This window comes from Dipodomys spectabilis, unplaced genomic scaffold, assembly GCF_019054845.1.
Source record: "Dipodomys spectabilis isolate Male_0828 unplaced genomic scaffold, ASM1905484v1 ptg000017l, whole genome shotgun sequence".
NCBI lineage: Eukaryota > Metazoa > Chordata > Mammalia > Rodentia > Heteromyidae > Dipodomys > Dipodomys spectabilis.
The window spans coordinates 5112440-5256618 of NW_024870694.1; the positions used below are offsets into that span (position 1 = coordinate 5112440).

The window sequence follows — 144179 nt, forward strand, 5'->3', positions numbered from 1 at the left end:
TTTGGAGAGGGAACACTGAAAAAGTGGGAAACCCAGCTGGAGGGAATGGAGAACTTGCTGTCAGAGGCTCTGACAAAGGGAATTAGGAAGGAGAGAGGAGGATGAAAAAAATCCTTGCTACCCAAGGACTGCAGAAGAGAACTTTGTCAAAAGAACTCTCTGGCTTCTTTTCCATGAACTCCATTACCCTGGCCCACCTCTCCCCAAGAGACTTGAAGCACTGTCATTTTCAGAATGCAGCTACTTCTGGGGCTGATGGTGGTGGTGTTTCATGCTCCTAATGCCGTGGAAAACACAGACACCAGATGGCTCGGCCTCCCTTTCCATGCCATGCTTTGGCCCCACAGAAAGGAATGTATTTGCCTTTCTTCTTTGTTGCCTTGCCTTCCTTTGCTTGGTCTTCGGAAAACTACTCATGATGCACTTGCTGGTAGACTTTGGGGAAAGCTTTACTGATGGCTACTGTGGAGGAGAGGCAAAGTAGTCACGCTTAGTAATTTCATGAACTTTCCCTTGTGGAGGAGACACATCTACAGGTGATGCAATAAATAAAAACAAAGGATGTATTTATTTTGCAGTACTAGGAATTAGACCTAGGTTCTCATGTTGCTCAGCAAGCACTCTACCACTGCAAATGAACCCCCACCCCTTATTTTTTTTAATTTATTGAGATAGGGTCTTGTTAACGTTGCCCTGGCTGTCCCTGAACTTGTGATCTTTCAGGCTCTGCCTTTCAAGTAGTTTGGATTACAGGCTTGTGCCACCATGACCAGTTCATACATAGAAGAGACGTTAGGCAACACACATTAATTTTTCTCCTTATCACTTTTGGAGTGATGAGGTTCTTTAAAAATATGCTTCCTGGGGCTGGGAATGTGGCTTAGTGGTAGAGTGCTTGCCTAGCATTCATGAAGCCCTCGGTTCCATTCCTCAGTACCACGTACAGAGAAATAGCTGGACATGGTGCTGCGGCTGTAGAGTGTTAGCCTGGAGAAAAAGAAGCTTAGGGACAGTGACAAAGCACAGAGTTCAAGTCCCAGGACTGGCCAAAAAAAGTGCTTCTTACATCTGATGCTTTTTCCTGGTTGATTTTTCAAGGTAAGAGGGTTTGGGGCAGGTCGGGAAATAGTGGTAGACCTTTGTTATAAAGCTGTCCAGCCCCAAGATTTTCAGTGAGCAGAGAATATACTCTGGGGGCAGAATTGGGGCTGGCTCTAGGCCACACCTTCCGATGATGGCTGCCTGCCTGCTGACGGCAGCAGAGGCGTTGTTTACTTCTCCAGGATTCCTTTGCACAATTTACTGCACTTTCTTCAAGAGCATAACAAAGCACATGCCAAAAGTCAATGGCACACTTGATGCCATTGAAAATGTCATCACTGGATTAGCCCATCTTGGGAAAATGCTTTAGGAAAGGAGCTGATGAGAAGAGGCGATGGGTCACCAGGTGACAATTTGAAGACAAACCTTTCGGGCACAGAATCATAGTGCTTGGCACACGGGCTTTTATTGTTTTGTTTTGTTTTGTCAGTCCTGGAGCTTGAACTTGGGGGCTCGGCCCTGTCCCTGAGCTTTTGTTCAAGGTTAGCACGGTACCACTTGAGCCACACCACTTTCAGCTTTTTCTGCTTATGTGGTACTGAGGAATCAAACTCAGGGCTTCATGCACATTAGGCAAGCACTCTATCACTAAGCCACATTCTCAGCCCCTGGCAGAGAGTTTTTTTTACTGTTTTTATTTTATTTTATTATAAAGATGCTGTACAGAGGGATTGCAGATAGTTTTTTTTTTTAATTTGTCAGTCGTGGGGTTTGAACTCTGAGCTTGGGCGCTGTCCCTGTGCTCTTCAGCTCAAGGTGAGTGCTCTACCGCTGAGCCACAGAGCCACTTCCAGTGTTTTTTAGTGGTTTATTGGATATGAGAGTCTCATGGACTTTCCTGCCCCAGCTGGCTTTGAATCACGATCCTCAGATCTCAGCCTCCTGAGTGGCTAGGATTACAGGCATGAGCCACCAGTCCCTGGCTTGCAGATAGTTTTAAAATCTAATTATAAGAAGAATTTGGGAGAGACTCTACCTTTTCACCCATGTCTAGTCCAGTTTACAAAGTCATTCTAGGCAAAAATGTGTTAGTGAAGCCTCTGCACAGCTGAATCCAAAACACAGACTCTCAAACAACCATCCGCATTTAACCAGAGATTATCAGTTTTATTTTGGGACACTTTTAAGAAAAATGAAGAGAGCATGTGCATTCCACCATCTTTTTGTTGTTGCTCAAGCCTCAGTACTGGGGCTTGAACTCAGGGCCTTGTATTCTTCCAACTCAAGGCTGGGGTTCTATCACATGAGCCACAGATCCATTTCAGCTTTTTGCTGGTTAATGGGGGAATTAACAGTCTCTTGGATTTGTCTGCCATGGATGGCTTTAAACTGTGATCTCAGCCTCCTCAGTGGCTGGGATCAGAGACAGCACTGATGCCTGACTTCCACCCTATTCTTGAAGCACAGACAATTTGTAAGGTTCACTATGTGAGGAAAGAAATTCTAGATGGATGAAGGTGGAGGTGTGGGGATGCTGGGCAAGTGGGACTGAGATCTAGAAGCAGATGAGAGAAAAGGCTAGAGAGATGACCAGGTTCCACATCAAGAAACAAATAAGTAGGTTGCTGGTAGAGGCACAGTAGGTGGAGGAGAACTGGGGGTGGCGAAGCCCAGCCAGGCCAGGACTGGTGTGAAGGCCAGAGTCTCAAGTGTTTCCTCTGACCACTAGGGGGAATGTGTCCGGGATAGGAAGACTGCAGAGCCACAGAATCTGTTACAAATGGAAGCTGGGCTGAAGCTATATGTGGAGCCCCAGGGAATCCTGTAGAAACTGTGATGGATTCTGGATTCCATCTTCTTCAGTGCTTCAGTCTTCGCTAGGGACTTACCTCCCCAGTTCAAGACTACTATCTCAGATGGAACTTCCACGGAGAGTCATTTTTATTAAGATACCAATACCATAGCGCACAAACAATACACACAGAAACTACACAGCCCCACACAGAATAAAGTAGGAAGTTTGCATTGAAAGTAGACAACAAAAGAAGCTGTGCTTCTTCAGGAAGACCACTGGGTCTAGCAGTTGGAAGTTCAGGAGGGGTCACCATACCTGGAGAGTCTGTGATAAATCTAAGAGGCATTTAGTGCCAAATGCCTCCTCCAAGGTCCAAATTTCTTTGTGAACTCTATGCACACCCCCAGATGCAGCAAGGGTGTGGGAGAGAGGGCAGCTTGTAAATCACAACCAGCTTAACCACAAGCAAAGTGGACCCAGATGTGCTGCCCCTGTGGCTTTGGTGATGGCTCAGTTCCTGGCACTCACTCTTTCTCAGCTCCCTGCTCCCACTGGGAGGTGCAGGTGCATCCCAGACGCTGGAAGGAAGGAAGTGTAGGCTTGCTTCCCAGGGATGGGGGGGTTGGGGGTGGGGACAGGAACCCAGCTTTGTTCTTCAGGGTGAACACATCTCAGCTTCCTGGCTGGATGCCCAGTGGCATCTGCCACTCCCACAAGAAGAAGCAAAGAGATACCTCCCCAGAGGAATCCGCCCACTTGGAAGACCCAGCAACAGGTTCAAACTCTCCATCAGCTGCTCTTCGGCAGTGGTGCCATTGGAGAAGTCACTTCATAAGGAATTACTATAATTTAATGTTGCCATGTAGCTAGGTAGTCTCAAGAGAAATATTCACAACCTGTTTCTTGCCTTCTTGTCATCAATCTCTTCCTTCCTGTTTTCCCATTTTATGTCCAGATTTAGGCATCTTTAGTGATCATGCAGACTCAATGATAATAAAAGCACCTATTGACCAGCAGGGCCTTCTCCTGAAAAAGAAATTGCTGGTGTTTGCCCCCAAGATAGCACCATACCACTGGAAGATGGTGTGGTAGTACCTGGGCCAGGAGAGAGATCTGGGTTGGGGCAGACTGTCTACGGGAAGATGGTGAGTGAGGTACTATGATGGTGGATGGGCAGGAAGAAAGAATAGTTGGATAGCAGGTCCCTTGATCTGAGTCTGCCCAGGACAGGAATCAGAGTGGCAGTGTTTACAACCCTCAAGCAGAAAGAAAAGTAGCCCTTCCAAGAGTGTCAGGGGTGTCCACCGAAGGCTCATTCCACAGATCACAATCTACAAGGTACATTCTCAGAAATCTCTCACCCATCTCTCCCTCTTTCTGTCCATCCAGTGGGACATCTGGTTTATATGATGTTTTGTAAAAGCTGGCTGATCTGGAGGTAAAAAAAAAAAAAGAAAGAAAGAAAAACACAACAACCCTCTAATGTGCTCATTTAGCACCTTTGATTCAAGGAGTCAGGAGCCTGCTGTGAGGTAGTAGCAGGCAGGCAATACCCCTGTTTGTACATCATGCTGCAGTAACACAGAGAGCTGCACTAGAATAAGATCAGGGCTAGGTAGAATAGGCACAGGACTGATCTCCCTCTCAGGCCTTGGTTTGGCTGGACCTGAACTGACCACTTGGTCCAGACCTGTGCTGCTGCTTCTCACACCAGTGTGGGTTTCAAGTCATCCTTGAAGTTCACAATGGGCTTGGAGTGGGCCCACAGCTTTTCCCAGGAGGCCAGCCCCCTGGCAAGCTCAGGGTCAGTGTCTGATGTGTCACTGTCACTGGAGTCAGAGGAGCTCTGGAAACAGATTTCACAGTAAGGCCGGTGGCAGCGGCAGAAGAACTCGTCAGAGCTGCTGGACTCCGTGTCTAGGTAGTTGCAATGAGCAGACAAGGAGGGCCAGATGGATGACCCGGGGAGCTGAAGCTGCTGCCATCCAGGTAGATCTGATGAATGGGACAAGCATGGGACAGAGGGTCTTTGTGCCTGGGTAGAAACAGAGGGCTGGTGAAGAAAGGCTGCGTGGTGTCCCATTCCCTCTGGAGATTCAGTCTGGCATCGTTTGACACCCTCCAGTGTACTAGGCTTCCCTGGAGAATCTGGGAGTGGTGAAGGCTTCTTGGAAGAGGGCCTTGGTAACTTGGTATCTGCAGTTTGGAGGGTCTGCTGAGGGCTCTCCTCATTCTTGACATTCAGCCCCTTGTGTGCCCCACCTGCAGTCCTGCCTGCCCGATGCCTCCCGTGGGAGGGTACGGAGCCAGGGAGATAGGAGCCAGCACGCTGGGCCGCACGCCTCCGCCGCACCACATATGGACTGAAGCCCAGCTCCCTAGACAGGAGCAGCTTCTGGGGGCTGCGGGCAGCACTGCTCTTCCAGGGCTTCTGAGGGCAGGATGGGGATGTGGGGAGGGGACCCTCAGGGTCCAGGTTCAGCTCCTGTAAAACTTCGCGCAGCTTCTCTCTGACCACTGAACTGACCCTAGGTAGTACCCCAGAGGGCTCCTCTGTGGTCTGTCTCTGGGGATCACAGGCCCCTCCATCTGGCACGCAGCTCTGATGGGAGGCTTTGGGTCCCTGGTCTCCTCTTTGTGGACCCTGGCTTTGCTCCACCTGTAGCTTCTGGCTACAACCTGAATGTAAATGGTCGGTAAAGTTTTTGAAGTCAGATGTCTTCTCCTGGCCTGGGAAGGGGCTAGCATTCTGGTCAGGTGCTCTAGGGCTTTGCACTTGTGGGGAGGAGCCTGAGCTACACAGGGAGTCTGCAGCAGCCGGGAGGGCATCACTCTGAGAAGCAGAGGGGCATCCTGAAGGCCCCTGAGCTGCCAGCTCACGGGCAGAGGCTGCAGCTGGGACCGAGGCAGCCAGCTCTGGGGCTTCATAGGTGTACTCAGCATCCATCAGTCTCACTAGCTTCTCTTTAGCGTTGTTTACTTGTTCCTGCAAGCTTTCAATCACAGCATTTTTCTGTAATACACAAGCAAAATCATCATCCAAAGGTGTCACTAAGGGTTCTATACTACCTCACAAGATGGAGAAAGTGAGCCATTTGAAGACTTTGGTTTAAATCCCTGGTCTTCCCACATTCTGGAGCAGGCTGTGAGGGGATTCCTTCATCAGATGCAATGAACTGATGTGCAATCATAGGCTTACGGTCCCCACTCAATATAGGCTACCATGCTGTATTGTTGCTCTGCTCTTTACTCATTTCCATCCCCAGAGGGTGACACCATCTGTGAGGAGGGAGGAGGCCTCGCTCAGCTGCTTGCTGGGGATAGCAGGGTCCTATCACCTGCAGGATGCCAGCCTGATAGTGTTCAAAATGATCTCCTTCTGGGTTTTCCCACACTTGTTGATAACTAGTGATGAACCTGAAGCATATCTCCCAAGGATGACCAAATGGAGAAATAAATAGTTTGTCTCTTGCTAAGCAGCCTGGAAAATGTGAAGAATGAGGAGAAAGGTAGTGATTTGTGGTCCAAACAAATCACCCTGGCGCCAGACTCGGGGCTGGTGTCATCACCTCCCTGGGCTGGCTCTCTGGGGATGAGAGGCTGCAGTTACCACATGGCAATGTCCACTGTCAATATCTTCTTTTTGTGTGTGTGTGCCAGTCCTGGGGTTTGAACTCAGGGCCTGAGCACTGTCCCTGGGCTTCTTTTTGCTCAAGGCTAGCACCCTAACCACTTGAGCCACACTTCTGCCTTTTTCTGTGTATGTGGTACAGAGGAATTGAAGCCAGGGCTTCACGCATGCTAGGCAAGCACTGTACCACTAATCCTACATTCCCAGCCCAGTCAATATCTTCTAAAGAATGAGCACATCAGAATTTTTGTAGAAGCTTAACAGGAAACAAAAGCAAGAATTAGCAAGTGTGATTACATCAAGACAAAAAGGCTTCTTGCACAGCAAAGGAAACAATTACCATAGCAAAGAGATGAAATCAACAGGGTAGCAGCAACACGTGCCAGCTATTCACCTAATGGGATTAGTAGCCAGAATATATAGAGAACTCAAAACAACCACAACAAAAGGAATCTAATTAAGAACTTGGCAAATGATCTGCATAGATCTTTCTCAAAAGAAGAACTTAAAATGACAAAATATATGAAAAAAGTTGAACCGTCCTCAGCTATCAGAAAAATGAAAAATCAAAACTACATTAAGATTTGATTTCACTCCAGCTAGCATGGCTATCCTCGAAAATAAAACAAAAGCAAAACTAAAAATAAAAATGCTGTCATGGATATGGAGAGAGAAAACCTTTATACAGTTGGTAGGAATGCAAATTCATCCAATTACTATGGAAATCAGTATGGGGGCTCCTCAAAATATGCAACGGACTATCAGTCAGCCATAAAGAAGAATCTCGTCACTTGGCAGGAAAATAGAACTGGAGGACATCATATTAAATGGAATAAGCCAGACACACAAAGACAAATATTTCATATTTTCTTTCACGTATGGACATATGAAAAATGACCTAAAAATAGACTAGGGCCTATTAGGGACTAGGCAGGGCGCCAGAGAGAGGTGATGGGGGGCGGGGAGGAGAAGTAGAATAGACAGACGTGATTTATGCAGTGAAATCTATTCATTTGCTTAATTGATATGTTATAATAATTATATAGAAAAGAAACATTATACATTAGAACAAATAAGCAGACAAAAAAATTGTCGAGGCTGCGTTCCTGGTGGCTTGACTTAATTACCCTAGAATGGAGTCTAGAAGATGAATGAGACCAGGGCAGTTCTGCAACTGAGCTTTCCTGCCCTACTGCATGGACATCAGTGGATAAACCAGCTGTGGCCTGGAGGGCTGGCAGGTGACAGCGGTGAAGGTGTGTACATCCTCACTGCAATCTTGTAGGGCAGGAAATAGGAGAGGTGGTAGTAGATGGGCAGAGCACAACCATACTCTGGCTATCTTTCTGAGGTACAGCAGTGAGCTGGGGCTGTAGCTTCTTGTTTTGGTACTCCCATTTTCCCTCTGGTTTAGTCTACGTTTTTACTATTTGGGACGTAGGGTATGTTCAGGGAAGACCTTCCTGCCTAATCTCCCTCTCTCTCCCTGCAAGGTGGTGGGGCCTGGGTACTGCTGGGTGAGTGGGGGCAGAGTGGACAAGTCCCTAGGGAACATTCCGATGGTTTATGATACCTGGGAGATTTCCAGATTTCCTTCCTGTGGATCCCAGTGTACCTGTGATGGTTCAGAGAGACACTGACCTTCGCCTTCTCTCCCTTACCTCCCTTCCCCTGCCCTCTTCTTTCTCTCCCACTTTCTTCTTCTCTCCTCTCTCCTCTTTCTCCCTTTCTCCTCTCTCTTCCCCTGAATGATGCTGGCCTAGGCAACCTTTACTCCTTTACCTCTTCCCTTCACTAGGAAGAAGCCATATCTATGACAATACAGCAGTGGGTAACATCTGAGGCCAGCCTCTTGTTTTCATTGTGCCTTTCTCACAAGCTCCTCTGAGTGCAGGAAAATAGCCTAAACCTTGAGAGGAGAAGGCTAGTCTTCTCCTAGCAAAGCAAACATCTGAAGCTGGCTAGCAACGGATTTAGAAACATCAGCGTAAACAGTGGATTTCCTTCCTCTCCAGAAGGAAGGGGCCTCTGTGTTCGCCATAAGTCACATTCTAATTAGAGGCCTGGTACAAGAACCAGTCATCATGAGGCCCAAACCCAACCTCCTGTGGGAACTGCTTCTAAATGAGCTTATGAATGATTACTTGTGGCAAGGTGGGAGAAGCAAAATGTCCACAGGAGCATTTCACAGGGTGTGGGTCCTATACAGACACAGAGCCCACCTCTTGCTTCTCTGAGAAGGTTCCGCCTGCTGCCTTCATAGGAGACTGGGAAGTCAGTGGTAGCTGCTGCCCTTAGCATCTTCTGGGGGAGCCCCCGCTAGACAGGCCAGAATGAGATCATGGGAAAGGAAGAGGAAGGCCCCAGAAGCCGAGGGTTGCAGATAGGGATCTGCAAACCAGGAGGCTGCACCACGGCTCAGCACACATGTGGACAGGAGAGGTTCTTTGGAGAGGGCTGGCTCTGGGACTGCAGATGATGGGCCTTCACTTTCCAGCCAGCCAGGGGTCCCAGGACTAGCTGCTCCTTCTCAGGCCTGTTCTGAGTGCAGTGGGTGCTAGAAAGGCAACTTGGTGTAGCTTAGGAACCTGCTCCCATCAGGGTCTGCCCTCTACAGACAGTTCGGCACCCCTTAGGAGAGAGTAGATTCACCCGCTGCGTGGGAAGCAGCGTAGCGTGGCAGTGGTACAGAAAGCACGTCACGAATTACCATAAGGCCAGAGGGCCATTCTGCTTGGCTGTTCCAGCACTTACTGATTGTAAATGAAAACCATCCGGCTAGTGCTGGCCAAGTTTCTGTGTAGCTGGAATAAAATGCTGCTTTGAATACTTCACGGATCCTCCAAGACAAGAATCTGTCTTTGAAAGGATGTCCTAAATGCTTACTAATATAGTAAGGAAATCTGGTAGGTAGAAAAGATCTTGGAACTAAGTTACAAGGTGATGTGGGAGGCCAGGGCAGGGTCTATGGGTGGCTAGGCAGACCCTGCCTTCATCCAGGGTCTTCTTAGGGCCCTGTTACACTATCCCTTACAGGACAGACCATACCTGTGGACACAGTCCCATCACTAAACAGTACACTTTTCTCAATAACATCTACTAAGGTGTGTGTGTGTGTGTGTGTGTGTGTGTGTGTGTGTGTGTGTGTGTGTGAATCCTGGGACTTGAACTCACAGTACACTTTTCCCAATAACATCTACTAAGGTAGGTGTGTGTGTGTGTGTGTGTGTGTGTGTGTGTGTGTGTGTGTGTGTGTGTGTGTGTGTGTGAATCCTGGGACTTGAACTCAGAGCCCACGTGCTGTCCCTAAGTTATTTTTGCTCAAGGCTAACATTCTACTATTTTAGCCTCAGCTCCACTTATGACATTTTGGTGTTTAAATGGAGATAAGAGTCTCACAGACTTTCCTGCCCAGTCTGGCTTTGAACCACAATTTTCAGCTTTCAGCCTCCTAAGTAGCTAGGGTTATAGGTGTGAGCTACTGGCACCCCCAACCTACTCAGGTATGTTTTGAACTTACAAAGAAAAAAAACATATAAATGTATGTATGTATGGAATGTGATCTAGTTAATGTCAAAATACTGACTAATCCCCCAGGGCCTTCTTCCTGAGAAATGCAGTCCTCAAGCTTGTCCACGTGCATGCCTCAAGCCCACACAGCACTTGACTGGGAGAAGGGCCAACTCTGCTTCCAGCACAAAAGAAAGAAATGCTAGGGCTGCCCAGGCCTGTACTGAGATGGCTGTGATGACACTCGGAGCTCTTGCTCGGTCCCTTCCACATCTGCAGACATGCCTGGACGTTCTCCTGACAGGATGATTGGGACAGTTTAGTACCTGGGGAAGACATAAGAGTCCCTGAAGGATCTCGAACAAGAGAGTTCTACTCAATGTATAGAAAAACTTTATCACCCAGACATGAACATCTCCTGCAACTCGGGGCTTTTCTAATGCTGCTCCTTTTGCCTGGAATGCATTTCCTGGCCCATTTGTACATCTTCAGTGCCTTCTCTGACTGCTCAAAGCTAGGTTCTTGAATGTCCACCATCTATGATTCTGACTTGCCACCTTGATCCTTTTCCTTTGCAAATCTTATCACAGTTTATGAGGATATGTTCCCATGATTAATATCCATTTGCTTTCCTAGACTGTTTGGTGCATCAGCATTTAGCCCGCTGACCAGCACTCAGGAGTGACTCAATATACACCTGTCCAAAGAATGTGTGGGTGGATGAGGGTTCCTGGGGAGATGTGCAGGAGGCTTGGCTTGCTGCTGGGCAAAGTGGAGGAGTGGAAGAAGAGAATGTTGGGCAATGGGAGCACGTGGGGGCCAGGAGAGCCTGAGGGGCCACCCACGCACACATGACTGGAGTTCTTCCCAGGATGTAGCTTACTTCTGTGAGGAGTCTCTCCATGGAGCTCTTCTGGTCCCTCGGCTGGCAGCCCTGTTCCTCTCCAAGCTGGGTATGGAAGGCTTTGTTGGGAGTGCTGAAATATTTAGCCATGTGTCTGATTGTTTGGTTTTCTCCTTCAAATGCCTTCCATTGCTTCAGCTGTTAGTAAAAAGAACACATGTTATTTATTTAATTACACACCCAGAAACACATTCCCTGGCTCTTTCTCATAAATACCAAGGAATGATACTGTCCCAGATGTCTCTTCAAAATGCCCTGAGCTCATGCAGGGCTCACGGATGTAGTGACAGAAAAAAGAGAGAAGGTTGAGATTATGTAGTTTTAATAAGTGCTAGGGAGAGCCAAGTGCTGGTCATTCATTCCTATAATTCTAACCACTCAGGAGGCTGAGACCTGAGGATCTCGATTCAGAGCCAGCCCAGGCAGGAGTGTATGAGATTCTTATCTCCAATTAAGCACCAAAAAGCTGGAAGTGGAGTTGTGGCTCAAGTGGTAGAGTGCTATCCTTGAAAAAAATAGCTCAGAGACAAAGCCCAGAACCTGAGTTCAAGGCCTAGGATCCATGCACATGTCACCACACACACACACACACACACACACACACACACACACACACACACACACACACACAGACTGCGAGGGAAGGAGATGATGAAACAGAACAGACACAGACTCTTTATGTACCTATTGCCAAACAGATCAAAGAAAAGCAGAGTAGAAATATACTCTGGAACTGTATGCTAAAGCCAGAGCTTAGGAGCTACCACAAAGGTACATTTCAGATGAAACAGTTGTATGTAGCAAGGATTTAAAGTCAGGATTTTGCACTTGCTAAGCAGTCATTCTACCACTTGAGCTAGGTCCTCAGCCCTTTTTTCTTTTTTTTCAAAAGGATCTTACTTTTTTCCTGGGCTTGCCTGGATGATAATACTCCTATATATATGCTTCACAAGATATTGGGATGATAGATGTACACTGTCAAGTTCAGCTTTTTATTGGTTGCGATGGGGTCTCCCAAACATTTTGCCCCAAACTGGCCTCTAAACATGATCCTCTCCATCTCTACCTCTCAAGTACATAAGATTACAGGTGCGAGTCACTGTACCTACGTTTTGTTTGTTTTTGAGATAGGCTCTCTCTAAATATTCCAATAGCTTTGAACTTTAGGCCCACCTGCCTCCACCTCCCAGGAGGCAGGATTACAGGTGTGTACCATCACATTCAGCTTATAACTGCTCTTAATTATTCTTCAGTTCTTGAGTAATGATGTGCTTCCTGCTGGTTTCTTGTTGGTGGCCTTCTAACCCAAATCACGGATGAAATCTCAGACACATAGAAAACCAGATGCCAATAAAAACGGTGGAACCTTAGATCCAACATGTGACCAGATTTTCCTTAGCCAATTAAGTCGAAGGAGCATGACTTGTCTAGGTCCACTACTAGTTACCAGCAGTAACCAGGGCACATAGTGCACAGCATGCCCCACATAGCTGATGGAGATAGTCTTGGCTATGAAGATTCTGGAGGAAGTTCTTCAGCAGAAGCCATGGCCTCGAAGAGCACCTGTGAAGGCATGGGCAGATCTGCTTTCTGAGCAGCTGGCCTCTGTGTCTACGTGGCGAGTGTCAGCAATGCAGGTGACTGGGGATCACAGTAGTGGAAACCTCTCTTTCCCCATAGCTAAGTTACGCACTCTGGAGATGGGGATATGTTCGTGCGAGACATGATGCAAAAGTATCTCTGGGTAACTTCCAAAGGAACCTACACCTTTGTTGTTCACTCCTCTACCCCTTCCTTAGCCCAGAATTCAAATTGTAGCACTCTCAGGTAAGACTTCATTCTGTAGTTAATGATGTCAGGGGTGGTGGGGGGGGGGGGGGACGAGGAAGAAAAAGAAAACACAAAACCCCACTGAGCTCAGGTTAAGATTGGAAACCCCATCCTCAGCTCCAGCACCACTGCCTGACCCAGGACCTCTTGGGTGCTCGGTTGACTTGGCTTGTGTTGCTAGGGCACTGCAAGCCTAGGGCATGTTGCTAAGAGAGATCTAAACCTCCCTCTCAGAGCCTCTTTGAGGCCCTGTGCTACAGAAGGATTCTGTCCATTCTCCCTCATGCACAGCTATTGTAACCCACACCACAGGGCCATTCTCTGGTCTCCCTTGGAAGAAGCCAACTCCTAAATTGTTCTTTCCCCACTTCCTCTAAGTATCCTTCCTCCCTAGCAGTATAGGTTTTCCTTCCTTCCTTCCTTCCTTCCTTCCTTCCTTCCTTCCTTCCTTCCTTCCTTCCTTCCTTCCTTCCTTTCTTCCTTCCTTTCCTCCCTCCCTACTTCCTTCCTTTCTTCCCTCCCTCCCCCTTCCTTCCTTCCTTCTTTCCTTCTTTCCTTCCTTCCTTCCTTCTTTTTATGTGCTGGTTCTGGGGCTCAAACTGAACACCTGGACACTGTCCCCGAGGTCTTTTGCTCAAGGCTAGCACTCTATTACTTGAGCCAGAGCTCCACTTCCAGCTTTTTGAGGTTCCATGGACTTTTCTACCTGGGCTGGCTTTGAACCATGATCCTCAGATCTCAGCCTCTTGAGTAGCTAGGATTATAGGCAGATTTTTCTTTTTTCTTTTTGGTCGATCCTCTGGGCCTGGGTGCTGTCCCTCAGCTCTTCATCTTAAGGCTAGCACTCTACCCCTTCAGCCATAGCACCACTAACGTTTTTCTGGTGGTTTATTGGAGATAAGAGTCTCAAGGAATTTCCTGCCCAGGCTGGCTTTGAACTGGGATCCTCAGATCTCAACCCGAGTAGCTAGGAGTACAGGCAGGTGTGAGCCACTGGCACCCGGCTCCTATCTTGTCCTGACACTTCCAGTCAGCTTTCTCCGCAAGGCCCCAAGGAGCTGTGCACACCATTGTGAGGCACGTTGGGGGCTTTGGGTCTCTCCTGAAGCTGGACAAGGATGCCGAGGTGAAGCCCTTCAACCCCCACCTGCTCAGGATCCTTCATATTGAGACCCTCTGAGTTTCTGGAATGCGGCCATAGCGTTGTCTGGGCTCGCAGCATCTCCTCTAGCATAGGTCTTTCTCTTGCATTCTCAGCTTTGGGGCTCTGTGGGTGTAGTGGGCTGAGGGAGCGACCCACTGGGAGGTGCTCCTCTGTCTCAATATGTGACTTTATACCACAAAAGGCAAAGCGATGAGGGATTTGGGGTTGGAGATGGGGAGATTATTCTGGATTATCCAGTTGAGTCCCATGGGTTCACAAGAGTCCTTATTAGAGGGAGGCAGAGGATTAGCATCTGAAGAGATAAGATGATAGAGACTGTAGGGAGTGTTGAAGGAACAGAGGCTCACTGGAAGAGGCCACACAGCTGACACAAGAGAGGGAAGGAAAGGACCTTGAGCCAAAGCAGGCGGATAGGTGAGCTGTCAATGTCAGAGGAAAGTCAAGGATTTCTCCCCTAGAGGAATTTCTGAGTTCCAGAATGGGAAGATAATGTATTTCTATTGTCTTAAGCCATCAAACTTGTAATCCTTTGTGAAGGCAGCCACAAGAAGCTAATACGGTGGTATTAAAATCAAAGAGTCTCTCACAGTTACCCCAGGGCTTTCTGAGTTCACCATTTGTGCCTTTCTTGCTTCCGGACACTCTCCCTTGTTGCCATTTGTGCTTCAAAAATAGCAAAAACTTGTGTTTATTCCAAACGTACACACATGACATATGCTGTCTCCCCCCACTACTCTTTCTCCGGTCATCGAGTTATCCCGTCTGAGATGCCTCCCACTGTCCCTTCTCCATCTGCTCAGTGAATTCTTCCTAGTCCTTCCAGACTTATATCCAACACCCCATTTTCTGGGAACATACTAATACCTACAGAGGATGAGGCTACCTTGTGTGTGTGTGTGTGTGTGTGTGTGTGTGTGCGCGCGCGCTGGTTCTGAGGCTTGAACTAAGGGCCAGAAGCTGTTCCTGAGATTTTTAAAGAATTTTTTTTGAAGTTTTAGCAAAGATTTATTTAATTACTTTTTTTTTTTTTTTATTTTTTTTGCCAATCCTGGGGCTTGAACTCAGGGCCTGTGTACTCTCACTGAGTCTCTTTTGTTCAAGGCTAGCACTCTGCCACTTTAGCCACAGCGCCACTTCTGGCTTTTTGTTTATATGGTACTGAGGAATTGAACCCAAGGCTTCATGCATGCTAGGCAAGCACTCTACCTAGACTAAGCCAGCCCTCCTGAGCTTTTTTCGCTCAAGGATAGCACTCTACCATTTGAGTCACGGCTCCATTTCCAGCTTTTTTTGCTAGTTAATTGAGATAGGAGTCTCATGGGTTTTTCCTGCCTCCGCTGGTTTCAAGCCACAATCCTCAGATCTCAGCCCCCTGAGTAGCTAGGCCCTAGTGGGCCTGGCCAAGGCCACTTTTTCAAAGCACTTAACAGGTCATTTAAGTTTCTCATTCTGCTCCCCATTAGACTTAGAGGTGTGGCATGTGGTTCATGGCATGTTCCCAGCAGTAAAGAAATGGTTGAATGGATGGATGCCTGAATAAATGAAGACCTCCTTTCCTTTCCTTTCCTTTCTTTTCTTTTCCTCCCTCCCTTCCTTCCTTCCTTTTTCTTTCTGTGTGTGTGTGTGTGTGTGTGTGTGTGTGTGTGTGTGCGTGCTGCTGGCACTGTGGCATGTACTCAGGGTCTTGGCACTATCCCTTAGCTTTTTCCCTTAGCCAAGGGCCAGCACTTCCACTTCCGCTTTTTGGTTGTTAATTGGAGAAGAGTCTTACAGATTTCCCGGTCCAGACTGTCTTTGAATTATGATCTTTGGATCTCAGCCTATGGAGTAGATAAGATTACAGGGGTGAGGTACTGGCTCCCAGCTAAGAAACTTTCCTTTAAAACTCTCTTCAGGGTATCAGGGCTCAAGGACACAGGCAGATGCCTGTAAGGCAAGGTGGAGGGTCTTAACTATCTTTATGGAGTAGTTCAGGCAATGATTTGAGAGCAGGAAGAAAGAGTAAGGTTCTATCTCAGGACTCACCAGCCTCTCAGAGGGAGCGAGAAGGGGTTGTTGCATGGGTTGCATTCACAGCACAAAAGCAGGAGCTGGCAGATTACTGGTGATGACCTCAGTGCTGAGCACAAACACTGAGGCATTTCCTCAATGTACAAGCTACTTGGGCCCCTCGCCTCCATCATCCATCTCACCCAGTTCTCTGACACCCCCTAGAGGCCGTTGTGGGTACTTGTGCTTCGGCAAACCCAGAAGGAAGATCACTTCTCTGCTAATCTCCCCCTGGCCCTCCACATAGCTCCCCTCACACACTCTTACTGTCCTGGACATACTCAGTACAAGTGTGGCAGAGAAAATTACTCTTCTACCAGAGACCTCTGAGCCAGAAAGAAAAACCAAAGTCATACAATTTGAAAATAAATTTTGAAAAAGAATTTACCTTCAAAGTGTAAGTAAGATACAATAGATGTACGTGTATGTGTATACTTATAAGTAATGCACGTGCCAGAATTGGGGCTTGAACTCAGGACTTGTTATTTTGCTTCACTTTTTCCACTCAAGACTGGTGCTCTACCCCTTGAGCCACACCTCCACTTCTGACTTTTCACTGGTTAATTGGAGAGCACAGTCTCATGGCTTTGAACCAGGGTCCTCAGATCTCAGCCTCCTGAGTAGCTAAGGATTACAGGCGTGAGCCACCAGCACTTTTCACTGGTTAATTGGAGAGCACAGTCTCATGGCTTTGAACCAGGGTCCTCAGATCTCAGCCTCCTGAGTAGCTAAGGATTACAGGCGTGAGCCACCAGCAATGGTTTAAAAATATTTTTTCTTTAGATTCCCATCATGGTCAGGTTAAGAGGAGGAAGAGTATGAAAGAGAAAATAGAAGAGGAGAGATGAGAAAAATAAAGGCTCAAGAAAACTAGGAGGTGTAAGGTCCATTCCTGGATGGCGAGCAGACCCCGCCCAGTACCTGCTTTACCTAGTCAACTGGGACACCTGGAAGAGGTCACATCTGAATCTGATGTGGTCAGACCTTTTCCCACCTGCTACCTGGTCCCACCTCTTACCTGGTCCCATTTCCCTTTACCTGGACACAACTTTCTCCGCCCCTACCCTATATAAGGCCTAACCCAGGGCCAGCCGCGTGGAGTGCCAACCTTGCCTGGTCTCAGCAGGTCTACTAAATAAACCCAACCCTTACTTGAATACCACTTACGTGGTGCTGTTCTTACTTGGCCACCTCTTTTTAAAAACCTAACAGGAGGGAGCCAGAGCAGAGAAGCAGTTGTGGTCCACCCTTCCAGCTCCTGTTCCCAATCTTGACACAGGCTACCTCTCACTGCAAAGGAGGCCAACAACACAAATGCTTACCTCTTTCAGCCTAGCCAGGGGAGGTAAGCAAGGACAAAGGAGGTTGGCAAAGATGTTAGCCAGTCAACAATGCTAGCCTTGGGGCCTAAGGAACAGGCACCCCAAAAGCTCCTCCCTGTTTGCTTTCCTCCCATCTCCCAGGGAAGAACAGTCCTTGTTTTTTTTTTTTTTTTTCAGAAACCAGATCTGCATCATCACAGACATTCTCTATGGCTTTCTTTGATCCAGCTTTTACAATAAAAATTCGGCAAATATTCCCCCGATTTTTGGCACTGATACAACATTCAGCCTTAGGTTCCAACACTGTTGCTGGCAACTTCCCCCTATGTCTTGATTCTGCCGAATCCTTGATGGAGAATTGGTGAGCACAAAGGATAGGGCAGCCAGCGCTGGGCCAGGCTCACCTGGGAGCAGCTGCAGAATCAGCTGCTTGGGGAGGAGAGTAGATGAGGGAGTTCTGGGAGGAGGGAGAGGAGCATTACGAGGGAGTAGGAAGGAAGCTGGTGCCTGACCCCGGCTCTTTGTGAGGATGGAGGTGAGCAGGGAACTCGGGCAAAGAGGGACAGTCCAGGTCCTCTTCCCTTCCAGCTTGTGGCCTCCTGGGTCTCCCCCTGACTTCTTTCTTCCTCTTTGGTGTCTGGATAATTTTGATCCTAACTTCCTTCTGATTAGACTTCTTCTCGCCCCACCCTCACCCCCAACCTTAATCCTCATTATATGAAACACATTCTTTGATTTCTCCCTGTTGTAAAAGAACATTCTATATTTCCTCCAATGAAAAGAAAGGAAAAGCATTTGAAGTCACAGAGCTCCAAACACATTTTCCCCTGGGAGTCTGTGATCTTAATTGGAAAGAAAGACCTTCCCTCCCTTCCCTTCTCTCCCTTCCCTCTCTCCCAGAAACAGGGGCTGAGGTGTGGGGGGGGGGGGGGCGGGGGCAGGGGAAGAAATGAAGTCAGCTGGAGGGTGGGTGAGAGAGCCGGTTCTGTGCCTCTGCCTCTGGCCGGCTGACTGGGGGCGGGGGGGGGGGGGGGGGGGGGGGGGGGGGGGGGGGGGGGGGAGGCGGAGCTGTGCTCCCCAAGGCCAATGAGGAGGGGCAGAGGAGGCCCCGCCTTCCTCCAGCCTCTCCAGTAGAAGCATGGAAGGGCACTGGCCGAAAGGAGCATGCATGCTCCTCAGGCCAGCAGACCCTGCAGTGACTGAAGGACCAGGTTGGAGAGTTCTCCTTCAGGCTCACCTGGGGGATGAAGATGCAGCAGTTCACCGTGGTGGTGCAAATGAAGATGCTTCCCGATGTGAGTCCAAACACCAGGTTGGGCCAGGAGTGCAAGTATCTGGTGACCACGAAAAGCAGCCCGGCTGTGACCACCAGGAGGTTGACCCCAACCATGATGGTCAAAGACTGGTTCACAGGAGGAGAGCTGACGTGGTCAGTCAGGCCAGCTAGATAGGCACCATACAGCAGCAGCAGCCCCTGGAGGTGGAGGTGGGGAGCCGGGGGAACCAGATAAAGCAGTAGCCAGGTGTGGTGGTGTATATATACCTATGATCCCAGCTACTGGGGAGGTAGAGGCAGGAGGATCCCTCAATGGAGGCCAGCTCATCAAAAGGTAGTGCGACCATACTTGAAAAGAACAGTCTGGCATGGTGACACACAGCTGTAATCCCAGCTACACAGAAGGCAGAGAGGATCAAGGTCTGAAGCTGGACTTGGCAAAAGTAATACAAGCCAAAAAAGAAAAGGTTGGGGGAAAGCCTCAAGTGGTAGAGAGCCTGATTAGCAAATGGAAAACCCTAAGTTCAATCCTCAGTATCACCAAAAGGGGAAAAAAATCAATCAAACAAACAAAAAAAAAACCTGGGGTGGGGGGCAATGTTTTCATCTGTAAAACAGAGCTAGTCGTATCTGCTGTAAAGGACTGAGGAGGGTTTGCTTAGGGGCAGTAGGTTCTTATTAAACACTGCCTTCTTCCCTGTCACAGGGAGTCCTGCTGGCCTCTGATATGGGTTTGGCCTGACAGGGGTGGCCGGCACTACAAGAGACCCCTGCTGCTGTGTTCTGCTCCACAGGAAGCTGAGGGGGTCTGCTTGTCGGCTGGGATGAGAAGGGGGAGTCCCCATTGGCTCCTCACATTCTGTGCCTGCAAGATGGAGGTGTCTGTCTAGAAAGCAGGTGGCTTTCTGTCTCACACAAAGGCCCTGACTCTGCAGGGCCTGGTGCAGCAGGGCTGCTGGAGAGAAAGGGAGGGGAGAGAGGACAAAGGCAGGCTGGGAGCGAAGGACTCTGCGCAGAGCCAAGGCAGCAGGCACTTTATCTGTACTTGCCCCTGCTTTGGGACATCCCCACCCCCATGGGAAGGGAGTCGGGATCCTACTGTTTCCTCTCCCCACAAGTGCAGGGCTGCTCTCTGAGTTCCCACTTGCATTCAGGACATGAAAATCACAGCCACAGCACACAGCTTGCAGCGCTCTTCCCCAGCAGAGCTGCCGACCTACAAATCACAGCTCCAACAAATACTCTGTGACATTCAGACCATACAGCCGCCTGCTTGTCGACTGTGTGCCAAGTGCCAAATTACCAAGACAGCCTGGGTGGGTGCTCATGTCTGTAATCCAAGCCACTCAGGAGGTTAGGATTTGGAGGCTTATCATTCAGAGCCAGCCCACCCCCCCCCCCCCAAAATAAGTCTGCTAGACTCCCATCTCTAATTGCCAGCAAAAAGCTGGGCTGAAGGCATGGTGCAAGTGGTAAAGCACCAACCTAGCAAGTGAGACTGCAGAGCTCTGGTCCCAGATGCAGTCCTTCCCTCTGCCCGCAGAGCCAGTTCTCTGCTCCTTGAAGCTGAAACCCAGCCAACAAGAGGGTCGTGAGAACTCCCTTAGTGAATGGGAGCTGAATGAATTTAAAGACGGGAGGTGGAAAGAAACTTAGGTCCATGTTTTCCCTTATTTGCATAACAAGTATGTGTCTGGGACAAGTAGAAAAGGTCAAAAGCTATGTACCTATAGCCAGATAAGATGATGCTAAGTGAAATCAACCCCAAGATAGGGACACAAGTGGTTTTATCTTTCTTGCTATTGTTTCTAACATATTTATAATGTACCATGTGATTTATTTTTATTTATTTATTTTTGTGCTGCTTTGTATGTTCCTCCACCACCGTATAACCCCTGTTACATTCGCTGTATTTGATGTTGGTATCCTGCATCTTGCATATACACTTCTCTAATTTGGGGAAGGGAAAAAAACAAAATGTTTAGAGATACAGGTTGACCCACTGTAACAATGAGATGTACAAGATACCATGTTGAAAAATGAACTTTACAATTTAGGTGGGGGCTGGGCGGAGTGTAGCTGAGGAGGTGGGAGGGAAGGGATGGTAGGGGACAAAGGAGGAGGCAACGATGCTGGATAAGAAATGTACTCATTACCTTGCTCATGTAACTGTAACCCCTCTGTACAGTATTTTTACAGTAAAAAACTTTAAAAAAAAGATGGGAGGTGGGAGTAAGGGATACTGTGAGGCAAAAAGTCATCAAGGGGCTGGGAATGTGGCTTAGTGATAGAGTGCTTGCCTAGCACATATGAAGCCTGATTCCTCAGTACCACATACATAGAGAAAGCTGAAAGTGGGGCTGTGGCTCAAGTAGTAGAGAGTTAGCCTTGAGTAAAAGAAGCTCAGGGACAGTGCCCAGGTCCAGAGTTCAAACCCCAGGACTGGCAAAAGAATAATAATAATAACAATAAAAAAGCCTGGCGCCAGTGGCTCATGCCTGTAATCCTAGCTACTCAGGAGGCTGAGATCTGAGGTTCACGGTTCAAAGCCAGCCCAGGCAGGAAAGTCTGTGAGACTCTTATCTCCAATAAACCACTAGAAAACCAGAAGTGGCACTGTGGCTCAAGCGGTAGAGTGCTCATCTTGAGCTAAAAAACTGAGGGACAGTGCCCAAGCCCAGAGTTCAAGCCCCATGACTGATTTAAAAAAAAAAAAAAAAAAAAAGGAGGCAGGTAAATGGCAATATGATACCTGGTTGTTGGCTGTTTTTTTTTTAACATTATTATTTTTAATGTTAAGGATTGAACTCAAGGGTCTAATTGCTAGCACTCTACCACTTGAGTCACTCCCTCAACTCTTTTTGCTTTGGTTATTTTTCAGATAGGGTCTCATGCTTTGTGGCTAGGCCAGCTTGAATAATCCTTCTAACCTACACTTTTCATGTAGCTGGGATTATAGTATGAAGTACCATACCCAGCTTATTTGTTGAAATGGTCTGGTAAACTTTTGCCCAGCTAGTCTCAAACATCAACCTTCCCAGTGTCCACTTTGTAAGTAGCTGGGGTTACAGGTATTAGCCCCTGGTATCTGGCTCTTTGTTTTTGAGATAGGCTCTAGCTAACTTTGCCTGGGTGGGCTTCAAGCTCATCATCATCCTTCTACTTCAACAAGCTGGGATTACATGCATGGGCCACCATTCCCAGCTCTGATTCAAGTCTTCACAAAGACACAGGGACATAGTAAAGGCACTCAGAACAAATTAAGTGAATGGAATATTTTTTCATAATTCCTCTTATAAAACTAGAGCTGAGGAGAAAAGAGCTGTTACTGAATCAGCCTGAAAAATCAGACAGGAGAGACAGTGGGTAAATTGCTGATGATTTGGAGGAAGACTGAATGAGGGACCAAGAGTAAAAGTAACCCTCCAAAGAGATAAGAATTAGAGGAAATAAAGGGTCATGGCTTTGGGATTTATGCACCCAAAAAGGTCTCCTCTGAGCTAAACATGTTTTGCAGACATCACTAACAGATCTCAAAAACTCTTGTAATTCCCCTTTTATGTCCAGATTGTGTGTGTGTGTGTGTGTGTGTGTGTGTGTGTGTGTGTGTGCGTTGGCTCTGGAGCTTGAAATCAGGGTCTGGGCACTGTCCCTGAGCTTTTTGGCTCAATGCTAGCACTCTACCACTTGAGCTACAAATTCATTTCCAGCTTTTTTTTTCTTTTGATGGTTAATCAGAGTCTCACAGCCTTTCCTGCCCAGGCTAGCTCCAAACCATGACCTTCAGCTCTCAGCCTCCTGAGTAACTAGGTTTACAGACATAAGCCACCAGCGCCCAGCTTCATGTCCATCTTGCTGCTGACATGCAGACTTCTTCCCAAAGAGATGTGGTTTACTAACCTTGCATCCCAAAACAAGAGCAATCCAGACATCGGAGTAGCGTGAAGCACAGAAGTGTGTGTTGGTCAGAGAGCAGGACACCTCTCTCCCTGTTACCTGAGAGGACACAAGGCCAGGACTGACACACCCACACTTACCAGGACCACACAGCAGATCTCTATGAACATGGTAGAGCACAGAATTTCCCCTCAGCATGTCAAAATTGGAAAATGTAGGTGGTGCCATCAGAGTTCCACTGAGAATGATGGATGACAAAGGTAAGCACATGAGTGGATGCTGGGTGCAGAGGGTTTACCCCTCAGTCATGGTTTACAGCAGTGTCCCAGCACTATGACGATGTAATAGCATGGATGATTATTTGCAAACAGCTAGATCCTCACACACTGGATCCTGGGAGGCTACAATTCTATTGTAGCTACTCCTCAGCCCCTTGCAAGGCCGGGGACCTATCACACTTCCTGTTTCTGGAAATCTATACATCAGGCCCATTAAGTGCTGCTCTTCCTGAATTATTTTTCTTAATCATCACCCCAATCTTAAGAGGTGTGCAGTAGTAGTATTACCTTCATCTTACCTGCCTAGAAAAGAGACTTTGAGAAGTTAAATCAGTTTCCCAAGATTGAGTGGCTGGTGAGCTTGGTAGAGCTGGGATTGGAATCCAGGCTGACTGCTGCCACAGATTGCCTCTATCTCTCACAGTTAGTGGAACAGGGTGCCAGTGGCTCACACCTGTAATCCTAGCTACTCAAGAGGCTGAGAATTGAGGATTGTGGTTCAAAGCTAGCCTGGCAGGAAAATCTATGAGACTCTTATCTCTGATTAACTCCAAGAAAGGAAGAAAGAAAGAAAGAAAGAAAGAAAGAAAGAAAGAAAGAAAGAAGAAGGAAGAAAGGAAGGAAGGAAGGGAAGAAGGAAGGAAGAAAGAGAAAGAGAGAAAAAGAGAAAGAGCGAGAGAGAAAGAGAGAGAGAAAGAAAGAGAAAGAAAGAAAGAAAGAAAAAGGAAGAAAGAAAGGAAGGAAGGAAGAAAGAAAGAGAAAGAGAGAAAAAGAGAAAGAGGGAGAAAGAGAGAGAGAGAAAGAAAGAGAAAGAAAGAAAGAAAGAAAGAAAGAAAGAAAGAAAGAAAGAAAGAAAGAAAGAAAGAAAGAAAGGAAGGATGGAAAGAACTGGAAGTAGAGCTATGGCTCGAGTGGTAGAGTGCCATCCTGCCTTGGATGAAAAGCTAAGGGACAGTGGCCAGGCTCTGAGTTCAAGTTCCATTGTTGGCATTAAAAAAATAAAACAATATAAAACAAAACAAAAAGACAGGTAGAGGTAGGCCTGCAGACAAGGAGTAGGGCACGCATGACAGCTACAGCTTCTGACTGTCCTCACTGTCATCTTCCTGTTGCAAAGATGGCCATTCAGTGGACACTGCTGGGAAAATGGCCCTGTGTATCATGGAGGACAGCCCAGGTCAGGATTTGGACTTCCCAGGGATTGGAGGCCTCACCGTCATGCTGACCCCGAGGAGCTGGAGGCACCGGATGGGGTCAGTCAGCACCCATGTCACAAGCAGGATCACATCAGCCATCACCAAAGCAGCCACCAAACCTAGCAGCTGTAGGTCTTTAATAATCTGCAAAAGAGTCAAGGTCAGAAATCTCCCCTCACTTGCTGGCTACCTGACACAGACACAGGAGAGTCACACAAGTTGTGAGCTCCAGGATCAAGGAGCAGCCCTCCCAAGGAGCCTGGAACATACCCATCAAAGATGAAATGGTGAACATTTTTAATGACTTCCATGTGTTTATTGTTACTGCCATTAAATATTTCCACTTATTTTTCACTTCCTTTTTTTTATTCAAAGGGAATTATAAAATAAATACACTAATATTTCTTTTTTTCTTTTTTTTTTTTCAGTGCCAGTCCTGGGGCTTGAACTCAGGGCCTGGGCACTGTCCCTGAGGTTCTTCTGCTCAACGCTAGCACTCTACCACTTGAGCCACAGTGCCACTTCTGGCTTTTCTATGTTCTACTGAGGAATTGAACCCAAGGCTTCATGTATGCTAGGTGAGCACTCTACCACTGAGCCACTTTCCCAGCCTACACTAATATTTCTAGGTATGTTTCTGTGAGTATGTAGAGAAGTGTAAACTTTGCGTGTGTGTGTGTGTGCCCATCCTAGGGCCTGGGTGCTGTCCCTGAGATTTTTTACTCAAGGCTAGTACTCTATCACTTGAGCCACAGTGCCACTTCCAGTTTTCTGATGGCTAATTGGAGATAAGAGTCTCATGGACATTCCTGCCCAGGCTGGATTTGAACCGTGACCCTCAGATCTTAGCCTCTGGAGCAGCTAGGATTACAGGCATGAGCCACCAGTGTCCAGATTTTGTTTTGTTTTGTTTTTGAAGTTGATTGGAGGTAAAAGTTTCCTGCCCAGACTGACTTTAAACAGTGATCCTTAGATATCAGCCCCTCGAGTACGTAGAATTACTACTGGCATAAGCCAGTACCTAGCAATGTGGATGTTTTCAACTATAACAACTTACCCTAAGTGGGTGGGGCTGAGAGATGGGGCAGGTGCAAAAGCAATTATTAATCTATGTATATTTTTGGTCAGTGGTGGGGCTTGAACTCTGGGCCTGGGTGCTTTCCCTCAGCTCTTCAGCTCAAGGTGAGTACTCTACCACTTGAGCCACAGTGCCACTTCTGGTTTTCTGGTGGTTAATTGGAAATAAGAGTCTCACAGACTTTCCTGCCTGGGCTGGCTTTGAACCATGATCCTCAGATCTCAGCCTCCTGAGACCAGGATGACAGGCATGAGCCACCAGCGCCCAGCTTATTGTTTTTATGTTCATAACTCTTGGACTTAATATGAAGAGAATATTACTTTTGCAACTCTGAAACTTAGGAAAATTACCTACCTATGACAGGATAGAACACTGAAAAATGACTGTAAAAGAGGAAATAAGAATTGTGGTGAAGGCCTAGGGAGGCGCATTGGCAGCACTGATGAACTGAAGCAGGGATGGAGAGCTGAGCATTTGCCAACGGATGGAAAAAAGAACCACAAGTAGCTACACAATTCACCATGTTTGTTGGATAAAAATGAATCCACTGCCTAATCCACTCAAAATCAGCAACTCTTCACAGCAACCAGAGAAAGAGGTCGTATTAGCCAGACTGGAGGCATGGTTAAGGTGGTACAGCGCTCGCTCTGAACAAGGAAGTCAAAAAGGCTGAGGCCCTGAGTTCAAGTCCTAGTACGAGTGCACATGTGTACATGTACACGTGCACACACCCATTTTATGCAGAGAAACAAGAGAAGAAAGATATCAGACGTCCCATAAGACACTAGACCAAGTGAGAAGACAAGGGAGGGAAAATTGCAAAATACTGATAAAAAGAAAGGAACAGAGAAGCCTCAGTCTAGACTTCTATACTCAGAAATTTATCTTTCAGTGAATTGTTGCCTATTATGGATATGAGGGGGAAGAAGAAATGAGAGAGAGAAAGACTAGAGGAGAAAGAAAAAGAAGAAAAAGAAGGAGATGGAGGCACTCAAAGGCAATATTTTCAGTTATATAAAAGCAGAAATAATCTGGCTCTTGAACATACACACAGACACAGACATACAGATACGCATACATGGTAGATGTTTTTCAGGTAAAAGGGAAATGATACCAGAAGAAAACATGGTTTATTTTTTTTAACTTTTTGTTGTTATTGTCAGTTGTGGGACCAGAACTCTGGGCCTGGCCTCTGTCCCTCAGCTCTTCAGCTCAAGGCTAGTACTCTACCACTCAAGCCACAGCGCCACTTCCGGCTTTTTCTGCTTATATGGTGCTGAGGAATTGAACCCAGGGGTCATGCATGCAAGGCAAGCACTCTACCACTGAGCCACCTTAACTTATTATTACTCTAAAACCAAAACTAAGAAAAGATATCATGAGAAAAGAAACTTAGATATCCAATCAGATCACAATTCTAGGCAAAATTTTATAAAAACAAGTCTAACAATATACAAAGAGAATAATACATCAGGACTAAATGGAATTCATCTCAGAAACACAAGGTTGATTTCACATCATAAAAATCATTTGACATAACCCATTATACAAACAAACTAAAAAAGAAAAACCATATGATCATTTCATAGGCAGAGAGAAAAAAAAACTCTGGAAAAAATTCAATATTAAATCTTTATTAAAACTTTCCAAAGCTGGACACTGCTGGCTGGCTCATGCCTTTAATTTTAGATGAGATCAGGAGGTTGAGATCTGATGATTGAGATTCAAAGGCAGCCAAAGCAGAAAAGTCCATTAGAGTTTCATCTCCGATTAATTAGCAAGAAGCCAGAAATGGAGCTATAGCTCAAATGGTAGAGCACCAGCCTCAAGTGAAAAAGCTAGGGGACAGTGCCCAAGCCCAGAGTTCAAGCACCAGTACTGACACAAACAAATGAAAACCCCAACAATATGGACACTTTCTGAAAAATTAGAATAAGCAAGAACTTCTCGAAGTGGATAAGCAGCATCTGTGATAGAGCCTTAGCTAACAGCCATGCTTATTTAGTATTAAAAAGGTGAACATTTTCCTCAAGATCAAGAATAACTCAAGAGCATTGGCTTCTACCATCTCTATTGGAGGTTGTATCATTATTGGTAGCTGGAGCCACCTGTCCTGTGTCCATAGGTGATCTGATCTAGGTAGAAAATCAGATGGGTTTTCCTATGAAAAAAGCTTGGAGAACTAATATGTAGTTTAGCAAGGATGCAGCATTTAAGATCAGCAGATACAAATCAACTATATTTCTGTATATGAGAAAGAACTTGAAAGTAAAATAAAAGCACAACATGCCTGATAGCATGACAACATCAAAGGTAGAAACAAGCTGTTAAAATTGTCAAAGAGCTTTGGTGAAAAACAAAAATACTGAGAGAAATCAAGGAAAACCTAGAAACAAATCAAAGAAAACCTAAACATACTGTGTTTGTGGATCAAAAAGCACATTGCTGAGAAATCAATTCTCTACAGCTTAATCTATGCATTGCATACTATCCCCAAAGAAATTTTACAGAGATTGACAAAGTGATTTAAAGAATTTCTATGGAGCTGGGTGCTGGTGGCCCAGGCTTATAATCCTAGTTATACAAGAGGCTGAGATCGGAGCCCAGGAAGACAAAAAAATGACACTCTTATTTCCAATTAGCCAGCAAAAAGCTGGAAGTGGAGGCATGGCTCAAATGCACCAGCCATGACCAGAAAAGGCCAAATGAGAGCACAAGGCCTGAGTACCAGCATGACATTAATTAATGGAAATAAATAGATTAGCCAAAACAACACGGGAAGAGAATAACACTATTGGAAAACTAACACCACAAGATTTAATACAAAGCTACAGAAATCAAGGTAATACAATTTTTGACAAAGATGCAAGAATAATTCAATGAGGAAAGGATAGACTTCTCAACAGATAATATAGGAACCAATGGGATTGTAAGTAAAAAATAAGAACTTTGCACTAGGTGGGAAGGTGGATCAGTGGTAGAGCGTTTGCCTTGCATGCTTGAGGCCCTGGGTTCGATTCCTCAGCACCCATAAGCAAAAAAAAAAGCTGGAAGTGGCACTGTGGCTCAAGTGGTAGGGCGCTAGCCTTGAGCTGAAGAGCTGAGGGGCATCGCCCAGGCTCAGAGTTCAGGCCTACGACCCGACCCAAAATAAAACAAAAACAAAAACAACAACAAAAAGAACTTTGTGCTAGGTGTTGTGGCTCATCCCTGTAATAGAGACTGAGAGGACTGTGGTTTAAGGCCTAGCAAACAGTACATACAAGAATGACTACAAAATTCATCACAATAACCATGCAAGTAAACTAAGCCAGACACACAAAAAGTATATATTGTATGGTTCCATTTATATAAAACTCTGGAAAATGCAAACTAATCTATAATGACAGAAAGTAAGTCAGTGCTGGCCTGAGGTCAGGGGCAGGGGCTAGAAGGATGGAGCAGGAGAGAAGCTGGAGGAAATGTAGGGGTTGGTAGACATGTTCATTGCACATCATGTTTCATGGGGTCTACATATGTCAAAACTTATCACATCATCTGTTCCCAATATATGCACTTCATTGCATGTCAATTATGTCTCTAAAAAGCTATTTTTGAAAAAAAAAGAATCAGTGTTTTAGAGAGACAGATGAAGTTTTTGACCTAAGAGGCAATCTTCACTGCTAAGGTTTTGATATTCATCATGACTCAATAATGTTTGCTAAAAAATAAAAATAAAAAATGGGCTTGATGGGCTGGGAAGTTGGCTTAGTGGTAGAGTGCTTGCCTTGCATGCATGAGGCCCTGGGTTCGATTCCCCAGCACCACCTAAGCAGAAAAAAGAAAAGCTAGCAGTGACACTGTGGCTCAAGTGGTAGAGCACTAGCCTTGAGCTGAAGAGCTGAGGGACAGCACCCAGGCCCAGAGTTCAGACCCCACGGCCAGACCTCCCCCCCCACCAAAAAAAATGGGCTTGGAAGGTGGCTTAGTGGTAGAGTGGTAGAGTGCTTGCCTAGCATGCATAAAGCCCTGGGTTTGATTCCTCAGTACCACATAAACAGAAAAAGCCGGAAGTGGCACTGTGGCTCAAATGGTAGAGTGCTAGCCTTGAGCAAAAGAAGTTCAGGGACAGTACCCAGGCCCTGAGTTCAAGCCCCAGGACTGGCAAAAAAATAAAATAAAATTAAAAAAAAGCCATCATTCCAAAGAAAAGATTGAATGATCTACTAGGTCTTCTTTGGCCTCTAGCCAAAGAAGCTGATGGTCAGTCAGGCTTTAGGTCTCGATAGCTGATAAAATAAAGGGGTGTGGTTCCTCAGGCCTGGAGCTTCATGAGACCACATGGCTTGGAGGTTTGAGGTGAAGAACAAAAGTTTTAAATTGTTCTAAAGGGGTGAGGCCCACCTTTTCCAATTTTTGATCTACTGTGAAGCTGCCATCTGTAATCCAACCCTTGATACCTACTCACCACTCTCTTGTCTGGGACCCGCTGGGTAAACACCTTGTAGAGTCTCCAGCTCTTCCCCAGAAGGGGGCCAAACACCAGGGAGGTCCCAATGCACAGCAGGGACAGCCTCACCTGCAGGTGGAAGGGGATAAAAGTGAGTCACAGAGCACCCCGCATTGGTTCTCCATGCATTCTGAGCTGCTCAGGCCCACGGAGGGCGTGGGGAAGAAAGTGGGCCTCACTGTGTACTTTCCTCCTCCTGGTGCCCATACCAAGGATGCAAGGAACCACGCAGTCATGAAGCAAAGAATGAACAAAAAATGATCATATTATATTCCAAACAGAATTTCAAAACATCACCCACCTGAATGAGAGTTTCCATTGAGCTCCCCATTAAGACATCTTGAATCCCAAAAAGGTAAGCGCTACTGTAAGTCAGACAACTGCCAAGTAAGGTTACCACGTTCAGATTAGGGCTGGACATCTTCACAATCCTAGATGGGGAGAGGAGAAAGACAATGCATGGCCCTTCTTATCAGAAATCTGCAGGATCCAAACTTCTTCCCCAGTGTCAACTCCATGACTGGAAAGAAATCGCTTCTGCCCATGTTCTCATGGATCTCTGATTTCTCTCTCTCTCTCTCTCTCTCTCTCTCTCTCTTTCTCTCTCTCTCTCTCTCTCTCTTTCTCTCTCTCTCTCTCTCTCTGTGCTGGGACTGGGACTTGAACTCTGGGCCAGGGCATTCTCCCTTAGTTTTTTCACTCAAGGCTAGTGTTCTATCACATGAGTCATACCTCCATTTCTGTTTTTTGGGGAAAAGGGGAAGGTGGAGGGTTAATCAGAGAAAAGAATCACACAGACTTTTCTGCCTGGGCTGAGTTCAAACTGTGATCCTCAGATCTCAGCTTCCTGAGTAGCTAGGATTACAGGTGTGAGCCACCAGTGCCTGGCTTTCATGGGTCTCTTTTTTTGTCAATTTATTGGCAAAAAGGATGAAATTCTGGCACTTCTTGCTTGTATAATTCCATGTCTTTTAAAAAGAAGGCTGAGGGCTGGGAAGGTGGCTCAGTGGTAGAGTGCGCCTTGCATGCATGAGGCCCTGGGTTCGATTCCTCAGCACCACATAAGCGGAAAAAGCCAGAAGTGGCGCCGTGGCTCAAGTGGTAGAGCGCTAGCCTTGAGCTGAAGAGCTGAAGGGCAGCACCCAGGCCCAGAGTTCTGGCCCCATGACCAACAAAAAAAAAGAAAAAAGAAAAGAAAAAAGAAGAAGGCTTACAACCAGAGAAGAGTTAGAATGCTCCCCTTGGAGCTTTGGGTTGCTAGTGGTCTGCATCATATGCAGCCTAGTGAGTACATGTCTGGCAAGCAGGTCAATATGCAGGAAGAAGTTCAGAGCTGTCAGAAACAAGCTATATGGTAAACTACTATTTGGAAAGAGGTTTGGGATTTTGTTATGCATATACTAGTTACTTTATTGGGTACTTTAACTTGTCTTGCTTTCTTTACTTGATCAAGAAAGAATGAAAAGCAGAAATTGGGTCCAGGGTCTCCTCTTGGAGGATTTTTAAATGAGATTAGAGAGCAGGTCAGAGGGCGATGTGTCCTAGGCACTAGCACAGGTTAAACATGATTTTGTATCTAAGAGGGAAACAAGGTTTATTGGATCCCGATAACAAAGGAACATACAGAACAAGTAGCTGGGTGCTGATGGCTCTGTAATCCTAGCTACTTAGAAGGTTAAGATCTGGAGAATTTCAGTTTGAAGTCAGCCCAAGTAGAAAATGTCTACAATACTCCATCTACAATTAACCAGCAAAGTGCCTGACTCAAGTGGTAGAATCCCAAGTTCAAGCCTACATTCCAGAACATACACACACAAAGGTAAGCTGAAGGAATGTGATTATAGTGAAGCATTTTAGTTTGAGTTCTGTGCTCAATGTAAATGTCATGTTCCTGTGTATAGGTGATTGGATTGTTATACTTTTATGTGAAATTGGGGTTGGGACTCAGAGCTTAGTGTTTGCTAGGCAGATGTTCTAGAGCTAGAGCACTACCAGCACACTTCCACTTCCAGTTTTTGGGTGGTTAACTGAAGATAAGGGTCTCAAGGACTTTTCTGCCTGAGGCTGACTTTCAATTGTGATCTTTTTCATCTCAGTCTTCTGAGTTGCTGAGGTTATAGGTATGAGCCACTGGTGTCTGATTTTGTTTTATTTTTTAGTCATCTCTATCCTACCAGTCATCAAATCCCTTCCCCTTATTCCACAACATTCCTCTGCACTTTCCCTCACCAGGTTTCTATTCCACAGTTATCCAGGATAAAATCATGCTAACAGCAATGAATGGGTCAGATGAGAACACTGACATGTGGCCATAACTCTTTGCAAACTCTAAGGTGATGCAAACATATTTAGTTTCACAGTTTTTATATAATCTTCAGCTTGGTGTAACACCAATTTTCCTTGCTCTAATACATCTATATTGCTTTCAGAATTATTTTCTTAATCAGCATCTTTATCACTTTGCAAAGAGGCTCATATATAAAGAACGTTCTATTGTTTACCTTAAGTGTCCCGATTCCAAGACCTAGCCCTATCCCACCAGCCAGCTGTTCACTCAGGTCTGCCTCCTGCGTCTCCTCATCCTCAGACTGAGGACTTATGGAAGGTAGCCTTGCTTTCTTTGTCTCTCCATGTAAGAAGCGAGATATGTGGCAAATACTAACCAACAGATAAGAATGATGCTACCCGATATCTTCATAAATCATGTATTAGTTGTCTAAAGGAGTTTCATTGCGATATTTCCATACAAGTGCACAATGTACCCTAATCAAACTCTTCCTCTCCTGCCTTCCTGCCTTCTGAGAGCAATTTCAACAGATTTCATTGTTCTATTTTCATACATGTATATGGCATATTTCAGCCATATTCACCTCCATACTTTTTCCTTCTCCACCTCCCACTGGCTCCCACCCACAAACAGAAGCTATTTTGCATTCTTGTCATTTTGTTTTTTAAGAACTAGATTCCACACATATGAAAGACCATGCTGTATTTAACTTTCTTGGTGTAGTTTATTTTTCTCTACATGGTGATGCCTTGTTCCATCATTTTCCTACAAATGACATAGTTGCATGCTTATTTATGGCTGAGTAATAATACTCCATCACGCATATGTACCATATTCTCTTTATTCATCAGTTGATGGGCACCTCAGCTGATTGCATGTTGTGGCTTTAAACATGAGTGTGCTGCTATCTCTACGATACATTGATTTACATTCCTTCAGATATGTGTCCTAGAGTGCTATAGTAGGACTACATGGTACTTCTGTCTTAACTCTTTCTTTCTCTTTCTTTTCCTTCCTTCCTTCCTTCCTTCCTTCCTTCCTTCCTTCCTTCCTTCCTTCCTTCCTTCCTTCTTTCCTTCCTTCTTTCTATTTTCTTTCTGTGCTGGTTCTGGGGCTTGAACTCAGGGCCTCGGTGCTATCTCTGAGCTCTTTATTTATTTATGTCAGTTGTGGGACTTGAACTTGTGGCCTGGGCTCTGTCCCTGAGCCTCTTTGTGCTCAAGGCTAGCACTACCACTTGAGCCATAGTGCCACTTCCAGGTTTGAGTGGTTAATTGGAGTCTCACAGGGACTTTTATGGCCTGGGCTAGCTTTGAACTATGGTCCTCAGATCTCAGCCTCCTGAGTAGCTAGGATTACAGGCATGAACCACTAGCATGGCTCTGTCTCAAATTTTAATAAAACTATTAAAGAAAAATCCTACCATAGAGAGACCATTGCCAACAGCTGCTTAGATTAGAGAGCACTGCTCACCTGGGCTGTCCATTGTCTAGGCAAAATTCAAGCAGGGGATGAGAAGTGGGTAAGTGCCTAAAATCCAGTCCCAGAGGCTGCTCCTCTCACAGCCACACATATGTTCCTGCCCATAAGCCACAGATATCCAATAGTGTCTTCCTCATTAAGCACCAGGCTGGCTCTCTGTTCTGTCTACATCACTGGTGAGTGGTGTGTCACTTGATTCTCTCGGCACCCATTTTGTTTGAACACTACAATTGGTCTTGTTTATGTGGTTCAGTACCGTATGCAATTGAGATTTAGAATTCTTCCCCTTTCTTACTTAGTACAGAGGAATTCAGTTCCATTTGTTGTGATGAAATAGACATGATCCAGTCTTCACATCTCAGCCACGGGTACAGATTCACTGTCTGAATGGATGTTCTATGGACTTACATACATATATTTTGATGCTTTTTTCCCCCCCCGAGAAATTTCACTGAAAGTGTGCTTCAGAGAAGGACAAAATGAATAGAAGCTGATTTCTCTGTTTTGTTTGGCCCAGTGAACACCTGCACAGCCACTTAAAGGTGAATCATCTCCAATTCAGTAGAAGTGCCTGGGGAATTATGGTAGGAATTCAGCCACCAATATCATTGATATTTCTCTGCTGAACAAAAAGGTGAAATTTTTATAGCTGAACACTTCAATGCAGCCACAACACACATACTTTCATAATGCCAGAAGATTTAAGCATTACATTCTTGATTATAAATAGTGACAGCTATATTATTTGTGTTCCATTTATGAAGAGTTAAAGGCCTGGATGGTGGGACTCTTAAAATGGTTATATAACTGTCTCATTATTTCTTTACCTTCATATATAGACTGGAAATGTGCAAAGAACTTTCTTGATTTTTTGTTTTTTGGATTCAAGTAAAACCTCCACATAGGGCTAGGAAGGTGGCTCAGTGGTAGAGCGCTTGCCTTGCATGCCTGAGGCCATGGGTTCGATTCCTCAGCACCACATAAGCAAAAAGAAAAAAGTCGGAAATGGCACTGTGGCTCAAGTGGTAGGGCACTAGCCTTGAGCTGAAGAGCTGAGGGACAGTGCTCAGGCCCAGAGTTCAGGCCCCATAACCGGACCAAAAAATAAAAAATAAAAATAAATAAATAAAACCTCCACATATCCATCTACCTCTGGAGATGTAGATGGGTTATCATTTCAATAATCTTTAGTGCATTCTGATTCTTAAGCTCACAGGTATGACATTTTAAAAGGCATTTGCTTTTGAATTTGGAGATTTATTTGTATTGGGAGCTAGTGAGTCTGAAATGTGGCTCAAGATTGGGGCAAAAGGCATTATCTTGGTAAGCTTCAATGATTAGATACCCTTCCTAAGATGTCTGTCACAGAGAGTGTATTCTGAAGTGCTTCGTGGTTTGATGTAAATGGCGCCACTGAGCTTTGAAACCCAGTATGGATGTCTTTCCAAAAAAGTTCTTTAGTAAAACAGAAAGTAAATCATGAGACTTTACTCAATTTCCTTTCAAGTCACTGTTTCCCATCTGTGCCACAATGAATTAATAAATCTATTTCATACAAAACTCCAGACAGCTCTAGCACATTATCTGAGGTGTGCTGACAAATCTGATCCTTTTTTGCTGGTTTGCTTGTTTTGAATGTGTGAGTCAATGAGAACCTAATTCAAATTCTGCACACCTCAAACTAGTAGCAGTGTGATCTCTAACTGTTTATATTTATTTACACTCAGAATCACAAGGTCTATTCCTGCGCCTTCCTGTCCAGCCTGGGCCTCCATTTTAGGGGACCATCCAAAGAGATCTCATAAATCTTTTTACCTTCAGAGTTCGAAATCCTTTCATCATAATGACACCATTTTATTCTACTTTAGAACTCACTCCCAGTGTTACTCTTGGTCTTATGACCATTTGAAATAGTTCTGCCTCAGTAATTTCAAATATTAATCTGCTATTTTTTCCTTCCTTCCTTTCTCCCTCCCTTTCTCTCTCTCTCCTTCCTTTCCTTCCATCCATCCTTCCTCGCTTCCTCCCTCTCCCTTCTTGCATTGTTCCTTCATTCCTTCCTGTCTTTAAGCTTTAACTTAAACTGAAATCCATCCAAAGGCACCAGCCTTAAGAGAAAAAGCTAAGGCATAGTGCCCAGATGCTGAGTTCAAGCCCCAGGACTAGTGCAGAAACAAACCTTAGAGTTGTTGTTAACTCTCACTTACTTCCCACATCTGTCCTGGAATCTTCGTTCTATTCTTGAAATCCGTCCAGCACCCAATTAGTTGTCCCCACCTCTGCTGCCACCACCTGATCAGAGTCTTACTTGCAGTGCCCTGGTAATCAGTCTGTCTCCCTGCGTCTACCTTGGAACTTCTCTAAAGTCTGTTTCCAACACAGCAGCCTAAGTGGTCCATTAAACATAAATCATATCATCACTTCTCTGCTCAAAATCCAAATGGTTTCCATTTTCCAGAGGAAAAGCCAGCTTCCAGGGTCTTCAAACCTTCCACACTTGGTCCCCATTCTCCCTCTCTCTTACCTTCCACATTGCTTTGGACAGCTCCCTCCAGCCCCACAGCCCCCTGCTATTCATGTAACAGAAGGGGTATGTGTGTTATCTCTCCCTCCCCCCCCCCCCCGAGTCCAAAGTGGTGTCCTCTCCACATGGATATTTTAGATCACATATCTATATGGCGCATTCCCTTTCTCCCTTCATGTCTAGTTCACTTGTTACTTTATCAATCAAGGCTATGATGACATCCACTTTAAAATTGGCCCCTTCAGAAGCAATGCTTCTGTGCCTCTGATCATATAAAATAATATTTATCACAATGGAAATAAAACAACCACCACGTCCCTTCTCCAGCAAACACTTCTTATCTTCCTCTATTCTCCCCCTCCCCATCTGCTCATAGTACTTGTTACCTTTCAGCATAATATAAAATTTACATAGCTGTTATTATTGTTATTGTTTATTGTCTTTTCCTAATTAGGGTAGGTCATAATGAACTCCTGATACTAGACCCATAGATGGACATGAAAGGCACTTGCTAAAAACTTGAGGAATGAAGTATGGAGCTCTCCCACAGGTTTGCTGGACTGCACTTGCTCTTTGGTAGCCTATGACCTCCATTTCCCTGGCTCTTTTTGCATCTTCGCTGTCTACTGCTTCCTTTCTCTCCATCCAGTTTCAAATCTCTGGCTCATTGTCTGAACACTTCTTTCAAGAATACTCAAACAAGCTAAGCACGGATGGCTCACACCTGTAATTCTAGCTATTCAGGAGGCTGAGATCTGAATATCTCAGTTTGAAGCCAGACCATGCAGAAAAGTCCATAAACCTCTTATCTACAATTAACCAGCAAAAAAGCAAGAAGTGGAGCTATGGCTCAAGCAGTAGAGCACCACCTTGAGCAAAAAACCTAAGGGACAGAGTCCAAGCTCTTAATATTCCATAATCATATTTTGAATAAATGAATGAACTCAGTGATACGAGAAGCCCATCCACTCGTTTGTCTTTCTTTGCTACCTTCACCTTGCCTTTTCCTTGCAAAGTTCTTCTCTGTTAGGCAGAAGGATGGGAACTGGAAAGGTGAGCCAAGGGTCTGAAGTGACAAAGATCTTTGGAACTCCAAGGGAAGGGGGTCCTGAGTTGGCTCAATGCCAATGTACTAAGGCAAGAAGGGCACATTCTGGGCAATGGTATTGATTTGGGGAGGGAACCTTGGGGTTGCTCCTAGAATGGCTTAGCTCTCCCTGACACTGTTGAACACACACACACACACACACACACACACACACACACACACACACACACACACACACACACAGAGGAAAGAGATAAATTGGGGCTCTGACTTTCCCAGTTGCTAGATTTGACCACCTGGCAAATCCACATGTCTCAAGCCCTCACCAACAAACCTTTCATGTTGTCTGAGTGAGCATCAGGCTTCCTTCTCAGCATGGTGCGGAAAGGAGTCTCAAAATAAGTAAGATCCCAATAGGGTGTCCCTGAAGATCTTTGCACTCTCAGTCTCTTTTTTTCTTAGAAAGTGCAGCATATGAAGAGTATTCATTCACATATTGCATGCAAATATATGTTCATTTGTCTCCAATGAGATCAGGCCATTGGAAAGATTCTTTTTCCATTGGCTGAATCCTTGCTAGACAATTCCCTGAGGAGATGCTTTTGTCCAATATGTTTCTTACATTATGTGTTAAGGACCACTACATGACAGGTCCAGAGATATGACAACGGCTCTTGTCGAGCAATTGATGGATGAGACCTCATCTTCGTGACCACACAGATTTCCAACTCTCAACGGACATCAGCATCAGATGTTAACCACATGCCCTGTTCTCACTGGCTTCAGAAAAACTTGCTGATTTTGGACTGATTTACTGCCTGCAGCTGGGCTTCCTAACTTCTTTTTAATCAATCTTGAAGCGAGTAAATGATGTTTTTCCACAAGCTAAAACACTCAGCACTAACTCTGGTCCTGGATACCTGCATTCCTGGAGTCCTAAGTGCTTGTCTAGCTTTGTGTTAACATGTAGAGAATGTGCTCCCCAACCCACAATTCTGTCAGCTCAGACTTACAGACGCTCACGCTGGAAGGACCTTGAAGATCAAAGACCACAGGACAGCTACATGGTTCGCTGTGCTTGGGCCTGATGAAATCTAAGGACTCTTCCAGCTCCTCCCTTTTCCAGTCATTCCAGAGGAGGTTTCTTTCCCCTTACTGCTAACTTATTAATAAACCAGTCATATCCACTTTTGCCTTTCTTCCTTAGCCAGGAGCAACAGGCTGGCCCGGTTATCAGAGATGAGACAGAATTTACGACCCATTCAAACAATTCATCAAATCAACCATCCAAATAAAATATTTAGCTATTTTAAGTACAAAAGAAAACTTGAGAAATATTCTGACCTCCAAATTCCTCTTCAGGCAATAACCTCAGTATCCCTACGCTTTGTGACGTGCAGGGTCCTAAATGAGCATTCTGTGTAATTCGAACAATCCCCGAAGGTGAGCTTGTGAAGGACCTAGGAAGGTAAAAGGGATGTGTGTGTCCTCAGCTTGTTAGGATACCACTTCCTTGGTTTTTAACCCTTTTCCTGCAAAGACAATTTTCTTATTCTTTTCCTTTTAAAATAGAATAAAATAGAAATGTAATATTAAAAGTTCTTTTCTCGGTATCTCTTAGGTCATTGAACAACATCTATGCAAATGAAAATACATTTAGATTGACAGTGTACGTATTTTAGAAGTCATGAATTCTGAAACAAAACAAAGGATTCTTAAGCTGAGTGTCAGTGGCTCATATCTATAATTCTAGCTACCAAAGAGACTAAGATCTGGAGGCAGAGAAGTTCTCAAGTCTCCTTTTCCAATTAACCAGTAAAATTCTGGCCTAGGGGCATGTATGGTTCAAGAGGTAGAGTACCAGTGGAGAGCATGATTGCTGAGGCCAAGTCCTAGTACTGGCACACAGAAAAAAATGTATCACTGTAACAACTTTTTGTTGTTGTTGTTATTTAGTTTAGTTTTGTTCTGTTTTGGGTCAGGGTCTTGCTATGTAGCCTTGATTGGCCTTGAACTCAAGATCTGTCTATATCTGCCTCTTGAACACCGAGATTACAGGCATGCACCACCTTATCTAGTTCCTTGAAGTTGTGTGTATATGTCTGTGTGTGCAGGGGCTTGAACTCAGGACCTGGGTGCTGTTTCTGAACTCTTTTGTTCAAAGTGAGAACATTTGAGTGACAGCTCTACTTCTTGTTTTTTTTTGTGTGTGTGTGATTAATTGAAGATAATTGTCTCACAGATTTTCCTGCCTGGGCTGGCTTTAAACCTTCATCCTTGAATCTCAGCCTCCTGAGTAGCTAAGACTACAGGTATGAGCCACCAGTGCCCAGCTTGGTTCCTTGAAGTTTTAAAGGCTGAAATTTGGAAATTTAGATACAAGTCCAAAATGCCTCTTACCTCATGAAAATGACTCAAGTAAGTTTAGGGGCTATAGTGCAAAGACATACTGGTAAATTCAAGAGAAGCTGACGACTGGGAGAAAGGCAAACCTTCAGATGGTACCTTTACTGGAAAAAGCACTTGCATGGCACTACTTAGTATTATGACCACATTCCACATTGACTTAAAAAAATCAGTTTCCAAATGTATTATGTCTACATATCATCTTATTTGAAATATATTTCAAATGCACTTTTAAATGAGGGAGGCAGAGTAGCAGTAGAACCACACACACACACACACACACACACACACACACACACACACACACACATACACACACAAATACTCCTTTCTTCTAGAACCCCAAGCTCAACTGTTATAATCTGGCATGGGCTGTAATTTATGAGGCAACTTAATTATTTCCCATCTTGCAGGAAAAGGCCTTGAACAATTCCTGGCAGGAGATCTGTGGCATTTCCAAAAATGGCTGAGCAAAGTCCCTGCTTTGAAGTAGTGTAGAAAGCACAAGCATGATTGGCTGTAAGAAGCATCCAATCACAGGAGTCTGCTGCTGGAGCAGAATTTTTACTATTCCTTCTAAGGTGAGGCCCACAGACCATTTCTCTGGTGCAGGAAAGACTCACTTGTCACACTGGGGAAGTTTCTTTTCCATCTTTTCCTCTCTTTCCTATCCCGGAGTTTGTTTGGGGACAGGAAAAGCATGGGCCTTGGTGTATTTTAGAAACTGAGAGGAATGTGGAACATGTATACTGTTGGAATTGTTTACTACTAGGCCAGAATCCAGGGATCCATGATTCTGGGGCTAGGTTTGGCTCAGTTTTGTCCCTTTCCAGCTCCTTCTGGGAGCCTCTGAAAAGCAACATTGATTTTAAGCCTTTTTCTACTACTTCTGGTGGTGGAGCATTGTGTTAAGCAGTACTTGCTAACTTAACTTTCACCAGAAATCCTTATGCTTTCTTTTTTTTTCAGAATGGCTTTTCATTTGGAAATTGACACAAGAAATTGCAAAAAGAGTACAGAGAGTTTCTGTACCCTTGCTTAGCTTTCCTAGCAATACCTTACACAACCAGAATCCATGATCAAAACTAAAAAACTGACACTGTTGCAATACTATTATGTGAACTATAGTATCTATTTAACCTTAACTATATATACATAGAAAGAATATATGCATATACATTCTTTATGTATGTATTTGTGTGTGTGTTTCTGTGAAATTTACCACCTATATAAATTAGTGTTGTAAGGTCTGTTTCTGGCCATGCAGATACCTCCCTACCTCTTGGCTAAGTTTCCAACTAGTATCTGTGTTACCTAGGTAACTGGCACACCTGGAATCTGTCACCTCCCCCTCCAGTTAGGTCACATCCTGGGCTGCCCCTGGTCACATGCCTCCCATCTGACCAAAGGAGGGTTCCAGGTCACATCCAAATCCAGTGTGGCCATACCTTTTTCCCATCTGGCCACACCTCTTCCTGTCCCTGGCCTAGATAAGTCCCGGATGGGGAGGTGGGGTAGGCGTGGGGCAGCAGTTTAGTAAATAAACTTCTTTTCCTGCCTGAATGGTGTTCTCTTCATGGACTACCTAATGAAACCTACCTATTTAATATGCCTTACAAGTATAACTACCTTGGTGTTCAGGATCAGGAAACTGAAGTGTACACACACACACACACACACACACACACACACACACACACACCTCCTTCATAATACTCCCTGCAGCCCTAACTCCTGGAAACTCTTGATATGTCCTCCATCATTACAAATTATTGTGAGTGTTATGTAAATGGAATCAGTATGTGTGAACCTTTGAGAGTGGCTTTAAAATTCATGGGTTCCTGAGATCCATACAAGTTGTGCGTGCATCAACACTTTGTTACATTGCTAGTGCTAGATAGTATTCCATTGGAGGATTTGATTCATTCATCTGCTGAATGACATTTGGATTATTCCTAGTTCCCACCACTTAGTATGACTACAGCATAACAGGCAAATGAATATTGTGTATTTACAGTGCATAACTTGACATTTTAATATATGTATATCATATAGAATGATTAAATCAAATTGATTAAGTGGAATGTTAGGTCTGCCCCTCCCCCCCTTCCTCTTCACCTGCCTGAAACCAGTAATCACCTGACTGTCAATCACCTGACTGTTGAGTCAGCAAAGGGTCCCAGGCTCTGAGGTCACTTCCTTATACTCTGAGGTCATTTCCTGAATCATGCCTCTCTCAGACAGTGAGAGGTTCCTCAGATATCACTTCTGCATCCACTCTGGTCCCACCTCCTCCCTTTCCCCATATAATTCAGCTCAACACATCTCCCTTTTTCTTTTTCTCTTCTTCCTTCCCCTCTTTCTCCACATGCCTCCATCTTTTGCAGGTCCCCAGTTTGTTCTCCTCTTATAAACTCTTTTTCTGCCTGAACCTTATGGTGGTTTCCTTTCTGGTTAACCTTATAATCACTAACACTTCATATACTTAACTTTTTTTTTTTTTTTTTTACTTTAGGATAGGGCTCACTGTGTAGCCCAGTCTGGTCTAGAACTCAACATCCTCAGATGTTAGCTTTCTGAGTGCTGGGACTTCATGTATACCACTATGCTGGTCCTTCTTATTTATCTCCTCATCTCAAAATCTCATCTTTTCTCATTCCCCCTTTTTTTTTTTGGTCAGTCATGGGGCTTGAACTCAGGGCCTGGGCGCTGTCCCTCAGCTCTTCAGGTCAAGGTTAGCACCCTACCACTAGAGCCACAGCGCCACTTCCAGCTTTTCTGCTTATGTGGTGCTGAGGAATTGAACCCAGGGTCTCATGCATGCAAGGCAAGAGCTCTACCACTGAGCCACCGTCCCAGCCCTCGTTCCCTTTTTATATTAAGGAACTTTAAGCAATTACTTGGATATCTTCAAGTGCAAAATCCATTACTAGCTCTAGTCACAATAGCTCTGCAAATGTAATCATCCTAACAGAAATTTTACACCCTTTTACCAGGCTGACATCCTCCCATTTGTAGTCTCTATCTATGCCAATCCTATTATGCTCACCTTTGGTTCTCAGCTCCACCCAGACCTGAGTCCTTCCCATCCCTGGAGTTCCTGACATACAGCTGGCCCCTCCCTCTTTCTGCCCAGACCCACCTGAACTCCCATCTACCTCACTTCCAACCCTACTACCTGGATGGTGATGGAGGCCATGTGCTCCCTCTTGGGGGAAATATGGCTCCTCTAATAAACCTTATAATAATCTTTCTCCTGTGCCTGCCTGCCTCTGTGTGGTCCCCTGGGATGGATGTGTGGGATCCTTCAATTGGCAATCCCATTCTTTGCTTTTATGCAGACAACTATTTTATTTTATTTTATTTTTGCTAGTCCTGGGGCTTGAGTTCAGGGCCTGGCCACTGTCCCTGAACTTCTTTTGCTCAAGGCTAGCACTCTACCTCTTGAGCCACAGCACCACTTTTGGCTTTTTCTGTTTATGTGGTACTGAGGAATTGAACCCAGGGCTTCATGTTGTGCTAGGCAAGTACTTTACTACTAAGCCCACATTTCCAGCCCTCATACAACTATTTTAGATTCCATATGTAAGTCAGGACAATATACACTTTTCTGTTTATTTCCATTAGTACAATGCCCTTTAGTTTCATCCATGTTACTAAAACTGTTGGATCTCCTTTTTTAAAACACTAAGTAGCATTCCTTTTATCCATGTACCAAATCTTTATACACTCACTCATCAGCACTTAATTTGGTTCCATAGATTGACTATTATGAATAATTCTGTGGTGATGTGGGAATGCAGATGGTTCTTCAATATACTGATTTCACTTCTTTAGCTATATAATGATCAATGAGATAGCTGGGCTGAAGATAGTTCTATATTTTTTTTATTTTATTTTATTAAGATAGTTCTATTTTAAACGTTGTGTGTGTACGTGCACATGCACGCACCAGTCCTGGGGCTTGAACTCAGGGCCTGCAAGTTGTCCTTAACAGGTGTAAAAAGATGAAGTCTAAGAAGACAACTGTTGACTTACTGACCAGGTAGGCAGTCAGATTTAGTGACCTTCAGAAAAATGGGTTAAAGAATGCATTGAAAATGAGTAGTGGAAGAAGTGAAGGACCTCTATGATGAAAACTTTAAAATCTTGAAAAAGGAAATCAACACAGAACTTAAAAAATGGCAAAACCTCTCATGCTCCTGGATTGGAAAGATTAACATCGTGAAAATGGCAATACTTCCCAAGGCTATCTACAAATTCAACGCAATTCCTATCCAAATTCCAACCTCATTCTTCAAGGATGGAACAATAAAAGACCCCGAATAGCAAAAACGCTCCTGAATGGAAAGAACACTGCTGGAGGAATATCAATACCAAACTTCAAACTCTACTATAAAGCCATAGTAATCAAAACAGCTTGGTATTGGCATAAGAACAGACCTCAGGACCAATGGAATAGAATTGAAAACCCAGAAATGAACCTACAGACCTATAGCCATCTAATCTTCGATAAGGGAGCTAAAACAATAGAATGGAAGAAAGACAACCTCTTCAGTAAATGGTGCTGGCAAAATTGGTTAACTACATGTAGAAAACTTAAGCTAGATCCTTATATATCACCCTGCACCAGAATCAACTCCAAATGGATCAAAGACCTTGAACTCAAAGCAGACACTCTGAAAACATTACAGGATGGAATAGGAGAAACCCTAGGTCTCCTTGGCTCAGGCCAAAATTTTCTGAATAGAGACCCGGAAACACAACAAATCAAAGAAAGGTTGGACAAATGGGATTGCATAAAGTTGCAGAGCTTCTGCAGGGCAAATGACATAGCTAGCAAGATCAATAGAAAGCCCACGGATTGGGAGAAGATCTTCACTAGCCATACAACGGACAAGGGTCTCATATCTAAAATATACTTGGAACTCAAAAAATTAAACCCCTCAACAACAAATCCTCAAAGAAACAACTGCCCAATAAATAAGTGGGCGAAAGACTTAAAGAGAAACTTCTCTGAAGAAGAAAGAAGGATGGCCAATAGACACATGAAGAAATGTTCAACATCCCTAGCCATAAAAGAAATGCAAATCAAAACAACATTGAGATATCACCTCACTCCAGTTAGAACGGCAAAAATCAAGAACTCTAACAACAACAGATGCTGGAGGGGATGTGGACAGAAAGGAACCTTACTTCATTGTTGGTGGGAATGTAAACTTGTTCAACCACTTTGGAAAGCAGTATGGAGGTTCCTCAAAAGACTTCACATAGAGCTCCCCTATGACCCAGCAATCCCACTTTTGGGCATTTACCCTAATGTTTACAAACAAGACCACACTAAAGCTACCAGCACAACTATGTTTATTGCAGCATTATTTACCATAGCTAAGATATGGAACCAACCCAGATGCCCCTCAGTAGATGAATGGATCAAGAAAATGTGGTATATATACACAATGGAATTCTATGCCTCCATCAGAAAGAATGACATTGCCCCATTTGTTAGGAAATGGAAAAACTTGGAAAAAATTATATTAAGTGAAGTAAGCCAGGCCCAAAGAAACGTAGGTCCCATGGTTTCCCTTATTTGTAATATCTAGTATATGTATGAGTCAAGCGGAAAAGGTCAGATAATGTGATGTCAGGAAAATGAACCCTTAGATGTGTATTTTAATGTTTTTTTTTCTTTCATGCATGTGTTTCTAACACATTTATAAGATTATCTCTTTGTTGCTTTGTATGTCCCTCCCCCACAGTATAACCCCTGCTTTCACTATATTTGATGTCAGTATAACTTGTGGAGGAGATGGGGAAAAACCAGTTGTTTAAGGATACAGGTGGACCTGTTGCAACAATGAGAAGTACAAGTTGTCATGTCCAAAATGAGCTTTACAACGTTGGTGCGCGGGGGGGGGGGGGGGGGGGGGGGGGAAGGAGAAGGATTGGGATTAGGGGGGGAGGGGGGAGGCTGGGAAGGGATGTGAAGGATAAACAAAGGAGGAGGCTGCAATGCTTGGTAAGAAATGTACGCATTATCCTGCCCATGTAACTGTAACTCCTCTGTACAGTATGTTCACAAATAAAATTAAATTAAATTTAAAAAAAAAAAAAAGAAAGAAAATGAGTAGTGGGAGTGCCTTGGGACAGCCATTTTGTTAAGGAAATTTGGTGGTGGGAAGGAGGAAAGGAAGCCAAAAGCTTCAGGGGGAGGCATGAGAAGAAGAATTTCTTTTGGAAGCCTTCTAAGAGTCTCAAGGGAAACAGAAGTGGTTTTGCTTAGTTAATCTTTGTTTACATTGTCTGAGTTGAACTGTGCAAAACCCAGAAAACTATTTCATCAACTCTAACTGATCCATTCACCAGAGACAATGTGGAAATGGTAATTTTTCTCAATAAACTCAGAGGCAAGTAATTACTTTAGCCTTTTGTCTACTTTAGTCTATAAGTAATTACTTTAGTCTATTGTCCTTTGGTACCTGGGCATTCCCTATTAGCAGCAAAAGATATCACTAATCTTCCTCTTTTAATAGATGTTAAATAATCCCTTTATGGTTTTGGATTGTCATCAAAAGTGCTTCTTAAAGCTTCTGGTTTTTTCCTATTTTGAACCTAGCTTGACATTCTTTGTGAGCCCGATGTTCTCCTCTCAAGAGCCTTTCATATTTGTTAAAGAGAGGTCATTTTCCTTCAATGGTAATGATTATGACTGACATATTGTGTGTGTGTGTGTGTGTGTGTGTGTACTTGGATTTTTTAAAAAAGTCTCAGTTGCTCTTTCTCTATGTGGCCAATAAAGTTTCTTAAAATAATTTCCAATCTTCCCAAGGGCATTCCAAAACTTTCCTTTTAATTTATGCCTACCTAATACTCTATTTTTTATAATTTCCATAGTGAACATTAAATCATGTTTTCTGATCTTATAGATTTCATTAACATTCATTATAATTCTCATTCATGGTTATCTCAGAAAACCAAGCAATAGTTATTGACAAGAACCAAAACTAGGTCATTTTCTCTAGCAGTAGGTGATTTGAAATTTCCTGTTATAAGAATTATTTACCAAAAGTCCTTATTCTCTGCCCTTTGATCTGAAAGCCATTTTATGGCTCACATGTGGGTCAAGTTTCCCACTTTTAAACACCTGGAATAATTTCTAAGTTTTCAAATTGCTAGCATTTCATATTAATAAAGTGAACTCTCCATTCGGTTTCTGTCTGATGTGGTTCCCTGGTCTTGGTCATTTTCTTCGGGTTATATTCCTCCTTTCAGTATTTTTTGTAGTGCTGGTTTCTTGTTCATGAATTCCTTTAATTTTTCTTAATTATTAAACTTTTTAGTTTCTCCATAGAATGTGAATACTAGTTTCTCTGGATATACCAGTCTGGGCTGGCAGTTGTTGGTTTTCAGGGCTTGGATGGTATTTTTCCAGGCTCTTCTTGCATTGAGGGTTTGTATGGAGAAGTCCACAGTGATTCTAATTTTCTTCCCTTTGTAATATAGCTCCTTCTTTGATTTTATAGCATTTAAAACTAGTTCTTTACAATTCAGGTCCAGTGGCTTTACTACAATGTGTCTAGAAGTGTTTCTTCTAGGATACTGTCTTCTATGTGTTCTGTATGCTTCTGTTATGTGGGTGAGGTTTTCTCTTTTGAGACTGGGGAAATTTTCTGTAATAATCTTATTGAATAAGTGTTTCATCCCTCTATTCTGGTATTCCTGTCCTTCATCGATCCCAATTATATGAAGATTATATTTCTTGGCATTGTCTGCCAGTAGTGAAGATTAAAATTAGTAATACTTAGAACAAATACGAAAGTTTCAATAAGCATCTAACAAGAAGAGATATTGTTATTGCTTTCATTGTTATTGCCTCTGTATTATTGTGATATATTGGAAAAATTATCTGTAACAATGTGCATAAATTTTTAAAAATTGCTAGCATTTCTACATTCACATCATCAGCTTTCACATCATCAGCTTGGCTGTCTAGTTTATAACAACAGTTCTCATCACAATCACCTGGATAGTTTTCTTTCTAATTGTTGCCTGGTTCTTACTCCTAGATAAGTTCTGATTACACTGCTCTCAGGCAACACCTGGATTTCAGGATTTTGTTTCAAAAAAAAAACAACTCCTTAGGAGATTCTTTTTTGTTGTTGTTGTTGGTCGTGGGGCCTGAACTCTGGGCCTGGGCACTGTCCCTCAGTTCTTCAGCTCAAGGCTAGTGGTCTACCACTTGAGCTACAACACCACTTCCAGCTTTTTCTGCTTATGTGGTGCTGAGGAATCGAACCCAGGGCCTCATGCATGCAAGGCAAGCACTCTACCACTGAGCCACCTTCCCAGTCCTCCCTAGGAGATTTTGATACAAGTTTGAGAACCACTGATTTAAACATATTCCAAAACAAGTCTATTTTAATTTTTTCCCCAAAAGACTGAATAGACATTTCTCCAGAGAAGACATAGAAATGGCCAGTTTAAAAAGACTCAACACCATTGCTAATCAAAGAAAGGTAAACAAAGCAAGGTACCACTGTATACATGGTGCAGCTACTTTGATAAACAGTTCTGACCTCACACAGTTACTATATGATTCTAGAATTCCTTTTTTTTTTGTGTCAGTTGTAGGACCTGTACTCTGGGCCTGGGTGCTGTCCCTCAGCTCTTCAGCTCAAGACTAGCACTCTACCACTTGAGCCACAGCACCACTTCCAGCTTTTTCTGCTTATGTGGTGCTGAGGAATGGAACTCAGGACCTCATGGATGCAAAGCAAGCACTCTAACACTGATCCACCTTCCCAGCCCCAGAATTTTTTATAGTCAAGATAAAATATATGTTCACTCAAAATCTGTATATGGCTAGGTTCCAGTGGCTCATGCCTGTAATCCTAGCTATTCAAGGGGCTGAGATAGGAGGATCTCAGTTCAAAGCCAGTCCAAGCAGGAAAGTCCAGGAGATGCTTATCTGCAATTAATCACAGAAAAAATAGGAAGTAGCACAGTGGCTCAATTGCTACCCTTGAGCAAAAGGAAGCACTTAGGCCCAGAGTTCAAGCCCTAGGAGCAGCAAAAAAAAAAAAAAAAAAAAAGAAAAAAAAAAAATTTAAAAATCTGTATGTAAATGTTTAGAGTAGCACATTATTCATAATAAAAATCAAAATACCCTTTAATTAACAAATGGATAAACAAAATGTATGGTTTCTATACAATGGGATATTATGTAGCCATAGTCATAAAGTCCTGCTTAATGCCACACACAGATATGTCAGTATGCTAAGTGAAAAAATCCAGATGCAAAGAGCCTTATTTTGAATTATTTCATGTATGAAAGATGTCCAGAATAGGCAAATCCATAGAGACAGGAGGAATGGGTGCCAGGATCTGGAGGGAGGGAGAGACAGCACAGTGATTCTTTTTGAGGTGTTGAAGATGTTCTGAATTAGTGATTTTCAAACCTTACAATTACTAATGATGTCTGCCCAATGCTGTAATTATACTAAAACCCACTGATGGGCAAACTTTTGAAAGGCACATTTGATGGCATGTGAATACTATTTCAAGACAAGGAGAAGCTGTATTTCTCCTTTGTCTAAGACATGCTTACTCAGGGATATTTGAGAACAACTTCCTTTGCAGATAATATTTCTTTTTTCTTTTTGTCTATCTCCTACAAAACTAGGCCACCTCTCTCTTGTTAGGCTGAAAGCTCAGGTTTTCAATGTGTCACAATGAAACATCTGGCATTAGGTACCTGTAGGATATGAGGGAAATAGTCTAGAGAAAACAAAAACTACCATGATAGGATTCCTATCCCATGAAGACACACCATTCTACAGCTTGCAAGGGGGCGGGGGTGGGGGGGGGTGGGGGGAAGGATAGCAGTGAAGTGTGACAGCACTCTATGATGTCACAAACAGACCCTGAGTATGGCAGAATGAAATTCAACAATACTTGAAAGAGAAGATACCATTCAAAGGTTCAACTATTAGAGTTAAGATAGGAAATAAAGTGCCAATCTGAAAAATCCATAGTAATTTAAGGATGATCATGATCCTCTAAGTGATGACACAAGAAATAGCATACAAATGGTTCTGCAATAGGTTTTTCAGGCTGAAATCAGTTGCTAGACTATTAGATAATGGAGCTACCCATGAAGGCTGGCATGCGGAGGACTAACCTATCTCCTCATAGACAGAGACAGGAAAACAGTCAGAATTGAGGCATCAGTGATAGCCAAAGCCAGACACTGAAACCTTGAAAGTAAGAACAGGCTGTGGTGAATTATTATTATAACTGACCCCTCAAAAAGTCAGAGGAAGCTGGGTGCCAGTGACGCATGCCTGTAATCCTAGTTATCCAGGAGGTTGTGAACTAAGGATCCCAGTTCAAAACTAGTCCAGGCAGGAAAGTCTGTGAGACTTGTATCCCCAATCAAACACCAAAAAGCCAGAAATGGAGGTGTGGTTCAAATGGTAGAGCTCCAGCCTTGTGCAAAAACAAAACAAAACAAAACAAAAAACCAAGCCCCTATACTGGCAAAAAAAAAAAACCCACAAGCAAACAACAACAAAATTGGTCAGGAAACATTCTGAGGAAGAGAAATAGAGGGAACAAAAGAGCAGCCAGCGAAGGACTCTCACGGTCTGCCAGGCAGAAAAATCTCGGTCAGGAAGGGGAGGGGCTACAGAGGCCCAGGCTGTGATTGATGTCTACACCTGCAACACGCAGGGCAGGCAACCCGAGCCACTGAAATGGAATGAACTGACTTGGAACAGGCACTGGCCACGCCCCTTTAGCGCTGCCTTGGGATAGTGCTCACCAATCATGGAGGGACTGGGGTCTGGGGAATGAAAACAGACAAAAGACCAGACTCAGGAAGCAAGGGATTTCAGGCTGGTTCTCAATATCCAAAGGGCTGTGGCTGAATTGATGTCCATCCAGGCTGCTGTCAATAGTACCATGGCTGATTTGCTGAGACTAGGAGTAACGACATAGTAGGGCCCACAAAGCAGTAGATAAGGTCTGAAGGTTGTAGTGGGGCCTGCTATAAAAAAGTGGATTTAGCATTTAATAAACATAGGTTACTAATTCTCTGGTGCCCCGAGTCAATGGATGACCTGGTGCTGGGGATGGACTGAGCTGTTAATTGAGAGAAGGGAGCCCACAGATGCCAAAGAAGGATCTAGAAATGAGAAAACAATTGGTTTTCTATAGTCCTGGGCTGGATGGCTGCAACGCTGATGTGAAAATTCTCAGGATGGGAAATCATTGTTTAGATGTTACAGAAACAACGCCACCCATTTCTTTTCCTTTTCCTTTTTTTCCCCTCTCCTTGTTCTTTAAAAAAAAAATCAGAGTACAGAGGTATAGAAAGAAAAAAAAAGCCATTTTCCTAGAAAACTATTACAAATAAGCCCCTCTAATTTGCCAGCTCTTTTGTGCTGAAATGGGTTTCCTAGCAAACAAAACAGACCAATAAATCTATCAGGGGCAGAAAGGCAGTGGGGGACAGCAGCCACCACGCCATCCAGGAGTGACAATGATTAATTCCTACATCTGCTCACTCAGATAGAAACAAAGGTCACTGTGCATAGATTAGCATGGTGATCAACCCCACCCCCACTCCACACACACAAATGCACACATGCACACACGCACACCCTCATCATGCATCATTGACAAAGGCAAAATTCAAAATGCCTGGGAAAAAAAAAAGCTTACTATCTGATCAAAAGCCAGCTAGCTCCTCAGTAGGGTGAGGCGGGAAGAGGTCTACTCAGGCATGATGAATGTCAGATTACTGTCTAATCTTGTTAGCATCCAAATGGACTGGATTTTGGATGTGTGGCTACATTTATGCAGCAAAAAGAACAGGAAATTTAAGAATAAATCCTGATGGAGTAATTTGATCAAAGGAAGAAATGCTATTATGGTGAAGCTGTTGAACACGTGTAAATATCTGGGGGTATTAGCTGGCTGGAGTAGCCATAAGAAAATCCTACAGACATGGTAGATTCAACAACAAAAATATATTTTCTCACAGTTCAGGAGACTAGAAGGCCAAGATCAAGATCAGGATTGGGTCAGGGTTGGTTTCTGGTGAAGGATCCCTTCCTGGCCTGTATACAGCTGTCCTCTGGCTGTGTTCACAGGCCCCTTCTCTGAGCATTCCCACAGAGACCTCTGCTTCTCTTTTATTCCAAGGACACCAGCCCCATGGAATTAGGGCCCTACCACACTTTTCTCAGTTAACCTACCCAAAAGATCTCCATACTAGGGGTGAGAGCTTAGATTTAGGAATTTGGGGGCAAATAAATTCTGTGTAGAGCATTCACAAAGGTAAAGAAGAGTTTGGAAGTAGATTCTTTGTCCTTAAGTTCACTAGTCCACTACCTGTTCCTGACTAATATCATTAATAGATCCTTGACAGGAGCAGCAGCAGCAGCAGCATGATGACACATGCCTGTATCTCGGCAGAGGCAGAAGGATCCAAAAATAGACGTCAGCCCAGGAAGAAGAGAGCAAGACCCTATCACAAAAATGAAATAAAACCAAAACGTCTGGAGACATAGCTCAAGTGGCAGAGCATCTGTCTTAGATTCAGCCCTCAATTAAAGGAGTAAATAATCAATCACAGGCTAGGAAAAGGCATTTTTAAATTGTAAATATGTAGTGCCGTGAATTATCACAAGGAGAAATTCTATGTGACTATAACAAAAGTAAAACAACAACAACAAACATCACAAGACTCCAGGGAAAGGATGGTGCACACTTTCTATGTAAATATATGAATTTTTTTAAACAAATTTTAAAGATTTCTTTGGGTGCTCTCACAAGATGCAAAGGAATTATTGCCAAAGGCAAAACACAGTGTGGTGAGTTTTTTTTGTCATTTTTTTTAAAGCAAAGTCTCATTATATACCCCAGGCTGGTCTTGAATTCTTTTTTTCTTTTTTCTTCAGTGCTAAGGTTTGAACTCAGGGCAATATGCTGGCAGGCAGTCACTCTACTGCTGAGCACCACCTCTAGCCCTGACTCTGCTGGGGTTTTGGGATAAAGTTTCATGGAAGGGGTCTTACAAACTTTTCTGCCCAGAGTTGCTCTAAACCTTCAATCCTTCTAATCTTAGCTTCCCAAGAAGCTAGGATTACCAGCATGAGCCACTGCTCTTGAACACACTCCTTCCTTCCTTCCTTCCTTCCTTCCTTCCTTTCCTTCCTCCCTCCTCTCTCTCTCTCTCTCTCTCTCTCTCTCTCTCTCTCTCTCTCTCTCCAGTCCTGGGGCTTGAACTCAGGGCCTGGGCACTGTCCTTGAGCTTCATTTTTGCTCAAGGCTAGCATTGTACCAGTTGAGCCACAGCACCACTTCCAGCTGTTTCTGTGTATGTGGTACTGAGGAATGGAACCCAGGGCTTCAAGCATGCTAGGCAAGCACTCTACCACTAACATACATTCACAGCTCTCCCTCCCTTCCTTCCTCCCTCCCTCCCCTCTTCTTTCCTTCCTTCCTCCCTCCCTCCCTCTTTCCCTCCCTCTGTCCTTGCTTATTTCCTTCCTTTTTTCTTTCCTTCTTTCTTTTTCTTTTCTTTTTTGCTGGTACTAAGGCTTGAACTCAGGGGCTCTTATTCTTACTTGGCTTTTAAAAACATTTTTATTGTTATTATAAAGGTTATGTACAGGGGGTTACAGTTATGTGAGTCAGGTAAAAGTATATTTCTTTTTGGACAGTGTCACCCCTTCTCTCACTTGGCTTTTCTATTCACAGCAGACACTACCACTTTCAGCTTTTTTACAGGTTAATAGGAGGTAAGAGTCTTGTGATTTTGTTTGTCTGACCTGGCTCCAAACCTCAGTTCTCAGATCTCAGGCTTCTAAGTAACTAACTGATTACTTCTCAGTAACTAACTGATCCTCCTGCCCCAGTCTCCAAAGGGCTGGGATTACAGGAGTGTCCCTCTTCACCTAGCTAGTTGCACCTATCTGTAACAACAGGAACATAAATGAGTGTGTGACCACTTCATTTAGGGCTCATATTCTTGTAGCCTTATCTGCAAATGGACAATAGAGCCTGAGCACTGAGTTCAAACTACTTCTCTTCATTATTCCTGACCCCCTCACTAACTTCTGCCAATTGGCCCATAGCCAGTACCCAAGAAATTCATCCCTGCTCCAAGTGCTGGATCTTTTCACCTTACTTTTGTGTTACATCTCTTTCCCTGCCCCATTCCTGCATGCCAGTGGTTTCGAACCTCATGATCTACCATCCGTTCTTAACTCTCTGATCCCCTGGACCCAATGACTGATACCACTGTTTACCATCTATGAATGAAGGGAAAAGCCTTCCAGATTCTGCTCCTGGCCAGTCTGCCTCATCCAGCCTGTGACACTGCAACACCATCTCCCAGTTGGACTAGATGGTTGGTATTTATTCTAGGATTGAAAGGCTCCCCTTCTTCCCTTTTGGTCAGTAACCATCAAACCAGAATAGTACACAGTAGTGTGCAAGTTATCCCCTGTCCCCCAAAGATCAGTCCTGCTCTCTTTTCTCTGCAGTCACCTTGCTTTTTTGCTCAATCAAACCACAAAGAGGATGGACCTGGAGCAATCAATACAAAGGGAGCATAGTTCTTATCCCTGCAGCAAGCCATTAGTTTTAGTAAAGGTATTTATTAAAACTGGAAAGCACTTTTTTTTCTACTTGCTCGTGTTTTTCCACTCAGGAGATGCATTTAAAATTCTCAGAAATCCTTAAATCACATTTTTTGCACAGGATCTTGAGTACATAAGCATTCAGGTCAGTAAATATTTACTATTCACACTGATATCTACACCTCACTCAGATGATAATATGAGGCTTTCACAGAAATGGAAAGAAGAAAGAACACAGGAGCCTGCCCCTTCTCAAATGCCTGGATAGCTTGAGAACTTTTCTAATCATGAACAATTGTGTGGACCTAGAGAGTCAGAGAGCTTCTGAGAAAAAGACCACAATAGCTTGCTTGAAAGCTCCCACACACAATGTATTGGTGTTTCTGAAGGCAGAGAGGCAAACAGCAGGCTGCAGGACACAAACATCCATTCCTTGTCACCTGCGCTTCTCCACAAGGCAGAGTCAACATGGCAGAACAGAGTGGGTAACAGGAGGACAAGAGGGGTCCAAGATGGAAACCACGTGGTTTTGTAACTTAATATCAGACATGACATGTTATTAATAAGCCAGTCAGTGAGTCCAGACCAAACTCAAGATTTCATATCAGTCTGGATATGGAAATCATTGGAGAATATTTTGGAGGCTGCTTACATAGTTGTTCATAAAATGACCTCACTATCCTTTTCTTACCTATAGACTCCATAGTTACTTCATCTCTCCCATCCCTTTTATGGGTAATTGTATCTTCTCTTTACTTCTTTCTGCTCTGTTCGGTGAGAGGTTGGTCAATGCTATTAAGCCTCATAAAGAGTTTTGGGCTTCACCAATTTTTTTCTATTGTTTCTTTGTTCGGTTTCAATTTTATGAATTTCTGCTGATGCTTATAATTTCCTTTCTTCTCTTACTTTGGGATCAATTATCTCCTTTTGTATGGTAGAGTATTAGGTCATTGATTTGGACTTTTTTTTCTTTCCTCATATGGAGATTTGCGCTCTAAATTTCTCCCCTACTTAAAAAAATGTAAACGCATCCAACAAATTTTGATACGTTGCATTTTCATTTTTATTCAGTCCCAAACACTTTCTAATTTCCCTTTTGGGTTTTTTTTTCACCATGGGTTATATTAAGTTTTCTGTTTAGCTTCTGAATATTTTAGGATTTTCCAGAGATACTGCTGTTACTGGTTTCTAATTTAATTCCACTGTGTTCAGAGGACATACTTCAAATAACTTGAATTCCTTTCTTTTTTTTTCAATTTTAGCAAGAATTTATTTTAGTATAACAGAATAAAGTAGAGAGAAATAGGGGAGAAAAAAAGGAGACACATTTCTTGCTCCCCATGCAGTAAAGAGTCAATTCTTTTTAATTCAATAAAACTTTTTCTATCAGAATATTATCTGTCTTGGTAAATGTCCCATGTGTATTTGAATAAGATGTATAGTCTGCTCTTGTTGGGTGCCAGTTAGGTGAAGCTGGTCAATACTCGTTTCCTCTATCTTGAGTGATTTTCTGTTGAAGCCTACATTTCACAATAATTATCAACAACACAGTGTCTGCATCTGAACTTAAATATTATTGCATTAGTATAATAATTATTATTTTTTGTCAATTGTGAGGCTTGAACTCCAGGCCTGGGCACTGTCCCTGAACTTTTTTGCACTCTACCACTTTGAGCTACAGCGCTACTTCTGATTTTCTGTGGTTAAGTGGAGATAGTCTCATGGTCTTTCCTGCCAGAATTGGCTTTGAAATGCAATCCTCAGATCTCAGCCTCTTGAATAGCTAAGATGACAGGCACGAGCCACCAACACCCAGCTTACATTATTTTTATTTATTAAAATAATTTTCTTCTTTTGGCATGTACAGGTATTTTCTTTCTCCCCCTCTCTCTTCTCTTAATTCCTCCTTCTCTCTCTTCTTTCTCCTTTCTCTAATACTAGAAACCACAGAACCGACATGAAATGAAGCATCTGATTGTAATGCTGCTCCTTTGAAAAAATTTTATTGTTCAATAAAGTACATTTGAAAATGGGTTATTTCAGCTTTCCTGTCTGACCTTGTAAGCTACTTCACTGTAAAATGTATTTTGATTCACAGTGCCTCCTAGCAGTTTATTTTTTTATGCCAAGTCACGCTCTTACTGCAAACAAGACAGGCAGAAAAATATTTAGTAGAATAAAAGAAATATAGCTGTTGGGCTGGGAAGGGGACTCAGTGGTAGAGCGCTTGCCTTGCATGCATGAGGCCCTGGGTTCGATTCCTCAGCACCACATAAGCAAAAAGCTGGAAGTGGCGCTGTGGCTCAAGTGGTAGAGTGCTAGCCTTGAGCTGAAGAGCTGAGGGACAGTGCCCAGGCCCAGAGTTCAGGCCCCACAACCGGACCCCCCCCCCAAAAAAAGAAATGTAGATGTTAATACTATCATGCTGTTCACAGGTGTTTTTTGTCTTAATGTGATTTATAGATGCTTAGTAAACCCTGTATTCTGCAAAACTGTATATAAAATTAAAAGGTTAAAAGAAAGATACAATGGACACTATGACTTAAAACATATTTATGTTTGTACCAAGGGTATTAATAAAAATAATTGTCATTCCTATTAAAATACTGGCACCAAGTAAATGTCTACTACCACTTGTTCCCAAGATCACAGCGTATTTCCATAGCCTTAAATCTCTGGTAGATAGCAATTGTCACTAGTTAGGCTGGACAGCAGTGGCTCATACCTGTAATCCTAGCTACTCAAAAGGCTGAGATCTGAGGAGTAGAGTTCAACCCTAGATCATGCAGGAAAGTCTGTGAGACACTTATTTCCAATTAACCAGCCAAAAGCCAGAAGTGGAGGTATGGCTCAAGTGGCAGAGTGCCAGCCTTGAGTGAGAAAGTTAATAAAAGTCCTTGAGTTCAAGCCTCCTCCAGTACTGGCGTGCACGCATGCATATGTACAAGTGCGTGCGTGCACACACACGATACTCTCTGGATATTTCTTCAACAATCAGTTAAAGTCTTTAAACATAAGACAACTATCTCCTCTGCTTCTTCATCTGCTCCTACAGCTTCATGGAGAGGGCCAGCATGGCTCCTGAGGCTGCTCATCCTGCCACTACATGCACTAGAAAAGGCACATACAGAGGAGTAGTTTAAGACTTCCTGTCTGACTAGAAAAAAAACTTTCCTGGGATGCTTGGAGCTAAGGGGCTGCAGCAGGAAGAGGCTTACATGTAAAACAACTTCCTTTTCTTATTGGTCAATCAGGAATTAGCTTGTGCTATAGAGACGTGTGGAAATGCGGTACTTGTTGCTTCTCTCACTTGATTGTATATGATTTTCCTAGTATTGTCTCAGCAGCAGCCAACATAGGGATTTGAGTATTTTCCTCCCAGGATCACTCAACTCATATTTAGTGAGCACCTGTGCTGTTCCAGAGTGTGTTCTGAGTGCCAGAGACCCAGCAGTGCGCCTGACACACCACATCCCTGTGGTCACAGACTGCATATTGTGTTAGAGGATACTGACATAAACGAATAATTGAATAAATGAGGTAATGTCTCACTGTAAAGAGAATTAATTGGGACAGTGGGGTGTGGCCTCTGGAGAGAGAAGGTGCATCAGAGATAGCTTTTCTAAAGAGGTCACACTGGAATGGAGATGTGGAAGAGAAAGAAGCAGTCATGGGAAGATCTGGGGAACTGTCAGGAAGGTCAGGCAGAGGAACAGTAAGCAGGCAACAGCCCAAAGGCCTTGTGATGGGGAAGAGCCAGTGTCTTTGGGGAACAGAATGAACTGTGTCCTGGGCCACCTTGAGAATGTCCTCAGGTCTAACGCCATGTGTCACAGCTGTACTGAGGTTGATCTAGTCACACCAACAAGCCATGCAGTCTAGCAGCTCCCTGTCCTCAATGCCTGAAGTGGTAAGGATACCCCCAAATGCCTGCTGGTCAAGGACAACCAGCCTACCCTCATCAGAATGCCATATCCACAGGCAACGGAGCACAGCTGCTTGCTCGCTGAGTGAGGCTTCATGAGCTTAGCCTTTGGGAGAATGGCTGAATTTTGATGGTGGGCTCCAGCCAGATGTCAGCGGAGAAGGGGGAGGAGGCTGGGAAAGAAAGGAATATGGGTGGTGGTACAGGGATGCACGCAAGAGATGGGCTGGAATGGATCCTCATGGAAGGGGATGATGGCAGCAAAGGCAACATTCTGTAAGTCCCTTCAGAAATGCCACCATTTTGCAGCATGGCTGGAAGGCACAAGTTTAGACCTTGATGGGTCAGTAACCTCCAAGCCCACCAGAACCATGTAGCAGAATAATTCTTCAGGCAATAAAGCTGCGGTTCTGTTTTGTTTTGCTTTTACAGTCCTAGGGTTTGAATTCAAGGCCTCACACTTGCTAAGCAGGTGCGCTACTGCTGAGCAATGCTTCTAGACTTTTTTGGACTGCTTACTTATGAGATACAATCTTGCAGCATATGCCTGGATTGAAATCATGCAATTTTTCACTTCCCACCATGTCTGGGATGAAAAGCACACATCACTATTCCCAGCTACTTCTGTTAATATGGCCTCTCCTGAACTTTTCTGCCTGAGCTAGTTTAGAACAGCAACCTTCCCAATCTCAGCCTCCCACTTAGCAACAGTGACAGGTGTATATCATGGTGCTCAGCTATTAGCTGAAAAGGAGTCTCACATATTCAATCTCACATATTCGCCCGGGCTGGCCTCAAACCATGATCCTCCCAATCTCAGCCTCCGGAGTAGGTAGGATTACAGGCATGAGTCACTGGAAATTAGTGACACTGCACTATTTGCAGAAACCTTAATCTATTTAAGACTGTCTAGACTATTCTGACCATAAAATCTGATGCTGGTTTGAACATTTTCCCTGCATAGTCTCTGCTTTTTTTTTTTTGTCAGTTGTGGGACTTGAACTCAGGACTTGGGCACTGTCCCTAAGCCTCTTTGTGCTCAAGGCACTTGAGCCACAGTGCCACTTCTGGTTTTTGAGTGGTTAATTGAGATAAGAGTCTCACTGGGACTTTTCTACCCAGGCTGGTTTTGAACTGTGATCCTCAGATCTCAAACTCCTGAGTAGCCAGGATAATAGGAGTGAGTCACCAGTGCCTGGCCATAATCTCTGTTTTTAACACAAATACTGCATCTATTCTCCTTTATGGATCACGACTCTGTCTTTCATAGGTACTCATGAAATAGTTAGCTCAATACTGAGCTGAGATTTCTCTAGAGGGATTACACTGCAAGGTGCTTCAGGGGGGCTGTGTCACGTGGCAAAGACCACAATGGGAGCCAGGTTTTGTGAAACCAGCAAGACACCTGTGGTACCTCCATGGGACTCTTGGCTACAGGAGATGAGAATCTGGGACAGGGCTTACCGGTTTCTCCTGCAGCGAATTGTGAAGACAAAAAAGAAGAGTATCAGAAGCAATCCACAGCTGAGGAGAGTCCACACAATAGCCAGGAGGGCAGGAGATAATGATATGCTTGGACCACTGGGCTGGGAAGAGGTCTGAGGACAGAATAAGGAGAAGCTGTTAGGAATGAAGGATCTCCTGTGGATAGCATAAAGCTGGAAGTACTTGTCCTGCATGGGGAGTTCTTCCTCCCCCTCCATTCCCACCATCACCACCACTACCACCACCATCATGACCACTACTATCACCATTACCTCCATCACCATCACCACCACCACTACAACCAGGATCTGCTCCATGGCTGCTCACTTACAACTGTTGTCCTGCAGAGATCATGGATGGGTCTCCGATCCAGTTCCTGGCCAGGAAAACTGTCGCAAAATTCAGAGCAGTTTATTTCAGACTCCATGTCCCCACATAACCTGTTTGGTGCACATTTATTCACAGCCTTTGCTTTCCACTGGTATGGATGCAGACCTTTGACAGAAACACAGCAGCAACCCTGATCTTTTCTTCAGAGCCCTCATTGTAGAGCTGGCTTCTGGCTCAGAAACCAGGCTACACAACCAGTTCAGGCAGAAGGGAAGGGTTAGTTCATTAGGCTTTTTCATCAGAATCACTCCAACATCAGACATTCTTCATCTGGGATCCTGCTGCCAGCTGTACCATGTGATCCAGAGTGGGCATCTAAGGAACCCTTCATTCCGCACAGCGATGATTCTGGCTCACCACTGGAGGGCAGTCACTGCTCCAAACACTGCCACACCAAGTCCTAAAGGAAGGAAAGCAATTAGACCTTGGTAACAAGTTATATGCATTTTAGCTACATGTCAGCTGAGGTTGCTGAGGGCTGTTGTTCATTTTGCTTTTTTTTCCCTTCAAAATCTTGTTTGTTTTTCAACTGTTAGACTCAATGAAGTGAAGCAAGCTGGTCAGGTAATAATGGAGAGAAGAAGAGAAGGTGGCTTCTGAGAAGATGTTTGCACTGCGAATACTGAAATGAGGAGGAAGAGGAGGAGGCAGAGTGCTGGTGGCTTACACCTGTAATTCTAGCTACTCAGGAGGCTAAGGTCTGAGGATCGCAGTTTGAAGCTAGCCTTGGCAGCTTATCTCCAATAAACTACCAAAAAGCCAGAGTTGGAGCCATGGCTCAAGTGGTAAAAGTGCTAGCCTTCAGCAAAAAAACTCAAGGACGGTGCTCAAGCCCTGAATTCAAGCCCCAGGTTGGCACAAAAACAAACAAACAAAATAAAGAGAGAGAAGAAAAGGAGAAGAAAGGCAGGAAAGCAAGGAGGATGGAAAGGAGGAAACAGGAAATAAGGAAATGACGAGGGGAAAAAAAGAAACTCAACCTTATAGAACGAAGGGCCAACAGACTCAAATTAGCACCAGTAGACAAGGACATATCCCTAATTGTTATAAAAAATCAATCTCTTAATAGAGAAAATCAACTTGAAATCTTTTCTGAGGGAATTTAAGAGGGTGCAGTTTCTACTTGGTGTTTTAGACATGTTTAAGCATAGTATTCTTTGATTGTAGAGGAAAACTGGACAAAGATATTAATTACTATAATTTCAATAGCCCCTGAACCCAGGGCGGCGTTTAAAGCAGAACAATAGTGGCAGGTGTGGAATGCCATCTTTGAATTCTGTGTGCTTCGGCATGAACAATATAGCACCAGGTGCTGCCCGTTCGTTGGCCTCTGATATGTTCCTGAATTATTTACCAGATTCATTACAATGAAATCCCAGAGGACTAAAACCACTCTCTTCTGTCAAGACATTTAACTTCTTGTGCATTCTGGTCAGATGATTGAATGCAAAATTTAAAAGCAAATATAAAAACCTGGCTATTTGCATTCTTCGGTTGAGAGTCTAATCGCTTAGAAGGTCCTTTTCCTTTTTTTCTATTTCTTTTCTAAAATTAAACATCCCTTATGGAGCCTTCTAGCCTGGAGCACATACAGGCCACAGAGAGAACTATACATGATAGATTAAGGATGCATTTTTCTATATTGCCCTATTAATCATATTTGTAAATTAATCATGCATTGAATCATGAAGTCCTTGTGTATACATCCTCCTATGGAAGAGGTGTAGGTGTGTATGCATGAGTGTGTGTGTGTGTGTGTGTATGAAATCTCACTTTGTTCCACATCTTCCGAGAAAGGACTTGAAGAGTTTCCATTTCAAGGCTAATGCTCTTCCAGTATATAATCTACAAGAGGACACAGTACCGATGACCTTTCTCTCCCAAGAAGTCACTGGTCGGTTGGGTTTGTCCTGAATGAGTTATCAGAGCTCCACTTCTGTAGGTTTACCTGGAGTGGGGGCCACATGTTATCTGTGGTTAACCAGGACAATGCTATGCCTCCAGGGAAAGGTCTGGGAATGTCTGGAAACATTTTTGGCTGTTGCTAGGGGGAGGAGAACAGTAGACAGAAGCAGAGGTGCTACTGCCAAACAGCTTGCATTCACAGAACGGCCTAGACAACAAAGAATTGCCCCAATATCAATAGGGCTAAACTTGAGAAAGCCTGTCAACACTGAGTCTCAGAAGGACTGCCCATATTAAATCCAAATCATCTTTGAGAGATTCTGGGAACATGTTGGGGTTGTTCATGTAGACATAAGGTTCTAAGATAAATTCCTGAGTACATTTTATTTATATTTAAACTATTTTTAAATTCATAAACACTCTTAAAACTCCAAAAAGCATAGGGAAGAGAATAACCACCACAACATGAGTCATTAACACCCTGGTGATTGCATTTCAGCCACCACCTCCTGCCTACCTGTATAGCCTTCATTAAGAAAAATCATTATGTGTTGCTGCTATTGTTGTTGTTATGAATGTGCATGCTGGTCCCTTAGTTTTCTTTGCTCAAGGCTAGTGCTCTACGACTTGAACCATATCTCCATTTCCAGCTTTTTGGCAGTTAGTTGGAGATAAGCGTCCCATGGACTTTCCTGCCCAGGCTGTCTTTGAACCAGGATCCTATGATTAGTTTACACAGTGTGCGCAGGACAAGTAGAGGCAATTGAATTGGAGCAGACAGGGCAATTGGGTGTCGTTCTTAGACTGTGAGTGTCAGTTTGTGGAGCAGGCTCAAAAGAGTACAGGCGTGGCAGAAGACTATTTCTTAGGAAACTGAAACTTGCATGCTTTCTCCCTCCAATGTAAAATGCAGTGAATTAATCTGCTTCTCAAAATTTCCGAATTATATACATCTTATTAAAGCTTCCATTATAAAAGAGGGAGATAGGATAAAGGTTACTTCCTTAAGTCTTTAAAGTACTTCTACGTTTCCAAGCACTTTACTAGCTTTCTGCAAAACCATCCCAAGGCCCTTGGGACAGGCTTTATACGAGATGGTGGAGCAGGGGCAGGAGAGATAGCAGCTCCAAACCCAGCCTCCTTAGGATAGGAGATGGGAGGTGGGGGTGGAGTGAAGGGCTGTGGACCTGATCTGCTCACATTAACGTACTGTCCTGACTGAGGAATGGTGATTCCCCCTTCATCCTTGTGTTTCAAAACCTCTCCCCTCCTGCCCTTCCCCCTTCATGATCTTTCTACAATTTGGAGGACATATTTTCTTAAAGCAACCAACCAAGCTGGGCACCTGTGGCTCACACCTGTAATCCTAGCTCCTCAGAATGCTGAGATCTGAGGACCATAGTTCAAAGCCAGCCCAGGCAGAAAAGTCCATAAGATTCTTATTCTCCAATTAACCATCAGAAAATTACAAGTGGCGCTGTGGCTCAAAGGTGTAGAGTGCTAGCCTTGAACAAAGAGCTCAGGGAGAGTGTCCAGGCCTGAGTTCAAGCCCTACAACCGACAAAAGAAAGCAACTTAACTATTTTCATTTCAGTTCTTTCATTTTTCTCTTTCTTGAGATGGGGTCTTGCTGTATGGGTCAGACTTCTCAATCTCCTGGGACTCTCCTACCTCACCAGGGACTCTAGACTCCTGAATTTTTTTTAAAAAAATGCTGGTCCTGAGGCTTGAACTCCAAGCCTGGGTGCTGCCCCCGAGCCTGTTCTGCTCAAGGCTAATGCTCTACCTCTTAAGCTACAATTCCAGCATTTTTTTTGGTAGTTTATTGGAGATAAGAGTCTCACCCAGGGTCTTTCCTGCCTGGGCTGGCTTTGAACTGCTATCCTCTCATCTCAGTCTCCTCAGTAGCTAGGATTACAGGCATGAGTCACTGAGCTTTCCACTTAAAAAAATGTTTCCAGTGCCAAGGATCAAACCCAGAGCTTCAGAGATGCTAGATAAGTCCTGTATCCTGGAGCCCCATCCCAGCCCTAGAGAGCATTTTTTTCACTGGACAAAATTATGGCCAGGCTGGTTACTGGTTTGGACTCTCCCAGGAGCCATGGAAGGGTCAGAAGTAGCAGTTCTCTATAAATAGCAGGTCAAGTGAATGCAGAGCACAGCCCAAGATCCCTGGACCATTCTCTGTTCCATCCCAGTACTTGGAGTCTGGCTTTATTCCACTCACCCTGGGGTCATGGAGCACATAGACAAAGTTTGGGCTGAATGTTTAAGTGTTAGCCTGGTCATTTTCCAGCTGAGGTGCCTGGGTCCCACCACTTCTCCAATTCTTAGCACAGGCTCAATATAACAGGGACCATACACCCTATATCTCACAGGTTCTGTTGCTGATTAACTCATATGGATATTTATAGGATGCATACACAAATAACCACCAGATTCTCAATAAATACTGGCTTTTTCATTTCTGCAAGTTAGTAGGGACACACAGAGCCAAAGTTATTCATCTTATTTGTCCAAAATCCCTAACTGAATCAATCTCAGGTTCTGAAATATTAATGCTTCTTTAACATCAAGAATAATATTCTTTATTTTATAGTTAAAATCAGATTTTGTAAGAATAATGAATTATGGATCCCTAAGTGTAGAAACCATGTTATTTAAATCAGTAAGAATTGATGAACTGTTACCTGTTAGTCAGCATAGTAAGATCCAAGGATGCAGTCTCCAACAGGCTAATGTGGTTTTGTTCTAGCACCTAGCACCGGACATGGCACATATTTCTTAGCATGACCCACAGATGTTCAGAAAACCTATAGTAGAGAGTCCTAGATATTCCTGCAACTCAGGAAAAGCAGAAGAATTCACTCATGAAAGAGGGGGGACTGGGTATTGGTGGCTCACACCTGTAAGCCCAGCTAATCAGGAAGCTGAGAATCATGGCTTGAAACCAGTCTGGGTAAGAAAGTCATGAGATTCTTATTTCCAATTAACCACCAAAAATATGGAAGTGGAGCTATGGCTCAGTGGTAGAGTACCACTTTTGAGCAAAAAAGCAAAGCCCTACAGTACTGCTACAGAAAGGAAGAAAAGAGAAAAAGAAAGAGAGAGGGAGAGAAAAATAAAGTAAGAAAGAAAGAGGGACAGCGAGAGAGAAAGAGAGGAAGAGAGGAGGGAGAATTAGAGTACATCACATACTCTGACTGCAGTGGACACTGCTTTCAGACACTGGTCCTGATGTGTATTACTGACTCTCAGGCACAAGCTGGTATGACCACACAAGCTGACTTGGGAATTATTTCTGCATTACGTTTAGCTTCTACAGACATGCTAGCCTTCCACACTCTTCCAGGGACAGGGGCTTGAGAATACATGCACGATTTCCATAAAACCCAGTCACAAATATCAATTAGTGCTCATTAATATGCAATCAAAGTCTCCCTCAAAAACTAGGAAGAGCCAAGAATGAATTCCACTTGGCTGCCCTCTTTTAATGAGAACTGCTGAGAAGGACTCTATGCCATGTGGCATGAGCTAGATAGTCAGGTGCCCTAACAGGTCAAGTTTTAGGCAACAGAAGAGAAGAAAGACTGTTGCACTGGAGGTGCCAGGGTTGGTTTTGGATAGATTGTTTGACCAAGAGCCCTGTCTGGCAGAACACAGGCTGAATGAACTTAGCAAGCGACATTGCTAACTGAGTGCTCCATTAAAGGATATTTGTGGGGTGCCACACAGCTGGGAGAGTAAGACCTCATTTCTGACCCTCGGTCAGGCTCTTACACAGATTCTCATACCTCATAAAGGAGGCTGAGAGCCAAAGCCCTTGGAGTCACTGAGGCTCATTTCTGGAAAAACCTTCTGACAGAAATGTTTTGTAAATGATCTCATAGGCTGGGTCTCGAAGCTCCGGTTTCAGCTGGACATTGGATTTCCCTAAATTGTTATTTGGTGTTGCTGTGCAACCCAACACATTTGTGGGAGAGCAGTTTGGGCTCCTTGAGGAGAACGAGATGAAAGATATAAACATCAGTATTACATGAGTCATTCTGCAGCCACTCTCCTTTTATTTCTCTCTCTCTCTCTCTCTCTCTCTCTCTCTCTCTGGTACTGATGGTGGGGGGGGGGTTGTGGGGGTGGTGTGTGTGAGTACTAGGGCTTGAACTCAGGGCCTGGGTGCTGTTCCTGAGTTTTTTTTTTTGCTCAAGGCTACTTTTCTACCATTTGACTCACTTCTGGCTTTTTGGTGGTTCATTTGAGATTAGAGTCTCATGGACTTTCCTGTCCTGGCTGGCTTTAAACCATGATCCTCAGATCTCAACCTCCTGAGTAGCTGGGATTACAGGCATGAGCCACTGGCACCCAACTTTGCAGCCACTTGGCTGTTCTCAATCTAGTTTGGAAGTAGGATAGGAAATAGGATTTTTTTTTTGGGTCAGTCATGGGGCTTGAACTCTGGACCTGAGTGCTGTTCCTCAGCTCTTCAACTCAAGGCGAGCACTTTACCACTTGAGCTACAGCATCACTTCCGTTTTTCTGAGTGGTTTATTAGAAATAGAGTTTCACAGACTTACTTGCCCTGGCTGGCTTTGAACCATGATCCTCAGATCTCAGTCTCCTGAGTAGCTAGGATTACAGGCGTGAGCCACCGGCGCCTGGCAGAAAATAGGATTTTCTAAGTGTAATCTAAAATAGTTGCTATCAAGTTTGAGTGCATACCAACATTACCTGGAAAGCTCCTTAATAATACTGATTATTGGTTCTCATCTTCAGAGTTTCTGACTCAGTGGGTCTGGACTGGAGTCTGGAATTTTACATTTTTCTGTATTCTGTTTCTATGCTCTCTGTCTCTGTCTCTCTGTCTCTGTCTCTCTGTCTCTGTCTCTCTCTGTCTCTCTCTCTCCCCTCTCTCTCCCTAAAATAGAGTCTCATTATGTAGCTTAGGCTGGTCTTGAGCTTGTGGTCCACCTGACTCAAACTGCTGGGTTCTGGGATTATAGGTGTGCCCTATTATAGGTTGGCTGCTGCTGATCTAGAAATCATACTTAGGATCCCAGTCCAGCATAAAAATTCAGGACCTTCAACCGAATTTGAATCTTGGAATAGTACTTAGCTTGTTACTCTAGGCTATTGTGAGGAGGTGCTTGCTCTCTGTCTCTCTCTGTCCGTTTCTCTCTCACACACATGCACATCACAGCATGTGTGTGTGTGTGTGTGTGTGTGTGTGTGTCACACACACGTCAAGCCACTTGAATCATTCTCTAGAAATTAATTTCAAGGCAGTACTATTGAGAAATGAGACACACAGGACAGCACTCAATTCTTCCATTCTGTAAGCCACGATCCTTACATATCTTGTGGTTATGAGATACACATGAAAGTGATGGGCAATCTCCTGAGAAGGATATAAATACATAATGTTGTACATGCACTACTAAAGGGGGATTACAGGCCACTCACCAATCTATAAAACCCAGCCATCCCAAGTGAAGAGCCTCATTTCAACCCCAACTCAGGTGAAGGCAGGAATAAAAAGTTAATACCATTCCTTATAAATGCACACATCTCTTTATGGATATCCACAAAGCATGATGCTCTGAGATGATAAAGGCTTATGACAAACTTTGTCACACATTAACGCAATTTAATTACCATCTAATATCCCAGTCTGTCTTTTAATTAAAATAATGTATTTAAACCTAAAGGAATTCTCTAAACAATGTGTTTAAAGATCTATTATTTATTTGTCCAATTTGTTCTGTGTTCAATTTCTTATATTTATCCCATTTTCATATCTATTAGCTCTTTAAAACAAAACAAAGTAAAACAACAACAAAATCCAGCTCTGTTAAACTGAGCATGGTTGTGCATAACTGTATTCTCAACACATAGAAGGCTGAGGCAGGCGGATCATACATTTGAGGCCAGCCTGGACTGCAGAGTGAAACTCTAAAAAATCAAGTCAAATTACAGAAAATAAAACAACAAATGAACAATAAAACCTGGCTCTAATGAGGTATAAGTGGCATAAAATTGTCTTTTTTTTTTTAAGTTTCTGCATAGCTAAAGCTATAGCAACCAAGCTAGAAAGACAACCAACTAACTGGGAAAAAATATTTACCAGCAATATATTAGACAAAGGGTTAATATCCAGTATATACAGGGAACTCAGGAAACTAATCCCTCCCAAACCTAACAAACCAATTACTAAATGGACAAGGGAACTAAAGAGAGACTTCTCAGAAGAAGAGATAAAAGCCCATGTAATTGTAACCCCTCTGTACAGTATTTTCATAATAAAAAAAGAAGAAGAGATAAAAATGGCAAAGAAAAACATGAGGAAATGTTCACCATCCTTGGTTGTGAAGGAAATGCAAATAAAGACAACCCTGAGATACCATCTTACCCCAGTCAGAATGTCCCACATCCTAAGGTCAGCCAATGACTAATGCTGGAGAGGATGTGGAGAGAGAAGAACCTATTACACTGCTGGTGGGAATGTACACTTACACACCACTTTGGAAAGCAGTCTGAAGGATCCTCAGAAAGCTAAATATTGACCTCCCTTATGACCCAGTCATACCACTTCTAGGCATCTACCCTGAACAACAGGAACCGGGATACAAAGACACGTGCACCTCCATGTTTATTGCAGCACTGTTCACAATAGCCAGGATATGGAAACAACCCAGATGTCCCACCACAGATGAATGGATCCAAAAATTGTGGTATCTATACACAATGGAATATTATGCAGCCATTAGAAAGGACAAAATAATGGCATTTCCAGGGAAATGGATGGAGCTAGAAGGAATCATGGTGGGCGAGGTAAGCCAAGAGCAAAGAGACAAGTGGCACACGGTCTCCCTGATAACTGGATGTTAAATCCAAAATGTAAGGTGATACGACAAAATTAACAAGACTTAAGAAACAAAGGACTTCCACTCATCTGGTCAAATCACTACTAAATAACCCCTTGCTGCTGATCACATACATGGTATATATGTGCACACCGGAGGGAAACCAGGAGGAGGACACAGAACTAGAGGGCATCAGGGAAAAACATACAACAGCGGGACCCATCAGCTGCACTGGACATTGACCAAAATGAACTAAGCAACTCAATGGCAGTGATGGGAGGGAGGGAACAAGTGGGAAAGAGGGAACAGCTGATGCTATGCAAAACAAAAGAAATGTACATATCACCCAATGTGGAAGAAATAACTGTATCGCAAAGCTCATAGAACTCATAAATGTTATAGACCACAATAGACAATTTGCCCCATGAAAGTTAGAATGTGTTTGTGACTTTAACTAAGCATCACTATCCCACGATACTGGGAAATTATGTAATCACTTAATCACAATAAAGAAATTGGAAAAAAAATTGTCTTTTTTCTTTTTCATTAGTAAGGATAGAACCCAAGGCTTCACACTTGCTAGACAAGTGTCTACCACTCAAACTATGCCCTCCATCCCTTTTCTTGGTTTGTTTCTGAGTTAAGTTCTCACTAGGTTTTACTCAGCCAGCCCTCAAACTCTCAGGGCCCAGCCTCAGCCTCAGGAGTAGCTGGTTACAGGAGAATAACACAACATCCAGAAAACTGTATATATTTACAGTGTTCATTCAGGATATAAGTACTAGTGAGAAGGGGGAGGGGAACAAAGAGGGTAAAGGAAGGTAAATATGGTTGAAATGGTGTTCATATATATATATATATATATATATATATATATATATATATATATGAAAAATGGAACAGTGAAGCTTGTTGAAATTTGTTTGAGAAGGGAAATGGGGTGGGGGGACAAAGAAGAATCAGGTGAGTCTGATAAAGGTACGCTGTAGGCATACATGAAGAGGTCAAAATGAAAATGTCCTGTACACTTAATTGATTCTAATAAAAATGTGGAAAATGAAAAGGTCCGTTTTATGCCACACACAGACATACACACTCTTGTGAAACAATTCTTGCATTTAAAACAATGAATAGATAGTAAGAGTCCTCCAGCTTTCCATTGCTTCTTTTGTCTATTCTCAGTACTATGAATTTTTATATGAAGTTTTCAGTTTATCCATTTCTGTTGCTTAGCATAGATCCTTAAGTTCCAAGACCCTTATCTTCTTAATTATCCTCATGTCAGTTCCCGTAAATTGACTAGATACTTATAAGACTTCCCAAATCATCAAAATGGAAGGACAAGACTGAGACGGGAGTGGAAAGCTCTTTCTCAATGTAACTGTTAAAGAAAGGTAACAAACACACGCCAGATAAGAAAATGCTGTAACTGAGAGTTCACTCCTCCCAGCACTCCACCTCTGATGCTCTTGTCTCCAATGCAGACTAAGGATAATTCCACTGCCCAGCATGGAATAAATGAGCAAGGGGGACTGTAAACAGTCTGGCCAACCAGATGCAAGAAAGACATAGTACAACTGAAATCCTGCACACCCCACTCCCCACCGAGTTCATCTAATCCACATTTGGCCCAGAGGAATCCTTCCTACAGGCTCACTGCTTAAGCACACAGGCCTTCCTACAGAACAGTGGGAGATGGGGGAAAAGACAAAAGGAGGGAGGAGACCCATGTGAGAATCTGAATCATGTGAATTCCCTTTGGCTCAGAAATGCCAGTTTAGGGAATCGCTCCCATGGAAATAAAAATCAAAGTATATGGGGGCTGCAGATGCAGTTCAGTGGCAAAGCACTTGCTTGGAATACACAGGGTCCTGGTTTCTCTCAGCAATACACACACCACCAACAAACCCCCCACAGTGTATGGATAAATTTATTTTATGTATTTATTTATTTTTGGTCCGTTGTGGGGCTTGAACTCTGGGCTTGAACTCTGGGCTTGGGCACTGTCCCTGCGCTCTTCAGCTCAAGGCGAGCACTCTACTGCTTGAGCCAAAGTGCCACTTCCGGTTTTCTAGTGGTTTTATTGGAGATAATAGTCTTACGGACTTTCCTGCCCGGGCTGGCTTTGAACCATGATCCTCAGATCTCAGCCTCCTGAGCAGCTAGAATTACATGCGTGAGCCACCAGCACCCGACTGGATAAATTTAGAATGGGTATTATGGCATAAGTTGCTGCATGGAACCAAAAAAAGGGGAGGAGGGATAAATACCTACCAATGGAAACATAATGAGAAAATACATGGAATTTTTTCTAATGGACTATTAGGTGGTGGTTGAAAATATTGAAGTGGATCATTTGTATTAATAGAACAATGGTTATAATATAATGAAGAGATAAAACAAGCAACAGAATAACTGGTGTTAAGTGAATCCATTTACAAAGTAGAAAATGGTTGAAGATAAAAAGCAGTGAAGGGATCCATGCTGAACTCTTGTTGTTCAGTTTCTTGAGGTCCAAAAGCTCAAGGACAGTGCCAAGGGCCATGTGTATGTTAGGCAAGAACTCTACATAACCTAGAACTCCTGGCCCTTTCTGAACTTTTGTTGATCATCTTTTCAGAAACATGGAGGAGAAAGTTGGATTATGGAAATAGCCAGGCACTGGTTGGCTCATGTTAACTAGCTACTTAGGATATTGGGATCTGAGGATTGCAGTTCAAAGCTAGTCCAGGCAGGAAAGTCTGTGAGACTCTTATCTCCAATTAATTACCAAAAAGCAGGAAATGGGAGCTGTGGCTCAAATGGTAGAGCACAAGCTTTGAGCACAAAAGCTCAGGGACAGTGCCCAGGTCCTGAGTTGAAGTCCCCAGGACTGGCACGTGCGAGTGCGTGTGCGTGCATGTGTGTGTGTGCGCGCGCACACACACACACACACACACACACCCCTTATATATCACTTTCCTGACTGTGCATTACTTATATAATTTTAAAATGTAATGAAGTTAAAAATCTCAAAGAAGATTTAGTGGATCTTTATAACTGTAAATCACACAAGCCCCCAGAATAGTTTTTAAAATTGATTCTGGTAGATAAAGGCAGATAGCAACTTCTTCTAGAAAGAGAACCCAGTTGTGTCACTCAACAGAAGCCAATTAAAGCAAAGAAACAACAGTGGCCGTAGATGAGGCTAGTAGTTATAAAATGAAAATCAGATCTATTTTTCCAAAGCCTCAGCCACAGAGAGTCCCAAGGGGTACCTGAGCTTGTGAGCAGCCAGCAGAGGCATGAAGAGGAAAAGCACAGGCTTTTGTCTGAGAAAATCCTCTCTCCTGGATACAAACAGCTTGGTTGGCTCCTAATCCATACTTCAGAGCTGGCCCAGCTTTTGCAGGAATGAATCTGAAACTGTAGGAGAGATACCACAGGCCAGGGCTAAAGTGGTCTGTGTTAGCATCTGGTGGAAAAGGGTTGGAGCCCAGCTGGAAGCCACCTGTAGATACTCCAGTTGCCACCCACAGATAGGCCCTAGCCCAGGCAGTGGCCTTGGTGGTTGGCTCTATTTCTGCCATTTTGGTAGGATCATAACCATTTTCAGATCTCCTGCTTCCTACTCAGACCTCTTCTATCTCCCTACCTGACCTCTTTCACTAGACTTAATGTTGTTGTTGTTTTCTGGTTACCATACAAACTCATTCTTATTAAAGCAAACATGGAAAATATAGATAAGCCAGGGACAGGTGGGGGGGGGGGGATGACAGGGAACCAATCAGTTGTAATCTGACCAACTCATTTCGTAAAACATTAAGTCTTTCAAGCCATCTGCACCTGTGTATCTTGGCATGCATAGGTGGATGCTTCATCTGTATGTGAGTGAATGAGAGAGAGATTGGGGGAAGGAGTAAGGGTGGCTGAGCACTGCTGCTGGGGCTAGCACATCTGGAACGTGGCCACATGCTTTTGTGCACTGGGCCACAGATTGACCGCTACATGGCCTACATGCTGCTTTGCCTTCTTTCTCCTCACAGCTGCTTTGGCAGTCTGCCATATTTGCATGCAGAGGGTTCCTGTGAGTGGTTATTTCATCTTCCTTCATCCCAGCTTCTCACCCAGATAATTGGGTCCCCACAACCATAGTAGGCTACTCCCTTGTTCCCTTTCCTGTCTCCTGCCATTACCTTTCTCTCTAATTGTCTGAGGTAAGCCTGAGCAGTAGCCACAGAATCACTGGAATATCTCTGTTGAGTTAAGCACTGAATCTGTTCATCTGTTCTGAGGAAACATTGACGTTCATGTGGCTCTGCTACCAGAGTCCATGGCACACGGCAAATCAGAGACATTTAAGAACAGGGTTTGTTGATCTAGAGGGTTACCAGATCAGTACATAGAAATCCTTAACCTCACCTTCAGGCTCTCAGTGTTTCCGTAATTATGCTTGGCACCAGTGGCTCATATATATAATCCTAGCTATAATCCTAGCTGCTCAGGAGGCCGAGATCTGAAGATCATGGTTTAAAGTCAGCCTGAACAGAAAAGTCCACAAGACTCTTATCTCAAATAAATCAGCAAAAAGAGCTGAGCTGGAGGCCCATGATAGAATACCAGCAATGAGTAAACAGATGAGCAAGAATGTGAAGACTTGAGTTTAAACCCCATCACACACACACACACACACACACACACACACACACACACACACAGAGAGAGAGAGAGAGAGACATTCACTTCTATCTTCTCTCTCAGGAGTTCCTAAATACCCTTGGATGGAGAGCCAAGAGTCTGACATTCCAGCAGAGACGGACAGCAATTGCCCTTCTACCAGTACTCATTCCAGATTAAAAACATGCCAGATTGAAAACAATCATCTTGGTTTATTAAGACCTGTGGCCCAATGGAGGGACACAGGGCGAGTAAAGGCAGCAGTGGTACTCAGTAGAAACAATATTGAAAATGAACTATGCAACCTGTGGTTGGAAATGAGAGGGGAAAACTGGGAGAGAGCGAAGGGAGGGGTGACACTGTCCAAAAAGAAAAGTACTCTGATTTATGTAACCCCTCTGTATATGAACCTTTATGATAACAACTTTAAAAAATGTGGCACATTCTGCGTAAGAACCTGCACCCTAGAGAACACATGTGAAATGTGGCCAAAGCTCTGTCCATGGATTCTTGCTGGGCACCATCTTAACACCCCACTGCTGGCTGTCTCTCTAGCACGGGCACAGTAGGCTCAGAGCAGGCCTAGGTTCTGTAAGGGTGACCTGCCAGCTTCCCTGCTTAGACTTGTGTTGCCTGGTAACCCAGATCCGAAGTACACTGGTCCCGATTTGGATTCAGGTGACAAAAGAGTCCTAAGACCTCATTTCCCCCACTGAGGAAAAGGGTTTGTGATGAGGCCTAGAGGATGTCCCGTGTGATTTGGGAGTGCTCTGGGTGTGCACTGGTGGGGGTGGCAGGTAATGAAAGAGGGTGTGAGACTGTTTCTGATCAGCTCTGGGACTGTACTGAATGAATTTAACCTACTCTTGTTACCAGCCTGAGAGAAGATCGCACAATCTCTACACCAAACTGGACACATCAGAATGTTATGGATGTGCCTTATAGGAATACTCTCAAAACTTTGCCCAGGCTGGATGCAACTCCCAGGAATGTTTAAGATTTGGCTCAATCTCTGCGCAACATTTACAGAGCCTCGATATAGCACCCAGCCGAAGGTGCACCAGTGTTCGCATCTCAAGCTGGCCTTCAGCTCTGGCTTTACCTCTCCCTGCAATGCCCCTCACCTCCATTCTTCTCACCTTCTTCAGGCCACGCTGGCACTCTGGACCCCCACTCAAATACCTGCTCATATTATTTTGTCCCTCTGTCCCCTTTATACCATGAAGAGACACTCTTCCTTCAAAACCCAGCTCCAAAAGCCACTTTTTTCTTGGAGAAAAGTATCGTTTATCTTGGAGTAACTTTCTGCCTTCTAGCCTTGAAACTCCAGCTAGCTTCTACACTGCCTCAGACTCAGAGCATAATAACTGCTTTATTATCATAAGTAAAAACTTAATTTGTCAGGTTCCAGTGGCTCACCCCTATAATCCTAGCTACTCAGGAGCCTGAGATCTGCAGATTGCCATTTGAAGCCAGCTGAGGCAGGAAAGTCCATGAGACTCTAATCTCTAGTAAACTACCAAAGAGCCAGAAGTGGAGCTGTGTCTCAATTGGTAGAGCACTAGCCTTGAGCAAAAACCAAACAAAACTCAGGGACAGCATCCAGGTCCCGAGTTCAAGGCTGAGTCCTGGCACCCCCTCAAAAAAAAAATCCAATTCTTCCTTGTTCTAGCAAGTTCTTTTCTCTTTCATCTCTGGATCCACACCTTGAAGAGTTTGCAGCACCAAGCCCGTCTTTCCCAGCCATTTTCAACAATAGCATATGCTCGATCTAGACACTGAATGATTATATTTCTGTGTGCTCATCCCCCACTCCCCAAAGCAGGGCGCTTTGTGAGATGGGGTTCACTCACATGGGATCGTCTCAGGCCATATCATCTGTCACTGAGTACTGCATGATTATGATGAGCATCTGAGAAAAATGCCTTGGGAAATCTAGATGGAAACCAATAGCCCATGGAAACACATTAATATTTTAGAAGTCTCTGAATAAGATTCTTGCTCATGAATGTTTAAATACTTCAGTCACACAATGCTAAGAGAAGAGGCTGACCAGAGTCAGCTTCTGTTAGGATGGTCCAGCTGTGAGCAATAGAGAGTTCAAGAGCAATGGCAGAGAACACTACAGTATCTCTCTGAAGGACCTGAAAACTCCCATTTTCCATGGATATTCATTTTCCTAGTGTTGTCCCTTGGCAATGGGAGCTGTCATGGAAGGGTGCTTCTGGGTGACATATGGGGGGTGTGGTCAGTCCCAACCTTCATTGCTTGCTATACAGGAAGGTTTCCAAAACAAGCACTTACTAGCCAGGCACCGGTGGCTCATGCCTGTAATCCTAGCTACTTAGGGACTGAGATCTGAGGATTATGGTTCAAAGCCAGCTGGGGCAGGAAAGTCTGTGAAACTCATCTCCAACAAACCACTCATAAAACTGGAAGTGGCACTGTAGCTCAAGTGGTAGAGCACTAGTCTTGAGCTGAAGAGCTGAGGGACAGTGTCCAGGCCCAGAGTTCAAGCCCCACAACTGACAAAACAAACAAACAAATAACAACAAAAAAACCCAACAAGCACTGCCAGGTGCTGGTGGCTCACACCTGGAATCCTAGCTACCCAAGAGGCTGAGATCTGAGGATCATAGTTCAAAGCCAGCTTGGGCAGGAAAGGCCATGAGATTCTTATCTCTAATTAACCGCCTAAAAATGGAAAGTAGAGCTGTGGCTCTAAGTGGTCGAGTGCTAGCCTTGAGCAAAAGAACTCAAGGACAGTGCCTAGACCTGCAGTTCAAGACTCAGGGCAGAAAGAAATAAAGTAAGGAAGGAGCTGGGCGCTGGTGGCTCATGCCTGTAATCCTAGTCACTCAGGAGGCTGAGATCTGCGGATTGAGGTTCAAAGCCAGCCTGGGCAGGAAAGTCCATGAAACTCTGATCTCAAATAAACTACCAAAAAACCAGAAGTGGCGCTGTGGCTCAAGTGGTAGAGTGCTTGCCTTGAGCTGAAGAGCTGAGGGACAGCGCTCAGGCCCAGAGTTCAAGCCCTACGACCGATTTAAAAAAAAAAAAGGAAGGAAAGAATGAAGGATTGATTTACTTAATTCTCCATAAAGCTGTTCATAGCCATTTGACTCAATTAGTAACAACACAAGTGTCCATCCATGAATAGACACAGAAAAGATTCATACAAGGAATCCTACCTTGGACTAAAAATAAACTACTGACACACTCAACTACGTGGATGAACTTCACAGATACACTACAGAGCAAAAAGAAGGCCTGTTCACAGGAAGGTCCATGCATATTACATACCGTATGTCAAGTTCAGGAACCAGCAAAATCCAAATAATAGGAGTCAGGGCCCAGGCTGCTTCTAGGTGGTGGGAATGTCTGGAAAGAGGGCAACTTCGAGAGGAACTGAAATTTTATGTTTACTGTTTGAAATGTGCTGTCAAAACGTGCCCAGCGTCTGGCACAGGAATCAGCTCAGAAGTGCTGTGAGGATAAAGGAGGTTACTGATCTGCAGGTTCATCATTTACCTGTGAAATATTCATTACCTGGGCTACCTAGACGGACTTCTAGTATTTTACCAAGGGGTTCACAGCCTTTATGGGAGACAATGTATTGTTTGTGTCATTTAATTATCCCATGGAGGCAAACAGGTCCAACAGCAAGACCTAGATGGAGAGATGGATTTTATTCAAAGCCAAAGAGGAAGCTGTGGGAGAGTGGTATACAAGAAAGGAATATAATCTACCCCATGTCTTTATAAAGGGTGGGCATGATGATGCATGCCTATAATCCTAAGTACTTGAGAGACTTAGGAGAATCTTGAATTTGAGGCCAATCGGGAACAGATCTGTTTCCAAAGAAAGAAATTATATCCTCAATCTACCTCCCTTCTTTATTTCTCACCTCTTTATCACATTGCGCCTTTTAAGTTTGCTACCCTGAACTTAAAAAGTAAATAAGTACCTATATTCACATGTATTTGTGTGTATATATATATATATATATATATATATTGTCTTATATATATATGGTAAAGGTTTGACCAATATTCTTAGGGAAAAGTCTGTAGACTACAATTCATATTATTCACCTCAAACTAGTAATATCCTTCATACATCTACTTCTTAACTATTTTTTGATGCATATCCTTCATACATCTACTTCTTAACTATTTTTTGATGCAAACTCTATCGAGGACTGAACCACAAACATCTGGATTCTAAACTCTGATTTTTTTCTTATTAACAAGTTTATGTTTTCAGATAAAATTTTAGCTGGGCACTGGTGGCTCACACCTATAATCCCAGTTACTCAGGAGGCTAAGATCTGAAGATTACGGTTCAAAGCCAACCCCAGGCAGGAAAGTCCATGAAACTCTTATCTCCAATGAACCACTAGAAAACTGGAAGTGGCGCTGTGGCTCAAGTGGTAGAGCATTAGCCTTGTGCTGAAGGGCTTAGGAACAGCACTCAGGCCCAGAGTTCAGCCCCCACGACCGACCAAAAAAATAAAATAAAGTAAATTAATTAATTAATTAAAAATTTTAATTTATTTATTTTTGTTCTTGCTGTTGGTCATGGGGCTTAAACTCAGTGCCTTGGTGATGTTCCTGAGCTTATCTTGCTCAAGGCTAGCACTCTACCACTTTGAGCTGCGGCACCACTTCTAGTTTTTGAGTGGTTAATTGGAGATAGGAGTCTCATGGACTTTCCTGCCTGAGCTGGTTTCAAACCTCAATCCTCCCATCTCAGTTTCCTGAGTAGCCAGAATCACCATGAGCCACTGTGGCCAGCTTAAGGTAAGTTGTAAGTTTACAGAAAGTTGACTTCTCTGCATATCTGAAAATTTTCATAATAAAATGTTGGAGATAAAAAAGAGTCTCACTAGAAATTTGCATCCTTTATCGGGCAAATTCATCAGTAAGTGGTTCTCACTGCTTCTGCAAAACTTTCCCTACTGAATCTAGAACATTCTGTTCACCTATCAAATCCAACTTTTCTGCCCTGGTCACTCAGGGTTTCATTATTTGGCCTTCGGTTCTTCTCTCCCAGCCTTCATTACTCTGTGGAAACCTCCAAATGGTGGAATAAAAATTGAATTCCAGGAAAAAGGGGACATTTATTAGGGAAAGACCTCCTGTTCGAATCCCCTTCCAGGAAAGCCAACAGTCAAATAGCAAAAAGAAAAGAAAAAAAAGAAAGAAAGAAAAAGGAAATATTAGAACCCCCAACATAAAATAGCAGATGGCTACAGGCCTCTTCTTGGCAGATGGTCCCTCTATCTCTGCTGTTACTCCTCACCCCTCTCCAGAACCTTCCAGCCTAGAGGTTGCTTCCTCCTACCACTGTCTGGGTTTCTCCCAGGTCACATTTCTGCTTTCACTAGGTCTGAGGCTCCATTATTCTATTTCTGAGTAGGCCAAACCTAGACTTTATTGGGAACCTGGGAAGCTAAAAGCTCGAGTCAAGAGACAGAGAAACAAAGAGAACACTCCAGAGACTGCTGGCCCTGAAGTGGAATTAAGCTGGCAAAGTGGGAGCTAGAGAACCATATCCACTCCTCCCCAGAGATCCCTAAAACTCAAGCAAAGCCTGCCAAACATTGTATTCTCCAGACTCAGTTTCCTTGCCCATATGCTCGTTTGCTCCTAGTTCATTTATTCACATGCCCATTTGCCCCCCCCCCCTGGTACCTCGCCCCAAGTGAAAGAACCCACTGTGTTTACAAACTTGGCAGTGACCCAGACTGCTGGGAGACTTGCTGCATAGAATTTAGCCACTGGTAGGGGGGAAAATTAGGCTTTGCTGCCTACTTAAATGCATCAACACTTTTCTCCCCCAGTTTTAGCTATAACCTGAATGTTATCCTGTATATTCCAGTTTAATGATGACACCAGAAGCTGTTGCATGCCTGTAGTCCTAGCTCCTCAGGAGGCTGAGAACTAAGGATCATGGTTCAAAGCCAGCCCAGGCAGAAAAGTTCATGAGACTCTTATATCCAATTAACTAGCAAAAACCTGGACCTGGAGGTGTGACTCAAGTGGTACAAAGCCAGACTGAGCGCAAACGCTGAGGAACAGCACCCAGTCCCAGAGTTCATGCCCCAGTACGCCCTTGTCCCTCCACCCCAACATGCACGTGCGTGGGGAGTGGCAGATAGGACACCAGTTACCTATTACTCACGCAGGATCACGAGTACCTAAAACAAGGAGATCCAGTGTGGTCATGCCATGACTTCTCCCGCCCCTCTCTATCCTGAAATGTTCACAAAACTCGATCCTGGGGCTGGGAAGGTGGCTCAGTGGTAGAGCGCTTGCCTTGCATGCTCAAGGCCCTGGGTTCGATTCCTCGGCACCACATAAGAAAAAAGCCGGAAGTGGCGCTGTAGCTCAAGTGGTAGAGCACTAGCCTTGAGCTGAAAAGCTGAGGGACAGTGCCCAGGCCCAGAGTTCAGGACCCACAACCGGACCCAAAAAAAAAAAAAAAAAAAACTCGATCCTAAAAAAAGACTTGAAGCAGGGCGTCGGTGGCTCACGCCTGTAATCCTAGCTACTCAGGAGGATGAGATCTGAGGACCACGGTTCAAAGCCAGCCAGGGCAGGAAACTCCATGAGACTGTAATCTCCAATAAACCACCAGAAAACCAGAAATAAGGCTGTAGCTGAAGTGGCGGAGCACTAGCCTTGAGCAAAGAAGCTCAGAGACAGCCCTGAGTTCAAGCCCTAGGACTGGCGCGCGCACAGAGAGAGAGGGAGAGAGAGAGAGAGAGAGAGAGAGAGAGACAGACAGACAGACAGACAGACAGACAGACAGACAGACACAGAGACAGACACAGAGACACAGAGAAACACAGAGACAGAGAGACAGAGAGAGGGAGAAAGAAAAGAAAAAAAGAAAGGAAGGGAAGGGAAAGGAAAGGAAAGGGGAAAGGAAAGAGGAAAGGAAAGAAAAGGTCCCTCCACATGGCGCCTGCGCACCCGGGGCGCCAACCTTGAGTCTGTCTCGCTTCCTGCCAGAGCTGGCTGGCGCACGGGATGCTGCGATGCCAGGCTTGGACGGACCACGGCTCAATGAACCCCCCTCCCCCTTTCAGAACTCGCAGTGCGTGCAGCGTGCAGGTGGGGGTGTGAGACCCCGGTACCCCTCCCTGGTGGACGTGCCCCTGCTGGGTAGATTTGTGCATCTGGAGATGCCCTGGGTTAGGAGGATCTGGGAAATCTCCAGAGCCGGCCCGCACCCGCCCCAGCACCCCCCTCATCCCTCTCCCCGAAACTGTCCCCCACATCCCCGGGAGTGCCACGCGCGCACCCCACGTTCCTCGTCTCTCAGCCATTTCCTCGAGAAGCGCCTGGACCCCGCGGCGCGCCAGCCCCGGCCCGCGCTCCAGGAGTGACTTGAGCGCGGTTTGCAGGGGATTCCCCAGGAACCCAAGTTTGGGGCGGGTGGAGAGGGGGAACGGTCCTCACCTGGCTGGCTCCCGACCTGCCACGGCTGTGCAGGAGACGCCCGAGGTCCCCGGGTCTCCCGAGGGTCCGCGGGGCTGCAAGGGACCAGGGGGATGGGGGGCGCGGAGACGGACACCCGCGCCCATCGCCCGGTGCGTGTGCGCCTCACCCGGTCCCCGTGCTCCCCGCGTCCCGTCCGTCCCCTGGCGCCGCCCCGCGGGCCGCGCGCGCCGCTCTCCCCGCACGCTGGGCGGCCGAGCCCTGGGGCACCCGCCTCCCATGCGCCCCCAGACCCCGCGCGCCGTGTCCGCCCCGGGGGGGGGGCAAATACTTTAATTTCTGGGTGGTTACTTACTCATCTCCAGGTCCCTGGACCCCCTTCCCTTGCCCTCCCTTCCCCTTCCCTCCCCTCCTTTTCCTTCCTCTCCTTACTCCTCCTCTGCAGGCCTTTGCCCTTCCTGTCTTCCCTCTTTGTTTTTCATTCTTTTCCAGTGTATAGTAATGGCACCCTGGGGTTTCCTTATGGGCTTTCGGATGTGCATATATTATGTTTTGTGCATGAAGCCTTTGAGTCTGCTTCTTTGAGCAGCTACTACGGTTTCAAATCTTTAAGACTCCTAGAGATGGCTGTGGGAGGAGGAGTTGAGAATTGAGCAAGTTTTAAGCCTGATTGAGTTTCAGCTACTCGGGACTTGGATTAATGTCCACACTGATTAATATAGATTTAGTGGTTTTGTTTGTTTGTTTTTTACAGTGCTGGGCGTGCAAGTCAGTGCCTCCTGCCTCTGGACAAGAGCTCAACCACTGAGCTCCTTCTCCAGCCCCAGGGGATTGGTTTGGACCATCGCTGTGCGCATTCTCTTTTTAACATTATTTATTTATTTACATGTTTTATTGTAAAGATCCTGTACAGAGGGGTTACAGTTAGAAGAGTAGGGTAATGGGTACATTTCCTCTTGAGCATTGTTAACCCCCTCAGTTGTCCGCATTCTGGTTGCTTGTATGAAGGTGGAAATTGTTGGAGGTCCCTATTCTGTTCTTCTGGGTCTATTTCTGCCTTCCTAGTTAAAGCCTGACTCAATATTTTATGGGTTTGCCCATTTTGGAAGGAATATCACTGTCATTTCCACAGCTTACACATAGGTAGAAAAACAGTGCAGTTTTAAAATGTATCTTTTATCTAGCTACCTTAACCAATTTTATTGTTATTTTTTAAAAGGATATTTTGAGAATTCTAGATAAAGTACAAAGTGACTACAGTAAGTTAACGTTAAAAAAGTTCCAGTATTGATAACAGTATATCTGTATATGTGTATATGTGTGTGTGTGTATTGATAACTGAAAACTTCCAGTATTGATAACCGTGTGTGTGTGTGTGTGTGTGTGTGTGTGTGTGTGTGTGTGTGTGTGTGTGTGTACTGGGGTTTAAACTTAAAAGTCTCATGCTTGCTTGGTTTGCTTTCCCAGAGGATGCTCAGTATTGATAACCGTGTGTGTGTGTGTGTGTGTGTGTGTGTGTGTGTGTGTGTGTGTGTGTGTGTGTGTGTGTGTGTGTGTGTGTACTGGGGTTTAAACTTAAAAGTCTCATGCTTGCTTGGTTTGCTTTCCCAGAGGATGCTCTACCTCTACACTCTCACCTCCAGACCTACTTTTTGCTAGTTATTTTGAAGAAAACGTCTCTCAGACTTTTCTGTGCTGAAACCTTGGGATTCTCAGCCTCCTAAGTAGCCAAGAAGACAGACATGAGCAACCACCTCTCAAAATTTTTTTAAAAATTTTATTGCACTTTCTAGAATCTATAAAATCTAATGAACAATCATAATGTGGAGGCTTTTCTGTTTTATGACTGATTTTCATGGGAATGGTATAAAAGTTTTCATGTTTGAATGCTGCTTCTTTTTTTTTTTTTTTTAAATGTTGGTCAGTCATGGGGCTTGAACCCTGGGTCTGAGCGCTGTCCCTCAGCTCTTCAGCTCAAGACTAGCACTCTACCACTTTGAGCCACAGCACCACTTCCTTGAATGCTTTTTATTGACTAATTTGTGTTAAAAAAAAAAAACAAAACTTTTTTGGCAACAGTGTTGATTTGAGTCCTTCATTCACAATGTTTTGGAGAGCATTTAAATTTAGATCTTAACATTCTTTGAGAATTATCTTTGTAGATATTTTGCAACATTTTTTCATAATCTGGAATGAATTATGATTCCAGCCTAATTATAAACTGTGGGATTACAGAAAGAAAGTTTGAAGAGAGCTAGAGACACATTTAATCTATGTTTTTTTAAATAATTGTTTTATTTATTTATTTTTGTTTATGTGGTACCGAGGAATCAAACCCAGGGCCTCAGCGTTCTAGGCAAGCACTCTACCCACTAAACCACATTACCAACCCCTATCTATATTTTTGTCAAAATGTTCTGTAAATACAATCTTTGTCTGAATTGTTTCTGTTATTTGTGACTACTTAAGTGGGATGGAACTTAAGATAGATCAGAAAAAGTCCCTGTGTTAGCATAGCAGGTGTAATGCTTTGGTATAGACAGAACCACCGCTCTGGCACAGAGTTTTTACATGCTATTGTCTGAGACAAAAAATACTGAAGCAAGAGGTGGTAAATGAGCAAATCTACCAGTAAGCCCTGGTAGTCTCCCCTTCCTGGCACTCATGATAACTTTTTTGTATTATGAAAAAGGAGAAAGGGAACTGCTGCTCTCCACCCTTGTGAATTCTCATCTTCATTCTCTTTTCATCTAGTGAGATTTGGAATTGAAACAAGGTCCCAGAATTTTTCCCTTGAAGCCAACCAGAGGAAGGAGCATGAGCATGGGTGTGAAGATGGAAGTCCTCGAGGCAGAGGGCTCTTCTAGAGGAGTAATGGGAGATAACTGGATAGATAGGCTGGGATCAGGAAGCATAATTTCTTTCTTTCTCTTTCTTTCTTTCCTTCTTTCCTTCTTCCCTCCCTCCCTCCCTCCCTCCCTCCCTCCCTCTCTCCCTCCTTCCCTTCCTTCCTTCTTTCCTTCCTTCCTTCCTTCCTTCCTTCCTTCCTTCCTTCCTTCCTTCCTTCCTTCCTTCCTTCCTTCCTTCCTTCCGTCTTTCCTTCTTTCTTTTCCTGGGCCTGGGGTTTGAACTCAGGGCCTGGGCATTGTCCTTGTGCATCTCTATGCTCGAGGCTAGCACTCTACCATTAAGCCACAGCACCACTTCCTGTTTTTTGTTTGTTTGTTTGTTTTTAATCATGGGGCTTGAACTCTGGGCCTAGGCACTGTCCCTGAGCTCTTCAGCTCAAGGCAAGTGCTCTACCACTTAAGCCACAATGACACTTCCAGTTTTTTGGTGGTTAATTGGGGGTAAGAGTCTCACAGACTTTCCTGCCTGATTGGCTTTGAACCACAATCCTCAGATCTCAGCCTCCTGGGCAGCTAGAATTACAGGCATGAGCCACCAGCCCAGCTTTTTTTTTTTTTTTTTTTGCCAGTTTTGGGGCTGAGACTCAGGGCCTGGGCACTGTCCCCCTGAGTTTCTTGTGCTCAAGGCTAGCACTCTACCACTTGAGCCACAGCTCCACTTCTGTTTTTTTTTCTGAGTATGTGGTACTGAGGAATTAAACCCAGGGCTTCATGTATGCTAGGCAAGCACTCTACCACTGAGCGGTTTTTGAGTGGTTAATTGTATATAAGAGTCTTATGGGGAGTTTTCTGCCCGAGCTGGCTTCAAGCCACTATCCTCAGATCTCAGCCTTCTGAGTAGCTAGGATTACAGGCATGAGCCACCTGCACTCAGCTTGCAAGTGTGATTTCTTGACTGCTAACAACAGATAGTAGAGTCTAATGTTTGTCAGTGAGTCCAAGTAGAAACAAGGATCTTGAGGATGCCTAAATAAAAAGCTTTCTTCCTCAGTTTACTTACTCAGTGTGCAGTTATTCTGGGCAGTTACAGAATATTTGGCAAAGATCTTAGAGATCTTGTTCATTTGAAAAGTGAAGAAGTTCAGGGATGATGTGAATATTCACATGAATGTTAGCTGCATATGTAAGAGCAGTGGACTCTGTCAATGTGAGAAATCCATTCCCCAAAATAAAATCATTGACACTGTGATCTTTGATGGAGTGTGCATTGTACACCATACACACACACACACACACACACACAGAATAGCTGAACAATTTCAGGAGCATATATCACGTAATTTCCTACCAAGTGAGTGGGAAGATTCTAGTCCTTACCTGTGCAGATGCCAGTCTTTTGTGAACCAGGAGACTGAGTCACAGTAATTAGCAGTTTATTGTGAAGCTGTTTATTTCATGTTATAGTCGTGTACCTAAATGACTCAGGTTAACATTTTAACTCCCAGCAAGACTTTTAGAAAGGCAAAGGAGCTTTTGTGGGGGCTTCTGGGCTTCATCAGAGGCCAAGAAAAGGGTTTCGAGTCTGAGTCTTAGCAAAGGCCTGTCTGCCAGGACTCACTTTTTGGACCGAGTTCTATGAGGCAGTCAGGCAGGCAGGAACACGACAGAGAAGAGAACACCTGTGGGAAAGAGAAGTAAACATTATTAAATTAATAAAATGGATATTCTCCAACCCACTTTCACCATCAAATATTTTATGCACAGTGGCCCCATATAGCCATGGAGATATATTTTTTTCTTTCCTTCTTTTTGTTTTGCCATTCCTTGGGCTTGAACTCAGGGCCTGGGTGCTGTCCCTGAGCCTCTTTGTGATCAAGGCTAGCACTCTACCACTTGAGCCACAGCACCACTTCTGGCTTTTTCTGTTGATGTGATTCTGAGGAATGGAACCCAGGGCTTCATGCAGGCTAGGCAATCACTCTACCACTAAGCCACATTCCCAGCCCAACAGAGACACTTTTAACAAGAAAGTCAGGATTCCTAAACTAGATGTCTGTAATGCAGTTGACACAAACAGCTGGCCCTTTGAGCCTAGGAAACTTGCGGCTTGTCCAGCTCTTCTTGAGAATGCTACTCAAAAAGGGCTTCTCCTTGGGGTTCTTAATAAAGTGACATTTTTACCTTTTAATTTTAAAACAGTGTTTATAAGCCAGGTGCTGGTGGCTCACGCCTGTGATCCTAGCTACTCATGAGATCAGAGATCAGAGATCTGAGATCAGAGAATGAAATTCAAAGCTACCAGGACAGAAAAGTCCATGAGACCCTTCTCTCCAATTAACCACCAAAAATCTGGAAGTGGGGTTGTGGCTCAAGTGGTAGAGTTCCAGATTTGAGTGAAAAAGCTAAAAGGCAGTGGCCAGGCTGAATAGCAACATAAAAGCAAAACCAAACAAACAAAACCAGATTCATCTTTTGTTAGTTTGGAGTGTGTAGACCCTAGCTATTTCAAGTTTATAATTCAATAATTTTAGTTATTTATTTATAAGTAAATGCATGTACCATCGTAGTCAATTTTAGAATAATTTAATTATTTCAAAGAAAAAGCCTCCCTGCAGAGAATGTAAGATGGTACAACCATATGGAAAATGTCCGGTGGTTCCTCACAAAAAGAAAACAGAATTGCTATATGTCTCAGCAATTCCAGCCCTGGATATAGACTCAAAAGATGTGAAAGCAGGGACTTACAGAGACATGACTCTGCAACATCATTCACAACAGCCCAATGCTGTGTCCAAGATAAAAAAATATTACCTATGCACACAATAAGCTATAATTGGAAAAGGAAGGAAATTCTGACACATGCTACAACTTAGGTAAATTGTGTGTGCGCATGTGTATGAGCGTGTGTGTGTGTGTGTGTGTGTGTGTGCATGTGCGAGGGTGCTGTTCTGAGGCTTGAACCTAGACCTGGGCACTGTCCCTGAACTTTTGATTTCTTTCCTTTTGTTGGTGCATGTTCTTGGGCTTGAACTCTGGGCCTGGGTGCTGTCCCTGAGCTTTTGTGCTTAAGGCTAGCACTCTTGCCACTAGAGCCAGAGCTCTATTTCTTGCTTTCTGGTGATTAATTGGAAGTAAGAGTCTCATGAACTTTTCTGCCCAGGTTTTCTTTGAACTGTAATTCTCAGCTCTCAGCCTCCTGAGAAGCTATGATTACAGGCATGAGCCACCACCAACATCAGTGAATTTTTAAGATACTAAACAGAGTGAACTAAGCCAATCACTGAAGAATCATTATTGTATGATTCCACTTATTTGAGTTAACTAGACTAGAACAATCATCAACAAGATAGAAGAATGATTGATTGTTGCCAGGGGTTGACATGGAGGAGGAACAGAGACATTGTGTTTAATGGGTACAGGGCTTCAGCTGGGGAAGTTCTGGAGAGGGACAGTGGTGATAGTGGAACAACTCTACTTCACAACAGCTCAGGTAGCTCAGGTATCCCAGCATGTGGAATCCCAGCCCCGGGAACATAGCTCAATTTAACCTCAGACACCCACCAAATGATTATTTACATATTTGCCACAATTCTTTTAATGGACCAGATGAAGAGGTTTCTGGGAAGAAAGGCTGTTTCTTAGTCCATCTCCAGCATAACTGAAGATCATAGGAGCCATGTAGGATGGGTGAAATATAAAGGCAGAACAGCCTCTTGCTTCTACTTGCAAGCCATACTTCTACTTTCCTCCATACTCTCGGGAAGCAGCCTGAATTTGGTTTCCTTCTCTGGAAAATGAGGGTAACAGAGGAGCATGGCTCAGCTAGCGTGGAATTTCCTTAAAATCTAAAATTTTATTAATTACACGAGCACAGTATATAGGGTACTCTGCAAAATAAGACACCAGAGAACATAAAAGAAAGTGAGTCAAAATGGAAAACAAGTAAGACATACCATACCTTTAATCTCGTACTTTCTGGAATCCATCTCCTTCGACCTGCCCCTTAGCCCTTAGCGATTGCTAATATACTTTCATTTTTTGTGGCTTTCCCAATTTGGACTTCCATGTACATGGATTCATAAAATACATGGGCTCTTTTTTCATGTGCTTGTTTTGTTTTATTAACTAACCTACCTGTGCCTTTGAGAAACTGCTTTTCCACAGAACCAAGAGCAGCAACAAAGCCCTGGGCAGGACATTTGTGATCACTAGAAATACAAATTAAAGTGTGTGTGTGTGTGTGTGTGTGTGTGTGTGTGTGTGTGTGTGTTATTGTGCCAGTACTGGGTCTTGAACTCAGGGTTCAGACACTGTCCCTTAGCTTTTTTGCTCAAGGGCTGGTGTGTTCTACCACTAAAGTCATACCCTTACTTACAGCTTTGCTGGTTAATTGGAATATCAGTCTCACAGACTTTCCTGCCAGCCTTGGCTTTGAACTGTGATCCTCATTTTGTGATTCTTTCAGAATGTGTGTATAGGATTACAGGCATGAGCCACTGGTGCCTAGGTAAAAACTTTAAACTTGAAAGCAGTTTTTTTGTACATTTTTTATTGTAAAAATATTGTTCAGAGGGGTTACAGTTACATGAGCAAGGTAATGAGTACATTTCCTATCAAGCATTGTTGTCTCCTTTGTTTTTCCCCTACCATCCTTTCCCTCCCACCTCTACAATTACTCTCCCCCCTTCCCCCGCCACAACTGAAGTTGTAAAGTTCGTTTTCAATATAGTGTCTTGTACATCTCATTGTTACAAGGGTCAACCCATATCCCTATTTAAGCATTTTGGTTTTTCCCTTCCCCTCCCCAAATTAGAGAAGTATATATACAAGATGCAGGGCACTGGAATCAAATACAGTGAAAACAGGGGATATACCATGGGGGAGGAACATACAAAGAAACAAAAAAAAATCACATAATACATTATAAATACGTTAGAAACAATAGTAAGAAAGAAAAATATATATTTGTGCCCCTATCTTGGGGTTCATTTCACTTAATATCATCTTGTATGATGATATGTATGGAGTCCCTGAAAGCAGTTTTTCTAAAATAAAAGAAAGTATGATTATCATAAAATTGTGAAAGAATGCAGAAGAGCAAAAATAATAAAAGAAAAATGAGTTTACTGGGCACCTGCAATCAGAGCTACTCAGGAGGCTGAGATCTGAGACCCATGGTTTGAAGCTGGCCTAGGCAAGGAAGTTGATGAGACTCTTATCTCTAATTAGCCATCAAAAAGATGAAAGTGGAGGGCTGGGAAGGTGGCTCAGTGGTAGAGCGCTTGCCTTGCATGCCTGAGCCCCTGGGTTCCATTCCTCAGCACCACATAAGCAAAAAGAAAAAAGCCGGAAGTGGCACTGTGGCTCAAGTGGTAGAGCGCTAGCCTTGAGCTGAAGAGCTGAGGGGACAGCGCCCAGGCCCAGAGTTCAGGCCCCACGACCATACCCCCCCTAAAAAAAAAAAAAAAAAGAAGAAGATGAAAGTGGAGCTGTGGCTTGAGTAGTAGAGTGATAGCCTTGAGCACAAAAGCTCAGGGACAGTGCCTAGGCCCCAAGTTCAAGCCCCAGGACCAGCACACACACACACACACACACACACACACACACACACACACAATCAGTTCTAATTCTACCAGGCAGAATTAACTATTGTCATCATTTTCTTCTTTCAGAATGTGTGTGTATATGTATCTATGCATATGATATAACAGGCACACACAAATACAAATACAAATACAATGATTATATATATTTGAAATACAATGATTTTATATATATATATTTGAAACTCTTTTCTAATTGTAAATGTTATAGATGCATGGTAAGGCAATTGAAATAGTTCAGAAGTGTAAGATTTAGATAGTATTTCACAATGCTTTCATACAAGTATTTCTTCAGTGGAGAATTTGCAGTGGCGGTTTCTCAGGGATTGAGTGCTTGCTCAGCACACATGAGGTCCTGAGTTTAATACCCTCCCATGTACATATGTGTGTGTGTGTGTGTGTGTGTGTGTGTGTTTAATGACATTTACTGTTTTCTCATGAAGATTCATTTCATTCTTTCCAGCAGTTGTTAGTAGTCCATTCATGAATGGGCTGCTATTTCTTTCAGCTACTTCATTGATAAGATCTGGGTAGCTTCTAATTTTTGCTGAAATTACGTAACCAATGTTTACACTTCTTCTTTGTGCTAGTAGTTCCTAGAACTGGAATTGCTGGGTTAAAGGGTTATGAAAATGCACTGTTGTGTAACCTTATTTTTTTGGGTCAGTATCAGGGCCATGCATTTACGTGGTTACTTGATGTGCTTGCTCATAGCTGGTGCTCTACCAGTTGAGTCATACGTCCAACCCTGCTTTTCACTGGTTATATTTGGAACTGGAGTCTTACAGACTTTTCTGCCAGGAAACCATCCTCCAGATCTCAGCCTCCTAAGTAGCCAGGATTACTGGTATGAGCCACAAGAACCCAGTTTACTCTGTGTTTTTTTACACATATTAATACATAATGAAACTTTTTTTCAGATCTATAAGATTTAATTTAGCTGTCCACTATTATAAGCTATGCATAAATTATTTTTCAAATCTCCTCTAATAGTAGAAATTGAATTATTTCTAAATTTTCACTATTGAACAATTTTACAATAAACATTATAGTTAAATTTTGCATACTTAAAATTATATACTTGCCAGGCGCCGGTGGCTCATGCCTGTAATCCTAGCAACTCAGGAGGCTGAGATCTGAGGATTGCGGTTCAAAGCCAGCCCAGACAAGAAAAGTCCGTGAGACTCTTATCTCCAATAAACCACTCAGAAAACTGGAAGTGGCACTGTGGCTCAAGGGGTAGAGCACTAGCCTTGAGCTGAAGAGCTGAGGGACAGCACCCAGGCCCAGAGTTCAAGCCCCATGACTGACAAAAGAAAAAAAAAAAAATATATATATATATACTTAAGATGAAGTCCCAGATACATACATTCTTGTTCAAAGAAATATATTAAAATATAATATTAACATCCAAGATTAGAAAATAGAGATAGGCAAGAATATCAAAGATATATATTACCTTACAACCCTGAGGTAGTAGTTATTGGCAATAGTGTGGAGGTAGCTATGGTAATTATTCTGTTTGCATTCTTTTTTTGTGCTGGTCCTGGGGCTTGACCTCAGGGCTGGGCACTGCCCTTGAGCTTTTTTGCACAAGGATAGCATTCTACTAATTGAGCCACAGCTGCTCTTTTGGCTTCTTTTTATTTGTCTTTTAGTGGTTAATTGGACATAAGAGTCACATGGACTTTTCTGTCCAGGCTGGCTTCGGCCCATGATCCTCAGATCTCAACCTCCTGAGAAGCTAGGATTACAGGTGTGAGCCACTAACATGTGATTGCATATTTTTGCACATGTATGGAAATACAGAGTACATGCTACTTTGAACCAGTAAAACAGGTTTTCATTTATATCCACCCTCATATCTTATATCTGCATAGTAATTTATCATATAGGTGCACCAAACCATTCATACAATCCTTTTTGTTTACTAGTAGACATATGTGGTTATGTAATGTACTGGTTATTAATGTACATATGAAGAAAACTTAGCAGGTGAATGCAGTGTACAGGGAGGGCAGTAGCTCGCTGTCAAGGAGCCTGGAACAAAAGTCTTCTGCCTCTCTATGGATCCTTGGGCCAGGGAGAGGAGAAAGAGAAGGAAGGCTGGGGGAAAGATTCTGAACTGATATTCAGCAAGACTACCAATAAAGTTTCAGCTTCTGAGAAGTGTCTTAGAACTGCCAGGCCCTAATGTGGAGGCCTCAAAATGAAGGCACCTGTGCTTTGAACATGCTTGCCTGTGAAGGTGGCTGGGTGGGGTGGGGAGAAGGCCTGAGGCCTGGGCTGCAACTCCCTCTAGAAAATTGCAGTGCACTGGCAGAGCCTCAAGGGTGGTGTGGGGAAAGTAGCTTCTCTTCCACAGGCTGGCCAGGCAAAGCCTGGTAATTGTCTATGGTCAAGACTTCTGAGTTTGACCTGGAATTGGACTGAGACCTGTCTGGTATCCTTTCCTACCAAAGTGGGCAAAGGCACTGATAGAAATGGATAGAAAAGAAAAGCAAGAATCAGAATCATTTCCTTCAGTGTGTGTGAACTGGCTCTCAGGGCAGGTCAAGAAGTACTGGCATGACTTGGGCAGCTGGCGAAGCCTCTGGGGATTCCTGACAGGCTGAGTCAGGTCTGAGGCAATGGGATCCTTCTTTCAGTAGAGGAAACTTCAGCAATCTCCGTTCATCTCAGCTGAGCCTCTACTTCTGGAGAGAATCCTAAGTACACATTCTGTGAATGTTTCGGTACAACCTCAACATATTATGATAATTTCCCTGGATTTTATTTTTCCTTAAGAAGCCAGCTAGGGGCTGGGAAGGTGGCTCAGTGGTAGAGCGCTTGCCTTGCAAGCCAGAGGCCCTGGGTTCCATTCCTCAGCACCACATAAGCAAAAAGATAAAAGCCGGAAGTGGCACTGTGGCTCAAGTGGTAGAGCCTTGAGCTGAAGAGCTGAGGGACAGCGCCCAGGCCCAGAGTTCAGGTCCCACGACCGGACCAAAAAAAAAAAAGAAGCCAGCTATTTTGATGTGCTTCTTGAGTTTCCTCTAACTCTTTGTGCTATTCACTGAGCACTGGATTCCCTTAGTCCATTATCCATTGAACATGTTGATTGTGTTAAATTTTCCTGTGTCAAGATGAAGTACTTTGACTAATGGAAAGTCTTAGGTTACTTCATCTGTATCCTTCATGATTTCATGAACTCTGTGTGTGTGTGTGTGTGTGTGTGTGTGTGTGTGTGTGTGTGTGTGTGTGTCTGTATGTGTGTCTGTGTCTGTGTCTGTGTCTGTGTCTGTGTCTGTGTCTGTGTCTGTGTGTTGGTCCTGGAACTTGAACTCAGGACCTGGGTACTGTCTCTGAGCTCTTTTTTGCTCAGGATAGAACTTTACCACCTGAACCACAGTTCTACTTCTGGCTTTTTTGGTGATAAATTGTAAATAAGAGTCTACAGACATTCCTGCCTGGACTGGCTTTGAACCATGATCATCAGATCTCAGCCTCCTAAGTAGCTAGCATTACAGGTGCCACTGGCACCTGGAAATTTTATTGTATCTCCTTATAGTTTTCATTGCTTTTTCCTAATGCATTTTTTAACCCATAAGTTGAGAGATTTTGAAGTTCTATAACCACCAGACATGGGGCTTCCTGACTTCTGCTAAATTATTATGATTACTGCTGCTACTTGTCACTTTGAGCTTTTATCATAGCCTCTTAGGGAGTGAGAAGAAGAGCTAAGTGAAGAGCTAAGTCCCATTGTCTCAGGACTGGCCAGGTGGGGGCTTGCTATAGTAAGAGTCACTGCTGTATGGCAGGTGGTCCTGGCTCCTATCCATTCCTTCTAGGCTTCCAAAATGGCTGCAGTGACCACAGGAGAGAATGGCTTAGGGCAAAGGACATAGGTATAAAATGGAATAGTCTGTAATACTTAGCCTTTATCCTGCTTTTAGCTAATTTGTGGGCCCAAATTAGGAGTCAATTTTGTCAGCTTGTAAGCACCTCTTAGAAGTAGAGATTGTTCAACACTTCAGTAACATGGAGAGATGAAAAGCCATCTAACTCTCTTGTGTCATAGGAGAGAAGACATTCCACAAGAGTAGAAGTAGCTGAATTTGTTCTTACTTCTTCCTCAATACCCACCTTCCTATGACTTCTGAGACCAACTACCCAGAGTTAGGCCAAAGACCTTCACAAAGCTGTTCTTATTCAGCTACCAATAGTTATCTGGGGTCCCAGATCACCCTTGCTTCTGATTATCTGGCTAATAGTTTAGGGAATCCCACTATCCTCTCTAGTATACTTGCTTGCTGAACATGTCACAGAAGTCAGGAAAGTATTATACTCACAATTGCAGTTTTAGACAGTTCTGGGGGTGCATGCATACCTATAATCCCAGCACTTGAGTCTGAGGTAGAAGGATTTGGATGCCATGCTGGGCTACAGAGTGAGATCCTGTCTCAAATAAAACACAAAACAATTCATTTTATTATAGCAAAAAAAATTTTTTTTACAACTTAGAACAAGCAAAAGGCAGAGAATAGAGCAAGGTCAGGGATGCACCCCAAAACAAAGCTTCTGTTATGCTCAAGACGTATTATCAACCTGACACATCCTTATGTGACAATGTGAAGGGTATTGCCAACCAAGGAGTCTCACCCAAGCTTCAGCGTCCAGAGTTTTTATTGGAGTTTTATTGCAGAAGGGATGAATGATGGAATCATTGTTCATGTGGTTGAACGTAATCCTCAACTAACTTCCCCTTTGAAAAAGCCAAGCTGAAGAATAAAAGGAAAGAAATAACAATGGGAAAAGGAAAAGGGAAAGCTGGGCCGGTTTCATGCACATTGCTTTAAACCCTGTCTTTCGCTCTAAACATAGATTTGGTCTTTCTGACATGGCTAGCCTCCAGCCAAAGTCACATTAGCATGAACTTCCAAGGACCTACCATGAGTCTCCTACTTGTTATAAGCTAGCAGATTTGCTCTGAGGTGCCCACCATGAATAACAAAGACATCCTCATTACTTTGGATGTAGATGTTATCTCCTAGGAACTAGGGACAGAGGTCAAACCTGCTGCAGGCTCAGCACTCACAGTAGACCCACTGCCTCTGTAACACCTGCTCTCAGGCTGGCAGAGGTAAGGCATTATTTTTGAGGTATATAATCAGGCATAAACACCCAAAACCTACCTTGCTACATCTATCTACAAGGGAAATATTCATATGGTAACAGAGGTGCTGGTCCTTTGTATTCTGTCTTCCTGTAGAAGACAAAGAGTGTATTTCTTCCAGAAAGTTTGATCTTCAAAAAGGTAGAAAGAAATACTAGGGAAACTTCGGGAAACCAGGCATTGCCATATGGTCTGGACAGTGATCTTCTTTTTGAAGAGTAATTGGTAAGCAGCTAAATTTACGTGACAAGAAATTACCAGGAATTTATTGTGTTTGTAAATTGCACTTAAAATCAAAAGTTGGAGCTGGTAATAGAGATGTAGGTCTGTAATCCTAGCTACCCAGGAGGTAAACATAGATGGATGTAGGTTTGTCAGCCTAAGCAAAACAGTTAGCAAGTCTGTAAAAAACAAAGAAAACCCAAGCTGGATATGATAGTGCATTCCTGTAATCCTAGCTAGTTGGGAAGACTGAAAAAAGCAGAAGACCCTATCTGAAAAATAAACTAAAGCAAACATATATATAGGGATGTGATTCAAATAGTTCAAACTTCAGTACAACACACACACACCAAAGCTAACTTCACAAGATAGTACATAAGAAAAAATTAGGTTACATGTATCTTTTTTTTTGTTTGTTTGTTTGCCTTGAACTCAGGGCCTGGACATTGTCCCTGAACTTACTAGCTCAAGGCACGTGCTCTACCACTTTGAGCCACAGCTCCACTTCCAGTTTTCTGGTGGTTAATTGGAGGTAAGAATCTAACGATTTTCCTGCCTAAGGCTGGCTTCAAACCCTGATCCTCAGATCTCAGCCTCTTGAGTAGCTAGGGTTACAGGCACCAGCCACCACTGCCTGGCTCAAGAATTTTATTTTTATTAATAAAAAAGCAAGGGGCAGTAACACACACACACACACACACACACACTATATATATATGTATATATATATATATACACATATATATAAATAAAAAAGAAACCTATGTGTACTATATAAATATAAAAAGCATAAGTACATGTGGATATATACATTTTCTGGAACTGAACCTGCTAGGAATTTTCTTTGGAAAGGATGGCTGTAAGATTTTTTTTCACATTTCCTTTTTATGACTTTAGGTGCTATTTGACTTGTTATGAAGGGCACATGAATAAAAAAATGAAGAGGCTGTAAGAGAATGCAATGCGGATGTGTTTACTACTGCTGAACTGTATGCTTAAACATGGTTAAGATTACAAATTGTATGTTATGTTTGTCTATAAGAGAAAGTAAATATATGTAAATTCATCATGGCAAAAGCAATGCCCAGAGGAGGGATGGAAGGGGAGGGGGGAGGGATGTGTGTGTGCTGGAAACTGAGCTCAAGGTCTTATTCTGAGACTCTCACCCAAGGCAGCTGCGGGGGCTGACCTAGGCTTTTATAGAATAGATTGAAGAGGGAACCCAGTAATTTTTTATTTCCATTCCAGTTGGGATTAGACTGCACTGATGTGGGAAATGAAAGAGCAGGAAGATTTATTGGCCAGTGTGACCAGTTTTATTCCAAACTAGTCAAGGGTTTGACTTGTCCAAGATCCAAGGTAAGTCCTGGACTGGATTCTTAGTGGAAGAGCTCTAGATACATGAATTCCTAGAGTATCAGCTGAGGACCTTGGGCATGGCCTCCTTCCATTTGAAGACACAGAGAACCAGAGAATAATTCTCTCACTAGGTGACTACATCAGGATTGCAACTCTGGTCTCCAGGTCCATAGGCAAGTACTGCTTTTCTTTTCTTTTCTTTAAAAAAAATTTTTTTTGTAAAGATACTGTACAAAGGAGTTACAGTTACATGAGTAAGATAATGAGTACATTTCCTATTGAGCATTGTTACCCCTCCCTTGTTTTCCTCCTACTATCCCTTCTCTCCCCAACACCCCAAATCCTCACCCTGAGTTATAAAGTTCGTTTTCAAAGTAGTGTCTTGTACGTCTCCAACAGTGTCTTGTACATCTTGTTACAATGGGGCAACCTGCATCCTTGTTTAAGCATTTTGCTTTTTCCCTTCCCCTTCCCAAATCAGAAAAATGTATATATAAGATGCAGGACATTGGAATCAAATACAGTGAAAACAGGGGTTGTACCGTGGGGGTAAGAACATACAAAATAAAAAAAATCACATAGTACATTAAAAACAACAGCAAGGAAGAAAAAACCTTGTGTCCCTAACTTGGGGTTTATTTCATTTAGCATCATCTTATAAGGTCATATGTACATAGCTTTTGATCTTTTCTGCTTGTTTGGTAAGATTATCCTAGACATATACTAGTTATTGCAAATAAGTGAAACCATGGGAACTATGTTTCTTTGGGTCTGGCTTCAGTTAATATGATTTTTTCCCAAGTCTTTCCATTTCATAACAAATGGGGCAGTGTCATTCTTTCTGATGGAGGGATAGAATTCCATGTATTCCTAACTTTCAATATTAATGGACTTAACTCAGCTTTTCTAAAACAAAAGCTGAAGCAACACTTGACTTAACTACCTTCATCTCTTTCTCTTCCTGTTGTCCAACTTCTCCTCAGTGAGGGTCTGGTGCTGTGTCATTATTCCCTTGATACAAGGCACAATCCTGATTGCAAATACCTTATCTAGAGGGTTCGTGATTGTGTTCCATATGTGAGAGCAGTTGGGTAGTCTGTGTTTTTATACTCTGTATCTCATCTGCTCTGGGACTAATATTTTATGTTTTAATATATCTGAAATAAAAATGTAGCTGACCCTTGCTGTGGACCAGATTTAAGTCGGAACCTGGCAACCCTCACTTGTGCCTGTACCTATGTGAGTCTGTCTGGAACTTTCCATTGACACCTCAGGCAAAAGAAAGAAATGTCAGCAGCCTGGAAAAAGAAAAGCTCAGAGACAATAATGGATCTTTCTTTTGGAAAAAGCCATAGTGACATTTTGAAGATACAGAAGACTACATGTCTAGCAGAGCATGAGATAGCTTTGACCTGGATGACTCAGAAAAGCAACTTACAAGATGGTTTTAAGGGTGTTTGTCTCTCTCTCCCTCTCTCCTCCCCTCCTAGGCCTTGACTCTTGACTCTGATATAACATCAGAATGAATTAAAAGATACCTGACTCATACTTAGCTGTGAGCCCAAGTAATTCTGGGATCTTTTGTGTTTTGGTCAGTTTTGGAGCTTGAACTCTGGGCCTGGGTGCTGTCCCTGTGCTCTTCAGCTCAAGGTGAGCACTCTACCACTTGAGCCACAGCGCCACTTCTGGTTTTCTGGTGATTTATTGGAGATAAGAGTCTCACAGACTTCCCTGGCTTTGAACCTCAATCCTCAAATCTCAACCTTGTGAGTAGCTAGGATTACAGGCATGAGCCACCAGCATCGGGCTTCCTGGGATCTTTTTCAATTCAAGTTTTGAAGTAACAGTCTAAGCTAATTGATCTATTTATCTTTTCTTTATTTAAGGGTCCACTTTGATCTAAGAAATTACCACTTCCTTTGGGGTTCCAGTTTGGTGGCAAAGGTTTCTCTTATTTTATTCTTAGTCACCTTTCTGTTGTAGTTTTTTTATAGACTTGTTTATGTTATTTACTTTTGCTCAGTCTTTTTTTGTTGTTATTGTGGGGCTTGAACTCTGGGCCTGGGCGCTGTTCCTCAGCTCTTCAGCTCAAGGCTAGCGCTCTACCACTTGAGCTACAGTGCCACTTCCAGTTTTCTAGTGGTTTATTGGAGATAGGAGTCTCACGGTCTTTCCTTCCCGGGCTGGCTTTGAACCATCATCCTCAGATCTCAGCCTCCTGAGTAGCTAGGATTACAGGCGTGAGCCACCGGCACCGGCCTCTCAGTCTTTTCTTAATCAGGCCAGATCTGATTACTTTTTTGCAAAAGGGATTTTGTGTTTGCTTGTACTTTCTACATTTTTTTTTTTTATTACATTCAATTTAGCTGTTATCCTTACTTAACCCTTTTCCCTTAGTTTCCTTTCTCCATTCAGGTCTCCCAATATAGTAGTAGTTTTTGGCTCTACCATCAAGTCTCTTTTCTCTCAATGACTTCAGGGGCTTCCTCTCTAATTGCTTTGTGCTTTGAAATATTTCCTTCATTTGATTGTCTAGCTTGCTAATTTGGGTCTTCACAGCAATCACTGCCCCCCTTCACTCAAATACAAAATTAAATGGAAAATTGTTTCTCCCTCTCCTTAGAGATGCTATTATTTGCCCTGTCCAGTGGCCTTAGGCAGTGGACACTGATGTGGAGAAAGGCAACATTGGGCTCTTAGTTGTGGACACAAGCTATGTACCTTGAGCCCTGCTTAGTTGTTTTGGTGCTTCTCTGAGCCTCATAAAAGGGAAGGAACCTAGCCAGGTGCCAGTGGCTCACGCCTGTATTCATAGCTACTCAGGAGGCTGAGATCTGAGGATTGCTGTTTGAAGCCAGCCTGGAAAAAAAGGTTATGAGACTCTTACCTCCAGTTAACCATCAAAATAAAACTCAGAAGTGGAGCTATGGCTCAAGTGATAGAGCACTAGCCTTGAAAAAGAAAGCTCAGGGACAGTGCCCAGGCCCTGAGTTCAAACCTTAGTACTGGCACACGTGCATGAGCACACACGCGCGTGCACACACACAAGAAGGAACTTGCAGGGGGCGCTGGTGGCTCATGCCTGTAATCTTAGCTATTCGGGAGCCTGAGATCTAAGGATCGTGGTTCAAAGCCAGCCAGGGCAGGAAAGTCCATGAAACTCTTTTCTACAATAAACCACCAGAAAACTGGAAGTGGTGCTGTGGCTCAAGTGGTAGAGCAGTCGCCAGTCACCTTGAGCTGAAAAGCTGAGGGACAGTGCCCAGGCCCAGAGTTCAAGCCAGACGAAGAAGGGAGGAGGAGGAGGAGGAGGAGGAGGGGGGGGGGAGGAGGAGGAGGAGGAGGAGGAGGAGGAGGAGGAGGAGGAGGAGGAAGAAGAAGAAAACTTGCACCATTCCATTCCTGCTTATCTTCTTGAGACCTGGTGCCAAAACATGTTTTCATGTGGGGGCTGAAATCCCACGCTATCCTTAGAAGCCACACAATCTCTGCGAGTCAAGTTTCCCTGGAGTTGTGTTCTTGCTCTGGGGATTTTAGGTGGTAGGAGTGGGTATCCTGGCACCCTTTCTTCCTTTTGTGACTCATACAAAGCCATCTGCCTCATTTTTATTCATATACTCATAGACCTCAGTGGCCATTTGACTAGCATATTGGAGTCATTAGTCAAAGATAAAGTAATTATGCTCACATTGCCATTGTCTTGAAATTCTAGTTCTTAACCACTTACTAAATAAACGTTTGGAAGTCAGGACACCTGGTATGTCCCCCAGATCATGTGCCCTAAATATCCTTGTCATAATAATGAAGGAAAGGAAGAGTAAGAGGAGGAAAAGGGGAACAAGAAGGAAGAAAAGAAAGTAAGACAATAGTGCCAAAAATCATCAATGATGTTGCTGTCTTTGGAATATTGATTCTAGGAATTTTTTTTTTTTTTTGGTTATGGGACTTGAACTCTGAGCCTGGACCCTTTCCCTCAGCTCTTCAGCTCAAGGCAAGTGCTCTACCACGTAAGCCACAGCACCACTTCCTGATTTTAGGATTTCTTAAATCAGCATCTGCATCTAACATGACCTTTTCGCCTTTCCAACTGCGCAAATTTATGATGGGGCATGAATTTCCAAGTCTGGTGGTGTATGAATGATTGCCTAATCTTGTCTTGGTTCTCATGGTTGCATTAGAGGGAAAGAAAGGGGAAGGAGGGAGTTGGAGGGAAAAGATGAGATACTAGTTATCTTAGACTCAAAGGCACACTTAGGAAAATCTCTCTCCTGTGGCAACAGGCTCATTAATAATGAAAGCCCTTCAAACTTTGACAAGAAACATCTGTTTTAAGTCAGAGCACCTATCTGGACTTGTTTTAAGCTGGCTTCGTCTTTACATCTCTCAAAGGAGGGGTGAGGAAAGCGATCATAGGACACTGTAGGCCCAGTCCTGACTACCGTGCCCATTTGCTCATCTCCGAGCCATGTGCTCAGGTGAAAGTGGCTGATACATTCTGCTTTTTTGTATCCAACGACCCAAGCTTCAGCTTTGGGTGTGCATGCGTATATTTTCAGGGTCTCTCTCTCTCTACATGTGAGTATGACTACATACAGATTTGGGCCTATCTGAACATAAGTATTGATTTGACCTAAGTCAATAAGTGTTACCCAAGAATTTATAAAAATAAGGAATTCATAATTAGGATACGTTTACAATGAATATGTACAGGGATTTATAGGACAGTCAACAAATGCACAACTTCAATGTGGTTCAGTGAGAAAGGTGCACCCAACCTTCCTGAAAACAGCGTAGGGCACCGAGGAGTTTGTCTTTCCTTCCTCCTGGATGTCAACCTCTCGCCGTCTATGTTAGTCTGTATCAAGGTGGAAAGCCTCATTGTCAAGAACTCTTTTCTCAATTTATCACAACTTGGATGTTCCGCTCGTTATTGGATTTATGTCTCTTGTATAGAGCTTGGTCGGATTCCATTCTCTTCCAAACAGGTGTCACAACAACACAGGTAGGAAGCAAGGGAAGTGTGTGTTCACTTTACAATAGTGGATAGTTTGAGACTCTGAGAAAGACTATTTTGGAACCAGATAAAGTCCAAAAATAACATGAAAGTACACATACACTCACAGGATCACACTTACTAGCATCATACTGCCTGCCTGTAATTTAGAAGTTGCTTATGTATCTAATCTGTCTAGTATGCACCACAAGGCCATCATAAAATACTTCCTCCAGTGATAATTGTTTTTGTTTTTTTGGGGTCCAGTCGTGGGCCTGAACTCTGGGCCTGGGTGCTGTCCCTCAGCTCTTCAGCTCAAGGCTAGCAACCTACCACTTGAGCCACAGCGCCACTTCTGGCTTTTTTCTTTTTGCTTATGTGGGTGCTGAGGAATCGAACCCAGGGCCTCATGCATGCAAGGCAAGCGCTCTACCACTGAGCCACCTTTTCCCAGACCCATCTGTGAAGGTTTTAAGATTAAGGAGAAATTCCTGTAACATGTCAAGGCCAAAAATGTAATTACAATTCTGCCACAGGCAGCTAGTAATCATCTGGTTCATTCTTACCTCACTGGTTGACTACACATATGCCTTTGCTTTGTGAGATGCTGCCCTTGGCAGGAATATATTGTTTCAAAACTGCTTATTGACATTTGCTACCCATTACTCCAACCCCTTACAAATGGTAGAAAGGGTGGAATTTTAATTGAAGATTAGGGATGAAATTTTCAATATTTTACTTTGTCCTTGGCTGAGAGTACACTGGTTGAGGGAAGATAAAAAGACCTACATTGAAATGACTATAACCAATTTGTGGTCAGCGATACGAGTTTACAAATGTTTTTGAGCTATAAAAATAGAACTTTGGCCATAGATAATTCTAGACTCTTCGTTACAAAAACCTCAGAGGTCATTGTCAAGGCTAACAATAAATTCTAATATTGTAGAAGTTTTCCAGCTGTAAAATAAGCTTAACTTCTAAGAAATCATACCCAACCCATGTACCATTACTTGTTTTTAAAGCTCACAAAAAAGCCGGGCATCAGTGGCTCATGCCTATAATCCTAGCTACTCAGGAGCCTGAGATCTGAGGATCAAAGCCAGCCCAGGCAGGAAAGTCCATGAGACTCTTACCTCCCATAACCACCAGAAAACTGGAAGTAGTGCTGTGGCTCAAGTGGTGGAGTGTTCGCCTTGAGCTGAAGAGCGCAGGGACAGCGCCCAGGCTCAGAGTTCAAGCCTCAAGACAGACAAAACAAAAACAAAACAAAAAACTCTCGAAAAAGTCTTAAAAAGCTAGAGAAAATATCTGTAACATCTTAATATTTTCTTTCCAGAGTTCCCATGTTATAATGAACAAGTTTTCTTTTCTATTTAAATCTATGTATTTACAGAAATCTGAAGATGGCAATATTATTCAGACTTAAAACAGAAGAATCATAATCTAAAAAACTCAGGCAAGCTGGGAAGTTGGCTCAGTGGTAGAGTGCTTGCCTCGCATGCATGAGGCCCTGGGTTCAATTCCTTGGCACCACATAAGCAGAAAAAAAAGCTGGAATTGGTGCTGTGGCTCAAGTGTTAGAGCACTAGCCTTGAGCTGAAGAGCTGAGGGACAGTGCCCAGCTCAGAGTTCAGTCCCCACAACTGGACCCCCCCCCCCGAAAAAAAAAAACAAAAAAACTCAGGCAAAAATTAGGCATGGTGCTTACAAAAATCTGTAGTTGAGTTCAACTGCCTTCACTATTTTTTGTCCAGAGAACCTAAGTTTATGGATTAACTGCCTTACCCCATATTTCCTTTCTTGGGAATGTTGGCTTATGTCAGCCCTCTTTGTTTGCAGTCATCAGAAGCAGTCTGCAATGTGACCAGGTTTTCCTCGTACGAAGTCCCTAGCCTTATGGCTAGAACCCGAAAGTTTGACCAAGACATCTTTTCACGCACATTTCCCATGAAGTCAAACAACATATTGCTTCTGGTGTCCATGATTTGGTGAACACTGGCTTAGAGGTAGCCTACCTTCTTTTAGGCCCATTCCACTTGAATATACCATCTTATGTGCTCAAAGCACTTTCAGTTCAGAAAGTGACTAATGGATGTACAAAGAACATTGGGTCAGCGATCTGTGCTAGTGTAGGCACTCAACTTCCTTATACATCTCTATATAAAGCCTTTCAATTATATTGGAAAATGTATGGAATCCAGCTGTCATAACCCAAGAGAACCTTGGGCAAGTCACTTCATCACTTGGGTCCTATAGAGGCATCTTAATATCCGATTCTACCAGCCTCAAGTTACCAGGGAGACGAAGGCACTGCTTGGCACCTACTAGGTAACCAAGTCACTTAGAGCAGCTGGAAACGGGGTTTAAGTTGGATCCCTATTATCTGCATATTTGGAACTCTCCCTTGATTCTAATGTTCAATTCAGTCAGTTTTAATTCAGCTGTCCTGAAGACTTCTTATATGTTTAAATGGGAACAAGTAAAACAGAGGAAAACTTACCTGCTACTTAAGATGGCTGAAGTTAGAATATTAATCATCTGGACTCTTATACTGGGCAACACTAAGGGCTTTAACATTTGACCTCATCTGACCTGCTTACCCAGAACATCATGTTCTGTTCTACTGTCTAGAACACATGGGCTGAGCTTTCCTGCAGAACTCCAGCAGACAAGAAGCTGGACTAACCCATCTTTTATCCTTTGTTTCAAGCACAGAGAATAAATGCAAGCACACACTTAATTTTATGGGATTCATGTATTGAGTTCAATAAACAGATAAGCAATGATATAATAGGCAAATATAAACATTGTAAGGATTTTAGATTTTTAAAGAGTAAATTCATATTCATTAAGAATAAAATACTGTTATTTTTCCAAAATATAGAGCTGGATTTCACAAAACTTAATAAAATAAGGCACAATGTTTAATAAGGCAAAATTCACATAAAATATTAATTAATGCAAGATTACAATGTTTTGATGTTTTGGAGGGGGAAGGAAGTACTCAAAGTAGTTTAAATATTCTTTTTAAGGAATTTACCATTATAAGGTAACATTTAAATTTGATACAATAAACTATATCTTATCCATAAAATAAAATTTTATTCTTGAATTATATTGCTGAATTACTTATTACTTTTAATATTAGGCTTTAATTACATACCTAATTAAAAATATTTCAAATACAGAAATTAAGAAATTAGATCAGTCATCTTACCAAAGTAAAAGTTCAGCATCCTCTATTGATACTTTGAAGTCCCAAGCTTTATGAAAAGTTAAAATACTGGTTATTCTAAGGTTTTTTTCTATTATAATTTTATCATGAATATAAAATGGGGTCAGAATGCACCAAACTTCAACATAAGTCTCTATACAACTACTGTAAAGTGACTGCTGAGGATAATGCTCATTCTCAGTAACACATCAAGGTTAATCACGAAGATCAGCGGAACGGGCTGCAGGTGCAGCTCAAATGTGGAATGCTACTCATGAGCAAAACTTGTGAAGGGATTCTCTTACACATCAGACATACACAAATTAAAGAATGTCTTAATGTTTCCAATACCAGGAATAGCAGTGTCCCAGTTCCTTCCTCTAGGTGGCACTGAAAAAAAGCAGTGTTATCTCCATTTATTCAAAACCAAAGAACAAAGCCAAAGCAGTGTGTGGTGAATGTGGATGGTTCTTTCACTGTGGCTTTCTGGTATGATAGTATATAAATAACCTTCCCAGAACTAACAGATTTTAACATATCTCACACTATTTCCCTTAGAGACTAACAAGCTAGTTAAGTAATCGTAGCATCCAAATCAGAATTGCCTGGTAAATATGGATTCAACAATGTGCAGTGTTTATTAGTCAAAACTTTACTTCAATTCTTAATAAACTTAGAACCAAGAAAAGGATTTTAAAAATGTATTCACAGGTAAAAATATTGAAGACACACCCTCTTTCAGTCTATACTACAATAAAAAATCAGTGACAAAGCATGCTAAATCTCACAGTGCCAATCAATATATCTACGTCTGATGCTACGTTTGCGCTATATATGTGGAGTTGGTATATATGTGCTATATAAAGGGAGTAATATAAAGAAATTGCTGTTATCCTATTATGGTACCAGGCACATTTTTGAAATAAAATCCAAGAAACATCTTTCACTCATTTTATTTCAAGGTACCGTTCTTTATGACAGTGCCCTTCGGTAGCAGTGTATTGAGGTTACCTCCCTACAAGTTCTACACTGATACAACAGGCCCTGTTTCAGGTGGAAAAAAATCTCTCAAGATCAGTCTTTCTCACTCAAGTCAAAGGCCAGAGACCATGAGGCTCTCCCTCTAGTTTCCCCAATCCTGGGTCAATAGAGGTTTTAAGGCACTTCTTACCCTCTGACCACAAACAACATAGGTATGTTTTAAAAGATGAGAACTATAAAAAAGCACAAAATTAAATGACTTGTTAAAAACTAAATCTGTTGATACATAGAATTTAGTGTTAAAATAGAGAAGGTGATGGTTAAGTATGCTTCTTTTATGCAGAAGAAATTAGAACTATGCATTATAGGCCATACTGCCTAAAAGCCAACACAATAGCCTTTACTGAGGTTAAATACCCAGCAAAATTTAAAAGCTCTTTGGATTAAATGAGGAGTAATATTATGATATAATAAAATCTCTACTTTTGGATGAATGGGGGATTGTTTAGGTTTTACTTAATCATTTAGGTTTTAACTAAACTAGTTTACTGTGCATAGCTAAACTAATTTTGTGTATGAACTATAAAGGGTAAAGTTTTCCCTATATGAGATCATCTGAAATTTAGCAAATAACCATTCATTTCTCTAATATGTAAATAAGTACTGCTAAAAAAGTTTTCAAAGATCAAACTGTCAGTATTTGCTTACTTTTTTTTTCCTACAGTGAAAAGCTAAACATTAACCAAGATTATCTGCTGTACCACAAATTCTAGGTTAATGAGGTACTTCTTTCTTCCTGCAGAAGCAAAGTTGGCTGGAAGAAAATCCTATCTATCACTTGCTGGCTCTTCATTTGAGAGATAAAGACCAGCTCTCAGTAGCAGGTATTGAGTAACTGTTATAAAGGCAATAAAATAATTGTAATAAAGATTTTCAGATGATAGTAGGTCATTTAATAACTTTATAAAACAATTCAGTTACTTTAAAGGGCTTTCTTGGCTTAGGAATATCCTTGGGTGTGACTTCTCTCTCTGCCCTTTGTTGCTAAAGACTTATTTTAAACTAGGCTCAGTGGTATACATCTGTAATCCCAGCTACCTGGGTGGCATAGACTAGAAGATTATAAATTTCAGGCCAACTCAGGTGAGGGTGAGTGAGGCCTTATCTCAAAAAACAACACACAAACTAAAAGGGCTGGGGTATATGAGGCCCTTGGCTTATACCCCAGAACCAGAAAAAAACTACCAAACAAACAAAATCTAACCTTCCAGCATCAGCATTTTGACATTTACAATGTTGAATAGAACTGATTTGCAGTATTACTCTATACTACTGTGGATTTTTTTTTTTTTTTTTTTTTGAGTGCGGGCCTTTAAGCTTAAATTCAGGGTCTGGGCACTGTCCGTGGGCTTCATTTTACTCATGGCTAGCACTCTATTACTGGAGCCACAGTATCACTTCCAGCTTTTTCTGAGTAGTTTATTGAAGTTAAGAGTCTCACAGCCTTTCCTGCCCAGGCTGGCTTTGAACCTTAATCCTCAGATCTCACCTACCTGAGTAGTTAGGATTACAAGCATGAGCCACCAGTTCCTGGCTGTGGACTTTGTTTTTATAGCGCAAGAAATGTTTTCATGTTCGTTATAGAGTCTAAAATGTATTTTTAAAGTTAGCAACTTAAAAACGTTAATACCAAGATGTTTAGAACAAGACAGCTCCAAAACACATTTGGAAGTAAAATACAAAGCTGAGTGAGGTGGCCCACACCTATAATCCCAGCAATTGGGAGGCAAAGACAAGAAGATTGCAAGTTTGAGGCCAGCCTGTACTTCATAATGAGACTCTTGATAACATAGTAAAACAAAAGGATCTACCTTTGTTATTACTCAAATAAAGGGAACACTGAGCATAATTGGTCCCTGTGTCAATCGGTCCCTGGCACCAAATAACGTATTAGCTAACATTCCTGTTTCCTAAATGTGTAGGACTATGTCTCTAACTCAATTTGGATTCTAGGGGTAAACATGACTATGACTGTACAAAGCACCCCTTTCTATTTCAGATAATAGTACTGCCATTTCAATACATATATGTCTGCTGTCTGACTCAGGATCATCTTGTTTCTAGAGGATCAAATCCTTTCTATCTCATCTTCTATATTTCTATAACAAGGAAAGTCCTATACATTACTAGCATCCATGTAGAAGATCAAAAATAAGAAATAAAATATAAAACTAACAACTAAAGTGTAGATTTCATTACAAGTTACCAGACAGGCTGGACTTGGTGGTATATGCCCGTAATCCCAATACTTGGGAGGTACAGACAGGAAGATTACCAGTTAAGGACAGTCTGAGCTACATAAAGAATTCTAGGCCAGCCTGCAAGCAAGACCCTGTCTCAAATACACAAAAATCAAAACAAAGTTAGGCTGGGGCTGGAGCTCAATGGAATAGTGCTTGCCCTGTATGAGCAAAGGCTCTATTTCATCTCTAACATTCCTCCCAAACAAATACAAAGTTATTAAAAACAGTTGCACACTGATCCTACGTTTTAAAAACATGTAAAGAACTACCATGAACTTTTTGTTGACAGAACATCCACTATTAGTATATATCTACATTATATGGCACAGGTTAGAAACTATGTCTGCTTATATGTATTTCTATTAAAGATAATGCAATATACTCCTTCTTAGGAAGCTGGAAAGAGTACATAGGGCTAAGTGCTATATTTACCTATTTATTTTACAAAAACTAATTCTTAAAAGATTACTCAAGCTATTACTTAGGTCAAGCTGATAGTCCATGAAGAAGTAGAAGCTGGGTCGTATTGTGTTATGCTGCAATCCTAGCTACTCATGACGCTGAGATCCAGAGCAACACAGTTTGAAGCCAGAACAGGCAGGAAAAGGTCTGCAAGACTCCACCTCCAAGTAATCAGCAAAAAGCCAGATTGGTAGCATTGTTTAACCAGCTAAGCGACAAGCAAGTAAGCATGAGGTCCTCAGTCAAATCTCAGTAGCACAGAAAAAAATGTTATTTAGAAGCATTTAAGCCAGAAAAACTTGGTGTTATCAATCTGAGTGATTTACATAAGCATTTTAGGTTTGATGTAGGCACTGCTTAAGCAACCTTTACCTTTTATGATTTCAGTCTGCAGCCTGCTATGGCTCAGTGGAAGATGTAAGCAAAGACTCTGTTACTTGTTGTTTACAATATACAATATAATCATTACTTCTATAGATATAGGCAGAACATTTCTAAATAATAAAAAAAAAAATCTTACTACACTTTAACAAGGAGAAGGTAAGGGGACTCACTATAGCAGCGTCTCACAACTGCAGTCATGAAACTCTCATGTTTCATGAATGAACATACAAACACACACAAACCCTGAATTACCTCTATGATATTCTACAATAAAAATAATATATACAGAAACTTAACTGTGCCTATAAGAGGTCACCTGGCATTCTAATGCAATCTGACCTGTACATTTATGCCATTATAGGTTCTAGTCTAATCATTTTACATGCATTGTGTTCTTTATATCAACTAACAGTTGTACTACGGTTCAATTCTATTGCACATTAAACTAGCTAATCAAAGTTCGGTAATTTCTAATGGCAATAATTTGCGGAGCTATTTTCCTCCTATACTTTAAAGGTATAATAAACAGTATTTCTTTATTTTTGCTATTTATCAGTACTTTAGTTTCCAAGTGTTCCATTGTTAAACCAGTTTTAGAATCTTTCAACTTTGGCCTTCTTGTCATGTTTATCTAACCATACTCGTTTTTCTTGGAAATATTTCAAAGGTACAGTTTAGAATAATAGCACAGGCAAGGGGGTCATATTTGGCTGCTACAAATTCTAACCTTTCCCCCACTCACAAATTAGCTTGTCCTCTACAATTTTCTGTCAAAATATATTATCTGTCTTATGATAAACAGATTGATTAAGATTGTGGTCTCCCATTAAGTATAAAGTGACTGGTTCAAGCAGGTTCACTGCTGCTTTGTACTCATAAACTGACATGTTGAATTGAAATCCCTTTGTACAAGTACTTAAAGATAATTTAAGAAATTTTTTTTTTGAAGAGGGATCACTGCTATGTTGAAACCAAAAAAGAAGTTAAGATGGCGGTGGGCTCGGTGTGATTCACTGAGTTGTTAAAGCATTTTTTTAAGGGTTCTGTATGTCAGGTTTTAGGTTGCTCTGGCATTATTTCTTGCATAAAATTCCATGTCATTGGAATGATTAAGGCACTTTAACAGTCATTGCTAGACTATATAGATTAATAATCATTATCATATAGAACAAAGCAAAAGAAAAGTTTCAATATCCCACTTAAAAGGTATATTCTTTAGCAGTTATTTGGTCAGAAAGGCTTAAGTCCTATGTAACTACCTGTGGGTTCATTTGAATGGGTCTGTCATGTAGAAATGAGTAATATAAGGAGAAGGCTCCTTCTGTGGTCTAGTGTTCAACCCACTGCCAAAGCCTTGATGATTGCTCACTTTCCTCATCTCAGCAGCAGCAGCTGGTCCCAGGCTGCTCTTCAGAATGTACCATCCTGCTGTGAACACTGCAAACTGTCATTAAGAGTGAAGTCTATCTAAACATGGAACTGGACTCATTCTAGCTGGACAGGCAGATGGAATATAAACTCTTCTTTCATGTACGCTTCTTGATGAGGACAACAAAGTTTTTTCAAGCTGTTTCTCTGCTCAGCTTTTTATTATTTCACAGGCTCCATGACTGTGCTCAACCAAGAAGAACTTTCTGCATTCTGTGTGCAGCAACGCTGGCTTCGTCCTCGGAGTCAGACTCACTCTGGGATGTGGAGCTGTGCGAGGCAGAGCTGCAGGGGGAGGAGCACTCAGGAGAGCACAAGTAGTGCATGAGTGGGAGGCGGTACTTCCCACAGAAGTCCACAAACTTAATCTGTCTGACACAGCAGTCAAAGTAGACTCCTAGAGAAGAGAAATACAAATAAATAGTAGAAACCAAGAACATTGTGTATGCCAACCTTCTCTTCAGCGTTCTGGAGAAATGTCACAAAGTTTTAGCTTTGGGACATCTTAAGCAGAATTAGTAGTTGCTTCTTTATTTTTTTTTTCTTTTTTTTGGGTCCGGACATGAGGCCTGAACTCTGGGCCTGGGCGCTGTCCCTCAGCTCTTCAGCTCAAGGCTAGCGCTCTACCACTTGAGCCGCAGCGCCACTTCCGGCTTTTTTCTTTTTGCTTATGTGGTGCTGAGGAATTGAACCCAGGGCCTCTGGCTTGCAAGGCAAGCACTCTACCACTGAGCCACCTTCCCAGCCCTGTAGTTGCTTCTTTAGTTCTGTACAGAAATACTGAAGGGCTGAACAGTGGACATTCTGGCTGCAAAGGGAAGGCCAGAAGATTTATCCTAACAGATTTGAGTCAGAAGGTTAGAAAGGACACTATGTTCTTACATTTTTTCTCCCCCCTTGGGTGAATTGGCCAGTGGCTGATGCAGATTACAGGGTACTTAAAAGCATCAGGAAACTGAACCAAACAAAACCAACACCTCTTTTAATGATCTTAAAGGAATAATTAATATAAGGGAAACAAGCAGAAAGGAGATGACTTTTGGTACTGTTCTTGTGCTTATATAGTCTAATAGCTGATTCTCAGATGATCTCACTTAGTCTCTAAGAGACTTCAAACTAGTGCTCAGCTCTTCTGGCTGTTAATTTACAGCTCCTCAGCTGTAGCCATTAGAGAAGCAGAAATGTAAGCAGGACTGAGGAAGTAAAAGCTAAAATGCCTCTGGCTTCAGCAGATCATTAAAAAGATATGGCGCAGCTTAGGCTGTCTCAGTGGTCATAGTGTAACCGGACTACCTAGAATTGTGGGCCTCACTGTCTCTGAGAGGAATTCTCAAGTCCCACCCCAACATGTTCACCACCTAAAAGACTGGAATGAAAAGATGTGGACTAATAACGAGCAGAGAATTGGTGATTTCTGCTCTTTCCCTTGGTACTCTCACCCTAACCTTTTATGTGATATTACTTTGAAATACTAAAAAAGATACATTCTACAAGCTAGTCAATCAACAAACTGATAAATACTATAATAAAACTATTAGAGGGCTGAGTTCTCAAGATGGCGACGGGGCAGTAGGGAAACGCCACAGCTCTCTCCAACCAAAAAGAGAGTTCGAGTTCCAACCTTTAATCTCCCCAAGAGACCGACAACAACAAAAAGACGAACACTCAGAGAAAAACCAGAGGTGGAAAATAACAAAAAAAGAAAGAGAGGAAAAGAAGAATTTCAGAACAGAGAAGAGCGAAGACCCCTCCCCCAACCTTTACTGGCCGCGCGGCAGTGCGCCAAGCCGCCGGCCAGCCGGCCCGGCGGGGGCTGCCGGAGCCACAGAGACACAGGGGGCTGCTTGCAGATCACCAGGTACCGGATTGCAGAACAGCGGATCGCCAGGAACAGAGAAACCTACCAGCCGGGAGTCTCCAGGAGGATCCCACCCCACCCATCACTCTCCACCGGAGCGGAGAGGCTCCATCCCGCCAAAGCCGCCCGGCACCAGCAGCGCCACAAAGGGACCTGTCGCGATCGCAACGACCCGGCGGGGGGCCGCCCAACCCAGCCCGCAACCACCCCAACTGAACTCGGACTGCAACAACAACTGACGGACTGCAACAACAACTGACGACCTACAGGGTGAGTACCCATCAGGGGACAGGGAATCCATCAAGGGAGACCAGAGCTGGAGGGAATCCCAGACCCTGACCTAGACTCCCTACCCCAACACCCGGACCACAGGACCCACTAAAACTGGGAACTGTTCGAGAGCCCCACCAGCCGGTGGAGCACACTCTGCTGGCCAGGCCAGAGCAAGAGCGCCCCGGGAAGGGAGCTTAAATGCTCAAGCCAGGAACAGTGCCCCTGGGTCAAGACTACCAACAGTAGAAGAAATTTGAACTGTGTCCTCCAGGCTGCATAACCAAGGTGGTATACACATTAGCACAGGCCTAACGAGCGCGCTCCAGGCTGGGGCCGGAACCAGGCCAGGGGACCGGCGCCTGAACAAAGCAAAAAGGGTCAGAAGTGGGGCTGTGGCTCAAATGGTAGGGTGCCAGCCCTGAGCTGAAGAGCTGAGGGACAGCACCCAAACCTAGAGTTCAAGCCCACAACCAGCCCAAAACAAACAAAAACACATCAGGAGCCCATAGCAGACTCCAGTATTTGGGAGAGTGCATCCAGAGCATCTGATCTTCCCAAGAGCACCCGCAGGAGCAAACACAAGCAGTCTAGGCTGCTCAACCCTTCCAAAGGCGGGAATTGCTACAGCAGAGAGCTGAGAATCCTAAGTGAATAGCAGCTGGAAATAGGCTCCCAACAGAATCCAGATCAGACACAGACTCTCTCTACCAATAGAGAATCAGCAACCAAGCAAAGACAGACACACCAAAACAAGATTGAAGAGCAGTCTCCTGAACCCCCATGCGAAAATCACAGAGAAAAATCACAAGGTTTACCACTACCCAGGACAGCAAGCTCACCTCAAAAGCCAGCAGCCACGCAGGGGAGAGCCCCAGTGGGAGCAAAGCAGGAATGGAAGACAAAAGCTACATCCAAGGGTTGCTGGAGGCAATGACTCAAGAAATAAAGCGAGAAATGGATCAGAAATTGAAAGAGCACAAGGATGAACTATCAAAAGATATACAGGATATCAAACAAAAATTGGATGCAAAAATAGAAGCTGCACAAACCTCAGTAAGAAGTGAGATAAACGCCAAATTAGAGGTAATGCATACTGATATCACCTCATTGAGAGGTGAGATCAGTACTCTGAGAACCAACATTGAATCCATAAAGGGATCCATTTCCATCATGCAAACCACAATAGAAGCCACGGTCAACAGAGTGAATGAAATGGAAGGTAGAGTGTCAGATACAGAAGACAGAATACACCAACTGGACCAAAAAGTGACAGATATGGAAAAATCACTCAAATTAAACCAAAGGGAAATTCAAGAGCAAGCAGATAATGCTAAAAAATTTAACCTTCGCATAATCGGAGTGGACGAAGGTGAGGAATTCCAGAGCAAGGGAATGCAACACCTATTTAACAAGATAGTCAATGAAAATTTTCCCCACCTCAAAAACGACCATCTTAACTACATCACAAAAGCTTATCGAACACCCAACAAGCAAGATCCCAGGAGAAACACTTCTAGGCACATAATAGTAACAATGATGGATCTGAATAATAAGGAAACAATCCTGCATGCAGCAAAAATGAAGAAGGAGCTATACTACAACGGGAAAAAAATTAGAATCACTGCAGATCTCTCCACACAAACAATGAATGCAAGAAAAGCCTGGGAAAGCACCATACGAGCCCTGAGAGCCAATAACTGCCAACCCAGACTGATATACCCGGCAAAGCTAGCATTCACATTCGATGGAGAACTGAAAACTTTTAATAGCAAAGAAAAACTAAATGAATACATAAACATTAAGCCAGCATTACAAAGAATTCTAAGAGGGGGGACACAACCTGAAGAAAGCAACCAGGAACTGGGACCTGCCCCAAACAGGCATTACTCAAAGTCTAACTGAGCAAGCACAGGAGGAAAGGAAAGAAGAAAAACTTAGGAAAACGGAATGGCAGGGACAACAATGCATCTCTCTATACTTTCTCTTAATATAAATGGGCTGAATTCGCCAATTAAAAGAAAACGAACTGAGGACTGGATCAGAAAACAAGACCCATCCATCTGTTGCCTTCAGGAGACCCACCTCTCAGCCAAACATACAAACAAACTCAGAGTGAAGGGGTGGAAAAGGATCTACCAATCAAATTCCCCCAATAAGAAAGCAGGTGTAGCTATCCTGATATCTGACAAAATAAACTTTTCATTAAAATCAGTACAGAAAGACAAGGACGGACATTACATATTAATAAAGGGAACAATCCAAGAGGAGGATATAACCATCATCAACTTATATGCCCCAAATATCGGTGCACCCAGATATGTTAAACAAATGCTCTCAAACTTACAGAATAAAATAGATCCCAATACGATAATACTAGGAGACTTTAACACGCCACTCTCACCAAAGGACAGGTCTACCAACCAGAGGATTGGCAAAGAAGCTACCGAATTAAGTGAGGCCATACTTCAAGCGGAATTAACTGACATCTACCGAGTATTTCACCCTAAAACAACACAGTACACATTCTTCTCAGCAGCTCATGGAACTTTCTCCAAAATAGACCATATCATAGTTCATTCAAGGAACTTAAGCAAATACAAAGGGATCGACATAATCCCCTGTATCCTATCTGACCACAGTGGAATCAAGCTAGCTCTCAATAACAAAGCATACCGCAGAAATTTCTCTAATACATGGAAATTGAACAGCACACTCCTTAACAAGGCCTGGGTAACAGAAGAGATCAGAGAAGAAATAAAGCATTTCCTAGAACTCAATGAAAATGAAAACACCTCACAAAGAAACTTGTGGGACACAGCAAAAGCAGTCCTGAGGGGCAAATTTATTGCCCTCAGTGCCCACATCAAGAGAATGGAGACAGACCAAGTAAATAATCTCATGTTGCAACTAAAACAGCTAGAAAAACAAGAAAAAATGGGACCTAAAGCTACTAGACGAAGCCAGATAACCAAATTGAGAGCAGAGATTAACCAATTAGAAAATCAGAAAACCATAACCAAAATAAACCAAACAAAAAGCTGGTTCTTTGAAAAAATAAACAAAATTGATGGCCCGTTGGCAAGATTAATTAAAAAAAGAAGAGAGGAAACCCATATTAATAGGATTAGGGATGCCACGGGAAACATCACAACACGTACCCAAGATATCCAAACAATTCTAACAGACTACTTTCAAAAGCTATACTCTCTAAAGGAAGAAAATCTGGCGGAAATGGATGCATTTTTAGAGAAATACAAGTTACCCAAACTGAGCAAAGAAGAAGTTAACCAATTAAATAAGCCAATATCCTATAATGAGATACAGGAAGCTATCAAAAGTCTTCCAACAAAAAAAAGCCCAGGACCAGATGGATTCACAGCAGAATTCTATAAGACCTTTAAAGAAGAACTAATACCCATACTCCTCAAGCTCTTCAGAGAAACAGAGAAGGAGGGAGCTATCCCAAACTCATTCTACGAAGCCAATATCACACTCATCCCCAAACCAGGCAAAGACCCAACCAAAAAGGAGAATTACAGGCCAATCTCCTTGATGAACACAGATGCAAAGATCCTTAACAAGATTCTAGCTAACAGAATCCAGAAACACATAAAAAAAATAATACACTATGATCAGGTAGGCTTCATCCCAGAGACACAGGGATGGTTTAACATACGTAAGTCAATAAATGTAATCCAGCATATCAACAGAGCCAAGGTCAAGAATCACATGATTATCGCCACAGATGCAGAAAAGGCCTTTGATAAAATTCAACATTCATTCATGCTAAAAGCTCTGGAGAAAATAGGAATAGAAGGAACATTTCTAAAAACAATAAAAGCCATTTATGACAGACCAATAGCCAATATTATACTTAATGGGGAAAAGCTACAACCAATCCTCCTAAAAACAGGAACAAGGCAAGGATGTCCACTGTCTCCACTCCTCTTCAACATAGTCCTAGAACCCTTAGCCAGGGCAATAAGGCAAGAAAAAGACATTAAAGGGATCCGCATAGGGAAAGAAGAAGTGAAACTATCCCTTTTTGCAGACGACATGATACTATACCTCCACGATCCCAAAAACTCCATCCCCAAACTTTTAGAAATCATAAGTCACTTCGGCAAAATAGCAGGATACAAAATAAACCCACAAAAATCAGTTGCCTTCCTATACACTGATAACGCACAGGAAGAGAGGGAAATAAAGGGAGCAACCCCATTCACAATAACCTCCCAAAAAATAAAATATTTAGGAATTAACCTAACCAAAGATGTAAAAGAACTATTTAATGAGAACTATAAAAAGTTAAAGAAAGAAATTGCAGAAGACACTAGGAAATGGAAAGACCTCCCATGCTCCTGGATAGGCCGACTTAATATAGTAAAGATGGTGATACTTCCAAAATTAATATACAAATTCAATGCAATTCCTATTAAAATCCCAATGACGTACATCACTGAAATACAGAAAACAGTCCAAAAATTTATATGGAACAACAAAAGACCTAGAATAGCCAAAACAATTCTAGGGGATAAAGACAATATGGGAGGGTTATCCATGCCGAACTTCAAACTCTACTACAGAGCTATAATCACAAAGACAGCATGGTACTGGCACAAAAACAGACCCGAAGACCAATGGAACAGAATAGAAGATCCAGATATAAATCCACAGGCCTACAGCCAGCTGATATTCGACAAAGGAGCCAAAGACATACAATGGAAGAAACACAGCCTCTTCAACCGCTGGTGCTGGGAAAACTGGGCAGCCACATGCAGAAAACTAAAAGTGGACCCCAGCCTATCACCATGCACCAACATCAACTCAAAATGGATTAAAGACCTTAACATTAAACCTGAATCTCTGAAACTACTGCAGGACAGAGTAGGAGAGACACTTGAACTAATAGGCACAGGAAGGAACTTCCTGAACAGAGTCCCAGGGTCACAACAAGTTGGAGAGAGACTCGACAAATGGGACTACCTTAAAATAAAAAGCTTCTGCACAGCTAAATCTATCGCAACTAAGCTAGAAAGACAACCAACTAATTGGGAAAAAATATTTACCAGCAATATATCAGACAAGGGGTTAACATCCTGTATATACAGGGAACTCAAGAAACTAATCCCTCCCAAACCTAACAAACCAATTACTAAATGGGCAAGGGAACTAAAGAGGGACTTCTCAAATGAAGAAATAAAAATGGCAAAGAAACACATGAGGAAATGTTCATCATCCCTGGTGGTGAAGGAAATGCAAATAAAGACAACCCTGAGATACCACCTTACCCCAGTCAGAATGTCCCACATCCACAAATCAGCCAACGACAAATGCTGGAGGGGATGTGGAGAAAGAGGAACCCTATTACACTGCTGGTGGGAATGTACACTTATACAACCACTTTGGAAAGCAGTCTGGAGGGTCCTTAGAAAGCTAAAGATTGACCTCCCTTACGACCCAGTCATACCACTTCTAGGCATCTACCCTGAACAACAGGAACCAATATACAAGGACACGTGCACCTCCATGTTTATTGCAGCACTGTTCGCAATAGCTAGGATATGGAAACAACCTAGGTGCCCCACCACAGATGAATGGATCCAAAAATTGTGGTATCTATACACAATGGAATATTATGCAGCCATTAGAAATGACAAAATAATGGCATTTGCAGGGAAATGGATGGAGCTAGAAGGAATCATGTTGAGCGAGGTAAGCCAAGAACGAAGAGACAAACGGTACATGGTCTCCCTCATAAGTGGATGCTAAATCCAAAAGGTTAGTGATACGACAAAACTAACAGGACTTAAGAAACAAAGAACTCCCGCTCATCTGGTTGAACCACTACTAAATATCCTCATGCTGCTGATCACAAATATGGTATATAACATGTGAACACTGTTATATATTACAGACTGTGGTAGACAATTTGCTCCAGGGAAGTTAGAATGAACTTGTGACTTTGAAATTATGTAATCATTTAATCACAATCAAAAAAAAAAAAAAAAAAAAGAACCTCGGGGAAGGGAGGGAGGGAGGGGATGGTAGGGGGAAAACAATGGAGGGGGTAACAATGTTCAAGAGGAAGTGTACTCATAACCTCACTCATGTAACTGTGACCCTCTGTATAGTAGCTTTACAATAAAAAAAAAAAAAAAAAAAAAAAAAAAACTATTAGCTTCCTGAAAACAGATGTATGATGGAATCACAATGTGCCAAAATAGTACAATCCATACCTTGTCATTTATAGAAAGAGAAAACATCTCACAAAATATAAAATGATAGTTCAAAAAAGCATTTCAGGGTTATGAAATAGTGTAATTATTCATTTTATAGAGTTCAAATTTTAAAATAGCAATTTAAAAAGCATTCCTAAGGCACGTCAGTAACTTAAAAGGTTTTTTTTTTTAATTGTGAAAATACCATACAGAGGGGTTACAATTACATGGGCAAGATAATAAGTACATTTCTTTTTTTTTTTTTTTGGGTCCGTTCTTGGGGCCTGAACTCTGGGCCTGGCACTATCCCTCAGCTCTTCAGCTCAAGGCTAGTGCTCTACCACTTGAGCCACAGCGCCATTTCTGGCTTTTTTCTTTTTGCTTATGTGGTGCTGAGGAATCAAACCCAGGGCCTCTGGCATGCAAGGCAAGCACTCTGCCACTGAGCCACCTTCCCAGCCCCCGAGTACATTTCTTATCAAGCATTGTTGTCTCCTCCTTTGTTTCCCCTTCCTATCCCTTCCCACTGCCCACTCCCCCCACCAAAGTTGTAAAGTTCATTTTTCAACATAATGAGTTTTACATCTCATTGTTGCAATGGGTCCTCCTGTATTCCTATTTGACTGATTTGTTTTTTCTCTTCCCCTCCACACATTATACCAACATCAAATACAGTGAAAACAGGTGAGGCAGTTAAGAAGTTTTTTGAGAGAGAAAAGGAAATTGGTGAAGAGGTCCACATTCAGAAGAGGATGAATGCAAAGGACAGGAGATTTAGACCAGAAGGCCTTGGTTCCTGTGTGTTCCTCTGCCACTGCAGTACAGGGAGGGAGACCCCAGGCCAGGGAACATTTAAGCATTCAATTGAACACAAACTGCAACCTCCACTTCTAAGGGTAGGGAGCCAGAAATGGCCCAGAGAATGCCATCCTTTCTTTTTTTTTTTTTTTTGGGTCCGGTCGTGAGGCCTGAACTCTGGGCCTGGGACTTCAGCTCAAGGCTAGCACGCTACCACTTGAGCCATAGCACCACTTCCGGATTTTTTTTCCTGCTTATGTGGTGCTGAGGAATCGAACTCAGGGCCTCATGCATGCAAGGCAAGTGCTCTACCACTGAGCCACCTTCTCAGCCCCATGCCATCCTTTCTTTCCTAAACCCAATGTATCTTTTACACCTTGTAATAATCTTTGAGGAATTTAATTCTTGTAACAGTTTTAAGGCAAGATTTTAAGAGGAAAATCTCACCTTATTTTGCTTCATGTGACATATATTCTCAGCACTAAAACCTGTTTTATACCTCCCATTGAAATAGATTTGTTTAGTATTTTATGAGGAAGTCAAAATAAAATGAGCTACTACTCATTAGCACATACACCTTGATCCTTCAGGTCCTTTAGAACCAGGCTCCAATGACCTTTCATGCTTGTCTCTCTTACTGCCCTAACTGTGACACTTGGCTCCACATAGTGCTGCCTCCACTTTGCTCTGTGACTTGAAAAGCCTCCCATCCTGTCTCACTTCTCCAAAACCTAACAAAATCTCTCAAGAATGCCTTATCCCAGATCAAAGATCTGGAAGGAGATCTTTAAAAGATCATTCTCCTTTAGTTTCTAATAATATTTTGAATCCTTTGGGATATTTACATTACTCTGCCCTATAATAGCCCATTTATTTTCTTTCCAAATACTCTAAACTCAAATTTTAAAACACAAATTTACAAATTCTAGGGTACATTCATTCTGAAATAGGCATGCATTCGGCTTACTCTCACACATGTTTAATCACCTCCCTTATAAAGGGAACTGCTACAAAGAATGGTTAAGTCATACAAAATGTCCTCCAAGTAAACATGAAGTCTCCAGACATTCTAAAAATGATTTGAATACTTCTATTCACTTTATCATACTTTTTTCATATTTTATCATACTTTATAATAATTCCTAGACAAAATGGGAGTTCCTAGATATTTTCCTTGTATGAAGCCAAAAAATATTACAAGAAGAATTTTTTAAAAGGAGCCATGAGCTGTGGATCACACTTGTAATCTTAGTTATGATTCAAGCCAGCCTGGGCAGAAAAGTCCTGGGACTCCAACCTCAAAATAACCAGCAAAAAGCTGGGCTGGAGGCATGGCTCAAATGTTGAAGTGCCAGTTAAGTGATATCCAAGGTCCAGATTCAAAACCTAGTACTTGCTAAAAAACAAAAAAGAACTTTAGAAAAGGAAGGGAGGAAGAAAACTAAGAGGGTGAAATGTTTTATCTTCTTTTTCTAAAAGAAGCCTTCATTAAAACAACACTTAGGCCAGAAGTTGGCACACACCTGAAATCCTAGCTACTCAGGAGGCAGAAATTCAGAGGATTACAATTCAAAGACAAATTGAGCAAAAAGTTCATTAACTTGTTCATCTCAACAACAAAAAAGCTGGGTATGGTGGCACACATCTATGGTCTCAGCTATTTGGGAGACTATAGGATTGTGATTCAGGTTAGCACAAGACTATCTGAAAAATCAGTGAAGCAAAAAGGGATGGGGACATTGCTCTAGTGGTACAGCCATTACTTAGCAGGTGTGCAGCCCTGAGGTCAAATCTAGTACGGTAAACAAAAGCCCAACAACACTTAGATCTTCAAAATTTAAAAATAGCTAAGAAAACACAAACCCTGAATTTACTTACCTCCACATTTTGGGTTTGGGCAATTGCTGGCTGAACTCAAGTATCTAAGAAGATTTTCAGGAAGATCACAGGGAGTATAAGAAATATTGCGGATCTTAATGGTTCGTGCAGCCAATTCCAGGAGAGTGGGAGGGTCATAGGTTAAATCCCTAACAAAACGAACAACCAATGGATTTCCTCGTAAACTCAGCTCTTCCAAATGAATAAGGTTGAGGATCTCTCGAGGCAGGTATGTCAGCAAGTTATTGTGAAGACTGAGGGAACGAAGGGAATGCAACCTGGAATGAAGGCAGCACAGAATCAGTGGCTGGGAGCAGCACGCCTACTACAAAGGTAGGAGAGCACGAGTGTGTGTCCGTGTGCAGAGCTCCTTGTAAGAATAAACAACTATGATGAAGGATAAGGGAGGAAAATGAGAAGCTAATGTCCTGGCTGAGGTGAATGCTAAATTTTAAGATTTGGGAGACATTATATTCAGACACCTAAAGATTCATGACACAATAGGAATGTTATAATAGGATTCAGACACAGTAAGAATGTTACAAAGTCTTTTAAAAGAGTTCTTCATATCCTATCATCAAGTTACATAAAAACCTGGGAAATCTATGCCAAATTAATACTGTATATTTTTGGTAATAGAAAATAAACTGAACAAATACTGAGGAATAAACTAGAGCTTTTAAAAATAACATTAAAAGCCAGGTGCTAGTGAATCATGTCTGTACTCTTTAGCTCAGGAGGCTCAGATCTGAGGATCACAGTTCCAAGCCAGACCAGGCAGAAAGGTCTGTAAGATTCTTATGTCAATAAACTACTCAAAAAAATCTGGAAGTGGCACTGTGGCTCAAGTGGTAGAGCATTAGCCTTGAGCAAAAGAAGCTCAAGGACATCATGTAGGCCCTGCATTCAAGCCACAGGACCCCCACAAAAGTAAAAAACAAAACAAAAAGGAACACTAAAAATAACCTTACTCACAGCAACCTCTAGGCTAAAATTATGACGTTTAATTTGAGACTACCTAGTTCTTTTTCATTTCTCCCTTCTCTCCACTCCTCTCTCATTCCTTTTTTTTTCCCTCTTTGAAAGGATCTCTATGTAGCCCAGGCTACCCCTGTGCTGCCTCAGCCTCCCAAGTGCTAGGTTATAATTATGTACTATCATGCCGGGTTCCTAATTTTTTTCTATATATAAAACATAAAAGGCTAGGAATAGTAGCTCACGCTTGTAATCATTACTTGGAAGCAGAGATGGGAAGATCTCTATTACAGGCCAGCCCAGGTAAAAGTTTGTTAGATAGTATTTCAACAAACTATGCAAGGTACTACCTACCTGTAATCCTGACTAGACAGGAGGCAGAGGTAGGAGAATCACCATCCAGCAAAAACCATGAGAGCCTGCCTAAAAATAACTAAAGCAAAAATAGGCTAGGTGCTTGGCTCAGGTAGGAGAGCACTTGTACAGCAAGCCCAAGGCCCTGAATTCAATCCCCAGTACTATGAAAAAATTTAAATTAAAAATAAACAAAACATGGGAGGATTAAGACAATTTCTAAACAAATATGTCTGTATATATATGAGCTGAATGAAACTACTCACTGTGAAAGCTGAGGAGGCACACTTTGGATTTTGTTGTCACATAGTACTAAGTAGTTCAGAGAAGGCAGATTTGCTAATTCTGGTGGGATTTCTTTGATGAAATTTCCTCCAAGATACAAACACTCTAAACTGCAAAAGGAAATGAATGGAGACAAAAAAGAAAGTAAATAATAGACAAAATAATCCACTGTGTCTACTGTAATTACCACATTTCTTCTATTCATTTAGAAACATCCTAATAAGATTTGTTATGTGCCATCCAGTTTCTAGAGAAATAATCCAGTCTTTAGGGAGCGGATACCATAGCACAGCAACCAAGACCTACCAATGTTAGACAGTGCTGTAATTAAATACATGTTAAGTCCCAACATAAAGCATTACATGATTAAAAAGAACAATTCACAAATTATACAGGATAAAAGGAGAGGAGAGGACAGGCCAGGCCAGGCCAGGCCAGGGGAGGCCAGGCCAGGAAGGGAAGAACTCACAGCAATTCTGATTGGAAAAAGCTTCCCCAAAGTGCTGAGACTACAACTAGGCTGAATTAGCCATGTCACTGAGAGGAAGAGGAAACATCAGAGGAGGCTTTGGAAGGCTCCATGAGCACTTTTTAAAGCAAAGAACTGAATTCCATGTGGTATGTGTGGGCTTGATATAATAGGCAACGGAAAACCACTAAGACACAGCGATTCATACCTGAGGTGTCTCTACATTTCATCTTTGCTCTTGTTTTAGTGAGTTCATTCTTCAGAGGCTGAATAAATTATATGTGAAGTCAAAGTTCCAGAGTTATCTTGTTTACTAACAAATTAGTATTTTAGACCACATGCATTACATGCATAGCTATTAAATGAATGGCTGTAGAAAGGGTCCTTCTAGACGACTTTTGCAGGGATAGAATCAGTTCATATAATACACACAAAAATAGAGACAATGTACAAAGGAGTATATACAGAACTTTTCCATTACTGTTATTTTTGTCTTCTATTACTCTGCTACTGATGAGAACGATTATTCTTTTAAAAATACTTTCAGGGCTGGGAAGGTGGCTCAGTGGTAGAGTGCTTGCCTTGTATGCATAAGGCCCTGGATTCGATTCCTCAGCACCATATAAACAGAAAAAGCCAGAAGTGGCGCTGTGGCTCAAGCAGTAGAGCGCTCGCCTTGAGCTGAGAGACAGGGCCTAGGCCCAGAGTTCAGGTCCACGACTGGCAAAAATAAATAAATAATAAAAAAATAAAAATAATTTCAAAGTGCAAGAAAATAGCCTAGGAAACTCTTATCTAAACTCCCAAAGTAAGAATTGCCAGGAATACATTTAAAAACACATACAAGATGTAGGCCCCATGCACTAATTTGGGGCCCAAGAAGTGGCAGGAGGCCATAGGTAGGAGGATCAGTGTCCAATCAGTTCTAGCAAAACAAAACAAACAAAACAACTCCTCAAGATGCTATAGCCAAAGCAGAAAAGGTTGAAGACATGGCTTAGTGGCAGAGCACTTGTCTGGCAATGCAAGGTCTTGAATTCAAACCCTGTAGAAATAAATTTCTTCATAACTTTGTTCCTTCTTAACCTCTAGTAGAGTCTACATTTGTTCATGGCTTTATGTGTGTATTGAACTTGTCAACAGTAATTCAAACAATGAATTTCTCTTATTTTCCTTTCTTACTGGTTAGCTTCTTCCCTTTAATTGTTGAATTTTGCTCTCTATATATAGAAGCATACTGCACTCAAAATTCCTGATTATCCAAACCTTGGTAAAGTGTTCCTTAATAGCTTAAATCCTTCTTTTCTCAGTCCCAAGAGACTGTACCACCACCCTTAACTTCACTTTTGTTTTTGTTAGCATTTCTTTCACTCAATTCTAGTTTCACAATTTACCTGTACAAACTCTGAGTCAGTTACTTTCTTCATCATCTTTCAGAGCAGTATTACTATATGACATACACAATGCCCATGTCACAGAAATGGAGGGATAAAAGAGTGAACAAATGCAGCAGTAGTACTCACTAGACACTATGTTGAAAATGAACTGGACAACTTGTGGGTGGGAATGGGAGGGGAAAAACAGAGAGAGCAAGGGAAGGGATGACACTGTCCCCAAAAAAATGTACTCTTTACCTGACTTATGTAACTGTAACCTTTCTGTACATCAGCTTTATAATCACAACAAAACCATTTTTAAAAAAAAACACCAAAACCGACTTTTTAAGGTCACATTACATATATATATATATGCTTATATTTTATCACTTTGTATTACTGCTTATATTAATGTTTTTCAATTCAAAACACACAAACAAAATGCCCATGTATGACTGTTACAGTGTAATCAAGCAATCAAGTATTGCTCAGAGGAAGCTTGTACTGTAATGAGGGGAAATGCATTTCTCTAAAGGCTGAGCTGTAAGTGCTCTAGGGAAGAAGAGGGACAATGAGGTGGCCGTGGACGTGATTCTTCAGATGGAGGAACATGGTGACCAAGAAAGAGGCCCAACTGTTCTCAAACTTAGATCTTCATATTCTCAGCCTCACATGCTTGAGTCACTGGCTTCCGACTTCTCTCACTCTTGAATATTAGGTTAGCTGGGCATAAAATTCTAGGACAGCCACTTATCCTTAGCTTAGCATTAGGAAGTTGCTATTTCATGATCACATTAAGTCAATGGTACTACTGTTCCATTGTAGATATTCTGCTTCTTTTCTTTACTCATTAGGAGCACTGAGCATTTTCCCTTTCCCTTTACTGGTCTAAAGATTGACTTCAATGAGTCAAATATCAGTTTAGAGGGCTTTTTCTTTAATTGTTGAAATTTCAGCCACTATTACTTCATTGTCTTCTTATCATTCTTCATTTTCTTTAGATTTCTCTTAGTTTGAACTTCAGGATCTAACCTCCTTTTCATCTCTTTCTACTTTTCATTTGCTCTCCAAGTGACATTCCAATGGGATGCTTGTGAGTGACTTTGCTTATGAATTCCCAGCTGGTGTCATACCATTTAGTGAGCTCTTAATTATAGTGGCCTCTCAGCTTAGCACACTGTAAGGGCCCAAGCCAGTTCCTGAAAACAGGGATAGAACCAAATTCTCTACCTCACTGGGGTGACAGCAAAACGAGTATGAATTTCTGTATGTTTCCTCACAATTTCACAACCATATGATTCATTCTCATCACTGATGGCAACTGTGGCATATAATTTTTTTCTTTCCTTGAGAATTTCCACCTTCTCACTTTAAGGAAACATTTTGTGGCCTCTCTTTAGAGTTGCTAACATCACCATTCTGGTGATTTGGGGACATTGTTAAAGTCAAATATCCTGTGATCTTGTTGACTACTAAGTGGCATACACAGTGGCCACACTGGCTGCAAGGCAATCTACATCTAGGATGGGATGGCTCAAGATTTCAACATGCTACACAGAAGGCAGAGCAATTTTAAACTTAGGAAATGTCTGTTTCTGAAATTTTCCATTTAATATTTTTGGACTACAGTGGACCTATTAACTGAAGCCCAAGAAAGTAAAGCCACAACTCAAGTGGTAGAGCACTAGCCTTGAGCTGAAGAGCTGAGGGACAGTGCCCATGCTCAGAGTTCAGGCCCACGAATGGACCCAAAAAAACAAAAACAGAAAGTAAAGTCACAAATAAGCAGAAAGGGAAAGGGGAAGGATACTTTATGTGTGTATGTGCACACACGAGTGTATTCTTCATTTTAAAATGATATACTCAAAATCCTCTTTTGAAATTGGTGGGTATAACCAATCAGATCATGTTAACCAGCATGTTAAATTTGTATTGTCAGTCTTATTCCTCCCAGTTTTTAGGTGACAACGGATTTGCATGTGAGGCCTTATGCTTGGTAGGCAGGCACAGTTTCACTTAATCACTGGAGCCATGTTTCAAGGCCTATTTTGGATTAGTTATTTTTCAGTCAGGATCAGCCTTGGATTGCAAATCTCATACTTATGTCTCAGAATCACAAGTACACACCACCAGTTTAAGCTTTTGGTTGAGATGAGTGTCTCATTTAAAAAAAAATTTTTGGACCTCACATTTTTATTTCAAACTTTTTAAGGTGATATACAGAGGGGTTACAGTTACTTAAGTCAGGTAACGAGTACAGGAAGAATCATACATTTAAATATCAAATTTTCTTAAGGTAGTATGAGAAAAACTGTCTTCGATCAAAGTTGGTTGCTTGAAAGTTCTTTCTTTAGACAGGTGGCTCCGATCTTGTCCATTATTCTGCTAAGACAATATCAACAAGTACAGAAAGGAAAAAATTAGGAAGGATTTTTCAAGGTTTTTCCAAGATGGAATTAAGACATCTCAGATTGCTCAAGAAATACTAGAGGGTAAGGATATGTTTTGAGATTACTTGTGTACTGTTAATCTTATTTCAAAGTCTTTTAATAGTCATTTTATGTAAATACACCTTACCCTATTCAAACTAGCCAACTGCAAGCAGATTATGAACTTGAGCTCAACCAAGCTGAGCAGAGGGGCAGGATCTTTCCACATTAGGGATAAATAGGGGAGCTGCATGCCCACATTGGTGTGCCTGCTTTGCCAACACTCTTCTGCAGAAGTAAAATTTGCTTATTGAGAAAATTCTTTATTTTTGTGTCTATCATTCTGACTCCAGTGATTCTTGGAGGCTATATTTATAACAGTGTCTTTCCTATTAAATCATTTAAAATTTATTGTTTGCCATAGCACTTTAAAGCACAGTATACATTCACAGGGAAACAGGGGACTAGATGTTATTATCTGGGCTTGTCTCAAACTAAAACCTTACAAGGGCAGATGTAGAAACAAACTGACAGCCACTAACTACACACTCGCATCTAAACCAGAACAAGCATTTTTATTCAAACTTTACCACATGCTATTTATCATTTCCAGTTGCCTGTCTCTTTCCTAAGATACCCATTTAGTATACACTAGCTTCCAAACATTCCAGGGCAGTTATTTTTAACTTCTGTTTTGACAAAAATCCTTGTACTTAGCTTTTAAAGCCAAACTGAACAGTGAAAGAGAGGCCAGTAGCAGAAAAAGAAGGGCATTCCTTCAAAAAAAAGACTATGGAAAAGTACCAATGACCAATGGGCTCAAACCCTCTCCATAAACATCTAGCACCCTGATGCCAAGAAGCACTGAAGCTTTCTTTCATTTACTTCCAATTTGTCCAGTGGTGATAAATTATTAAGTTTTTCCTTAATTAAAGTCTAAGCCAACTGAGGAATTTAGAAGAAGAAATAGGTCAAAATACAAATTATCCCTACTTTTTCATCACATAAAGCAAAAGAAATTCATGTCAAAGCCAAACAAACTTATTTTCTGAACAACAGTCTCACATTTTAGTGGACAGAATATACATTCACAATCTTCAGTTCACACTGACAGTGTAATTTGCTGCAAGAACATGAAGTGAAAACATAAGGCTTACAGCACTACTTATTTGTTATACTTTGAAAGCAAACTTTCAGAAACTTTATTTATTACTAATGTATATATTTATTTATAAAGATTTTTGCCATCAAGGAAAAGTATCAATAGCTTATGAAAACCTCCCTGCTAAACCTGAGCAGTCAATGACATCATTAAATGAAGAGTGAAAATGCAGCTGTTCCTTCCTGGAACAATGATGGGTGGGGAAAGGACGAGTTTTCATAGATCACATATTGTGCATAACATTTAGCTTCTTTCCTTTCAGAACTGGGGCCTGAACTCTGAACAATGTACTTGTTACTGCTCTACTACTTGAGCCACAAACTCTAGACTTTTTGCTTCAGGTTTTCTGAGAGTCTCTTGCTTGTGGCTTGTGTCTACCTTGGATCATGATCCTCTGAGTATCTGGGATTACAGGTGCACACTCTCATGTCCAGTTTACATATTGGAATGCTCCAAAATAGTAAGCCTGGCTTAAAAAGTAACCCATTTAGCTCAATGGCAGCTCGATCAATGGTAAGGCTTAGCAGTGTTTTAGACTGAGCCAAAAACTAACTCTGACACTACCTGGCTTCAGTAAGTTACAAATATGTAATCTCAGTTTCCTCACTAGTAAAAGGAAGCAGGTGGATCAGGTTGTTACCAAGGCTGGTTTTATCTCTAGGGGATCATTCTGCATTACCCTTTAGGCCTATATTCAACCAGAGTTCATGGTCTAAACTTTTACTGGTTTCTATCAATAAAGAGAAATAGGGGATAGAACCAAAAAGTAGAAACATGGGTGTAAAAAATTCCACATATTACTGAGCCAAAAACAACAGCCATGGACAGCAGTCCTAGGTCCAGAAAATAAGGTCAAGCAGTGATTGACTTGGACCAATCCTCCTGATGACATATGCTACCAAAAAAAATGTTCTAGGGGCTGGGAAGGTGGCTCAGTGGTAGAGCGCTTGCCTTGCATGCATGAGGCGCTGGGTTCAATTTCCTCAGCACCACACAAGCAAAAAAAAAAGCCGGAAGTGGCGTGGTAGCTCAAGTGGTAGAGTGCTAACCTTAAGTTGAAGAGCTGAGGGACAGCGCCCAGGCCCAGAGTTCTGGCCCTATGACTGGCAACAAAACAAAACAACAACAACAAAAAACTACAACAAAAAATGTTCTAGCCCTACTTTGTACTGTGGAAAATTCATGGGTTTGATATCAGAGACCCCAGGGGTCAAGTCCAGTTCCACCACTTACTGGCTTTATTATGTTGAGACTTACTTTCTCCAAACCTCTGTTTAGAGGTATGTGTCACCTCACAGAATCATGAGAAGTTTTAAAGTACATACTGAACACCCATGACTGGGCTCTACCACAGGGCATTTTAAATATTCCATACTTAAGGGCATTTCATACCTAGAACATGCTAGGCAAGCACTTTATACCACTGCAACAAGCCATACTTTTTTTTCTTTCTTTTGTGCCAGTTCTGGGGCTTGAACTCAGGACCTGGGTACTGTGCTTGAACTTTTTTCTCAAAGCTATACTAATTGAGCCAAGGCTCCATTTCTAACTTTTTTGGGGTGGGGGTAGGGGGTATCGATTAGAAATAAGATTCTCAGACTTTTCCTGCTTGTGAGAAAAAAAAGTCTTTTCTATCAAAGTATGCTACTTAAAAGTTCCTGCCTTGGCTTGAAAGTGAAAGAGGGACTGCTTTGGGATAAGGAAGGAGTTTTGAAATGTAAGGTTTTTGTCTTAACTGCTTTTTCCAAGGTGGAATTAAGACACATTTCAGAAGACACACCTCAGATTGTTCAAGAAATAGCAGAAGTTGAGGATGTTTTGAAATTACTTGTGTACTGTTAATCTTATTTCAAAGTCTTTTAATGGTCACCTTATGTAAATATATGTTACCCTATTCAAACTAGCCAATTGCAAGCAGATTGTGAACTTGACCTCAACCAATCTGAGTAGAGGGACAGGGCCTTCTGCATTAGGGATAAATAAGGGAGAAATCTGCCTGCTCTGTGTGCTTGCTTGCCAGATTTCTGGCTGATGGTACATCATTCTACAGAAGTAAAATTTGCCTTCTGCTTTATTTTCATGTCTATCATTATGACGCCAGTGGTTCTTGGAGAACATGTTTGTTAACACTGCCCCAGCTTGCTTTGAATCTCCATCCTACAGATCTCAGCCTCCTAAGTAGCTAGGATTCCATTTACCAGTGTGAGCCACAGACACTTGACTTGCCAGATTGCTTTGTTAAGCCAGGTTTAATCTTCTGGCACATGTATTTTGGCTACTTCTTTTTCCATCTGATAGAAATCCTTGCCCTGAGTTTCTCGTTATATCAAACTTCAAATGAGATGTTTGTAACTGTTAAAATGAAAAGGAACCAAGACCTGTCAATTTTACCTCTCACTGTGTCCCAACTCTTCCCTCTCATACCTTCTTGTTTCAGTACACTGATAAACTACTATTTCTCATACTACTACTGACCACCTTTCTAAATGCCTTTCACTTCCAGTCTTCTGACTCCACTCCTAGACAGTAACAGCACTTCCATGCACTAAGAATGAAATCTGAATCCAGCAGCCTGGGGCTTTCACATGCAGTTCTTTCTACCTAGATTGATTTCCACCACCTTCACACCATAATTATACTCTTCCTTCAAAAGCTCAATTTAAATATCACCTGCTCAAGGACCAAACCAGGTCAAGTTTCTCTGTTATTTTGCCCCAAGTCATTCTGCAAGTCTTCACAGAACATATAGCTACTGTAATTAAATAATGAGGCTAAAAATGTCTGTTTCTCTGCTTGTATCTAGGCTCCACAATGATAGGATCACATTACCATATCCTACCCAGCACCTAGACAATTACTCAGATGAACTGCTTCATTTTGCAGATTAGTAAACAGACCTTAGGAAGTATCAGATAACTTGCCCCAGGCTGGGAGGCCAAGAGTTCTCATTCCCAGACTAATGTTCTTTTTACTGCACTTATCCAGAAGGTTCCTTCAGCTCAAACAGCCTGGTTTATCTCTGACAGATCAATAAAGGAGGTAAAACTGTTTTTACAGATCGAAGATACCCTCATTTTGTTTCTACTTCTTAGTCCCCTGAGGGGGGGGGGGGCTTTTAGAGCACACTTAGTATCCAGTATCTCTACTTCATCCTTCCATTAAATTCAATACTCATTTATTGAATAATCAGTCCAGTAGGTGAGAGAATTCCTGTAGACAAGGCATTGTAATTAATAGCGAGGCAAATGTGGTACCTAAGTATTTTAGCACAAATTGTTCAGGGAGCAGCAGTAAAGGGTTTTGAATAACAAACAGGAGTTTGCCAGGTGGAAGAACACACTCCAGGCAAAAGGACCCGTGCGTGTATTGAGGGGTTCTACATGCATTCAGGGGCTCGGCCAGAGTTGTCTACGTGCACCGGAACCTGCAAGCCATTTCCCCTATGTGCTGGGAAAATGCATGGTTCACTAACTCCACAAAGGGTACTTTACTGCTGGACTTGCAGGGGAAAGAAGGAGGCAGGTCAGAGCAAAAGGCACGCACTTTGATCTACAGGCATGGAAAAACCACTGGAGATTTTTGAGCAAGGAAGTGATGACCTTAGATTTACATCCGTTAATGAGTACCCCACCCCCTCTGTTCGGCTCACTCCTGGGATTCAACAAAGACAGGAAACAAGACAAAAAAAAAAAAAAAAAGAAGAAGAAGAAAAAGAAGAAGGAAGAAGAAAGAAGGAGGAGGAGAAAATAAGCCTTCCTGGGAAATCTGCACCGGGCGAAACACTGTGACATCGGCAGTTTCTTTTCTTTCTGTGGCCAGTCCTAGGGCCTAATTAACTAAACTCAGGGCCGAGGTGCTATCCCAGGGCATTTTTCCCCCCCTCAAGGCTAGATAGAGCTCTACCAATTGAGCTCCGGCTCTTCATCGCGCTTTGGGGGCTTTTAATCGGAGATTCTATCTTTCCTGCCGGGGTTGGCCCTGAACCGTGATCCTCAGATCGCAGCCTCCAGAGTAGCTAGGATTACAGGCGCGCGCCACGGGCGCCCGGCTGCCATCTTAATAGGTCTTTCGAGTCCCGCAGGACTCGAACTCGCAAAGACAAGTTAGGTGACAAATGACCGGGGTGTCTCCCCCCCCCACCTCCGGGCACATGCCCGCCCCCCCACATGGCCCATCGGGGACATCTCTCGCTCACCTCTGCAAGTTCTCGATGTCGGCCGGGATGCTCTGCAGCTGGTTGCCGCCCAGGCTGAGGGTGTGCAGCGCGCGCAGCTCCAGCAGCTCGGGCGGCAGCTCCTGGAAGCAGTTGCCGCTGAGGTTGAGCACCTGGAGGCTGCGGCAGAGCGGCGACCGCGCCAGGCCCTTGGGCAGCGCGCCGGGCCCGCCGAGCCGGTTGTTGCGGGCCAGCAGCGTGCGCAGGCCGCTCAGCGCCAGCAGCTCGGGCCCGAGCGCCGTCAGCGCGTTGCCGCTCACGTCCAGCAGCTGCAGGTACGGGAAGCCGCTGCCCAGGGCCCGCGGCAGCGACGCCAGACGGTTGTGAGGCAGCAGCAGCCGCAGCAGCGCTTCCCGGGAGCCGCGCCGCTCCTCGCCGCGCGCCTCCAGCTCGGACTCCAGCGTCTCGGTCGACACGCTGAGGCGGGACCAGTTCAGTTCGGCCTCTCCGGTCGCGGCCACCGCCGCTCCGGCCTCCTCCATCCCGGAGGCCAGGCCGCGCCGCGCCGCGCCGCGCGTGACCACCCGCGGGCCACGCCCCCTCCCCTTCTCCCTCCCTCCCTCTCTGGAGCTCTCGGACGCCCCGGAACCTAAAAGGAGAGTTGCGGCGGAAGTGGCGCGAGAAGAGCGCTAGCCAGCGCTCGCGCCGACCAAGTCACACGACGCCGGCCAGGCGTCCGATGTGCGCGCGCAGCTCAGAGAGGCGGGGCTTAGGGGGCGTTCGGCTCACGTGGCACGCGGCCTGCGGCCTGCGGCGCGCGCGGAGGGGAGGCGGGAGCTGGAGGCCGCCGCGGGGCCGCCCGCTGTTCTCTGAAGGGGCCGAGAGTGAGCGGTGCCACCCCTTTTATAGTCCGGGCAGCCTGGTGACCTGTCCCGGGCCTCCTCAGCAAACAGCCCCAGGACTGCTGGGCTGGCCCTGAGGGCGCGCGCGCACCGAGGGGCCCCGCCCTCTTGGGGCTCTCTTGTAGAGGTGGGGGGTGGGGAAATGGGGGACCCCCCTCGTCCGCAGGGGTTTGGGGGACACGGCCGGCCCGACCGCAGCCCCGACGTTCAGAGCCCCCTTCATAGTGTAGAGGAAATCAGAACCCCTGGGGCCGCACTCCCCTGTGCAGTTAGGTAACCGTGGGTCCCTGGGCAAGGATGTGACTTGCATTTCCTTTGTCTCCCCCCCCCCCCCCAAAAAAAAAAAACTGGATGGTGCCTTTCCCTTTTATCCCCTCAAACGTGACAAAAGTAAAAATAAGCACCCCTTCCGCCACCATGGTCAAAGTGAGGTGTAAATACCCCTCACCCCCTCCCTTTTTTTTGGTCTGTTATAAATGGGGTTATTTGATTTTTAGATAGCTCAAATTAATTGGGTCCGTTTGACAACTGAGAAAGCAAGCGTTGGGCTTTTGAAAACTATAGTTCAACAGGGGAGGAAAAAAAAAAAATCCTGACTCAGGCTTCAATGTAGGAATTGGAAACAACATTTTATTCTTGCCCCATGATTCTTTGCCCAGAGTACATTTTGTGATTTTTGCGACAAGTCCCTTGTAGAAATAGTTTATTAACTTATTTAACTAGAAAGCTAGTAAGTGGTATGTGTCATCAATGAACATTCAATTGCCTTTTTCCTCTTAAAAAACATCCCCCCCCCCCCCCCCCACACACACACAAAAGGTAACGTTTCTTGTCACTGTTTTCTATGAGAAACTTCATGCCTCCTTGCTCCACACCGCCAGAGTTTAATTTTTGGTTAAGTTGTTGTCCTGGGAAAATTTACTTTTGTCAGTTTAACAAATCATGGGTGGAATGTTTTTTAAAGCCTTCAAAAGATAGGCCTCAGAAGAAAATCAGGCAGTCAGAATTTCAGCTCACAGGACTTGCAGGTAGCAAGGTAAACTGAGAAGCCAAATCCTGCTGAGGGTGACAAAAGAGTGAGGTAGTAAGGGCTTTTAAAAGGGTTAAGAAATAGCCGGGATCGAGTGCTTGCCTAGCATGCACGAAGCTGGGGGTTGGATTCCTTAGTACCAGGGGAGGAATGGAGCCCTGGAGAGTGTGAAGACAGAGCAGAAAAAGCCAGAAGTGGTACTGTGGATCAAGTGGCTTTGAGCAGAAGCTCAGGAACAGTGCCCAGGCCCCAGGACTAGCCTCCACTGCCCACCTTCCCCCCCCCCCCAAAAAAAAAGAAAGAAGAAGCAATCTTTGTGGACAATTGTGTTTCTCCCTTTTGAAGCTGTTTTACAGGGAAACTAAATTTCAGCGTAAAATTCTTATGCTCAGAGTACTCTGCTATCTTTATTTTTGTATTCTCCCTTGTACCAACACATACCACCAAAAGCACAATTCTTGCAAATAGCTTGAATTGATATGTTTTAGTAACTGCCAGGTTTTTAAAAATAAATTGAATTGAAAGGATCTTAAGAGAAATTGTCTTTGTCATCATCATAGCCCTAGAGCCTAACACAGGACCCACTTCATAGTAGGTACTCAGACCTCCTTTAAGGAGGGTGTGAGGTGTAGTACTAACTAGGATTTGAACTCAGGGCCAACTGGTGCTGTTCCTTTTGAACCTTGATCGTAGCTCTTTTTTTGCTTTGGTTTGCTTTAACTAGGGTCTTAAGGATTTTGCCGGGCTGGTCTCAGTGTTCCTCTTTTCTCTCCCTCCCAGAGAAGCTTGGATTATGAACTTGGATTATAATCATGTGCCACCTTTACCTTTATATAACTGGCCTTTTGAATATATAATATTGAATATTGAATATATAACAGGCCTTTTGAATAACTAAATATTAAGTTTAAACTGCATATTAAGTGACTTAAATTTTCGTTGAAAAAAGATTAATATGTATCAAACATCCATATTTATCAGAAACTTGATATTAATTTTTTCATATCAGAAAAATTCAAGTAGTTTTAAATTTTATATAATTTGTAAATAGGAGCTATTTCTTTATTTCACACAAGTTCTCACTATCTAGCCCAAGCTGTCCTTGAACTCATGATCCTCCTATTGCAGCCTCCTAAATACATACAAGTGTACACCATCATACCTGGCTCAAAAAAGAAACTTTCATTCTCATTTTAGAGGTGAGGTAACTCAAACCTAAAAATGAGAAGAAATTGTCTCAAATGACGCAGACAGTGAGGGCATAACAGACTTTGTAACTCATCTTTGTGACTCCAAAGTCCATGATCTTTCAATTATCTCACACTGCTCTTTTGAACTCAGTGTGGTGACCTTTGTTGTTGTTGTTATTGTGCCCAGCAGTTAGATAAGATCTTGGCAAATAGTGAGTTGACAGTATTTACAAGTGGCCTTTAGACTTGTAATGGTTATTCTCACAATGAAGATGCCCCATTAGTGTATTAACGTCTATTCTTTTCCTCATAAACTTTATCACTTTCACTAAAAACTGAAAACAAAGCAAAAGGCATTTGTCTTAGAGATTGCAGGTTTTGTGACTATCAGACACAAACCTAGAGTAGAACACTTAATCAAAGGGACCTGAACCAAACAAAATCTGGGCTGCAATGCTTGTATCAGATGATACTGCCCCAGGACCACAGTTGATTTGGTCCATGTTGGACATTTGAGGAATGGAGCCCTGGAGAGTATGAAGACAGAGCAGACAATGTAATGAACCAACTAGGAAAATAATTATGAATTCCAAGGAACTGGAAAAGCACATGGCATTCCAATCGCTTATCAAAACTTCACTCTTAAACAATGCTTAATTAAATTATGCCTCATCTCGAGTCAGAGAAAGGAGAACAGATAAACAGCCTGCCTTTTAGTCATTCTTGCTAGGCTTCCTGACCTTAGGAGCTTTGTTTATCATGGGATATTGAAGACATAGTAGGCACTCAGTATATAGTGAAATGAAATAAAACATGAATAATTTTTGACATACCAAATTTAAATAGGCCCTATTGATCTATTGGCTGCAGAGAAACTAAGAAATAATTTGAGTGGTGGTTCCTTTCAAAAGCCATGCTAATTGGAAGGAATGCAAAATGTCATTAAAAGTGGAGCTGAAGCCAGGCACCAGTGGCTCATGCCTATAATCCTAGCTGCTCAGGAGGCTGAGGTCTGAGGATTGTGGTTCAAAGCCAGCCCAGGCAGAAAAGACCACGAGACTCTTATCTCCAATGAACTATTCAAAAAAAAGCCAAAAGTGCTGCTATGGCCTAACCACTAAAGTGCTAGCCTTGAACACAAAAAGGCTCAGGGACAGTGCCAAGGTAGTGAGTTAAAGCCCTAGGACTTAAAAAAAAAAAAAAAGTGGAATTGAAGCTGAGTGCTAGTGGCAAATGCTGTCATCCTAGCTACTCAGGAGGCTGAGATCTGAGGATCACGGTTCAAAGCCAGACAAAGGGCAGGAAATTCCAGGAGACTCTTCAGTTAATCATCAGAAAACTAGAAGTGGTGATGGGGCTTAAAGCGGTAGAGCAGGAGTGTTGGGCAGAAGAGTTCAGAGACAGTGCTTAGGCCCTGAATTCAAGCCCCATGACCAGAAAAATAAAGAAAAAGTAGTGTTGAGCCTAGCTACTCAGGAGGCTGAGATCTGAGGATCATAGTTGAAGCCAGTCTGAGCAGGAAAGTCTATGACACTCTTACCTCCAATAAACTACTGAAAAAGCTGGAAGTAGAGCTATGGCTCAGGTGACAGGGCACTTGCCTTGAGCAAAGAAGCTCAGGGACAGCACCCAGGCCCTGAGTTCAGTGTGTCCCAGGACCAGCACACTGCCTTAGGGTTTTTTCAAGTCTGCCATTTGCCAATAACTGTACTCTTAAGTCTTAACAAACCAACTGGTTAAGGCAGTATTGAATGCAGAAGGAGCTGAAGTCTCTCAAACTTTCATGATGAATTAATCTTTGTATTTATGGAGGCCTAGAGTACGTCTTCAGCCAGTCAGTGAAGGCTTACCAGTTTGGTTATCAACAGTTCCTTACTGGGCATCAGTTTGTTCTGGCAGTAGAATTCACAGATTAAGATGGTTTCCTGAATATCTTTTCCTCAAACCACATTTCTTCTTTAACATTTGGGTCCCTTTGCTTTAAAGGCTCCAATAATGATATGATATTTGTAGATGTGGATGTAATATTTATTAGCGCTACAAAGCAACCTATCTCATTGAGTCTCCTCAGTTCTTCTAGGTGTTAGCAGCATCTGGTTTTTGGAGTTTGAGTGATGGTATAACTTCTCAATTCTATCTACTTGCTCAACCTCTGTTTCATAATTAGGTTGTTTGACTTTTCCTAGATAATCATAACTACAAGTATCAATGAGCTAAAATGATATGTAGTTCCCAGCATATTCATTCACAAACACACTAATTCACAAATACCTACTGTGTGTATATAAAACATTGGAAAATATAAGGATTACATATATATACAATATAATATATAGTATATATATACATATGTATGTACATATATGTATATATACATACACAACACAAGTATAACTCATATATATACAACATTGCAAAATATTAGTACTACTAAAAATAATACGTAACATGTGCCAATTACTACCCAAAGGGCTTTGTAGTCATTATTTTACTTAATCTTCACATTATTCTATAAGTTATTCCATTTTACACACAATAAAACCAAGCTATGGGTAAAGTCACTTTGTTACAATACAGCTAGATACCAACTCCAGTGTTCGTGATTGTGTTCAAATGCAACTACTGTCTTGCTATGCAGGAACAGAGACTAGGCGTCAAACCACTGAGGAAGATGCACAAGCACAGAAAAAGATGTTCAGCATCATTAGCCATAAGGAAAATGCAAATCAAAACCTCAAAAACCAAAATGAGATGCTGCTCACACCCAGTTAAGAGGCCTAAACTAAACCAGATAATAAGTGCTAATGAAGGTGTAAAGTAATGGAACTGAGGGTGGTTTAAATCACTTTGGAAAACTGTCTGGATCTGAAAGGTTTTCTGTTTTGTTTTGTTTTTGTGTAGAAACTACATACAATAAAAACAAGCTAGGGGTAAAATGATTAATCTGCCAAGTCACATAGTTATAAAACAACTTTTTCTCTCCCATATGGCATTCTACTTCTTGACACACAGCTTCACTTCCAGTTTTTGTGGTAGTTAATTGGAGATTAGAATCTCATGGACTTTCTTTCCAGGGCTGACTTTGAAGCACGATCCTCAGAACTCAGCCTCTTGAGTAAGCTAGGATTACAGGTGTGAACTGCCACCACTCTCCAGCCTGAAAAGGTTTTAAATACGAGTTACTGTATGACCCAACAGTCCCACTTCTAGGTCTGTACCCAAGAGAAAAATTAAAACTTGTCAACACAAAAACTTGTACATGAATGTTCAGAGAAGCACTTTTCATTTAGCAAACAAATGGAAGACAGGTGCTGGTGGCTTACATCTGTAATCCCAGCTACCCAGGAGGCTGAGATCTGAGGATCACTCAAGTTCAAAGCCAGCTTGGGCAGGAAAGTCCATGAGATTCTTTTTTTTCTGGGTCCGGTTGTGGGGCCTGAACTCTGGGCCTGAGTGCTGTCCCTCAGCTCTTCAAGCTCAAGGCTAGCGCTCTACCACTTGAGCCACAGCGCCACTTCCGGCTTTTTTCTTTCTGCTTATGTGGTGCTGAGGAATTGAACCCAGAGCCTCAGGCATGCAAGGCAAGCGCTCTACCACTGAGCCACCTTCCCAGCCCAGTCCATGAGATTTTTATCTCCAGTTAACCACCAACAGAAAAAGCTGAGGTGTATGTGTGGCTCAAGTGGCAAAACACCAGGTTTGAGGAAAACAATATAATGAAACAAAACTAAAGGACAGTGCCCAGGCCCTGAGCTCAAGCTCCAGTACTATTACCAAAACAATAACAACAACAACAACAACCCCCCATACAGAATCAAGCCAAATATCTGGATAAGTAAAATGTGATATATGCACACAATAGAATATTATTCAGCAAGTAGAAGCTGGGTGCCAGTGGCTCATGCCTATAATCCTAGCTAGTCAGAAGGCAGAGATCTGAGAATCACAGTTGGAAGCCAGCCCAAGCAGGAAACATATGTGAGACTCTTATCCCCAATAAACTACTTAGAAAATGCCAGAAGTGGTGTGGCACAAAGAGGCTCAGGGATACTACCCAGACTCTGAGTTCAAGCCCCAGGATCTGCAGAAAAAAGAAAAGCAAATGGAGTATAGATACATCTTATAATCTCCTTGCAACTTTGAGACAATAGGTTTGAGGAGAGAGAGATAAAGAGAAAAAAACAGAGACAGAGACTAGGTGAGATCACCTGAGAGTTTATCTTAAAGGAAGCTCCAGATCCAGTCACTGCTAGAACACTAAGGCCTGGGAGAATCTGCAGAATGTGGCACTTGTAAAAATGAATGGGAATATGCTTTGTTCTCAACTCCATGTTGTTCCCAAGGTCCCTTGACCACCCTCCCCAGGGGCCCCCTCCTGGTTCTGGAAAACTTCACCCCTGACCTTATCTGAAAGCCAAGACTGTTGGTATCAGAAGTATACTCCTACATAAAACCCCAGACAGGACAGTTTGCAGCATAAATCCCAAACAGGACAGTTGGCACAATAAATCAATCCCCAACAGAACAGGACAAAGAAATTCTGTTAGTATTATGCTCACCTTTGGTCCTCAGCTCCACCCAGACCTGGGCCCCCCTCCCATTCCCGGAGTTCCCAACGCACAACTGGCCCCTCCCTCTCTTGGCCCAGACCCACCTGAACTCCCATCTACCTCACTTCCTATCCCTCAGGACTCTCCTGCTACCTGGATAGGGACAGGTGCCATGTGCTAATTTTGAAGCGGCAGAGTTTAAGGGGGGAGGGAGGAGAGAGAGAGAGAGAAAGAGAGAGAGAGAGAGAAATTACCTGCCTGAGCGCTCACAGAAGTGGAGTTTTAAATTTGGGGCCAAATTTGACTCTGATGGGGACTCAGCAGCCCTCCAAGGCCCAGGTGGCCTTAATGTAAAAAAAATTAGTGTCCTTCCCATGGTATAGTGACCAAGAGCCAAGTGCTTGCCACAGAACGTCCACTGTGGTGCTCTTTGGCTTGTAATAGCTGGAGGGCCCTTGGCCACAATACGTCCTAGCAGCGAGTTCTGGGCACTTCTTTTTTTTTCTTTCTTTTTTTTTGGTCAGTCATGGGGTTTGAACTCTGAGCCTAGACACTGTCCCTCCCTGAGCTTTTGTGCTCAAGGAAAGTGGCTTTGAGTGGGCTGAGGGCTGGTATCCAGTTTTTAGTTAATTCATGGACCAGTAAAAGTAACTTTTCAGTTGCCTCTTCACTATTAACATTTTGGTGTATTTCCTTCCTTTTCTATAAGCACACATTTTTCTCCCACAAAGCTGAAATCATAGGTATATTAAGTTTCATGATTTAATTTCCCACCAAGAATTGCATAGTGAATATTTCCCCCATGTTAATTAATTTCAAACGTGTGATTTAAAAAAGAATGGGTGCACAATGATTCTACAACATTGGACATTACAGTGTTGTTGTAGTTACAGTCTTCCACTATAATACCTTATAAACTTTTTTAAACTAACAAATATGGCTGTAGAAATGTTGTCATCCAGAGCTTTGTTGGGCATTTGTGGCAACAGCTTAGTAATCACAGTTTCTCCCTGAGGACTGCCACACAACTGTTCCTTGGAAGACATGCTGACTCCACCTCACTTGCTTGTCACCTGGCTGATCAGAGAGATCAGCTGTGAAGCAGGTAAGTTCTTTCCATGAATGTGCTTTGTATCTGGGGGAAATGGTTAGCCATGATTGTGAATTGGAGAGTCAAGTGATGGGCAGTGTGCTGGAAGTATGGAAGTGTCTGCCATGATGTTGCTCATTCCTTTTATGTACTATCACTATGTCCAGCTAGTTCATAGACTTCTTATTGTTCACCTGCAAACCAGAGTGAAAATTCAGGTCATAAGCCCTAGAAACAACCTGGATACGTGGCTGGAATTTTCTGTGTTAGTATAATTGTACTCATCTTTAGTACTCTCTGAATTCCTTTCTTGATTTTTGTTTTTGTTGTGTTATTTCCTCTTTTTTTCTGTTTATATACAGTAAACATTTGTGGGGATCTTACAGAAGACTGGATTTAATTTAGTTAATTCAATAAATACTTATTGGACCTACAATATATGGAACACTATGCTAGATACATGAATGAGGGGGAAGATAAAGCCCTGCCCTTAGGAAACTTAAAGCCTAGTAGGGGTGATATGTATATAAATAACTCTAAGACAAAGTAGGCCAGATTATAATAATATTTAATGATGAAGAAATGCTCACAAAATAGTGTCAGGAGACAAATCACACTGAACATTGAAATGTATATATAAATTGAGTTTTCCTAAAAAGTATAGTAACATTTTAATTTATTTATTTATTTGCAGCTATATCTTTAAATAGTTTACTACACCTGTCATGGAGAGATATTTCCTAAATGAATAGATGATGTCAATCAGTAGTCATACCCTTAATTAGAGTATGTAAACTTAACAATTTATTTTTTCATTTGTCTTACTGACCCTAGAAATGCTTTCTTTGTTCACTGACAGGACAAAGCTGGTCCTTTATCCTCCAGCTCTTCAGATACATCTGTGTTTGTTAATATTCAACCTACAGTGCACATACTTTCTGGGGCCTAACAGGCTTCTAAGAAAGAAATGAACTGTAATATTCCATAAACCATTGCCTCATTTTACCCATGAATCTTCTGTTCTCTTGGTGGATGCACAGGGAGATGGGGTTATCTCGAAATGTGTGGGTGATTGGCAGAATCCAGCCAGGACAGAACTTTGGTGGAATGGACAGGGTTCAGCTAAACTAAATGGTAGGCAAAAGTGTTGGTGCTATTTAGCTCTGAAGAATTCTACTTACTCTGCTTGGTTGGCTCACTAACAAAGTGGAAGTCATAATAGTAGCTACTTCCTAGACTTATTTTGAAGATTAAATTTGGCCTTTGTGAGCATTTGACATTTAGCTGGTATTCTTACGATGTATCACAGGTAGACCTAGAGAATTGTGGTAGATTTTTTTTCCCCTCTTCATTAAATAACAGGAAGAAGAGGGGACAAGAAAACAAGGTAAGGGAATGATTATCTTACTTTTCTTTCTTTGAAATAGTAAGGGACAAAGGAACATGTAAAGAAAAGTATGTCCAAGATGAAGAAGAAGGAAGGTTAACTGGATTTGGGATTGGAGAGGACTTTGGAAGGGTCGCTGGAGGAGAGCTGTGAATGGATGAGTAGGGGTCAAAGGAGAGTAGTGGGATGCTAGGCAGAGAAAGTTTGACCAGCAACACGACATTGGGGCATACTGATGGGACTTAGAGTATGGGGGAGAAAGGGGAGGTGAGGATAGAGAAGGAGGCCGGATCCAACCTATGAGCATTAGTGGCTTGATCTGCCATACAAATGTACACTTGTGCTTGATCTCCTTGAGGGGGATGATGGTTCCCTGAGCCCTTTCCCATCCCTTCCAGAGATGTCCTAGGCCCATTAAATATCATTCCCAATAAAAGGCAACCTTGCCTGGGAAGGATGGATTAATACTATCTCTTCCTTATTTTTTTCCCACTTGGAAACATCACTTCACAACTTCCTGAGTTCACCCATGTATCTCCAAGTTTTATCTTCTCCAATGTGCCCCAGCACCATTCAGAGAGGTCAGCCAGGATGACTGGGAATTCTGTTGTTGGTCCTTCAAATATTTTGATGGCTGATCTTGAGGATCTGCATCCCACTGTGACTCATCTAGAGAGACTGGTATGGGTGTGATAGAAATTGAGTTCTAGGTTCATGTAACAAATCAAACCAAACTGCACAGGGCCAGCCTGAGTGAATGTGACTCAGATGGCCTTTCCACATGGAATACTGAGGTACTGGAAGCCTCTTTCTGCTCAGGGCACCTCAACTGGGCCTGCAGTTTAGAAGTGATATCTGCCACAGCTTCCTCCGCCAGCAGCAGGTGAGTCTGGTCATGCTGACCCAGACTGTTTCCTTTATGCTTTTCTTTCTTTTTTTTCCCTCACAGAATGTCTTCCTTTTTTATGTTTGCCAACCTACTTATACTTCTTCATGGTGCAGGTGAGTCATTTTTCAAAAACTTTGTATTTCTGAAACAGTTTGGAGACTCATGAGGAAAAAACAACAAGCAAGAAAAAAGCAAGCAAGCAAGCAAACAAGCAAATGACCTAATCTGCTCAAGGCACATGCTTTTCATTTGTTAAATGAAAATAATAAATAGTTGCTGTATTTGCTTTACTGGAAATGGTGAGAGCAGATGGGAGAATATATTAGACACATATTGTAGAACATTATCATTCCTTCTCTTGTTAATGACAAAAGCCTTCCTCCCCAATTTGGCTTATTTATATGAGGCCATCTGCATGACTAGCCCTATTCACATCTATAGTCTAAACCACTCAACTCAAAAGAAAATATATATATATATATTCCCCCTTCTGAGTCCAAGTGACTCTGAGAAATGCCAATTTACAATGTAGAATCCAGAATATTTGACCGTTTTAAGATGTAAAAGAGTTTATATCATTCTTTATACACAAAATGACTATGCATCCAAACCTTTCATGTAACTACTCCACACAATGACCCAACATGCATGAATTGCCAAGCATGTGCCCCTACTCAGGGTCCTTCAGACATTGGGGGCATCCTCAGACTCAGGGACGACTGATTGCAAGGTCTGCCCAAGGACTAGATGTGCTGACTCTTTTCTCTTTATGCTTGGTGCACGTGTGTGTGTGTGTGTGTGTGTGTGTGTGTATGGGTGGTTGGAGCAATAAATGCAAAAAGAGTTCATAATCACACATTGTGAGGAAATACCTAAAAAATACATGGAAGGAGTGGGTATGGGTGCAGTAAGACATTTTATAGCCCTATAAGCTACATGCAAGGTACTCTAGCAGATATGTGAGACACTGGTAGTATCTTTGTATCCTTTTCAAAGTCTTTCCTACATTGTTAACTTTTTTGCTGAGCTTTTGCCTCAGACTCTTGGACCTTGTAAAGCAAAAGATGCAGAGGCCTAGAAATAACACAGATAGAAAAAGACCAAGGTGTTCTTAGATGCCAGTAAGAACTTGTGCACACACATCAGTTAGAAGCTGGCTTGTTCATTATCAGCTACATCCTCAGTACACCATGTTTCATGGTTCATTGGCCAGTGACTTTAGGTTTTGAGTCTGTGTCTCTCTCTCCTGGGCCCAGAAAGGGTACAGCTGTAGCAAAGCCTCTTGGGGGAGAAACTGAAAAGCTAGAATCAAAAGTCCCTCAGGAATAAACCACGTATTCTTGTGAGAGAGACTTGGGTGGGAGAAGCTCACTAAATTGTCCATCCATCTGCTCCTCCTTCTGTCCCTCTGGAAAATGACAGAGCTCTCTCA

General features: G+C 42.9%; 3 protein-coding genes across 4 annotated transcripts in view; 1 reads left to right on the top strand and 2 right to left on the bottom strand.

Annotated features, from left to right (window-relative positions):
* Window positions 1–4541: 4541 nt before the first annotated feature.
* Gpr156 (G protein-coupled receptor 156) lies at window positions 4542–59696 on the bottom strand. 2 transcript variants are annotated; one of them, XM_042669856.1, is made up of 9 exons: window positions 59601–59696; window positions 59249–59382; window positions 29763–29892; window positions 29420–29530; window positions 23925–24038; window positions 22424–22519; window positions 18485–18721; window positions 10861–11019; window positions 4542–5849 (listed from the first exon to the last, which is right to left on the bottom strand). In XM_042669856.1, exons 1-9 carry the CDS (start codon window positions 59694–59696, stop codon window positions 4542–4544), a joined length of 2385 nt encoding a protein of 794 aa, XP_042525790.1. The 2 variants fall into 2 exon arrangements, with proteins under 2 accessions (XP_042525790.1, XP_042525781.1); XM_042669847.1 differs by having other exon boundaries at window positions 23913–24038.
* Window positions 59697–109543: 49847 nt separating this feature from the next.
* On the bottom strand, window positions 109544–132289 carry Lrrc58 (leucine rich repeat containing 58). The gene is made up of 4 exons (XM_042669203.1): window positions 131752–132289; window positions 122102–122230; window positions 120507–120784; window positions 109544–109875 (listed from the first exon to the last, which is right to left on the bottom strand). The coding sequence occupies exons 1-4, from the start codon at window positions 132249–132251 to the stop codon at window positions 109667–109669; spliced, it is 1116 nt and encodes a 371-aa protein (XP_042525137.1). The 5' UTR covers window positions 132252–132289; the 3' UTR covers window positions 109544–109666.
* An 8116-nt stretch (window positions 132290–140405) lies between these two features.
* The window catches only part of LOC122099686 (V-set domain-containing T-cell activation inhibitor 1-like), a 13814-nt gene continuing 10040 nt past the window's right edge, over window positions 140406–144179 (top strand). The window contains exons 1-2 of the mRNA XM_042670229.1: window positions 140406–140486; window positions 142808–142860. Coding sequence (XP_042526163.1) covers window positions 142809–142860 — 52 coding nt within the window. The 5' untranslated portion in view covers window positions 140406–140486; window position 142808. The remainder of the gene's footprint in view (window positions 140487–142807; window positions 142861–144179) is intronic.

Coding starts and splice junctions, on each gene's coding strand:
- Gpr156 (XM_042669847.1), bottom strand. CDS start 59,696: ATGGAGTCTGAAATAAACTGCTCTGAATTTTGCGACAGTTTTCCTGGC. Junction 18,722..22,423: donor CTCTTGTTTTGGGATGCAAG/GTTAGTAAACCA, acceptor CTCCACCTCCAG/GGGCTGCTGCTGCTGTATGG. Junction 5,850..10,860: donor TGGAGAGACTCCTCACAGAA/GTAAGCTACATC, acceptor TGTGTATTACAG/AAAAATGCTGTGATTGAAAG.
- Lrrc58 (XM_042669203.1), bottom strand. CDS start 132,251: ATGGAGGAGGCCGGAGCGGCGGTGGCCGCGACCGGAGAGGCCGAACTG. Junction 120,785..122,101: donor GTGCCTCCTCAGCTTTCACA/GTGAGTAGTTTC, acceptor CCTTCATTCCAG/GTTGCATTCCCTTCGTTCCC. Junction 109,876..120,506: donor CCCAAACCCAAAATGTGGAG/GTAAGTAAATTC, acceptor TCTCTTCTCTAG/GAGTCTACTTTGACTGCTGT.